The 121,896-nt window shown below is 51.5% G+C and overlaps 4 protein-coding genes across 11 annotated transcripts; 2 read left to right on the forward strand and 2 right to left on the reverse strand.

The window, feature by feature from the left end:
• Positions 1-12,077: 12,077 nt before the first annotated feature.
• Positions 12,078-23,065, forward strand: XCR1 (X-C motif chemokine receptor 1). Of its 3 annotated transcripts, none has more exons than XR_014310983.1 (3): positions 12,088-12,284; positions 18,094-19,740; positions 22,596-23,065. XR_014310983.1 is itself a non-coding variant. In XM_082727997.1 (2 exons), the coding sequence occupies exon 2, from the start codon at positions 18,111-18,113 to the stop codon at positions 19,104-19,106; it is 996 nt and encodes a 331-aa protein (XP_082584123.1). In that variant the 5' UTR covers positions 12,078-12,284; positions 18,094-18,110; the 3' UTR covers positions 19,107-23,065. The 3 variants fall into 3 exon arrangements, 1 of the variants encoding a protein (XP_082584123.1); XR_014310984.1 differs by having other exon boundaries at positions 12,204-12,284; positions 18,094-19,227; XM_082727997.1 differs by having other exon boundaries at positions 12,078-12,284; positions 18,094-23,065.
• Positions 23,066-26,719: 3,654 nt separating this feature from the next.
• On the forward strand, positions 26,720-98,540 carry FYCO1 (FYVE and coiled-coil domain autophagy adaptor 1). Of its 4 annotated transcripts, XR_014310977.1 has the most exons (19): positions 26,720-26,875; positions 36,744-36,880; positions 40,173-40,279; positions 41,768-41,893; positions 46,135-46,241; positions 47,565-47,708; positions 51,250-51,340; positions 52,723-55,092; positions 56,181-56,273; positions 56,928-57,046; positions 59,462-59,629; positions 62,160-62,309; positions 62,968-63,179; positions 65,860-65,998; positions 83,406-83,501; positions 86,761-86,971; positions 92,831-92,940; positions 94,821-96,095; positions 98,162-98,540. XR_014310977.1 is itself a non-coding variant. In XM_082727950.1 (18 exons), the coding sequence occupies exons 2-18, from the start codon at positions 36,826-36,828 to the stop codon at positions 94,894-94,896; spliced, it is 4,374 nt and encodes a 1,457-aa protein (XP_082584076.1). In that variant the 5' UTR covers positions 26,720-26,875; positions 36,744-36,825; the 3' UTR covers positions 94,897-98,540. The 4 variants fall into 4 exon arrangements, 3 of the variants coding, with proteins under 3 accessions (XP_082584076.1, XP_082584077.1, XP_082584078.1); XM_082727950.1 differs by having other exon boundaries at positions 94,821-98,540; XM_082727951.1 differs by lacking the exon at positions 26,720-26,875 and adding an exon at positions 31,636-32,068 and having other exon boundaries at positions 94,821-98,540.
• Positions 71,167-73,084, reverse strand: CXCR6 (C-X-C motif chemokine receptor 6; the record flags this gene model as incomplete). The annotated part of the gene is made up of 1 exon (XM_082727996.1): positions 71,167-73,084. The coding sequence occupies one exon, from the start codon at positions 73,082-73,084 to the stop codon at positions 72,062-72,064; it is 1,023 nt and encodes a 340-aa protein (XP_082584122.1). The 3' UTR covers positions 71,167-72,061.
• Positions 98,541-109,499: 10,959 nt separating the features above from the next.
• Positions 109,500-120,552, reverse strand: CCR9 (C-C motif chemokine receptor 9). 3 transcript variants are annotated; one of them, XM_082682451.1, is made up of 3 exons: positions 120,412-120,552; positions 112,684-112,789; positions 109,500-111,466 (listed from the first exon to the last, which is right to left on the reverse strand). In XM_082682451.1, exons 2-3 carry the CDS (start codon positions 112,702-112,704, stop codon positions 110,390-110,392), a joined length of 1,098 nt encoding a protein of 365 aa, XP_082538577.1. In that variant the 5' UTR covers positions 112,705-112,789; positions 120,412-120,552; the 3' UTR covers positions 109,500-110,389. The 3 variants fall into 3 exon arrangements, with proteins under 3 accessions (XP_082538577.1, XP_082538578.1, XP_082538579.1); XM_082682452.1 differs by lacking the exon at positions 120,412-120,552 and adding an exon at positions 113,402-113,592; XM_082682453.1 differs by lacking the exon at positions 120,412-120,552 and adding an exon at positions 112,904-113,409.
• Between the last annotated feature and the right edge of the window lie 1,344 nt (positions 120,553-121,896).

The raw sequence follows: 121,896 nt of genomic DNA on the forward strand, positions 1-121,896 counted from the left end.
ATGTGTTAGTTTTGAAACAAGGACCTCAAATTATTTACCACTTCACCATTTGAAGGGCATCACATGTTTCCTCTGTCAGGGATTTGGACCTCTGGGACTTTTCATACTCTGAGCACCAAAACAGTGTGCTGATTGAATAACCCAGGTGGAGTGTTATTCAATGACACACGAGGTGATTTTTTTTTAAGTTTTTATTTGAATTACAGTTAGTTAACATACAGTGTAATATTAGTTTCAGCTGTACAATATAGTGGATTCGGCACTTCCATACATCACCCGGTTCTCATCACAAGGGCATTCCTAAATCCCCCTCACCTGTTTCCCCTATTCCCCATCTACCTCCCATCTGGTAACCAGCAGTTTATTTGAGCAAAGGGGAAGAGAGAGAGACAGACAGACAGACTTTTGTGGTAAACAGAGCTAAACAGAACTAAATGCATCGGGCAACCCAACTCAACCCAACCAGCTGATCTTGCTCATCTTTCAAGCCGCAGACTCTGACAGCCCTACCTCTTATGCACATACCCCGCTCTGTTACTCATGGTCCAGGATATGCGCTATTATAGAAGCATCCCCTGTACCTGGCATTCAGCCCCCTTTCCCTGGATAACTTCCACTCATCCCCCTGATCTCCCTTCAACATCACCTCCACTAGGAAGCCTTCCTTGCCTCTCCAAGACTGGTGTGCTCAGACCCTGCCCCTTACATCACACTTAACACACTGCACCCGAATGTCCATTTCCACATCTGTGAGCCCAGGAGCATCTCAAGGGCAGGAAGCAATGTGTTCCTTTTGGAACACCCAGCACCTAGAAAAACCAGGGCTGGGGCCGCTGGGTGGCTCAGCTGGTTAAGTGTCCAACTCTTGATTTCGACTCAGGTCATGATCTCAGGGATGTGAGATTGAGCCCCGAATCGGGCTCTGCACTATGCATGGAGGCTGCTTGAGATTGCCTCTCTCCCCTTTCCTCTGCCCCTCCTCTGCTTACCCATGTGTTCTCTCTCTTTCTCTATCTCTCAGTTAATTAACTAAACAAATATAGAGAGAATAATGCCAGGGCTGGCTGCAAAAATAAATACTCATGGCATGATTGGGCCAGAGGTGTTGCTGAATATGTTTTACTCTGGTCCTCCGTTCAGGCATGCATTGAGATCTGACCAGACACTCAAGGTACAGGTTCCTGCCTTGCACATACTGCTACCATTCAGGTAGCTGGAGCCTGCAGCTGCTGAGCACTCTCTGGGCATTGTTTGAAGTACCTAACTCATTTACTTGATTTAATCCTTATTACAAGTCAGTGAAGTTGATGCTGTCACGATCTGCCATGCATACAGGGGAACTGAGGCGCCAAAATTACATGGCCCCTGTATCCTGAGGTCTGAGTTTGAACCCTACAGTCCCACTCCAGAGCCCATGATACTAATCTCTACACTTCCTGACTTCCTTCTTCTGACCCACCTAGACACTTGTTACAAATGCAGAGGCCAGACCCGCCCCCCATAAAGAGCTTGTCTCTATAGACCTGAGCAGCGCCATGAGCCCCACATAGTGCAATTTCCACACTGACTTCCCACTGAGAAACAATGGCTGTGCCCTGGGAGCATGAAGGAATGTCCAAGACCCGACAAGCTGTGGCCGTGATGTGCCTGTCTTGCTGCATCACAAACACAATCTGTACTTACTCTTCTCCAAACTCTATGACCGCTACCAGGAATGCTGTCACCACCACCACCACCACCACCTACCCGTGTGTGTTTGAAGAGCCATGAGGGGGTGAGAAGAGGGTAGACTTCCTGCTCAGAATGAGCTGGCAAGTGCCCCTCACCCCAGGGGCAGCCCCACACAACCCCTTCCAGAGGCCCTGGAGAGGCCAAGAGCCCTCAAGCTTCTTAAATGTCTGTTGAGTCCTTGGTCCTACAGAAGACCTTTGGAAGGTTCCATCCAGAACTCTTCACGCTGTCAGAGCACATCCGTCAGGCTCCAGTCCTCTCCCACACCCCATGGCCACCCTCTGAAGCTCCTCATAGACAAATCCTGGTGATTCTAACAGGGCTTTGCTCCACCTGGGACAGGTCCGACAGGGTTGGCCCCAGCCAGCTGCCTACGCTTCCCCACAGTGACAGTGAAACCGTCCAAGGAGGCTCAAGCATGGTCGGGTGGGCACAGCAGGCTTCAAAGGAAAAGGGCCTCCACCCGGGAGTCGGTGATTTCCTTGTCACCCAAGGTCGAAGGGGCCATCTGATGATGGGGCAGGTGACCCAGGACAACACAGCAGTTGGAGCTCTGCCACAGAGCAAGGCAGGTCTGCACTTGGGGGATTTCCAGGCAGTGTTACAAATGGAAGCTAAGTAGAAAAAGTAGCTCTCTGCAAGCCACATCAAAGGTAAGTTGGGGGAGAGTTAGCAAGACTTCTGGTGGTGACAATCCTCGAGGGAAACCCAACAGTGTGGGATGGGTGAAGGTGAGATGGAAAATCAACCTGGGGATTTCCCCCTAACCAATATTATGTATAATGACTCTTGCTTTGTAATGAAGTACCCAGATAGAGAGGCCAAAATAAGAGCTATTTAATTCTATCTCATAATTTTGTGGCTCAAGAATCTGAGCAGGCTTTCTTTGGCATGTGGCTTCAACAGAGACCCCTTGGAACTATTGAGCTAGTCAGCGAGCTTCTCCAGGGCAGCTTTCCTCACAGGTCTTGCCCTCAGCAGAGAAGGCTGGATACCAGATGGCTGAGATCAGTCGGAACTACCAGCATCACACATGCGGCCTTGCCAGCATGGTGGCCCCATGCAGCTGGACTCTGTAGGTGATGGTTCAGGGTGCCCAATGAGAGGGACCAAGCTGGAGGCATCCAGGCTTCTTATAACCTAAAAATCCCAGAATGTCACTTCTAGCACATTCTGTGGGTCAACCAAGTCATCCAGACCAGCCCACATTCAAGGAGAGGGGAATTAGACTTCACCTCTCAATGGAAGGAACCGTAAAACATTTGCAGCCATATTTAATCTCTTATACTACAAAAGCACTAGGAAAGGCTTGCTAGGCTCATTGTGGGGATTTTTGCTCCACACATTTGTGGAACTTCTAGTATGTTCCAGGCACTGTCCTAGGCCCTGGAGAGATAGAGACACAAACAAGACAGAAGATGGTCCTTGCCCTCATGGAGAGTATAGTCTAGAATAAAGTCTAGCAAATGATTACACAGTGCTTGGCATGTGGTAAGCACTCAGTAAATGTTGGCAATTGCATTATGATGATTAAACAAGTCATTATTGGATTAAAATGTTGCAATGAGTAGAGAAATGCCTTGGTACAAAAGAACACAATCAACAAAGAGCCTGACATGTTCAAGAGGGTGAAGTTTAAACCAAGGAGGGGTGGTACTGAACTAGGAGAGAGGGAAGCAAGAGAGTCTTAATGAAGAGGAAGCATCATGCGTGGTGGAGTGCAGTGGGCAAGTGCAAGCGTGCATCAAAGGAGTCTGGACTGGGATGGGTTACCCAAGGCTCTGAAAGGAAGTCTACCATTCATCCCTCCAGGTCTGCCTTTCACCTTCTGCCTGCATGGGCACCAAGCCACCCAGCTGGAGATAGTCTAGAAGTTCCAACAGAGAGGTGGGTGGGCCTTCTGAATGCTGTCAGCCTCCTCATCCTGCTCCTTGCCCCAGGCCCTATTCCTCCTGAGAGAAGGATGGCCCCATGCCAGACTTAAGACCCTCAGATGGCCCTTGAGCTTCTCCTCCCTTGGAATCTCAAAAGAGGATACCAAGTGAGGATCAGATGTACAGGAGATTTTGGGGGGGAAATGTGAAAGGATAAAGGGAGAGAGAGCAAGGGGTTGGCTGGGAGAGCCCTTAGACCACAATGCACAGGCTTCCAGTGGGAGACAAATGATTTCACTGAACCAGAAGTTGAGATGACCACCTGGCCACTTTGGAATCTTCTTGCGTCTGGGTCAAAAAAGGGAATTACTGCACTGGCAGGGTGATTGATCCAGGCTCCCAAGAGGAAACTGATCTTCTACTGCACCAGAGAAGTGAAAAAGAATATGTCTGGAGTACAGGAGATCAGATCCCTTAGGGTGTCTCTTATCATGTATTACCAAGTCCTGTAACTAAAGTCAGTGGGAAACCACAACAACCCAATTCAAACAGAAATGCTAATGGTCCAGGTGTGAGGTATGAAAGTTTGGGTCACCCACCAGGCAAAGAACCACAACCAGCTAAGGGACTCGCTGAGGGCAAAGGGAATATGGAACAAGTAGTAGAAGAATATAGCTGTAAATGCAAGCTGTGCCCATGTGACCAGATGCAGAAATGAGAGCTATCATTATTATGAATATTTCTTCCTTGTTTCATTATGAATATGTTTATGTACATCTATATGTTATATACACATATATTAAGCAGATATTTTTGTTCTCTTCCCTCTCCTGCTCTCTTGTCTGCTAACAGGAGGTGTCATATTAATAATAATTAACTTTACATCGCGTATTCAAGTTACACAGGATCAAGGAAAAGAATGAATATCCCCCAAGGACTTTGCAGCCTGTCTGGGGGAAGAGTTCCCATTTTCGCAGCTGTATGCAAGACAGTTGTAAGACGTCAGGTGAAAGTATGACTTTATGCTTATAAACGTATGCACATTTGTCATTACAAATGTATATATCAGTAAGTGTACAACCACCTCACACGTACCTCAATTTTTACCAAAGGAAAAAACTCTGGAGAGGACACTGGTCATGGGTGTTAAGGCCTCAGCCCAAAGGAAGTGAAAAATGGCCAAGCACCCTTTCCTCTTTTTTGGTAGAAGTAGGAAAGGAACCTGTACACTGCACGTCCCAGAGAAATGACAGAGTTCTTGACCACTCTGTCCCTGAACGTGGAAATCGGGGAAGTAGTATTTTCTATCTGAAGTCAACTAGCAAACGTGCTCTGTACAGGATGAGATCTGTGGGGACTGAACTCAGAGGATGTCTATAAATAGCAGGACTGCGTGTTTGAGTACCTATTTCTCCTTCCAAACAAAATGAACCACCAGGTGCGATGCTCAAAATTCTGCTCGCAGAGAGGATTTACCTTCATCCCTGTCATCCGGGGATGTCCCAAAGAGAGATGCCACCATTTATGGGTGGTACCTGCATGTCATGCAGAACCAGCTGTAAACCAGACATGAGGTTTTTTCCTCCTTCATTCAATGGGTCCTAGGGAACTGCTCATGAGGTCATAGGTGTGTAGCTAGAGAGAGAAGGCAGTGTAGCCAGAATAAATAGGGGCCATGGGCATTTGAGCTAATTCCTCATATGACTTACTTTTGCCTTCAGGGACTGCCTGGGCCTCATCTCATATGTACCACATCCACTAGATGACTTGGTGAGTCAAACATAGGTAGAAGGATTGCTTCTATCGGCAAAGAAGACTCAGGAGGATTTAGGGATTCTATACCCTCAGCTTCTTTGAGATCTTCCTATATGTCCCCATTCCAATTATCAGAATCCCAGGACATCCCAGCCAATGCCCTCACTTTAACAGAAGACACCTTGTAGTACTGTGGACTTAATTTACATTGTAATTCAAACACTTGGAGGTTGAGAGTTGTTCGGTGTTCAGAAATCTCAGGCTTGTGGCTGTAGGAAATAGAGTTTCTTTAAGGATAGATACAGAAGGGCGCCTGGGTGGCTCAGTGGGTTAAGCCACTGCCTTTGGCTCAGGTCATGATCTCAGGGTCCTGGGATCGAGCCCCGCATCAGGGCACCTGGGTGGCTCAGTGGGTTAAAGCCTCTGCCTTCAGCTCAGAACGTGATCCCAGGGTCCTGGGATCGAGCCCCGCATCAGGCTCTCTGCTCAGCACGGAGCCTGGTTCCCTTCCTCTCTCTCTCTGCCTGCCTTTCTGTACTTGTGATCTCTGTTTGTCAAATAAATAAATAAAATCTTTAAAAAAATAAAAAGAGTATAGATTAGTGGGGCACCTGGGTGGCTCAGTCGGTTAAGCCTCTCATTCTTGATTCTGGCTCAGGTCATGATCTCAGGGTGGTGAGACTGAGCCCTGCATCAGGCTCTGCACTGGGCGTAGAGCCTGCTTAAGATTCTCTTTTTCCATCCTCTCCTCCCCCTCCCACTTAGCTACCATTTTCTTGTTGTTTGACTGGGAGCAATTGACTTTACATCTGGGCCCCTCTACTGGCTCATGGGTAAAATCTGAATGTTGATAATGTCTTCTTCAGAGTGTTGCTTGTGACAAGGTCAATACTTGCCAGAATGATAGTGGCTCCCTAAACAGATGTTTCTCTGTGTGTACCCTCCCACTGGATAGGTGAGAGTCCCAGTGACCTTAGACACCTTGCAGTTATGGAATCAGAGTCTCCAGAAGGGTGTCTGAGGATCTCTATTTCCTTCTTGCTGGCTTGAGCTCCATGCTCCAGAAGACACCAAGGAATACAACTTAGGAGAAACTCTCTTTTTCCCACTCCAAGTTACAGATGCCTTCGTTACCTCATTTCTTTAGGTCAGTCATTCCAGCTTTTGGCTGATTATCAGCTCCCAAGATTCACCTGAAGAGTCATGTATATAGACCACTGCTTTAGACCGGCCAGCGCTTCCTAGGATGAACCAGGAGAGTTGTGGGTCACTCACCTCACAGGGAGGAGAAGGCAAGATGTCATCATGACTCGGTATTTGTTATTGCCGACTCAACAAAAGGGGGACACCCCTGCATGTTATGCTGATAATGAAGACTTGTGGAGAAATTAAAAAAGGAAGATTCTATTGATGTGGCTTCTTGAGAGGCTAAAAATCTCTAGATTGTGACTTCAAGCGAATATAACATGCGTGTAAATGTCTATACTTGATTGTGTTTTTAAAAGGACACTTTAAAAGGGAACACGAGAAATTAATACAAGTGTTTGGGGCATGGGATGGATTGACAGTAAGATTTTTGCACTGCATACATTTGGTTTTTTTAAGCTTTTTCACTATTCATTTGAAAATAATTTCAAACAGAAAAATTGGCAAGCGTAAGAACCATGCAAAGGGGCACTTCCAAACTCTTCTCACAGATTCACCTATTATTAACATTTTATCCCACAGGTGGTATCATGTGCATTCAGTCCAGACCTTCCTGTCTGAGTTATGTGAAAGGAAACTGTAGAACCTGCTACCCCTACATACTTCAGGGTGCCCTTCCGAAGAATGGGAACATCCTCATGCATAACCACATTGCACTGATCAACATCAGTAGGCTCTGTGTTAACCTAGCCCTTGTATCTAATCTACTTATGGGTGTGCTGGCTTAGTTGGTTGATGCGATCATGTTCTTCATAACCCCTTTTCCTCTAGCACAGGATCTCCCAGTCTAGGGCCCCGTGCTGCATTCAGCTGTCATGTCCTTTATCTCCTTTAATCAGGAACTTCCTCAGCCTTCTTCACCTTTCTTGACATTGACATTTTTGAACAATAGAGCTCCCTGCTTTTTAACAGGACATTCCTCACTTAGATCTATCTGATGATTCATCATCTTCAGATTCAGGTCATGCATCCCTGCCTGGATACTACAGGAGCCATGTTGTGTCCTCCTCCGGACATCATATCTGGATGTGATATGACGTCACTTGACGTCCATCTGCCCTTCACTGGGGATGTTAAATCTGATCATTGGGTCAAAGTGTTGTCTGATTTCTCTGCTGTACAACTACTATTGCTGTCTTTGTAACTAATGAGTAGTCTGTGTGGAAACCATTCAGAACCATGCAGATATCCTGTGCCTCATCAAAAATGCCCAATCCATTGGAGAAATTGGAAGGGGAGGTGAGCCATGAGAGACTATAGACTCTGAAAAACAACCTGAGGGTCTTGAAGGGGCGGGGGGTGGGAGGATGGGGGAACAAGGTGGTGGGTATTAGGGAGGGCACGTATTGCATGGAGCGCTGGGTGTGGTGCAAAAACCATGAATATTGTTACACTGAAAAGAAATTTTTAAAAAAATGGAAAAAAAATGCCCAATCCTGGAATTAGCAACCATTGGAGGTTCTTCCCTGAATTAGCCTTCTCTCTGATGGCTGTACAGTAATCTTCCAACCCCAACTCCACCTCCACAGTTACCTAATGACCTCTCCCATAAGCAGAGCCCTCCCCACTCACCTATTTACTTACCTACTTATTATTAATATAGAGGTGTGAATTCCTGTGTTTTTCAATATAGATCTTTGATTTTTTTTTAAAGATTTTATTTATTTGACAGAGAGAGACACAGCCAGAAAGGGAATGCAAGCAGGGGGAGTGAGAGAGGGAGAAGCAGGCTTCCTGCTGAGCAGGGAGCCCGATGTGGGGCTTAATCCCAGAACCCCGGGATCATGACCTGAGCCAAACTTAATGGTTAAGCCACTTAGACACTTAATGACTGAGCCACCCAGGCACCCCTGGATCTTTGATTTTGATCTGTGATCCACATTAACTCCTGTGACTCTATTGCCTATTCAATGATAATAATAAGATAAATTTAATTTTTAAAAATAACTTTGAGGCACTATTATGCAGTGACATACTGTGACATTCATGGAGTCATGTCTTCCTATAACTCTTGAAGCTAAGACTATTTAATTTCCTCCCAAAGATCTAACTTTGCTTTAGACTGTGGCCTAACTAGAGGGACCCCAAGCTCTCTAGCCTCAGTTTCAAATGAGATCATGCTAACCTCAAAATCCAGATTACAATGGCTCTGGCACACACTCTACTCCCCTGCCCCCCAGGACTTCAGAACCATCCTCCCCACCCCCTAAAGACAACTTCAGTTAATGATGAGGTTCCTGAAGTGGTCTCCTGTGTTGTCATCCACAAACTGTGGTGCTCATCCCTTCTAACCCTTCCATGAGATCCTTGGCCTCTATGGCTACTCAAGGTGGCCCTCTTCACCTCCATGACTGAAGATGTTCCCCATGAATGTACCATCCAGTGAGGCCAGGATGCACTTCCAATGGCTCTTAAAGCTTCAAGACCTTTGAGGTACATACGCTTATGCCTGATCTTATGTGTAAGGTCTCAAACAGAATCATCTATCTTATACTTGGCCCAGTTAGATTATAGGAACCAGGGAATCTAGAGTCAGCAGTTCCTGTTACAGAATTTAATTCCTGCCAAGAGTCCCACTCTGATGCTGATGCCAAATACCTCTGCCGATGCTGGTCTCTGCCCTGAATCCCACTTCCCCACAGATGGGTTCAGACTCGAACTGTGGTAACCAGGCCTCTGTCCACTTTGTGCTGTACCTAAGATTGGACTTCCCCTTCTGTCCGTCCAGTCTGCATGAGCTGGAACTCAGTTCCACCTTCGTCCAGCCTGAGAAGTATTTTAGAACTTTCTGTTTAAGGCAAAACCATGACTCCTTTTTCACACTAAAACCAAACATGAGGAATTGTGAACTCCTTAGTTTCAAATTGTGTCTTCATATTTAGGGAATAAACATTGGTTAAACACTTCCTATATGAGTCCTCTTGATAATTACCTACTTTGGCAAAGAGCAATCACACACACCCATAATTGGCCAATAAAGCTGTGGAAAAAAATGTCTAGCTAAAAATAATATATAGTTTGAATCAAAACAACATGATACTTCTCTACTCCTTTCAAAATGACTAAAACTTTTAAAGCCAGTAACATCCAATTTTGACCAGGTGCATGGAAATGGGGACATCTGTACACTATTGTGGAAATGTAAATAAATACCACCTCCATAGAGGGCAATCTGGCAATATGCACCAAAATGTAAAATTCACATACATTGTCACATACACAAAATGTAAAATTCACATATGACCCAGAAATCCACCACTTCTGAAAAATCCATCCCATAGAAATATCAATACAGTGCATTAAAGGTATAGCTTCAGGGATATTCCCTGTATCATTGGGATAATTTTAAAACTTGGAAACAAACCGGGCGTCCGTTGACAGGGAAGTAGGTAAAGTATGGCACCACAATGTGGTGGAACGCTTTTCAATTGCTAGAATAAAATGGGCTTGGAAAGATGTTCGTGCCACTTTGCTTAAAGGAAAAGGATATATCAGTGGGCATAATATGATCCCATTTTTGTAGAGAAAATCAATACAACCAACAGTGGTTCTTTGAAAATTTTGATACAACCAATAAGTGCCTAGTCAGACTAAGAAAGAGAGGATTCAGATTATTAATATCAGGAACAAAAGAGGAGACATCACCACAAACTACATCAACATTAAAAAGTAATAGGGGAATATTATGAACAGTACTATGCCCACAAATTTGATAACCTATGGACCAATTCCTTCAAATATACAACCTGTCAAAACTCACACAAGAAGAAACAGACAATGTGAATAGGCCTCTATCTACTAAGAAATTGAATCAACAATTAATAACTCTCCAACACAGAAATCACCAGACCAGATGGGCCTGTGGGTGAATTCTACCAAACATTTAGAGAAGAAATTACATCTATTCCCTATAATCTCTTTCAGAAGATAGAAGCAGAAGGAGCACTTCCAAACTCATCCTGTGAGGCCAGCATTATCCTAATATAATTTATCACAAGAATTAAAAATGTATATATAAATGGGTCTTCATCAAAATTAAAGACTTTTGTTTATGAAAGGACACTCTCAACAAATTAAAAAAGTTCTCACAAAATGGGAGAAGTTATTTGCAAATCATATATCTGAGAAGACTCTAGTATCCAGAATATATAAATAATGCTTACAATTTTATAATAAAAAGCCAAATAACCCAAACTTGAGAGAGGGGAAGTTTCTGCATGGACACGTCTCAAGGAAGTACCCAAAGGACCAATAAGCATATGAAAAGATACTTAGCCTTGTTATCCATGAAAGATATGTACATCAAAATCATGGTGAGCTACCATTTCATACTCTGTAATTTAAAAAGGAAAGAAAGAGAGAAAATGAACAAGGATTGGTGAAGAAAGGGGGAAACTGGGGCCCTCGTGCACTGTTGGTGGGAAAGCAAAATGGTACAGCTCTGTGAAAAGCAGTCTGGCAGTTCCCCCAGAAAGTTTAAACAGAGTCACCATACACCCCTGTAATTCCACTCTTGGGTATGTAGGCAAGAGAACTGAAAATACATGTCCACACAAAAACTTGTCCATGAATGTTCAGGGTAGCATTATCCAAAATAGCCCCAAAGTGGAAACAACCCAAATGTCCCTCAGCTGATGAATGGGTAAATGAAATGTGGTGTATCCATACAGTTGAATAGTATTCAACTGCAAAATGGAAGGAAGTAGTGATACATCCCAGAATATGCCTGAGCCTTCAAAACATTATACTCAGTGAAAGAGGCCCGTCACCGAAGGTCACGTATTATAAGATTTCACCCAGATGAAAAGTCCAGAATAGGCAAAACCATAAGGACAGCAAGTAGATTAGTGGTTGCTAGGGGGGATGGAGGGAAATGGGAAAGGGACTGACTGCTAACAAGTATGGGATTTTTCTTGGGGGGCCTGGAAATGTTCCAGAATTGAATAGCAAGGATGCTTGTAAATATTGTGAATATGTTAAACACTACAGAATTCTACAATTTAAAGTAGTAAATTTTTTGTTCCATGAATGTTATCTCAATTTAAAATCATCATCATTAGGGGTCCTGCGTGGTTCAGTCAGTTAAGCATCTACCTTTGGCTCAAGTGAGGGTCCCAGGGTCCTGGGATCAAGCTCCGCATCCACTTCCCTGCTCATCGGAGAGCCTGCTTCTCTCTCTCCCTCTGCTGCTCCCCCTGCTCGTGTGCTCAAGCGCGCGCTCTCTCTCTCTCTCTCTGTCAAATAAATATATAATAAAATAAAATCGTCATCGCCATCATCATATGTAACTGGTATGCTAATAAATATAAATTTTACTAAAATACAGATGCAACTTTTAAAAAATTTATCCTTTAGGATTCCTTGCAACTCCAAAATTACCTGACCCTTTTCTCAGAGGGACCCAGGGGCCCAGATGACCCTTAAGTTGTGAACCACACCTGCCTTTGGAGATAGGTCAGGTGATCAGCAATGGGGCCGGTTCTGACAGGAAGGCTTGGGTGGGAGTGGGGAGGTTGAGGGTGGGTCAATCCGGGAAGCCAGGAAAGGGAGAGGAGGGATTAGCCAAGGTTCCCTGCCTCCCTCTGAGATTATACGCAACCGCAACCGTCTTCCCTTAAACCTTCTGGGCAGGGCAGTGTTTCAGTTTCTTGGAGCACAATGTGCAGCAGAGAAGTGCCATTTCTCCCTCAAGACGCATCTAAAGAGGTGTAGATCTAGGTGAGTTCCTTTACAAACACTTCTAACTTGTGTTTTCCTCTGATATTAATAGCATGTACCAGGTGGAGAGCTAGTAAATATGCAGAGTCCTGACCCCTACTTCCAGAGCCTCTGAGGCCCTACGTCAGCGGATTTCCCTAAATCTGCATTGCTAAAAACCTGGTCCAAGCACTTTGAGTAGACCTATCATGTACATGCTTTTCTTTTTCCTCTGCTGAAGAAAGAAAGTATAGGGGGTTATCTGGTGCCTAGCCTTTAGGTCAGGCATTATGATCAGTGGTTGGATAATTTAGATCTGTTTCTCCATCCAGAAGCATATTGTGGACTGGAGGGGTTGAGCAAGCAGAGACAGGGAGGGAGGGCAGTGACAGGCAAAAGGGGACCGGGCTCCTAGAATATAACTCACAGTGGTTTGGGGTTTGGCACCATTTTGCCCTGTGCATCCCCAAGACCTCCCAACCCCAGACCAGAAGCGCCTATGATATTTTGTGTATAGGAATGATTAACCACCAGAAGAGTGAAATAGCTTTTGTAGATGTCCAATATCCCTTTAATTTCTGATTTGCTCAGAATTTACATCATGAATGGGTATGGGGTTCTGTCAAATACTTTTCTGCATTGATCAAAAAGTATCACGTAGCTTTTGTCTTTATTCTGTCAATATGGTGACAAATTGCTTGATTTTTAAAAAGATTTTACTTTTTTTTCGAAAGAAGAGGGAGAGCAAGTGAATTGAGGAGCAGAGGGATAAGCAGACTTTCTGCTGAGCAGGGACTCCGAAGCTGGGTTCAATCTCAGAACCCTGAGAACATGACCTGACCCAAAAGCAGACGCTTAACCAACTGAGCCACTGAGGTGCCCCCAAATTACTTGAGTATTCAAATGTTAAACCATTCTCATATTTCTGGAATAAACACCACTTTGTCATTGATGTATACTCCTTTTAAAGTAGATTGCTGGATTTGACATGCTAACACTTGGTTAAGGAATTTTTGTGTCTATATTGATGAGTGATGCTGGTTTTGTTGTTTCCTTTATTGTGATGTTTTTGTCTGGTTTTGGTATCAGGATGATGCTGGCCTCCTGAAATGATTTGAGAAGTGTTCTGTACTGTACCTCAGATTGTTTGTAAAAGATTGGTATTATAAGTTTGACAGAATGCACGAGAAAAAAATCATCTAGTTCCGGAGTTTTCTTTGTGACAAAGTTTTTTTTATAGTTAATTAAATTTCTCCAATAAAAGTAGGACTTCACAGATTTGCTGTATCACCTCTTTGTCAGCTTTGGTAGGTTGTATTTTCAAAGAGATGTGTCCATTTTATTTAAGTTGCTGTATCTAATGTAAAATTGATCATAATATTTCTTTGTTAGTCACTTAAATCTACAAGATCTGTAGCAATGCCCATTCTTCCATACCTGCTACCCAGAATTTGTGTCCTCTCTCTTTATGTTCTCAACCTAACTAGAGTTCTATTACATTTTTAAAAATTTTTTCCAACAACCGGTTTTTCCTCTCTTTTTATTCCCTATTTGTTATTTCTTCTTTTATCTGTATTTCCTTCCTTCTAATTCCATTGGGTGTAACTTGCTCTTTTGTTTCCCTAGCTTCTGAGTCATTAATTTTAGATCACTAATTTTAGACCTTTCTTTTTTCCAATATAAGCATTGAAAGGTATACATTTCTGAGTATGCTTTGGTTGTGTGCCATGAATTTTGATATGTGTTATTTTCGTTATTATTTGGTTCCAAATATTTTATAATTAGCCTTTGATTTTTTTTTTCCTTTGACTCTGAGTCTTTAGAAATAAGTCATTTTACTTCCAAATTATTTTGGCCTTTCTAGATATCTTGTTGTTATTTGTTTCCACTTCCTTTTGGGCCTTTCATTTAGTTTGTCTTTCTCTTCTGAGATCTATCTTTCCATTCATTAGGGATATATTGTCCTTTAGTCCTTTAGTCAGTCAGACCCTTGAGCACAGTGAAGAGAGTTGCATTTCCATGCTTATTTCATGAATTCCAACATCTGGGTCATCTCAGGGTCAGTTTCTTGATGGGGTTTTTTCCTTTTGAGGGTGGACCATGTTCTCCTATTTCTCCACATGCCGAGTGATGTATTGTAGCCTGATCATTACAGATGCTATGCTGTGCAGACCAGATTCTGTTTTATTCTTTTGAAAAGTAATCATTGTTTTATTTGTTGTTTGTTCTATCACCCAATTAAAGTGGCCAGCTCAGACTCTAAACTTTGCCTCCCATGAAATAGGCAGCAGCTCAATTTCAGTTCACCGCCTCCGCATTCACAGGGTCATTCATGGTTCAGAGGTCAGCCAAACATTTGGGCAGAGTAAACACACAGATCCTAAGGTTCTCACTATCTAACCCTTTCCTCTCTGCGATGTCACCTCATCCCCTCTCCAGTGGCTGTGATTGCCCTAAGCTCAGCCCTCTAGTTTTTCAAGACCAAAAAATTGTGACTTTGCTACTGGAATTTTAGCTGCCCCTTATAGCCGGCTCCTGCACTGAGGCCAAAGCCAAAAAATGGGAATCCCACCTGTGCCATTCAGTTGCTCTCCTTTTTCAAATGCCTGGTCCCTTCCAGTATTCACCATCTTTTGGTTGCTCAGTAGTGCCCAGAGGAAGGTTTGGGGCTTTGGTTTTGGTTTCTTTCCCAGGGTTTATATCTCTTATATGTGGAATGGTTGGTCAAATCTTAGCTTACTCAAATATTATTGAGAAATGAAACCCACTTATGTTATCTTTTCCATGGTAAATGATTCAGTACTTGATAGCCAGGCAAAGCAGGAACTAGAAAGTCCTCTTAACAACCCATTCAATCTGTGTTATTCAGGACCACAGATCTGGAAAAAACTAGGTAAAGAGGGAGAAATGGAAGTTGAGTTGATTGGCTATTGGCTCCCTGCCATCCCAGACCAGCCTGAGGACTTCCTTTATTCTGGAGAGTTGAGGAGAAAATGTGAACTCCACTCAACGTAGAGACCTGTGATTATCTTATCTTAGCGATGCAACACAAATCATCAGCCAAGGAAGCCAAACCAGCTTTCTGTTGTTTTGTTCTGTGTTCACGAGATATGTTACAACACTGAGATTTTGTCAAGCTACTTGTTTTTAGTAAATTGCAATAAAAGAGGGACAAGATATCTTCTTTGTCAGGATAAGTCACTTAATTTTGAGAAATTTCTAACCACGCAGCTGGGCTGATGATATTAAGAAGATGGGTCAGCTTACACTGGCCCTAGGTCAGGAGAAGATAAAAGCCAAGCAGCAGACTTTGGGGATCACCTGTATGATATGAGGGGTGCTTACAAGGCCCCATCCCAAAATATCTGCATTTCCAACTCATCACACTACAGGAAATCCCAGACATTTTTACGATTTCTATTTTCCTTCTAAACTATAAGCGTCTTATAGATAGAGACTATTTATTAGTTATGTTTCCACCCAAAAGCCCAGCATCTGCCACAGGGCCTGGCATATGTCAGAAGTCATCAAACACAATTGGATTGAATCAGATGAGCCCCTCTTTAAAATGTAGACTCCCACTTTCTAAATGTCAAAAAAAAAAAAAAAAGAAAAAGAAAAAGAAAAGAAAAGACATGGACAGAATTAAAAGCTAAGAAGCACAACAGGTTGACAGTACCAAAAAGTGCTCTTAAAAATTCATAAGGAAGGGGTGCCTGGGTGGCTTAGGAGGTTAAAGTCTCTGCCTTCGGCTCAGGTCATGACCCCAGGTCTTGGGATCGAGCCCCATATCAGGCTCTCTGCTCTGCAGGGAGCCTGCTTCCTCCTCTCTCTCTCTCTGCCTGCCTCTGCCTACTTGTAATCTCTGTCTGTCAAATAAATTAATTAAATATTTTTTTTAAAATTTTTAAAAATTCATAAGGAAAACATTATTAGTCCAAGCAAAAAAATGAACAAAATTCATAAATACTTTCAAAATAAGAAACATAAGTGGACAGTAAACATACAAAAGCTTATGTATTCCTCTTTGGGAATCAAAAGAATACAAAAGAAACCAACTATATGTAATATTTTCAACCATCTTCACTTTGGTGTTTGGAGACATGAATTGACTTACTACCTAAAATAGGACATGTCTGAGACGCCCCCTTTTATTCCTCCCATCCCAAACTAGGTAAGTGAGAAACTTGGGCTGCTTTTCCCTTTCTCCTCCTCCAAGTACAAGACAGGAGAGCGTAGGTTTGGCTCCCGGCTGGGCTCTCCTTCCTGCTTACTGGCTTTATACTGTTGAAAAGGGCACTTCACCAGTCTGAGCCTTGGGTTCCTCTTCTATAAGGTAGGGGTGGCTGTGCCTTACAGACAGTCGCAGGATGGAAGGAGCAGGGGAATAGCCTGTGCTAGTACAGTTGTCTGGCTCTTAAGTCACTCCCTCTCCTCTTCCTGGCCTTCAAGTCTCATAGTTTCCCAAACCTCACTAACTCAGAGGATTGAATCAGTGTGACTCAATGCAGTTCTCTTAGCTACTCCCCTCCGACAGGGCACTTAGTTTATTGTCATTTGTTTGTCTCTTTAGGATGTTCTGTAAACCAAACTCCCGTGTGAGGCAGCCTTCTGCTCAGAGAGTTAATCTTCTGTGTTAGCAAGTGTGTGAACCAGCCTGATGCCATCTTGGACAAATCTGCCATGATGACCACTCTGTGACCTGGAGCCCTCTTGAGCACAGTCCCCCCACATACCACCACAATCACCATTCTTTCCTTTCTTCTAACCACTTGCATAATAAATTACCCTTAAGTATATGCTTAGAACATATACTGGAGATACAACAATGACAGACAAATATTCTCAAACATTTCCTCCTAGTCGTCACCCATTATGCACTCCCCAGCCTCTAGGGCTGCAAAATCAGGTGTAACAGGAGGTCTCAGAGTGCAGAGATACACTCATCTTGCAGCAACCCAAGACACACCTCTGTCCATAAGCCCCTTTAATAAGCCATTTCTTGGCAAGCTGGACTTTACTGGCCTTTTTTCTTTGGCCTCATGGCTCCTTTGGCCTTTGGAGGTCACTCTGCATATACTTCCCTTTCAAGGGACATCTGTGTTGGTGACGATTTGGTCTCCCAGAATCTCAGTGTTCGTTGTAATCTTGAGGTTATTTCACACCTGAGTTTACATGAGAGATGTTTCCTCCTTTCTTTTTAGACCTGTTTCAAGAGACAGCAAGTTTCCTGAACAATCCTGATATCAGAATTTCTTTACTTTATGGAAGAAAGGAAAGGAGGGAGCAGAGGAAGTAAAGAAGGGAGGGACAGAGGGAGAGACAAAGGGAAGGAGGCAGAGTAAATGCTACTAGATATTTGCTAAATAGATGAAGGAACAATTGGGGGGGGGTCATTAGCTCTATTTTATAGATGACAACCTGAGGTTCAGAAAGGTTAGATAGCTTTCCCAGAAATACAGTAATGGGGCTCAAATTCGACCTCAGTTCTTTGACTCCAATTCCATTGCTCTTCCTCATACACCTACGGGAAGAAGGGTCTAGCTTAGTGCTACTCAAATGCCAGTCTCCAAGGAGAAATGGGGTGTATGACAGAATGCAAATGAATGCACCACTTCCTTCATCAGGAGAGCCTTGCTAAGAAAAAAAAAGCCTACCAAACTAAACAGAATGCTTAGTGACTTACGTGTTCTGGCAAAGTTCCTAGTCACCTTACAGTTAAGTGACCATAGGTAGCTGGACCATGGACCACACACTTCTTATGTAATATGGGTCCTATGGATCCTAGCCTAACCATGTGGTCTGAAACTCTGCATCTCTGTCATTTCAGATGCTTTCTTTGTCTAGATGGAGCCCTCAGGCACCCCAGAGTCCATCACCCCTTTTGAATATGATCCTCAGAGCTTACTGTGTGAGAACAAGACCTTTACCTTTGCCACCATCAGCACCACCATCCTGTACCTCCTGGTGTTCCTCCTCAGCCTGGTGGGCAACAGCCTGGTGTTGTGGGTCCTAGTGAAGTATGAGAGCCTGGAATCCCTCACCAATGTCTTCATCTTCAACCTGTGCCTCTCAGATCTGGCGTTCTCCTGCTTGTTGCCAGTGTGGATCACGGCGTACCACTGGGGCTGGCTTCTGGGGGACTTCCTCTGCAAGCTCCTCAGCATGATCTTCTCCATCAGCCTCTACAGCAGCATCTTCTTCCTGACCATCATGACTATCCACCGCTACCTGTCGGTGGTGAGGCCCCTCTCATCCCTGCGTGTCCACACCCTCCAGTGCCGTGTGCTGGTGACCATAGCTGTGTGGGCAACCAGCATCCTGTCCTCCATCCCTGATGCTATCTTCCACACAGTGCTTTCTTCACAGTGTCAGTACTCAGAAAGGAAGGGGTTCCTAACCTCGGTCTACCAGCATAATGTCTTCTTCCTGCTCTCCATCGGGATTATCCTGTTCTGCTACGTGGAGATTCTCAAGACCCTGTTCCGCTCTCGGTCCAAACGGCGCCCTCGGACAGTCAGGCTTATATTCACCATCGTGGCAGCCTACTTCCTTAGCTGGGCTCCCTACAACCTGCTCCTGTTTCTGGAGACACTGCTGAAACTTGGGGTCATCCAGAGCTGCGAGTTCAGCCAACAGATGGATTATGCCATGCTCATCTGCCGCAACCTTGCCTTCTCCCACTGCTGCTTCAACCCAGTGCTCTACGTTTTTGTCGGGGTCAAGTTCCGCAGACATCTCAAAAGTCTGCTCCGGCACTTCCGGATCTGCGGGCAGCAGGCAGCCAGCATTCCTCATCACACAGCAGGCTCCTTCAATTACGAGGGTGCCTCCTTCTATTGAAAGGGAGTTCAGTGGTGCCAGTCGAGGTAGACAGAGTTGCTGGAGTGGGAGCAGGGAGAAGCAGGGCAGGAAAGGGCATCATGGAGGGCATGCTGGGGAATTCCATGGCCACCTTCCACAAGTAGGTCCTTCATGTCTCCTCTTCTGCAGATAGTGGCAGAAACTGGAAACTGTATATTTCCATCCAGAAAAACATTTCTTGGATTCTGAGTTCATCATTCATTCCTTCATTAATTCATTCCTTCAGACATTGCTTAGTCCAGAAGGCTCTGAAACTTGGAAGGATTCCCAGAAAGGAATCCCTCCAAGGCTTTTTGAGGGTCTGAGGCTCCATGTGTGTGCTAATTGTATAGATGCAGACTGATGGTAGATGGTCTGTCCCCTGCTCACCTGGAGGGTTGTGCCAGCTGACTTTGGAGGGGTTGGTTCTGCACTCCTCTGTGACTGCTGGGTGAGACTGTTTCACTGGGCCAAGATAAGCATATCCTCAAATAAGCAAGTCAGAATGCAATCTGGATCCTGAAGACCAACTAGACAGGAGATACATTCCATGTCATATCTCTAGTGTATGCCACATGAACTAGCACCTGGATATTCAGCCCATAAATAATCTTTTGTGGAAAGAATGAATGCAGTAAGTGCCACCTTCTGCATGAAGCATTTGTTTGCAGGACATAAAGATAAGGAGATACCATCATGACCCTCTAGGTACCAATAGTCCAGCTCTGAAGGTCCAGAAAACTAAACATCCTCCTTGGCCAAGGCAACCAGGGTGAAGATTCCTACATCTCATCCTCTCTGGATGGATATCGAGCTGATACTTCAAATTCATCAGTTTCCACCTCAGATGTTCTCCATCTGCTTGGCTGATGGCACCAGCTTCCCCCAGCCACCGACACTCCAAACCCACATCATCTCTGAGTCCTGCATTTCCCTTCCCTCCACTCCCACAGCCAAGTCCTGTTGCCTCTGCCTTCCCCATGTCCCCCAGAGCTGTTTCTGTCCATGTTCATTGAATGCCCATGGTTCCAGCCCCAAATGATCTCACTTCCTCAGCATCTTCCACTCCTCACCTCTTTCCCCACAAAGTGTCTTCTGAATGGACACCAGGGTGCTTCGGAACCCTTCGTGGATCCTCACACTATGCAAATAAAGCCCAAACACCTCAGCAAGTCTTTCAGGGCCCCTGCAATCTGGGGCCAATGAACTTTTCCATTGTTATTCCACCTTCTGCCATCCCCCCCATGCAGCTCAGGATCCAACCACAAAAAAACCACACCCTTCTCCCATCCTTCCAGACACCCTTCCCCCAGTCTCCTCTGGGTCCCCGTCATGTGGTCCCCAGGGCCTCGAACACCTGTCCTCCTACTCCACTACCTACAAGCCCCAGCTGAAAGGTGAACTCCTCAGGAAGACCTTCCCTATCTGAAAATCAGAAGAACACTCTCTGGTGTGCTGTGGCACTCTGCTTGTCCCCTCTGAAATAGTATTTGTCACTCTCCACCATGTGTCATAGTTACACTTGTGCATGTCTTATCTTCCCGCCCCATTGGAATGCAGAGTGCCTGAGGTCTTGCACCCTGGGTCCTGCACCCTGCCAAGGGCCCTGGTGTTCTAGCACGACGTATTGAGTGGGAGCAAAGAATGACAACTGTCATTATTTTTCTAATGTATGCATTTGGGGGACCCATGCCTAGGGAACACAGTCGAGCGTTCTTGCCCCAGGCTGCTGGAGTTACAGTAACCCTTCCTCCCTAATCTATGCTCTCAGATCACCATGCCTATCCTTCTCTTTGGCAACATCTATACTTGGCCTTACTTTTTAGTTAGATGTACACATGCCTGCCTCTCACACTGTCCCATAGCATCACATCTCAGGACATAGATAAAACCCATCTTCAAAATGTTCCCATACCACACAGATCTGGTTCCAACCTGATTTAGCTCTGGAGTGGGGCCTTTGGAAAATCTCCCTAGGTGATTCTGACCTGCACCCCAGTTGGCTGTAAGTCCTTGCAAATGAGAATTCCGGATTCTTCCCACAGTCCCTTGGGCAGGACTTTGCACACAGCAGTCACTCAGTCTATGCCTTTTGAATAAAGTAATTACTGTTCCAGCCTTTGGCTGGCACATAGAGAGCACATAAAGCATTCACCCCTTCAGCTCCAGCTACGGTTTCAATGATGCATTTGCAATTGGGTGGCCAGCCTTAGAGGCATTTTATCTGGCTGGGGAAGACTGAAGGTCTAGTTTTAAAAATTAGACCAGTAACACCTGCTGGAGAGGACTGGGTGGTGTGCCAGTGAAGGACAAAGCTCTCATGGTCTTGCCAACTAATAGGTGGGGACATCACACAGCACAGTTAGAAGAAACAGCAAAAGGAAGGAGACAATGAGTAGTTGTGGGCTCAGAGATAAGCGAATGGACTTCTGGTTAGGATAATCATTCGGTGCCCCTTTCAAACCTAATATTATTAAAATTTTGTTCAACTTTTATTCAGAGGCAGGCTGAGTCCAGGGAGGGGAAAGGCAGAGGACTGCAGCTCCAAAACCAAAGCTGCATGTTCTCAACCCCACTCTTCCCAGAAGGCAGGTTTCAGGGTCTTCCCTGACTACCAGAGCATGCCTTTTGAGAGGTTCACTTCTTCATCTCCTTACCCCATCCCATTCCTTCCCAGCAAAAGCTGCTCTGCTAAGTATTTCTTTCAACACATTCAGCCACACCCCTGAGATCCTGTCACTAAATACACTCGTGTCTAACTCCTTACATTTCTAGTGATTTTTCTCATCCCCAAGAGTAGAAAGTGGAGCCTCTTCTCCTAATGTAGTTCCTTGGGAATCTAAGAGCAGAGGCCCAGCGAAGCACAGATGTGAATGGGAAGACAGAGGGACATCCTATCAGAGAGGGAACCATGAGTAAGACTGCCAAAAAATACAATCAGAGAGCTACACATGGGTGGCCACTCTCTACATACCTTGACCACACCCTCGTTGGCCACAACCTTCTGCTTTCCCCCTCTCTGCACCCACAGAACCACGGTTCAACCTCAGCTAGACTCTTGTGGGCCTGTCTCTCCCCCTGTAGTCAAACAAAGTGCCCTGGATACTGGGCTGCAGATCTCCTGCCATGCCTGGCACATAAAACATCCACAGTGGTTCCTAGAAAAGATGTCTTAACGGCATTTCTACCTCCCTGCTCTCTCGGACAAAATCAGGAAGGGAGGAGAAACCTTGCTGGTCTTTGAATGGGAACTTTAAGCCCAGGGCAGCCCCAGACCTCAGATGACCCTAGCCAGAGTAGAAGTTCCTCAAAGGCACAAGCCTCCTGCTGAAACTCTAGAACCTCCCTTGGTGCCCCACAGGGTTTGTGGTTGGTTGAATAAGTGGATTGGAGACCATCTTTTTGGCTTTTTCCTACTTCTGTTTTTTGTTTTGTTTTTTTTTTTTCCTTTCCACACTTGCTTATATTACATCTTCTGGTCAACCCCAGGTACCACCAATGGCTTCCCACGAACTCTTCCCTAGAGTCCATCAGTCCAGACATTGCCTGTTTTGCTGACCTCCTGATAGCTTTTATTTATGGAACCTACCTGGGACAGGACAAGGAGGCCCACGAGTCTGGGAAAACCCAGCAGAAGAGACCCCAAAGCAGACTATCTATCTGAAAAGGCTCTCAGGATCTGAGCCCTGGACCCAAACCCCAAATCTAAGCACCTTTACTGACTCACTGTGACCTTGGGCATCTCAGACCCTCAGTGTCCTCCTCTGTAAAACTGTATAAATGCCAACAACACAAAGGCAGACTACCCACATGATGGAGGTGCACATGAGGTCATATGCATATAAGTACTTGCTTTGCCAATGATTCAGCTCCAAATAGGAATTACTATTGTAATCATCTCACAAAGACAGAAAGCATCATTGTATCACATGCACAAATAAAAGATTTGCACGGACGCACCTCTGGCTGTGTTCCCCTTATTTCTACCCAAGGTCATTATATAAGACGCCTAAAAATTCTCTGCTTATTGGGGATCTGGGTTAGGATTTAGGGTGCAGGGAGGAATACAGGAGGAGGATTAGAGATAAAGTGTGGAACAAATCTTGTATGGCTCTGGATGGTGGGAAATTGGTTCTTTTAGGCCTTAGGCAAAATTGTCCAGGAGGCCAAGTGTATCTTGTGTGCTCCAGGGCTCCTCTCTCTCCTGGCCTGACACCTTAGTTCGCTATCTTCAAGTCCAAGGTTTTTTTTGTTTTTGTTTTTGTTTTTTCCCCTATTTTATGACCCATTGTGTCAGAACAAGGACTTTTCAGAGATCACCTTTCCAATCAGAAGGAATGATACCCTTCCTGCTGGGAATTTTGGGTATCCTGAAAACTTGGTGGAAGATATTTTGCAGGTTTGGGGGAAGTTTGGGAAGGGGGTAAGGCTTATCCTGAACTCTACTCTCTACCTTGGGGCCAGCCCAGATTTTAGGTCCAAGGTGCCTACAACCCCCTCTCCCACACACCCATCCCCTCCACAAAACAGAGTGTGGCCGGAAGGACTGAAGGACAATAGCAGTTTGGTTCCTTGATTTGCACCATATCAGAAAATCAGACTTGAGCATCACTCATGGTTAGAGAAAGGACATGGGCAGTGAATGGGCACTGGAGAGTTGCAAGGATTAGAGATGGGGCCAGAGGTGAGAATGGAGAGGGTATGCAGACCTCCAGAATGTTCCTTGCCACATATGGAGGCCCACTCTGTGTGAAGGCAGCACAAGCCCGTGTTTGTGGCAGGGGGAGGGTATAAGACCACAAAGACAAATTAGCTCTATTCTCAAGTTGGCCAGCCTCTGGTCATTTGGCCTGTTTGGGGAAAGATTTCCATAGTATTACTCTAGGCCTAGGGAATTGCTGATCCTCTTTCCAGATGACTTGGATGAACCTTCTGGACTCAGAGAAAATTACAAGGCTCAATTGTCCATGCAATTGGAAATGTCCACCTTAAATACGTCACCTTACATATGTCATTAAAACTATTTCAAAGCACTTTACAACAAACTATGAGAGTTTGGAGAAGTACCCACCTGCATCTTTCTCCTCACTTCGGTTACAATTGGTTCGGCAATCTGCCTCTGATTTTTTCCAATAGTGAGGATAAAATGAGTTAAAAAAAAAAAAACACTGAACATTACTAATTTCTCAAAGCATCTTCTGTTTACTTAAATATTAGAGGAAACCCACAAATACTGGTCTCTATAGGAAATCACACTCACTTTTCTGGCTGGATCTTTAGCAAACCACTTCCCCTCCTTATTTATTCAACATAACTGGAGAGGTTTAAACTCAGTTATCTCTAAGATCCCTTCCTATGATTAAAAAAACGAAGTGTATGGGTGTATAATTTCATAAGTTGCATTTCCATGGGGTTCTTTAGGGTATACAAACCTGTAGCTTCCGGCATGTATGGGTTGAACTGTGTCCTTCTCTTACTCCCCACCAAATTCTTAAGTTTAAGTCCTAATTCTCAGTTCCTCTGAACATGACCTTCTCTGTAAGGGTAGTTACTACATATGTAATGATATAAAGTGAGGCCATATAGGTGAGGGTGAGCCCATAACCCCTTAAGACTGGTGTCCCCATAAAAATGAAAATTTGGACACAGATCCAGACAAAGGGAGAACGCTGTGTGAAGACTGGAGTTATACTATCAGAAGTCAAGAACACCAGAGATCAGCAGCAAGCACTAGAAAACAGGAGAAGCATGGACTCCCATCCAAGTACTAACCAGGCCCGACCCTGCTTAGCCAGGAGAAGCATGGAACAGGTGCTCCCTCGCAGCCTTAGAAGGAGTCAATCCTACAGACACCCTGATCGTAGACTTCTGGCCTGGAGACCTGTTTAAGTCACCTAGTCTCTGGGACTTTCTGAAGGCAGCATAAGCAGGCTAATACAGGGCACTGATCTCCGTGGGTGTGCAGGGAATTCTCGTGCATCTCAGAGCCCCTTGTGAGGTTTCAGTGACTACCCTGCCCACACAGAATATCGCATCTGACCGAAGACGCCCACCGGAGACTGGAAACAGATTTTTACTGAGATCTGTTCGGTGCCAGGCCCAGACATTCTTACATCTCACAAGCACCTTGTAAGGTTTTTGGTTCCCGCTTAAACCAAGGAGGGTATCGGGGCTCAGAGAGGTCACACTCCAACATTCATAGCCCCAGTCACATGGGGTCAGTGCCTGAGGCAAGAGGTCACAGCCCCAAGGATGTAGGGTCACAACTGTAATCCAGTGGGGTAACAGCCTCTGGCACAGGGGTCACCACTCGGAGGACAGAGAGTCATGGACCTGAGCATGAGTTGTCACAGCCCCAAGGATGTGAGCTCACAACCCTGATCAAGTGGGGACAATGGACTCAAGCACATGGGGTCACGACCTCAGGAACATGGGGTCAAGTCTTCTGGTATGTGGGGTCATGACCTCTTCACTAGGGCCACAACTCTGAACATGTGGGGTTACAGTCCCAATCATGTGGGGTCACAATTCTGAGGATGTGAGGTCACAGTCCTGAGAAAGTCGTATTAAAATCCGACATTATAATCTCTCCCATCCATAACGGGTCAACGATGACTTTCCAGTTGCCATCTTCCCCCTCATTCCTCTTCCTTTCATAGTTTTATAACAGGAAGAATGGAAATCACTTCCCTGCCACCCCACAAATCAGCTAGCCCATCCATCTAATCGCTGACTTATCTATACCTAGTTAATTTATAAAAGAGCACTAATGACATGCCATACCCTAACCTTAAGTAAGAAATCTATTTGCTTTCCTAGATTTTCCCACCAAGGCAATGCTGGGGCCATAGCAGCTGACTGGACACCACTAGCTAAGTCCTGGGAGATAGAAGGTATTTCTAGCTGAATGGTAGGAACAAGGGCAGCTAGAGTTAAGGAAGGACAAGAGACCGGGCTTCAATCACAGGCTGAAGTACCCCGGGTCCTGTCGCTCTTCTGTCTTGTGTCCACAGCAGACGTCATGAATGAAGAAGGCGTTTTGTTACCTGGAGCCCAGCCTCAAGATGACTCGCAACTTACAAATAGAAAATAGAACGTATAAATAGAAATCGGACTGAGAGTGAGGGAGAAATCAGGGGTGGTAGTTTATTCATAAACACTTAATTTTGAGCACTGAATTCCAATAGGTCCCCGTGTTAGGAAGTGAGGGGATCAAAAGATGCGAAGCCCAGCAATACATGAATGCTTTCCATTTAGCCTGCCCAAGGTATCAAAAATATTATCGTTTCAACTTGTAATCTGCATAAAAGTAGTAACACGCTAGTTCGCATTATGTTTTTCATACTAAGTCTTTGGAAGTCAGGTGTATTTTGCACGTACAGCCCATGTACGATTCAACACGAACTAGCCGCGTTTTAAGTTCTCAAAAGCTGCACGGGCACAACGCTGCTTTCAAGGTGCCACATAGGTGACCTGCGGACACAGGAGCCCGCGGGAACTGCAAGCCTTAAGCTGGAGCCGGTGGCACGGTGCTCCCAGGGGTAGTTGCAAACCTCAGCGCTGCGGAGCAAACGCAGAATCGCAGTCCGCCCGGTTCTGTGGGGTCCGACGGGACTTGTAGGCATCGGCCCTGCAGAGCATGACGGGAGTTGTAGTCCGCGCCCGCCTGCGGCGGCTCTGCGTATCATGGCGGGCCACGGCGCGCTACCGCACTCTTCCGCTGGGCCCCAGAAAGTTTCTCTTCTGCCCAGCGGTGGACCCACGAGCGCGTAAGTGCCGCGGGGGGCCGTCCGGACCTTGGGGGAGCCTGGGCCGCTGTCGTCCCCGGAGCTGAGAACTTCCCTCCGTACGCGGCTTCTCACCTGTTGCCCTCACTGTCCCCGCCCATCCCGGGTCTCCCCGAGACCCCGCCCGAGCCCTTGCCCTTGCCCAGCTGGCCTGGGAGGCACCTCGGGCCGGCGCTGAAACTAACCCTGGAACCTAGGCTGCTTCTGGTGGTCAGTTAGAAAGACAGACTCCCCCAAACTCCAGGTCCAGGACCTCCGATGGCCGAGGGGCCGCCACGGAGCCCACCATACGGGAGTCTCAGAACAAGCTTTGGATCCTTTCGTTACAGGAGGACAGGTCGCGGAGTTTCTGCTTGCGTTGTCCGGGAGGCTGCTGACCTTAAAAAGCGAAGTTCCTGACTTCGCTGGGCCGGGACAGCCCAGACCACCTCATTTCGCCCTTCCAAACATAAGGGGACAGTTTGTTCATCCCTTGGCCCATGCTCTTTACCTTGTGTCCAGGTGCAGGACCGTCGAGGTAGCCTCCAGTGTTCTTTACTGAAAACACCTGTGGATTTGGGATTGCGGTGTGGCTGCAGGGGACTTGGGCTAAATAAGAGCCTATTCAGAGCCTAGGGTCGGGGTTGTTGTAGGGGGGAGGGCTGGGTTTTATTTTTATGTAAGGAAAGCGCGTGTGGTTGACACATTAGCCACGTGGCTCCCTGTTACTGCACATGTGTCCGCTGATGCCTCTTTTCATTCTTCACGGCTCCCACTGGTTGCCCCCTCTAGGAGAAAATAGAGCACTTAAAGAAACTGCTGGTGTTGGCCGCAGGCTCTGTCTCTCTGCTTGTCTCACCGCAGCAGTTTCCTTTCCCATAGAGAAATGGGTCAGGGGCTCTTTGAGGGCAGAGGATCAGGCTTTAATCTTCTCACTGCCCTCCTGCCCCTGCAAGCCCTGTGGTCTCTGTAGCAAGCTTTACTCTCCTGCCATCTGCCTAATGCGGCTTTCCCTGTGTGTTGGTGCTCGGAAAATGCCGTCTCGCTGAGGTGTAATGCTATCTGTGGCTCACACCTTCCCAAGTGGGCCCATGTTGAGTGGCCCCGACTCGACCCTCCCTTCTGTGACAACTACTGTTGATCGGTTACTGAATTCCTTGCCCATTCGTGGGCCATCGTTGTGATCACTCTGGAAATCACGGTTGATTGTCTCAGTGAAGGGACGTGGTCCCTTCCGTGATTACAAGGATCTGAAACGGTTCTTGCTTTAGGAAACACGTTTCTTGCTCCTGTTAATAGTGTTCATCTTTGTGTAGTGCTCCACTTAGCTTTTAAATTGTTTTCAGTATTTTATTAGGAAAACATAAACATTGCAAGATTTGTGTAATGAACATATGCCCACCTGTTAGAAGCCACAAGTTGTATTTGACTTTGATTATTTTTGTAGTTGCTTTGGAGTCTGTCCTCTAGCTGCTCCTTGGATGGTCTTTGCTTCTTGTGGCTGCTTTTAGGGCCCTTTGAGGGTGGACAGAATGACTCCCACAGATGTTTGTGATGAGAGGAGTCACCCCGAACAGATAAGATCAGAGCATCTGGTGACATTGACCCGTATCCGTCACAGAAGCTGTGGGCTGCCGCCTCCAGAACACATAATAAGTGCCTGAGGAATGGCAGTCCCTCTTCCTTTAGGGGAGAGGTTTGGCTGTGGATAACCTGTACTTTCTGGTGAATCCAAGGACGACTTTGGTGACTCAAGACTGGAAGGTCTTTAAACACGAGGCAGAGGAAGCATGTGGTCTTGCGGTGAAAATCACTGATGGGAGCTCAGAGTTTGGGGCCATGTTCCCCGGAGCAGCCCCAGCAGCAGGTCAGGTGCGTTGACTGGTGCGTTGACTGGTGCCTTGTAACGAGCCGGACGCCGCCTGTGAGCAGAGAGGAGTGGAGTTTGGCCTTGTGGGCATCTGCTCATCTCCTGCGGAACGTCACTGTGCTGCTCCAAGGATGAACAATATTCCCTCTTTGTGATCTTGGTGCCAGATTTTTGGAGTTTTTGTTTGTTTGTTTTTGTTTTTAAAGCTTTTGATTGGTATAAGAACCTGTGGTTGAAAATAAATCAGTAGGGTGGATATGGAAATGTCTCCATGGGCCTGGATTTAGCCTCTGGCTGCTTCTAGACATACTGTTTGTCACCGGACTGCCCCATAACACGGAGCTCCAGCCCCAGAGCACATGAGCTCATGGCTTTTAGGAGGAGGATGGTGGAGTCGTGCTCAGTGGGCCAGGAGGTGTTTTCCCCTCTTCCACATGTTGGCGCCAGCCAGCCCGATGGTTTGTGTGACCAGCAGTGGTCCTCCCTGTTCACAAGGGGCTTTGTGGCATTTGAAAGACACCAAGTGCCTGCTTCTAGTTTGGCCCGATCCTGTTGGCGGGAATGAGGACGTGTACATCAGCGTGGTTCGTGGCGGATGCTGTGGTCTGGTTCTGGGGCCCCGGGGCAGGTCTGGCTGGCCACCTCAGGAGCCTGGGGTGCTGTGTTTTTGGCCCGGGGCAAGAAACCGAGTTAGGGGAGCCTGTGGAATCCAGAAGAAAAACGTAAGGTGAAAAAGCAATCCAAACAAGCCATTAGCATGCAGGGGGTTAGGCCAAGAGGAGGATCCCATAGGAGCTCCAGGGTGGGCTGGACAGCTGAACTAGAATTGGTGGTTTCACATGGAGCCAGAAGGATTTCCTCAAGTTGAACCTATAGCCCTGCGGGCTGCTTCCAGGGTGCCTGGAGCCTCGGTCAAGAGCAGGGAGGGGGCACTTAGAAGCCTCCGCCTAAGTTAGCCTCTGGGAATGTCTGCTTCTCTCCTTCCTTGTCTCTCCCTTAAGGAAGATAAAGGGTAATCTCCCTACACTGCACCCGGGGGAAAACCAAAACCAAAAAACAGGGGAAAAAGAAACCCCCACCCAAGATAGGAAAATGTCAAATAACATCCCCAAGATAGACCGATTTCCTTAAATTGCCTGGTAAGAGTTTGGTGAACTGAATACAGCCCCAGCTCACCCAGTCACGGCGCGGTCTTTATCACATTACCGCTTGCTTGTGAGGGAATGGACATTTCACGGGACTAGTCTGATTCCAAAATCCGAGTAGGGTGCAAATAGGCAAGCCTCGGCTCCAGCTGGTGAAAGAGAGGACAGTTTTCTTGCCCATGGCCAAACTCCAGCGTCAGAGCCATCCCGGGTCTGGCTTGGGCTTCCAGTCGGCCGGCATAGCCCCACCCCCTGCTCTGTCTGTACCCGGATGCTGCTCTGGTACCCAAGGGCACAGCGGAGCTCAGACCCATCGATACCTCCCCTGACCCTGGGACAGTTCCTGGCCGATGGTTCCAGATCCAAAGGCCCAGGGATGCAGAGAGGGAAGGGCTTTGCGAGGGTTGGGTGAGTGGAGGGAGGTGGCCGGGGGTTATCCTTGTCCGGATATGGGTGAAGGAGGCTTCTGGGTAAGGCTGCCTCAGGCCGGAGCTGAGGGGCACACTTTCTCCCATAGACACACTTAATCTATCCAGTCCCTAACTTACATTATTCCATTCCTTCTTGGGACAATAATTCCGTATTATTTCCACAGTAATGACGATAGACTGTATGTAATTACAACCTGATTTTTTAAAAATGTGTTATTTTAGTGAACATAAAAGTAATTTATGTCCAGGAAAAGAAAACGGAAAAATCAGAGAAATCGAATTTTTTGAAAATTTACCCATATTTCCTACCATAGAAGGATGGCTAGCCCTCTTTACCTGTTGGTACATTTCTATGCCTAAAATTTAGTTTGGTTTGTTGGAGCAAGAGTCTCTGTTTCGGTTTTGTGTGACTCATTCATTCATTCATCAAAGAATTTATCGCGGGTTCTCCATGGGTCCGAGCTGTGCTGGGTGCTGGGGAACTGGTGAATAGCAGTGGCGCTTACAGACAGGTGGGAAGAACAGGTTAAACAAGAAATTACCATACTGGCAAACGGCCACAAACGCGGCAGAAAGGCAGTGGGGCTTAGAATCATGAGTAGAGTAGAATCTGCTGCCTTCTGTGCTCGCTCGCTTTTCCTCAAAGCCTTTCTCAGGCATCAAGTGATCTCTTAGTCGCCTGTCAGCTTAGTAGGGCAGATGCTGTCTGTTCTTCCCTCTGGAGCTTGGGTTTCTTCAAGGCCACGGCCCACCGGCCTTGCTCACTCAAGGCTGTAGCCCCAGCCCCTGACTCAGGCCTGCCACTTCCTCGCAAATCCTTCTTACCCGGCTGGCAGTCTCTTAACACGTATGGGTAGCATGTGCCATTAAGGCATGGTTAGTGGCCAAAGCATATTCTGTCAGGGATTTAGTTGGTGATCCGTCACTGGCTGGACTGACCCCCCCCTTGATACTCGGGTCAGGAGAGTCTCCCAAGCATATGGTTTTGGAGCCTGTAATTTTCTCCAAAAAAAAAAAAAAGAAATAGGTGCTCCAGCTGACTTCCCAGGTGTTCGCACACCTGTTCTGGAGACTACCCAGAGTTCCACACAGTCCCTCGCCACCTCCTGGATAGTTTCTCTGGGCCTTCCAGTGGCAAGACCCCAGGTATGGATGTGTGGCTCCTTCCAGAGGAGCTGTCCCCGCTTCCTAAAAAAAGGCAGCTTCCCCCAGGCCCCCAGAGGCAACACCTCCCATCCACAGGTCTCTCGACCCTGCCTTCTTGGACCGGGGGGACTGGACCTGGAGCCAGTTCTAGTTCTCTGTATTCCAGAGGCAGTGACCAAGAAGCCTAGAATCATTGGTGAGAGGGCAAGAGCCAAGAAGAGGAGGTTCAAGAAAAGATGGCAGAGGCTCAAGTCTCTCCTCCCTTTATGAAAGGAGATCGCAAGCAAGGAGTGTGTGGGAAAAAGGACCCAGGCATGCAGTTGGTCAACACTTTAATTAGATCTGAGGGGTTGGGTCACCTCCCGAGCCTCTGTTCACGTGTGCTGAGATGTCTGCCTCTGAGCTGGCCTCTTACAGACTCCTGAACACTCTCCTGGGTATCGTCTGGAGGCTCTGCTGAGGGCAGCCTGCCCGGTGACCGCTCCAGGGCTGAGCCAGCAGAACTGCCGGGCCTTGGAGCTGCAGGTACCACCAGCCAAGGGCACCCCGCGCCCCGGAGATGGCAACTGGATAGATGCTGTTGGGTGTGCTGAACCAGGCAAAGGCAAGGGACTCTTCCAGAAAGGCTTTCTGCCCGGGGCTGATCGGAACTGTCTTTGTTCACATTCTTTCTTGGTCTGAGTGGAAGTGGGTGGAAGTCACTGGTCTGCTTCCCCTTGTCTGGGACTGGGGGAGGAGCTCGACTATATGGTGTGGGGGTTGAGGGGGGCGGGGGGGATGGGGGTACTTCTCAGCTGTTAGGTTAGGAGCAGGTACAGAAAATTCCGAAGACAGAACACAGTTGTCTTCCACGCCCCAAGCCGCCTCCTCCCCTTCGGAGCCTTCTTCCCTTCATGGGACTTGTCAGATGCTGTGCTACTCCTGCCAAGTCGATTTCTGGGCAACATTACAAATCAGAGTCATTAGCGCCAGAGTATAAATAAGTTTACAGGAGTCAGTTGGTGTCTTTGTATCTTAGTTTGGGGCTGAACTGCTCTCTCTATAGTTAGGGCCTCTGGGCAGGTGTAGGAGGAATTTGGCATTTGGGGAAGGTTCTTTGCCTCTAACTAAGACTAAAGCTGTGACTAGGAACTCAGGCGATAGTGCCAGGTAACAAATAAGAGTTTTTAAAAATGCATTTAGCCCCTTGTGCGCTCTATCAGAATATCGGATGCTTTTAGACATGCCGGATGAGCTGCAATGTAATTTCTGAGTTGTTCCCCACGCTTTTAGAAAATGAATCTCTCTGGTATTTGAAAGAGCTTGCCAGAGACAGGCGAGGGAGGTTTTGACAGGTCCTGCAGGAAGGACCCTGGGTTCGCGGAGGTGATTTGCTCTTTGGGGGGTCTTGGGAGGTGTGGGAGTCCTGGAGTTATTCCCCTGGTGCCGAAGCAGCTGTGGCCAAGGCGGTGTGGACAGAAGCTCTAAGTGTCTCCTGAGTTAAGAGAGCTGTTTGCTAATGGATTATCTGGATGGGGCTGCTTCCGGCCTGAAGTCTGTGATCTCTGTGATACAATAAGAGATAGATATTTGGTATTTGGCTCAGGTTCCCGCCACAGAGCTTCTGGAACCCTAGGAATTTCCCAAGTAATGGGAATGTCTTTTGTTATTCATAACAAGCCTCTTTTCACCGCACCTGAGTTTATGCTAATATGGCCACTCGGTGGGCCCCTAGATAGCTTTGGGATGGGGCTGGTTGCCAGAGGAACCAACCACGTGGTTAGAGATTTGGCCCTTTTAGCCCCACCCAGACCTCTGGGAGCAGAGAGGGGCTGAGGATGGAATTAATCTCCAACAGCCCGTGATTAACCAGCTCTTCCCCTGTAATGAAACCTCCATCAAAAACTCCCAAGTGATGGGGTTCTGAGGACTTGTGGTTTAGCGAACAGCTGAGGTGCTGGAGGGTGGGGGCCCCTGAAGGCAGGGAAACCCCACACACCTCAGACCAAACCCCCCCCCCGCCCCAAACTCTGCATCTCTTCCCTTTGGCCGGTCCCAAATTGGATCCTTTAAAATAAACTCATCATAGTCGTGTTTTTCCAAGTGTTGGGAGCTGTTCTAGCAAATTATCGAACCCAAAGAGGGGATTGTGGGGACCCCCAATTTATAGCCAGTTGGTCAGAAGTACAGGGAGAAGCAGCCTGGGTCTTGTGACCAGCGCCTGAAGCTCGAACAGTCTCGTGGACAGAGCTCTTGACCTGTGGGGTCTGCCCAAACTCCAGGTAGGTAGTGTCAGCTTGGAATTGAATTAAAGAACACCCAGTTGGTGTCCGAACTGGTTATCTATGTGGAAGAAAGCCACAGTGTTGGTGTGAAGACCATTGTAGACAAAAAAATCTCTCATCCCTCAAAGGATGAGTTTTATCTTGAGACACAAAGACGTTGACCATGGTGTGCCTTGTTCTTTGCCTTTCATTGGTTACTAATAACCTCAGACCCGGGAGGAGGGGAGCAAAATGCCAAGAGCCATCCTTCCCATGTCCAGGAAAGTAGCATCCTGACGGTAGCCATGACCTTCCAAGGAAGCTTGGATTAACTTCCCGAAGCCCTGTGAGGTGGGGCCCACAGCCGCGGTGGGGAAGGCCACTGGGACCGGTAGCCCCAGCAGCCAGCTTCCTAGGGCGCATTACCTGGGTGGTGACTCAGGCTTTTTGGAAAACCAGCTTGCGTCATCAGCAGCTGGGCCCAGCTCACCCCGTGATCTGGGAACTTGGCATAAGCGGAGCTTATGACTCTGAGGGTCAGAGGGAGGAGGGAGAAGGCCTCCCGGGAGCGTGGGGGACACACGGCCGCCTCCCCAGAGGCCAGCAAGCCTCGAGGATCCCGTTTCTGCCTGTTGAGGCCCATCGGGCCAGGATGCTGCTTTGGTCTGCAGACCTTGTCTTCATCCTCCCCGGCCTCAGAGAGGGCTGGTTTCCACTGTCGGTGCAGGGCCCCGGCCAGAGCCTGGGTGAGGCGGCTCAGGACCTGTTGCTGGTGTTGCTCCCTGTCCTCTTCCACATGTGTGGGCCTCCCCCAACTCTGAAGTGTGCACACGGACCAGGGGGCTGCTTGTGAGGACTTGGGGGGTGTGGCAGCCACCCACCCAGGCTCCCCCAGATCTTGCCTTTGTAAGAGTAGCCTGCAAATGGAATCAGCGAGTTTGTACCCTTTCAGGCTGGCTGTTTTCACTCTGCAGAAAGCATTACTTGCATGGATCCTCAGCCTTTTTCTAGGCCAAGTACCCATCACTTTTTATTCCTGTCTTGGTATGGACCTCTCCTGCCATGTCCAGATAGCTGGATGTTTTTTTTCTCCCTGGCCACAGCTCAGCTCCTCCAGGGCTGGACGGTGCCTTGTGTGCCTCTGTGTCCCCAGCCTGCACCTAGTTAGCGCTTGACAGAGTGTGGAACTGGGGCAACTGTGCATTGACAGCGAGGACCCTCGACTCTCTCTACCTCTCCGGGAGGTAGAAGCCCTGCAGATGTCTCTGTAAGGCCCTGGCTGGTCCCCGCTTAGGCTCTGTGCTCAGCCGGTGACCTGGAGAGACGCCCAGGAATGGGCAGGCTGCTTCTCGAAAACCACTCCCACCCTCAGTTTGGTGTCTGTGCTGGGCAGCGTGCTTTCCCTTCCAAGGGGGGCTTTGGAGGGCTCTGGGTGGAGCCCCTGCATCTCTCGGGGCTCCGAGTCAGGAATTCCTGGGAGTGTGGTGTCCGTGTGTGCCTGTCTCATTCCCCCTCCGCCAGAGAAGCCTTCTCCTTGGGCCTTGTTTGCACTGAATCACGGCTGAGTGGCTTTGTTAGTTAAAAATAGGCCTTGGCATATCCGCCCAGTGACAGGCCCTTCTTGCTTCAGGCCCACACTGGAATGCTTATATAAATATTTGGAGGAACTTGAAACCCGGGACCATTTCTATCCCAGAGTCTTCTCTACTGGACTCCTAAAGCAGGAAGGATAATATGGCAGCAAGAAAGTGAGGGCCTGCTTGTGTTGGAAGCACTCAGGGTGGCGGCACATTATTTGGGAGACGCTGGAGGGGGCGGTTCCGAAGCCAGTGGAAGTGGTTGGTCATTTGCAGTAGTGACGGCGGCTCAGGTAGAAATCACAGGGTTTAAATCAGAATGTCCGGGGTTCAAACCACAGTTCTACTTCCTGGGCCATGGCCTTAGACAAGTCACAGGACTTCTCGAACCCCGGGTTCTCCTTTGCACATTATCTACTGCACGAGGGCGATTGTGAGAGTAAAATGATCACCTGTGGCAAGAACCTAACAGGGCCCACACCCAGCACACAGTAGGTCCTCATGTGGTGGTGGTGGCCCCCTTAGCCTAGCTAGCGGCTGTCACTGTTCAGCATTGCACAACCTTGCACCAGCCATCCAAGGAAAGAACTGGAGGTTCTAAAGAGGGGACACAGGAGTGTTCGAGTGCGTCTCCAGACTTCTCCCCAGTGCCACTCGTGTCTTGTCACCTCCATTGGTCTGTAGCCACTACTGTGTCCTTAGATCACTTTAGCAGCTGCCCGAGCAGGGTCGGTAACTCGGGACTCACCAGCTGCAAGAGGACTGTAACCAAGCTTAAAATAGAGCCATGCCCCTTGCTGGACCGAGGGCTGCGCCGGTCCCCAGTACAAGCCGGGCGGTGTCTACACAGCCAGGCTGAGCTGGACTCCGGGCATCTGCTTCCCCCACCAGGCAAGGCCGGCTTTCCTTGATCCCGAAGCCCCAAGGGCCCTCAGCCTCCTCCCTCCCCCGCCACCCGGCCAGAGGTTACTGACCCAAACAAGCTGGGGGAGGGCACGGGGCCGGGCGTTGGGGAGACCGGGATCTGGTGGTGGCCGGCATGGTGGGCTCAGCGGCCCTCTGCGTGTGGGTTGGGCTGGTTCTGGCCTTGGTGTGTGTGTGGTAGTCGGGGGTGGGGGGAGCCCTGGGCGGCATTTCTAAAGGTGGAAGGAGAGTGAGGCCGTCCTGCCTGAGAGGGTGGAAGAGGAGAGAAGCTCCGAAGCAATGAGTCACGCTGTTTGGTTGACCTTGCTGCTTTTTAAGCCCCAACCTGGGTCATTGTGTCTGAATAGAAGCGTGTCAGAAGCCAGCCGAAGAATGCCCACTGAGCAAGGCCCCCACGGAAAGGTCAAGCCCTGCCTATTGAGGGAGGACGCCCAGATGGGGCGACTTTGTGCCCAGAGCGGCGCGCCCCTTCCTGCTGTTGTCACGTCTGTGTCTGTGACTGCCTCCTCCACGGTCTCCCTCTCCCCTCGTGCAGGTGCCACCATGGAGTCTGACCACTGCTGACCGGACCCAGGCGGGAGGCGCACAGGGGAGAAGGGTGACCCGCACCCGTCGCCATGGCTTCCCCCATGGCAGAGAGCCAGCTCCAGAGAATCATCCGCGATTTGCAAGGTGCGGCGGTTTGGGGGGCGGGAGGCACACGGGGCTCGGGTGTGGGGGAGCTGGGGCTGTGCGCCTCCCGTCGCTCTCTCATCCTTGTCACGTGGGAAGTAATGGGAGCCCCAGGACACAGCGCGTGGAAGCATTTGGGGCTCGGGTGTCCATCCCGGGTGAGGCCGGGAGAGCTGGGCCGGTGCTCCTCTCAGGGCGCTGCGAAGCCAATTTGTAAACAAGATCCAGTGCCCTTTTTGGGGTCTGGGTCTGCTTTCAGTGTTTGTGCATGTGTGTGTTTTCAAGCCTCCTGTTAAATCTTCAGCTGAATCCTGAGCCCTCGGGCCGTAATGGAGTTGGCTCCTCTGGGGAGGCGTGTTCTCCTTCCTCTGAGCAGAATGACCAGCACCCGTCTTTCTTGTTTTGCTGTCCTCCCTGGTCCTGGCAGGCGGACAGCCTGTGTCCTGTGACGCACTGTGATTCCGGGCCTGCTGCCTCCCGGACTTCCCTGAGCTCAGCAAACCCGCCGAGACTCGGAGCTCTCATCTCGCTGGAGGAGGGCGGGGCAGGGCAGGCTCTCGGGATGCAGAGACTCAGGAGGAGAGTCCAGGGTTCAAGGTCACCCTTCTAGGTGATGTCCTGGGGGTCAGAATTCTAGCAAGTTTCCGGCCCACGCCACAGCTCACCAGGGCGGGTCTATAGGCCTCTGTGGAGCTCTAGCACGTTGGCTACCAGACGGTGTGAAGGTGACCGCCTCCTGCATGTCCCAGCAGTGACAGCATACTCTCCTGACAGCCTGAAGGTCCAGGTTCCTACCTGCTCAGGTGCAGTCTGTCACAGCCAGGGCCACTGGCCGCTTCTCCTTCTGCAGGTCAGAAGGCGCCAGGATGAAAATCACTCCCAGGCTTAGCTCCCCATGTATATAGCCTCTGGGGTCCTGACCTGCAGATAATCACATGGCATTTCCCAGGCTCCAGGCCCTGTCCTGCACATGCCTTACGGATAACGACTTATGGGGTCCTCACATTTGGTCCGTGAGGTAGGAACCATTACCCCAGTTCTGCAGAGGCAGAAACAGGCACAGAGAGGTTAAGTGACTTGCCTAAGGTCACACACCCAGTCGGGCAGAGCTTGGGTTTACACACATACCAGGTGCCAGAGTCTGCACTCTTAGACCGCACCAGCCTACTTTCCAGCTAAAATATTAGCTGGGTTTTTTTCTTAAGTCTACACACACGGACGCACACACGCATACACACACACACGCCGAGACGGTGAAATGACAGTTTGCCAATCTGAGTTCACCTCTGGCCTTGAGAAATCTCTCCACAGAGTAAGCCCTCTCTCCTGCCTGTCAGTCTCTGGTTCTCCAGCATGACTTTGGGACCCAGAGAGCTTTACTGGGAGGGAAGAGAGAGGAAGAGAGGATCCCTTGCTCGCACTCCTGATCCAGGAAGGAAGACATTGTTCAGGTGCCCTTTTCTACCCCACCTCCTGACTGGTCTCGTCGTCCCCAACATCCCAAAGCCATCTCAATGTCCAGTACCCAGCCCACTGAGCGCTTTGACAGACCGCTTCTACAGGGTCCTTCCCTTGCATCTGTTGGTAACTGTCTTCGTGGGCACACCAGAAATCTCTGTCACGGAGCAAGGGAGTGGCGCATCCCTAACTGAGGTGTCCTTGGGCAGTGCTTAGCCTTCAGGTCTCTGCAGGGCAGCCCGCTCATCCTCCTGGTGACAGCAGTGACGACAACCTTGGGGTCAGCTCCTGGCTCCACCTTTTAACCCTGGAAGATGTTGGACAAGTCCCATCACCTCCCCAAGGTCCCATTGCTTAGTTCACATGCTAGATCAGTTTGATAACACCTGCTTCTCAAGACTGTTGACAGACGCAAGTGTATAATTCACAGAGAACTCAGATTATTCATAAGTAACGCATTTGGAACGGCAGAGATTAGAGCTGAAAACTTCATATTTCATACGCAAAGCTCCTTTCAAAATTGCAAGAGTTCCCAGTTCAGGTTATGAGGGTTAACCCCGCTGAGGATGGGGGAGGAAGGCTGTGCATCCTCTCTGGTCCCTGACCACCCCCCTGTCCCTGGCTCTTGATGTCAGTTGCAGCAAACACTTCTAGAGGGTGCCACTGGACAGCAGTCACTTGGTATAAGAATCTGTCCCAAGAGCCTGTCTTCACCATTTGCTGACCTCTGCCAGAGAGGTCATTGTCGATTAAATTTTAGCAGTTCAGGTTCACTGTCAGTGCTAGGCAGATCTGCTTTCCAGCCGTGGTTCTAGAGCGCAGGGACGGGGTGCTCCTCTCCTTACGGGCCATCAGAGAGCAAGACGGATGGGGCAGCATGCCCCAGCCATCTCAACCGGGGGCGCTCTTCTCAGTGTCTACACCAAACCCAGCTTCTCACTGTCCCTCCGTGCCACAGCAGAAGCTGCGAGTAACAGTCAAGGTGGTTTTCCCTCTATTCTGGACAGGGAGGTCGGTTGTCTTAGAAGTGGAGATGCGGGCTCCGGAATCAGAAAGCCCTGGAGGAACCAGGCTTCTCATTTCAGCTCTGCCTTTTGCATCCCATGGTTTTTGGTCAAGTGCCCTGACCTCTCCCGGAATTCCTTATCTGCCAAACGGGATGATGTTATCAGCCTTCACCAGTCTCCAGTTGTACTTTCTTCCCCCACATTTTAACAGCTCTGAAACTGGGATTATCTTAAAACCAGCTGTGTATTGGATTTGTGGAAATACAACCATGCCCACCTCGCCAGGGCTGTATTAAAGGAGAAAGACCTGCAGAAGCCTGGCCCCTGCTAGGCACTCAGCTCACAGAAGCAGGTGTCATTGTTGTCATTCTGGGGATTGTTCTCGCTCCTCTTATTTGCACCTTCTGGTCTTCTTGAAGCCAGGATGTAGCCTGTACTGAGCAGGAGGGTTAAAGTGAAGAACAGCAAGCCGTGTGGCCAGAAGGAAGCTAAAGCTCTCTGGACGTCAGTGTGAGGGACCTGCTGAGTGGTTCGTGACATGGCGAACCTTCCTTGACCAAAGGCTGCACGCAGATTGCACGGCCTGCACAGTGGGCCTGCAGGGAGGACCGAGAGATGGGCCGGATCAGGGGGCCGTGGGAGAATACTGTGAGCTCTCAGCACACCTGAGCACCTCTAGGCTCAGCCTTCCTTCCTTCTAGGGTCACATCCCACTCTCTGCTTCCCAGGTGCTCTGCCGTCACTGACTGCTTGCTCCCCCTGCGTCCCCAGATTATTCTGCTTCTCTCTCTGAAGCCAGTTACGTATTCCTGTTTGTTGTCTTAAAGATGCGGTGACGGAGCTAAGCAAAGAGTTTAAGGAAGCAGGGGAGCCCATTACGGACGACAGCACCAGCCTGCACAAGTTTTCTTATAAACTTGAGTATCTCCTGCAAGTAAGTTGACTCCTGTACCATGTTGATTTCTGCTCTGTTCTCTTGGTTCCCTCTCAAGTGACTCATGAGCATCAGGATGTGGTTCAGACAGCTCCGGGAAGCCAGGAAGCCCTCCCGGTTAGACTGAAAGTCGGAGCAGCCCCGGGTTGCTTGGAGCTCAAGCCTCCTGAGTGTGATCCTCTGGACAATCGGAATGTTGCCCCTTAGCATGGCTGTGGGCTTCAAGAATGCTCTTTACAGATTTAGACCATCTTAAGGCAGGTCACAAGGTAACGGGCTAGCAGAGATCGTAACTTTGGGGCAGTTGCCCCGTCACCCACTCTCCAGGAGTGTGTGGACCCTCTGAAGATTATCCAGAAGCTCCCATTTTAGAGCCTTGCTGCTCAGAGTGCTGGGGTCCACAGACCAGCAGCATCACCATCCCCTGGGCGAGGGTGAGAAATCTATTCGCAGTGCCCACCCTGACCCGCTGAATCAGAATCTCTGAGGTTAACCCAGGAAGTTTTGTCTGAACACACTCCCCCTGTAATGCTGACGTGTGCTTGGTTGAAGGTGCACGGATCTAGAGAGCTCTGCAGAGGCGGAAAAATACAGGCAATCACAGGAGGCAGGAAGGAAATGGAACGAAACATTAACAGAAGTTATCTTAGGAAGGGGCTGTTCACATTATAATTTTTTTTCTTCTTTAGTCTTGTCGGGATTTTCTAACATGTATGTATCTTAACTTCCATAACCAGAAACAAACACTGTAAGATGTTACATTGTAGAAAGACACACCTTTATCCTTTTGAACACCGGACCTGTGCATCCCAGCACGCTCCGGTCACAGCCCAGCAAAGCCGACTAGAGAATGAGCGCCTGCTGGAGGCGAAGCCCGGATGTGTCAAGGGACTCCCCCTTCCCTTTCCAGCTGCTTCTGTCTTACACTGGGACATGATTTATGAATCTTTTCAGTTTTCAGTCAGCCCATTTTGGTTTTGGATTTGAAACAACTCAGCTGACATTAATTGGGATTTATTACATATTTGGGTATATTACAGTGTTGAGAGTTTTAAGTAGCAAGGGTAAGATGTCTCAAACTCATTTCCCTGAGTTGAGATAAGGTTGACAGTCTTCATGTTGTCCTTCAAGACTTTCCCCTCAAATGTCCTCATCCCGTGTGAACAACGCCTCTGGTGGTCTTCTACCCATTTCTGTGCACCAAGGTCTTTTCAAGAGATAGTCTCTCTTGGGGGGCTTTTACTTCTGAATCCCGCTAGCTGTGTGACCCTGGGCCAGCTGCTTAACCTTTCCCAGCCTCAGTCTCCGCATCGGTAAATTGGGGTTTGAAACACCCACCTTTATCTGCCAGCCAATAAAAATGGTGCCAGTAAAGGGCCTCGTCCAGGACAGGGTGACTAAGAAGCTATTGCTGTTCCTGATCATTTAAATGGTGGGATGATCAGCTGCAGGTGTGGCCCTCCTCTCTCTGTCCCCCGGTCTCCACAGTTCGATCAGAAGGAGAAGGCCACCCTTCTGGGCAACAGGAAGGACTATTGGGATTACTTCTGCGCCTGCCTGGCCAAGGTGAAAGGAGCCAATGACGGGATCCGATTCGTCAAGTCGATTCCGGAGGTAAGCAGAGTGGCCAGGTTCCTCGCATCTTCCTCTCTCTGCCTTAAGCATCTCTTGCCCAACCCGTGCCGCAGCCGGCTCCTTGAGGAGGAGGGTAGGGAGCGGACGGCTGATGAGGGAGTAAGGAAATCCGGGCGCACTCCGTGCCCAGTGCTCGCTCAGGGAAGCCACCCAAGTGAGCACTCGCCAAGCAAGGGGTGGCTCGGTCCTGACGGGTTCAGGCCACGAGCACGCGCCGTCTCAGAACGGACTGCTCACACTGAGGCCGTTCGGGGGGCCCGTCGGGGGCCTAGAGCACGGGACACCTCTGCCTTTTCAAGAGAATTCGTTCCTTAGATAAAGTGCTTAGAGTTTACTGGGTGCTTTCCCTATAATTTGTGCAGGAAACTTGTGTTTATAATGAAGAGAGTGATGTGCGCCATCAAGGGACTGGTTACGCTAAGCAGCTCCCCACATTGAGCTCTGAGCCCCTTGAGCAGACAGCCAGTGCTTTGCTGTTTCAGAAAACTCCAGAACACATTCTCCGCACTCTCCTTCCTCTCTCTCTCTCTTTCTCCTTTCTCCCTCCCTCTCTTTCTCCCCCCTTCCTTCCCTCTCTTGCCCTCTCTCCTCTTTCTCTCTCTCCTCCCCCCTGTTTCCCTCCCTTCCCCCACCCCTTCAGCCTCGTCCCTCTGGGAGGGAAAAACTGTGCACCCTCAGGAGTGAGAAAACCCCTAGATTTCGGGCAGGAGGCCTAAAGTGTTTCTACATTTCATCTATCTTTTCAGCATCTTGTCAGTACGTTTGGAGTCACTTTAAAGCCCTTGGCTGGCCTCCCACAAAGGCCGCCGAGTCAGGTGCTCTGCGATCCCTTCTCGCTCCCTGCCCGCTGGAGTCAGCTGGGTTTCTTCTTATAGAGCAGGACGGCCTTTACGCGGACAGTGAGGGCCGAGCATTTCCCACCCTCTGGCATCTGAGAAGAGGAGGAAGGACCTTGGCTGTGAGGAGTTAGTTCCTTGGATTCCTTTAATGTCCATGCAGCACCACCGTCTCGTGAGAACTTGCCTAGTAGGGCCATCAGGTCCCTGACGTAGAGCGTTTTCATGCATCACACACCTGGAGAGGGGTGTCATCTCCTCTCCAGAAGTCTGGAAGAAGTTCTTTTTTTTTTTTTTTTTAAGATTTTATTTATTTATTTGACAGAGAGAGATCACAAGTAGGCAGAGAGGCAGGCAGAGAGAGAGAGAGGAGGAAGCAGGCTCCCCGCCGAGCAGAGAGCCTGATGCAGGACTCCATCCCAGGGCCCTGAGATCATGACCTGAGCCAAAGGCAGTGGCCCAACCCAATGAGCCACCCAAGCACCCCTGGAAGAAGTTCTTAATGTCACTGTCCTATCTTCCACTCTTCAGAGCAACAAAGGCCTTTGGCTTTATGGCTTCAGACAGCTGAAGTCTGGAATAAGTTTAGTTTAGTCCTCATGGCCCAGGGTTACAAAATGCTTAAATCTCCTTTTCACAGAATGCACAGACCTCTAGACAATCCGAGGCCAGGGAAACTGACTTTTCGAAGCAAAAGCACTCGCTGCTTGCCCAGACAGCCCTGGTTCCTGGTGGCCACGTGGGCTCTGCTTCCCACAGGCCCCAGTTGTCTCGTCCCCCTGAAGGCTCTGCTCTTGGGGGCTCTCTTGGGTGGAATGACTTGGAAGGGCACTTGGGCACCAGGGCTTCTGGGTACTCGGGCCAACTGTAATAACCAAGTGTTGTCCAGGCCGCCAAGCCAAAAGGTAGAAGTGAATGGATAAGAAGCCTTTCTGGGCCCCTCAGGCCTTCATGGGGTGGGAGGCAGCCTTTTGGGCTAAAATAACCTAAGGCTATAATCAGCCACTTCTGGAGGTTCGGAAAAAGCCCAGCCTGAGCTGTGCGACTTTCCTCCAGATGGACCAGGGTCTGAACCACGGTGCGGCTTGGTGTCCCGCTCTCGGCGCAGTGATCTGACTGAGAGCAGAATCCGCTCTCATGTGCCCTGCAGACTTCCTTCCCTTTGAGGCTGTTGGGTAGCTTCTGGGTATCGTGCAGATGAGTTTGGGCCAGATGCCAAAGATTTACTGAATTAGGTCATGAACCTGGAGCCGTGATGTCAGAACAGCAAAACTAAAAAGCTGGGCAGTATTTTCACCTGCAGCGCAGAGGAGCTGTTGATCCTCTCCCCCCAAGGATGTTTCAAGACACCTCTTCTTTTTTTTTTTTTTTTTTTTTTTTTAATTTTTATTTTTTAAGATTTTATTTATTTGATAGAGAGAGAGGGATCACAAGTAGGCAGAGAGGCAGGCAGAGAGAGAGGGGGAAGCAGGCTTCCTGTGGAGCAGAGAGCCCGATGCGGGGCTCGATCCCAGGACCCTGGGATCATGACCTGAGCTGAAGGCAGAGGCTTTAACCCACTGAGCCACCCAGGTGCCCCCAAGACACCTCTTCTAATAAACAGCTCCATTTATATGTACACATGTCAGATCGGTTTCCCTCATAGGGCTGATTAAAAACATGGCCCAAATTGTTTGGCACTGAAAGTCTTCATGTTCTAAATGCTGTTACAGTGGCCGTTTTGCTGTTAAGGACAAGCCCATTCCTTGGGAGCTCATGGACATGGGCTGTCGTGTGAGGGTCTTACTGAATTCTGCAGGCCTGTATGTGGATGTGTCTGACCAACACACTTGGCCCCACAGCACCTTGCCTAGCTGTTCTGCGCTGCCCTGAGTTTGCTGGACATCACCCCTGAACACTCCATTCGCCCTTGATGATCAGTGGAAAAAAAGAATTTGGATGTGGAGCTGTCCTCACGATTCTCCCAAGGACGTGTGTCCTAACCAGGTCTCTGCAGACAGGCTATGACGGTGTCTCTAAGGCCTGTGTGTCCGGCTGCCACCAACCCACTCACTTCCACTCCTAGGTATCCTGGCCATGCCCCAGACTTACAGAGCACACATGGAGACCCGGCTTACAGCCTCTCTCTTAACTCACGATATTTCACACCTTTTTATTTTTTTAAAGCGACTTCATACTGTGGTGTCATTTCCTTGAGTCAGCAGTAAGGAGGCCTACAGCTCTGAGCTAGAAGGTGCTATGGCCTGGGATGTTTACATCTTCATTAATATGTCGGTGCTCGGGTCTGTACCACACGTTTCCTGTCTCAGTGCAGTGCCATGATTGGTTTCTCGATAGTGTGGGGTGTTAGGACCATCAGTCCCCCATCCCCAGCCACCAAGCTGAACATTTCTAACCTCTGAAGAGGCAAGGAGGGTATATGGGTCTTTACTTATCCGACCCAGACTCCGAGACTGACAGAAATGAGAGATTGAGAGTTTTCAAATTCCTGCCCACTTACCTTGAACTTCTGGGTCCGAACCATGGAAATGAGCCCTGTTTGGCAAACTGGCTGTGTGGGCCCATAGTTGGCAGTCTCTGGCCAGCACACCCCACCTGCCTCCCAGAAGCTTCCAGAAGCCTCTATAGAAGCCACGTTTTGGCACGATGAGATGAGGTTTTTGATGGCAGGCCTGCATCTGGACCCTCCTGTGTTGTCCACCTGAAACAGAGCCACACCCATTTGTTCTTTACCCCAGGGTGACTGGGCCACACCTTCTGACTAATGCAGCGAGTTGGCACCCCTTAAACGAAACCAACCCGGAAAGCATTGGCACCTACAGATTTTACTGAGGGTTTCAGGAGAACACCGAGAAGGCTATCATGTATCCATCAGAACTTCTTAAAAATCCCCCTGATGCACCCTTGCCCTTGACCTCCCCCCTCCCCCCTCCTCCCCCACACCCCCGGCCCCCACACTGGGGCTCTAGCCAAGCCTCTCACCCTGACCCCTCTTCTCCCATCACCTAAAAACAAGCCTGGACGTTAGCCAGACTGAGGCCATCTCTTAATTTAGCTCACTTCTGATGCGAGGAGCCATTCATTGAGCTGCCTCGTTTTATTCTAAATATTCCAGATTAAATCAGACAGTTTCACATGCGACGCTAAGCCCAGAGCTTCTGACGGAGCTGGGGTGGGAGAATGACATTCCCTGGAGCAGCCGCAGAAGTTTCAGGGCCTCTGGTGAACGGGTCCCCCTTGCCACCTTTACCGGAATCTACAGGTTCTTCTCAGGTGGGGGGTAGCAGCAAGTCCGGCTGCTGCAGGCCTCGCCGTCCTAAGGCCACGTCTGCCCTTGGCGTTCGGCCAACAGCTCTTCTTTTCAACATTGCCCACCTTTTCCAGCTTCGAACCTCTCTGGGGAAAGGAAGGGCCTTTATCCGCTACTCCTTGGTGCACCAGAGATTGGCGGACACCTTACAGCAGTGCTTCATGAACACCAAGGTGACCAGGTAAGGGCGTGGCGGAGCTGGGGTTTACCCCATGAGCACGAGGGGGCCCCCAGCCATCCTCAGTGTGCGTGGGGTGGTAGCACGTCTTGTGCACTGGGGAAGACAGGAAGCTCAGGGGGCCCGAGTGCCTTTGTCTAGCCCCACTGATGCCGGGTCACAGAGCAGGAGCCTAGATCCAAAGCTCTGAGCTCCTGATGCAGGTGGATTTCTCTCGCGGGTGGCATGCCCTCCGTGCTGGCCCTAATGAAAGGATAGACCCCGCCGGCCACCACGGCCCTCACCCAAGACTCCATGTCAACGTCTGCTGGGTGTGTCGGGGCTCCCCGGACGTTGCAGTGGGCAGCCAGGTTGGAGCCCAGGTGGTTGGTGGGGTCAGCCTTTGTGTGGCTGGTGCTAAAGTCTGAGTGGGGGAGGAAAGGGGGCTTGAGAATGTAAACGGGGCATCCCACGAGGAGCTGCAGCTCAGGCCCCTAACAGCCAGCCGAACCTCTTTCAGGCTCCCTGCACCCTTTCCCAGCACTGCCTCCCCTCTCCCCAGGGAGTGTTCTTCCAGTTAATCAAAGAAATCCCTTGTGGATTGGAAAAAAAAAAAATACCGCTTGTGGGGGAAAACACTGTGTTTCGTTTTGTCACCTTGAAATTGATTTGCATAAAGACCTATCTCTCGTGCGTGTGGCAGCCTCTGTGAATTCATGTGAACTGAGAACCTTCGCACGTTTGTTCTGAAGGTTACTTCAGACATTTGGTGAGAACTATCCCCAGCCGCTTGACGTCCAGGGTGGCACCTTTCAGGGGCGCCAGCTAGGCAGCTCTTGACACGCACAGCGGTGGTGCCGTTCCCACTTCTTGCTGCTTCACGTGGTGCAGCGCCAGCAGCTCAAAGTGCGGCTGTTCCATTTCTTGGCTTGAAAACTGGTGTCCGGACGGTCCTTAGCCACAAGCTCACCGGCGTGTATTGAATCCTCTCGAAGGAATAGAAGATGAGGTTAACATTTCACAGAGAAAGAGTTCTTTCCCCTGTAACTGCCCCTTTCCTAGCACATAACTGAGATTTAAATTTTCTCGTCTCCTTTTTGGGGACTGGATAGGATGTCGATAATACACGAATAAGCATCTAGTTCATTTCAGTGATTTCCTTGAAGAAGAGCAAGCGTATTTGAAAGTTACACGCTCCCACAGTGAACATCAAATTGGGGTGTGTCCCTGTCTGTCTGAATCTCGTTAGTAAGGAGTGAGAATTTGGTAAGGCAAAGCCGTATCAAATTCAGTCTTTGCTTTCCTTTGTTATTGTTGTCATCAATCCCTTTTCCTGCTTCCCTGCAGTGACTGGTACTATGCGAGAAGCCCCTTCCTGAAGCCGAAGCTGAGCTCCGACATCGTGGGCCAGCTCTACGAGCTCACCGAGGTCCAGTTTGACCTGGCGTCCAGAGGCTATGACTTGGACGCTGCCTGGCCAACGTTTGCCAGGTATCTTGAAGACTCGCTTGGTTGAAAACACGGGGGAAAGAGATGTTCGAAGTTCTGAAGGTTGCCGCCAGTCGATGCAAAGCGGTTCAGTCACTCAGTAGATTACAGAAGGCTTTGCAGTTCTTACACCTGCGATCTGCGAGTTTTCTAGGCTTTGTTGAGTCTGACTAACGATAACATCTGAAGGCTCCAACCCGAAACTCTCCTAACCCTCCTCCACGGCCAGGTCTATGAGTCAGTGGAGATGTATATGCAAATCCCGAGGTTTCTTAAGTGTGTTGAGGGACTTGGGGTGGCAGCGGGGGAGCCAGTGGGCTTTTTCCTGGTCGTGTTCTTGCAGGGTTCCTCAGAGGCCTTGAGGCCAGTGGGAGAGGGAGTCACAGCTCCCCTACAGCCTGCAACGCCAGGAGGGGGATGGGAAGGGCAAGCTCAGACATTGGGCGACTTGCCCACAGTTGCCCAGTACTGCAGGGCACCAGACTCGAGTTCAACTCCAGTTCAGCACTTTTTTTTCGAGAGACGGAGAACGCGCCGGTGTGCATGGGTGTGTGTGAGAGCATGTGTGTACATGCACATGGGTGCACACGTGGGGAGGGGGGAAGCAGAGAGGAAGGGAAGAGAGAATTCAAGAGAGAATTCAAGTTGGCTTCATGCCAGCGCGGAGCATGGATCTCACGACCCTGAGATCGTGATCAAGAGTTGGTCACTTAACCAACTGAGCCACCCAGGCGCCCACCAGTGCGGCATTCTTTGCTTTGCTTTCTGTTAATACAGGTTGTTTTCAGTGTCTAGTTTTGTATTTTTTTATTTTGCCCTGTGACGAAAAGTCCTGAATCTGATGATGCCATGAGCCGACCACTGAGATGAAAAGCTAACATTCTGCCGTTTTTACTGCATGTGTCCTTTTTAAAACTTCTTCATTTTGAATTCGTTTTATAATTACAGCACAGTTGTCCCCAAAATGCCACAGAGCATTCATCCAGCCTTCACCCCAACTCCCCAGTTCTCAGTACTTTGCTACAACTGTTTAATCACTCTCTCTTTAAAAATACATGTTGGTTTATTCCCTAGGCCATTATAGAGAAAGTTACAGACTTGATTCCCCTTGACTCTTCAGGATTCACTGTGTACTTCCCAAAGTCAAGGGCACCCTCTTATGTATAAGCTCAGTGCGGTTACGAAGATCAGGGATTTAACGTGGATACAATGCCACCAGTTTACAGATTCTTTTTTTTTTTTTTTTTTAATTTATTTATCTGACAGACCGAGATCCCAAGTAGGCAGAGAGGCAGACAGAGAGAGAGGGGGAAGCAGGCTCCCCGCTGAGCAGAGAGCCCAATGCGGGGCTCGATCCCAGGACCCTGAGATCATGACCTGAGCCGAAGGCAGAGGCTTAAACCCACTGAGCCACCCAGGCGCCCCCAGTTTACAGATTCTAAGAATCATCCCAGTAATGTCTTTTGTACTCCAGGAGCCCGCCCAGGAGTTAATGCCAGTCTCTCCGGTCTTCTTGAATTTGGAACAGTTTCTCAGTCTTTGTCTTTGACGGTGTAGATATTTTTGAAAAGCACAGGCCAGTTACTTTGTAAAATGTTCTTTGTTGGAGTTTGTCTAGGGCTCCCTCATTGTCAGATTCAGGGTGAGCGTTTCTGGCAGGAGAACCCAGATGTTGTATCGTCTTCAGCACAGTCCAGAGACCTGATGAGACAAATCATTTGTCTCATCACCGGGACCGTTGCCTATGACCATTAGGTAAAGGTGGTGTTTGCCAGATTTCTCTAAAGTTATTGTCTCTGCCTTTGTAATCATTAGGTTTCTTTTTTTTTTTTTTAAAGATTTTATTTATTTATTTGACAGACAGAGAGCACAAGTAGGCCAAGAGGCAGGCAGAGAGAGAGGAGGAAGCAGGCTCCCCACTGAGCAGAAATCCCGATGCGGGGCTCGATCCCAGGACCCTGGGATCATGGCCTGAGCTGAAGGTGGAGGCTTTAACCCACTGAACCACTCAGGCTCCGCAATCATTAGGTTTCTTATAGGAAGATACTTTAAGATTAGGTTAACCAACTAGGGCTTAGTCGGTTAAGCATCTGCCTTTGGCTCAGGTCATGATCCCAGGATCCTGGGATCGAGCCCCACATTGGTCTCCCTGCTCAGTGGGGAGTCTGCTTCCCCCTCCCCCTGCTCGTGCTCTCTCTCTTGCACTGTGTCTCTCAAATACGTAAATAAAATCTTAAAGAAAAAAAGATCAGGTTGTTACCTTGCTTTTTCCTGAGTATTTATATACCCACATTTGTATGTATTTTTGTGAGCTCTATGCCCAGCGTGGGGCTTGAACTCACAACCCCAAGATCAAGAGTTGCATGCTCTGCTGACTGAGCCAGACAGGCACCCCTGTGTATTTATTCATTTATAGCAGAGTTGACTCATGGATTCTTATTTTATTCCGTGTGTTATATTCTGTCACTGTAATCATTAATTTGATGCCTAAATTGTTCCTTATTTGGCCAGCAGAAGCCCCTTCGAGCTGGTTCTTTTGGGTTGTTTTTTTTTGGATGTTGTCATGTCTGATACCATGTGTTTAGGAAATAAAAGATCACAAATCCAAATAAAGACCCACCCCACTTTCATGCTCTCCCCTTTAATTCCTGTCCAGAAGTAATGACAGCCCTGTAGTTGCCACGCGTCATTCCGGAGTATCTTTGTGTGTTACCGAGTGGGTATCCCTGCATATTTTATATACATGTGGTTTTATTTTGTATGCATTTATAAATTTTGCATATATCGAATCATAGGTAGCTCTTCTTTTGCAGCTTGCTCGTCTCGCTGCATGTTGGAGTTTTTTATCAGTGTTTGCATGGATTTCTGTAGCCGCAGAGAGCGGGTTGACCAGCCATTGCCCACAGGCTGGTGTCGGGGGGTTGGGGGAGTGGATCAGACAGCTTCACCTGTTCATTTACCTGTTGTCCACGGTTGCTGTCATTCCGCCACTGGAGCATGTGTTGGGACTGAGACCAGAAGGCGCACAAGCATAAGATATGTCCTGTCTGGACCTTTGTAAGAGAAGATTGTTAACCCCCAATGCAGAACGTTCTGTTGTACAACTGAATGCCAGCTTATCTGTTTCCTGGTGGTACAAAGTTAATTAGGCTGGGTCTGCTGCCCCCAAGCCTGCTGTCACCTTGACTTACCAGACTGATGGCTGCTTTTCTCTTGCTAGAGACAGTGAGACTATGACAGGCACCCGAGGGGGTGAGGAAAATTTTTGCCCTCAATGGGGAAATGATACATCCACTTAGTTCTTCCCAGGCAGCAGGTAAAAAGGCCTATTATGTTCAGACTTAGCAGTGGAGCTGTCAGCTACAGACCAGCATAAATGCGATCTCTGGTAGAAGCTGATGGGTTTTTGCCTTTTTACACTCTTTCCAGGAGGGCGGTGCCCCCTGCCACGACCTGGTGCCTTGTGATAATCAGGGCCTCTGTGCATGCTTACGCGTGCGTGTTTCCTGCTCTGATGCAGTCTGTCTGTGCTGTGGCCCTGCAGGAGGACGCTGGCCCCTGGCTCTTCAGCTTACCTGTGGAAACCTCCCAGCCGCAGCTCCAGCATGAGCAGCTTGGTGAGCAGCTACCTGCAGGTAAGACCAGCAAGGCTGGGAGTCTCCTCACCAGAATGCCGACCGGGCTGTGCCCTGGCCTCTTGCAACTCGGGGCGATGTGCTCAGATGCCTTTTTTTTTTTTTTTTTTTTTAAGCTTTATTTATTTATTTATTTATTTATTTATTTATTTATTTATTTGACACAGAGAGAGAGAGAGACAGCAAGAGAGGGAACACAAGCATGGGGTGTGGACAAGGGAGAAACAGGCTTCCCGCTGAGCAGGGAGCTCGATGCGGGACTCGATCCCAGGACCCTGAGATTAGGAACTGAACTGAAGGCATATGCTTAATGACTGAGCCATCCAGGCGCCCCTCTCACACACTTTTTATTCCAACTCAAGTAATATAAACCCTCTGTTATCTGTTTTACTTCTTAGAGTCCAGGTTTTTATGACCCAATAGAACTTGGGCTTTTTATTTTTTTTTGTTTTAAGATTTTATTTGTTTATTTGACAGACAGAGATCATAAGTAGGCAGAGAGGCAGACAGAGAGCGGGGGAGGCAGGCTCCTGCTGAGCACAGAGCCCGATGGGATGCTTGACTCCAGGACCCTGGGATCATGACCTGAGCTGAAGGCAGAGGCTTTAACCCACTGAGCCCCCCAGGTGCCCCGGAACTTATGCTTTTTAAGAATTAAATTCTATTAGAAGCTTTTCAATTATTTTAAAGGAAGCAATTTAGCTCTTGGGTTAGAAGCAGCAGAGTCAAATGCTGTCACGTAATCCTGGGCAGACCGCTTACCTTCTCGAAACTTCAGTGCTCTCATCCCAAAATGGAGGTCCTAGAAGTCATCCTAGCTCAAAAGGGGACAGTGCAGATCAAGTGAAAAAGCCCTTAAGGGCTTGATGCCGGCAAGTAAGGAAAGTTCATGGGAAAGGCAAATTTCGTTAATTGTGTTATAAATGTGAGAGTATCATTGGCGCATATAGTTTTAAAGGTCAGAACAGTGCAGTTAATTGACAAAAATACAACAACTAAAAGTAGTAGAAGCATTAAGAGTGGAGAATAAATTGAGCTGGAACCCTATTTTGTGGTTGAATGACAGCAGGAGCTGTAGGTACAGTGCAGTGGCAAGCAATAGTTTAAATGTAACGGAATGAATCTAAGTGCCACTGTCCGCTCTGCTCCCGGCGCTCCAGGAGGCTGGATGGGACGTGTGGGTTCTGAGTACCCGGGGAGCCTGCATCTGTGGTCTTGTGTTCTGACCTCCTTTGGCGGGTGCCTCCAACAAGGCCCTTCTAGCCTTTCGAACAGCTCGATAGGCTCGCTATTTAATGACTTCTCGTTAAACTCTAAAGCTTCTCCCTGTGGCCGTGTAGCTTCTGTCCCAGACCCACTTGTGTATTGTTTCTCCTCCGCAGACTCAGGAGATGGCCTCCAGCCTTGACGTAAGCAGCCCCCTAAACAACGAGGCGCTCGAGGGCTTTGACGAGATGCGGCTGGAGCTGGACCAGCTGGAGGTGCGGGAGAAGCGGCTGCAGGAGCAGATGCAGCAGCTGGATCGAGAGAACCAGGAGCTGAGGGCGGCGGTCAGCCTGCAGGCCGAGAAGCTGCAGGCGGAGAGGGAGAGGGGCCGCGCCGCTGCCGAGGACAAGGCCCGCCTCACCCACGTGGTGGCCGAGCTCCAGAAGCAGCGGGAGGTCACGCAGGCCGCCCAGAGAGCCGTGGAGGAGTTCCAGAAATGCCTGCAGGCCCTGGAGCTGGGGGCAGCAGAGAAGGAGGGGGATTATCGCTCGGCCTTGCGGCAGCTGGAGTCCGTGCTGGAGCCCCTGGTGCAGGAGCTTGAGGCCGCGCGGGACCCGCTGGGCAGGAAGAACCAGCGTTCGGCTGATGTCCCAGACCGGCTGGGTGCGGCTGAGCAGAAGGCAAATACGGCACCAGACGCAGAGCTCCTCCCCGGGAACTCGGCCCTGGAGGTCCAGGAGCTGCGGGAGAAGCTTCAAGTCCTGGAAGGAGAGAGCTGCAAGGCGCAGGAGCTCCACAGGCAGCAGAGTGCCCAGCTCGAGCAGCTGGCCGGGGAGCTGGAGCGGAAGGAGGAGGCCCGGGCTGGCCTGGAGCGCCTGCTGAAGGAGATGGCCCCGGTCCAGGAGGAGCTGGCCGGGAGGGGGCAGGAGGCCGCCCAGCTGCGGCGACAGCTACGGGAGTCCCTAGGCCACCTGAGTTCCCTTGAGCAGGAGCTGGCAGACGTGAGGCAGGAGGAGCGGCAGCAGCGAGAGGAGAAGGAGCTGCTGGAGCAGGAGGCCAGGTCTCTGGCACGGCAGCTGCAGCTCCTGGAGACCCGGGTGGCCCAGCTGAGCCAGCTCGTGGGGGACCTGGAGGAGCAGAAGAAACAGTTCATCCGGGACAAAGACCACCTCAGCCAGAAGGTGGGGATGCTGGAGCGGCTTGCCGTGCAGCGAGGCCCAGATCCGCCCACGGCAGGGGAGAAGCCCACCGCCCAGGGTCCCCCAGACTCCAGCCTGCGACAGGTCTTTGAGAAGCCAGAGGAGGAGCAGAGAAGCCCCCAGGAGGGCCAGACAGGTGACACCCAGATGCAAGGGAGCGGCCAGGAGGAAAAGCTCCAGCAGGCCAACAGGGAGCTGGAGAAGGAGCTGCAGAATGTGCTGGAGCGCAACCAGCTCCTTGAGGGCAAGCTGCAGGCGCTGCAGGCTGATTACCAGGCCCTGCAGCAGCGGGAGGCAGCCATCCGGGGCTCCCTGGCCTCTCTGGAGTCTGAGCAGGCCAGCATCCGGCACATGGGGGACCAGATGGAGGCAAGCCTCCTGGCCGTGAAGAAGGCCAAGGAGACCATGAGGGCGCAAGTGGCCGAGAAGGAGGCCGCCCTGCAGAACAAGGAGACCGAGTGCCAGCAGCTGCAGGAGGAGGTCGGGCGTTGCCGGCAGCTGGCAGAGGCCCGGGAGAGGGAGCTCAGGGCTCTCGAGAGCCAGTGCCACCAGCAGACCCAGCAGATCGAGGCCCTCCTGGCAGAGCAAGGCCAACGGGGGCTCGGCGCACCTGACGACAGTGCACACCAGGAGCTGGCCACCCCGCTGGCCCTGTGTCAGGCCCAGGTGGAAACCCAGCACGGGGAGGCCGGGCGCCTGCCAGCTGGGGTGCTGGACCTTCAGGCCAAGCTCCAGGCAGCCCTGGGTGACCTCGAGAAGGTACAGGGCCAGCTGAGCGTGGCCGAGGCTGCTCTGAGGGAGCACAGGGCCCTGGTGCAGCAGCTGAAGGAGCAGAACGAAGCCCTCAAGAAGGCCTCTGGTCGGGAGCCGCTGCGGCGCTCGGAGCAGGAGAGGACTGAGGAGGAGGAGGAGGAGGAGCGGTCCAGGACAGAATCCAGCTCCCAGGAAGCCCGGCTGGAACAGGCAGAGCCGCCAGAGCAGCTGCCCAGGGCCAGCCCAGCCAACGATGAGCCCAGCGTCCATAGCTGCATGCAGCTCACCGAGAAAAAGCAGGCCGAGGAGGCCCTGGCCCGCGCCCTGCAGGAGCTCCGTGATGCCAAAGAGGCGGCCTCGAGGCAGCGAGAGGGCCTGGAAGAGCAGGTGGCAGGCCTGCAGCGAGAGAGGGACGGCTTGCAGGAAAGGCTGAAGGTGGCCGAGGAGGCAGCCCGCGCCCTGCCCAGCCTGCAGGCCCAGCTGGCCCAGGCTGAGCAGCGGGCCCAGAGCCTCCAGGAGACCTCACACGAGGAGCTCAATGCCCTCAAGTTCCAGCTGAGCACGGAGATCATGGACCACCAGAGCCGACTGAAGGTAGTCCTCCCTCGCCTGGACTCCCCCGGGCTGCAGTGGTCTCCTGCGGTGCGGCCTGACCGGTCCACGAGGGGATAGGCTGTGCCTTCAGCCACGTGGCGCTTGAGGACCCCAGAATGTACTGGGAGGCTGGGCAGACGCGGCGGTCCTGCTCTGTAGGTCCCAGCGCCCTTCCCTTCCCAGGGACCCTTCAGGGGCCCCTGTCTGGAGCAGGGCCCTAGCCCAGAAGCCTAAACTCAGTGCGACTGCAGACTGGTTTGGCCCATACAGAGTGGCTGTTTTACATCAGTGGCCAGCTCTTAACGATCTGGGTGTTTACACAGTAGTGTGGGGGCTCTCTCTGAGCTCTCAGGAGATCTTAAAGGCTCTGCCCTTGTTCCCACCCTGCAGAAGTCACCAGGAGCTGGGTGGCGGGGGCCCCTGCAAAGGAGGCATGTGTTTTCCTTACGCTCATTTATGTATGTGCTCAGCCCTGTGGGCCTATGAGTCTGTCCTAGACCCTCTCCCAGCCTCTAGAACGTATAGCAGGCCCCATCTGCGAGTCTCATCTGTGGGTTCTCTCTCCCTTCAGGTGCCATCCCGGTGGGAGGTGCTGTTGTGGACACTGGCTCAGTGCGTTTCCACAAAGCCCTTGAGGTAGACAGGCTTACACGAGCAGTGCTAACCATGGGCCTTTACTATTGCACGAAGGGAAAGGGGTAAGGTTGGCTGAGAGTGAGGACATAAGCAGGACGGCGGTGGGGCCTTGGTTTCCAGAACTTACCACTGGGCCGTTAGCACTGCAGTCTGCGCTCGCTCCCAGACACACAACCATGGCATTTCTACAGATGGGCCTCCAGTACTGTGTCCCACCCCGCGCGGCTCTGTGTGGCTTGTAGGGCCCTCTTTCCTTGGCGGAAATTGAATCCTAAGTGTGAGGACCAGGTTAAGTCTCTTCAGAAACGTGAAAGGATGTTGTCCCCAGTCAAGCCCAGAGCTTATTGAGTTTGGTGGAAAACAGAGAGCTTGTTTTTACCCATCTGGGGGAATGGAGCTGAGGGGGTGTTCGTGCAAGGACCCCACTTCCACAAGCCCTCTCTCGTCTCCAGACTGCCAGTGAAGAGTGCCGGAGCCTCAGGGACCAGCTTGAGGAGCGAGGCCGGCAGCTACAGGCCGCCGAGGAGGCCGTGGAGAGGCTGAAGGTAGGCCCCCGGGGGTGTGCTGGTCGGCGGCCTGGCCACCTGGGCAGGGAAGACTGGCGCGCCCACCTCTGCCTGGTCGTTCCCACCCCTAGGGTGTGGGCCTGTCGAGAAGAGGGGTCTGGTTTGGTTTCTGCTGGACCCTTGAGGGCCGCATGCAAGACTCCCAGTTCCCAAGCCAGAGCACCCATCCGTTCCCTGGTGTGGACGTCTTGAGTGCACCTCTCTGGGCCCTCCCGCCTCCCGGACACCCGGCTGGGGCCGCCAGATGTGTTTCTCAGCCAGCCAGGCGGGAAGGATATAAAGTGTCCTTCTTAGCTGCCTCCGCTGGTATCCCTGAGCCAGTGGTCCTGAACCGTGGGGGCGCAGTGGGGGGTGCTGCCTGTCTCCAGGGAACCCCGCTCTCCGCCACCCCACCTCCGCCCCCACCCTGAGATTCTGATTCTTGCTCCCTCAACCTCCCCTGCCCGCTTGACAGGATGACAAACAGGAGCAGGTCACTCAAAGGTTCTCGGGCTCCTGAACTTAAAACCACCTCCAGTTAGAAGTGACCTAGCCAGGGGGGGCGGAGGAACCCCCACCCCCACCCCCAGGCCCTTTCTGGCCGCGGCGTGGGCTCTTGTCGGCTGAGCATCCTCTCCCCCTGTCCTGTGCCAGGCCGCCCAGGTGGATCTGGGAGAGCAGCTGAGCGGCGCCAGCCAGCGTCTTTCCGAGAGCCAGGCTGCCGTGCAGAAGAAGGACGAGGAGGGGGCCGCCTTGCGCGAGAGCTTGGACAGGTTAGTGCTGTGGTTCCACCCACGCGGCCCCGGTGGTGGAGGCTTCAGGGAAGGGGGCGTTTGGCACAGTCATTTAGAAACTCAGCTGCTCATAGCGAGTTAAGGAAGTCCTCTTGCAAGAAAAGCCAGACTCGGGAGGCGCCTTGCCAGATACACGCCACACAGCCTGCCCCACACGCCCCTGCAGGCAGCCGCCAAGCCTTGCTGGATGCCCTTTTCCTGCCTCTGGCGGGGCACGTTCCTGCTTCGGAAGAGCTGACATGAAATACAAGTTGGACTAGCAGAGTGGTAATGATAACAGCAGATACTGAAGTAGTGCCCCAAACGGGCCAGGCACTGTTTTAAACACTGGCATCGATTTGTCCTTTTTTACCTCCTAACTGTCCTTCGAGGAAATTATTACTTGTCCCCATCATATGGATGGGGAGCGTGAGGCTCCAAGGAGTTAAGTCACTTCTAAGCGCCTGACAGCGCACGGGTGACGCGGGGAAGGAGTGCTACCCGGGCCGCTTGTCTCCAGAGTCTGTTTCCTCAACAATGACCCTTAAAAGCATAGACAGATACTTCTTTGTCTGATCTCAGGTGAGGGTGCCCATGTGTGTGTGCACGCGTGTGTGCGTGTGTGTTTTCCTGCTACAAACTGTGACTCTTCCTGGTTTCCTTTGTGAAATGAGAGGCCCCAGGGCTTGCGGTTGGGGTGAGGGGAGGCCTCCAAGGTCTGTGCCAAGGGTGAGCGAGGGTGCCCGGCACCAGGCCAGCCGGTCTGCCTGCAGACTCTGCCACCGTGTTTGTGTTGTCACCCTTCACCGCCTCTGCCCTCCCCGTGGAGTATGGCCCTGCTTGTGCAGCCCCAAGACCTCCCTGAGACCCTTCGTCTTCGGGCTAGGGGGCCACATGGAGTTATAAGCATGAGCCCAGCATTCGGTGAGGAGGCCCAGGCAGTCAGGCCAGGGGTCCCGGGACCTGGTGTGTGCCCCCAGCAAAGACTATCACACCAGATTGTCCCAAGCCTTTACCTTGTGCGTGCAAGCCTCATGGCCTCCGACCAGCTGGCTTCCAGGGCAGGCTCAGCAGATTAGGGTGTCCGCTAACCCAGATGCACATTTCTCCTCGTCTGATTTCTTCCACAGTTCAAACGCTATAGGGCTCTGGCCGCCCAGGTCATAATCACGTGACAATATAAGTAGCAAGAGCCTCCTAAAAGTTGGTGGCATTTTTTTTTTAATGCTACAGCTGGGCATTTTTTTTTTTTTTTAATGCTACAGCTAGGCGCCTGGGTGGCTCAGTGGGTTAAGCCTCTGCCTTCGGCTCATGTCATGATCACAGGGTCCTGGGATCGAGCCCTACATCAGGGTCTCTGCTCATCGGGGACCTTACTCCCCCCTCCCCCTCTGCCTGCCTTTCTTCCTACTTATGATCTCTCTCTCTGTCAAATAAATAAATAAAATCTTTTTAAAAAATGCTACAACTGTGCTTATTCCTAAGATCTCCCAGCTGTTGTCTTAGCTGCTCGATGTTGCATAACCTGCCGGCCCTGGATTGGGTGTGCGTGCGTGCGTGTGTGTGTCTGTGTGTACACCCATGAGATCACTTTGGCAAAGAGTGGTTCGTAAACAACCTTCAGGCAGCTTTATGCTGTGTGGGAAGGCGGGATTAGACACAGATATCTGGCTTAGTCTCCGCAGAGCCCTGTGTCTAATGGAGCTTTTACAAATGCCCTGCTGGATCTTGGGGTTCGTAGAGTATTCCTGGAGCACCACTGCCCTCAGGGACAGGGGAGCAGGCAAGGGCAGGAGGACCGTGCTGCGTTCGGGCAGCCCCTTGGCTGTAGACTGAGCCGAGGGAACAGAGCCCCTCAGGCCTCTGGACTGTCGGGTCAGGACCTGGCAGTGCCCATCGAGTGTCCGCTGGGTAGCCTAGCACCACGCCCTGTGTACAGAGCCCCAAAGGCACGTGGGAGACGGGTCATCGTCCATGTGGTCACCTCCAGGGAGATGCACCTGTGTTCTTTCTATCCCAACTCCATTTCCTCTTGCAAACCGCCCTCATCATCGGCCTGTCCACTGCAGCCTTCACCTTCCCCCATAACCTCAGCCCCTGCCCTAAAACCAAGGTGCAGAGTTCAACTCACCTGGGGTGCTCCTAGCAGCCTGAGGTCACCTGCTCTCCCAGAATGCCCGCTGTATTGGGGTGGGGGGCATGGCATATGAAGAGGGTGGGGCTGCGAGAGGAGTTTTGAAGGCTGGGACTGGGGATGCACAATCTGGTAGTGGGTCGTGCCGAGGGGCACCCCACTGTGAGAGGGAAAAGGCTTGGAGGGCAGCAGGACCCCTGGTCAGGGGTCCGAGTTAGCCCAGAGGCACGGGGGAAGCTGGACACAGTAGCTTATCGGTAAGCTTCCCACTTTTCCACCAGGACCCAGAAGGAACTTGAAAAAGCCACGACAAAAATCCAAGAGTATTACAACAGACTCTGCCAGGAGGTGACAGACCGGGAGAAGAATGACCAGAAGATGCTCGCGGACCTCGATGACCTGAATAGAACCAAGCAGTACCTGGAGGAACGGCTGATCGAGCTGCTCAGGTGAGAGTCAGCGCCAGCAGCTGGCTCGGGGCCTCCCCGGAGCTGGGATTTCTCTTGAAAGACATGCAGCTGCGCTTGAAAGGCCTCTCGGGGGAAATGGGCCCCGTGTCTGCCTGTGTTGCGTCATTGAGGCCCTCCTCCAACACAGATGGGGCACGCCCTGGCCCTTGGCCGCCTTGAAGGGTGGATTTCACTGCTCCCATCAGTGCTCATCTGAGTTAATGCTGTTGTACTTGCTGGGGCATTATTTTCAAAATCTCTGTGTTCTTAGCCACAGGCATGACAGTAAGTGATGTCTCATATCTTTAGGAAGCTCTCTTGTCCCTTGTCCCTCTTTCCTGAGCCCCTTTCCCCTTCTCCTCCCTCCCGCTTTCCCCGGTACCAGGCCTCGCACGCTCCAGTGCCCACGGGTAGCAGGCAGTGCAGGTAGCAGCATGTGAGCGGGGCCAGGAGGACACTCAGGAACTGGAGGACACGCGTGCTGTGCTCCTGACCCTTGTCACCACACGGGTGAAGGGCCCAACTTCCCAGATGGCCTTACTTCTCGTGAGAGTATAATTTTTTCTAATGAGGCTCTAGATCAGATCCATACGCTGCAGGGGAAGTATGTTAGGTTTCTCTTACTTAGCCTGTGATTTGGCCACCATCTCACCAACTTGTTTTTTGTTTTTTGGGGTTTTTTCGTTGCAATTTACTTTCGAGGAAGCTAGGTCATGCATCTGGCCAAGTCTCGCACAGCTTGGATTTTGCTGATTGCATCCCTGTGGTGCCATTTAACATGTTCTTCCAACCTCAGGATGTCTGTAAATTGTTAATTTGTAAATTGTTAGTTAAAACCACAGCAGTTGTTCCCCCACCCCAGCCTCCGGTTAGAATCCCCAGGGGAGCTATTAAAATGATACCTATGACCAGACCCTACCCAGACCAAGCCAGCTGGAACTTCTCGGAGTGAGACCGGGGCATCAGTGAGCCAGCGTCGAGAGTCGAGATCCGCTGCTCTACTAAAGGCTGACTTGGACCCAAGTTCAGCATTTTCTCAAGAACGCTTCATAGAATTGGTTTACAGTTTGGGCCTTGCTTTCAAGAGCCACGTAAGATCTGATGAGCCCATTCTCTGCAATGTTGGCAGCCATGGATAAGCGATGCCTAAAGCCACTCATTGATTTGGGATTGCCAAATGGTGGTGTTTGCAAATGTGAGGCCTCTGCCCACGTGTCATCAGTTTTCAGACTTGGAACTCAGGGCATCTATGACCTCTGAACTCAGATCTCTTCCCGAGGTGTGGGATGGCAGGACCCTGGTCCTGACAGCGTCCCACATTCCAGGGTGTGGGTGCCTGGCCTCCAGGAGTCAGGGTGGAGGGGCTGAGAATCAGCCAGGAGGATGATGCTGGACCAGGGCGTGAGTTGTCCTGCTTGCTGACAACTTCAGCATCCTTGAAGAGCCAGTCAGTTCCTGGCTTCTGGCCTGGCTTTTGAAGATTGATTTATTTGAGAGAGAGAGAGAGAGAGAGAGAGAGAGAGCAAAAGCATGGGGAGGAAGGGCAGAGGGGGAGGGAGAAGAAGGAAGAAAGAATCCCAAGCAGACTCCGTGCTGAGCGCAGAGACCAGCACAGGTTCGATCTCACAACCCATGAGATCAGGGCCTGAGCTGAAACTGGGAGTCTGATGCTCAACCAGCCGAGCCACCTGGGCAGCCCCGTCCCAGCTTTTAGTATTTAAGGGGAGAGCTCTGTGGATTGGGAGTCTCCGGCTGGTGATGGCATCAGTTTCTCACAGGACTTCAGTGAACCTGGTGTTGGTCTTCGAGACTGAGGTGCTCCTGGGCCTACAGTAACCTTAGGATGGTGGCCAGGGCTCCGTCTTGGAAAGAACAAAGCCTTCCCAAGTCGGAAGCCATAAGCCTCGAAAATGACCATGAGCAGCAACACAGAAGCCTCCACACCTGGGCGCTGGTGCATCGGCCACGTTCTGACACTGCCAGACCTTTCTGAAAAGCCCCCCCTCTTCCTTCAGTCTTGCCTCCTAGAGTAGGTACCATCTCTCTGAGGAGCAGGGGCAGTTAACATCCCATCAGACTCTCAGGTGGGGCAATTTTTGGTCTCCTCCACCGATCACTTGTTACTTAAAACCTAAACCCATAAAGCTTCCGGAACACATTTAAGATTTGCATGGGCAGTGCATCTGTGGTCCTTGGGCTCACAGCACTCAGGCCATCATGTGACTGTGACAACCTGTTACAGCTGCTGCTCCAAGTGACCGAGAAACACTGTCCCTTGGACGCCTGAGCAGCATGTGACCCTGGTGGGCCTACATACATCATGGGCATCCTCTGCCCTCACTTGCGCGCCATCAGCTGAGTCTAGGAGTGATGCAGGGGCCAGACGAGGCCTAGAGTGGGGGTGTTTCCAAGGAAAGTCAATTTTCCTGCCATGTCTTGGGAACTTTGGAATCAGGCTTTGGAAATGAATCAGGGATCATCCCGTTGTTCTCACGGATTCTTCTTTTTTTCTAATGCGGCTCTGTCTCAGGGACAAGGATGCTCTGTGGCAGAAGTCAGATGCCCTGGAATTCCAACAGAAGCTCAGTGCTGAGGAGAGGTGGCTCGGGGACACAGAGGCAAGCCACTGTCACGACTGCAAGCGAGAGTTCAGCTGGATGGTGCGGCGGCACCACTGCAGGTCAGCGGGTGGGACTCAGCCCCGAAGCAGGCGCCACCGGCAGGCGTGGGCCCTGCTGCTGGCTTTCTGGGAAACACACTTTGCCATTCGGTCCTGAGGGAACCAAACAATGGGGCGCATTAGGCAGGGTCCTGGCAGGACATGCTGGGATCCCTGAAGGGGAAGAAGATTTGATAAAGGGGTGTGGGCAGAGTCAAGGGGACCCACAGGGCCGTGGAGCACCCGGAGACCAGCAACCCTTGGCTGGGGGACTGCGGACAGTGGAGACCTTCCTAGGGCCCAAAGAACGGTAGACAGAAATAAATCTCATTTGGGGCCAAGCGAGATGGAATATCATCCGCACAGCCCAGGTGGGTCTGGGGTCCCTTGGAGCCTCAGCCCCCGAGGCGTGGGACAGTACGCCTGCATTCCAGTGGCAGAGAAGGTGGGCTCAGCCACGTACTTTATCCCCCTGCCTCCCAGGACCTTGGGAAAGAAAACATCTCCCAGGGCCTTATCAAGATGGCTTTATTGGAATCTTATCAGATTGGCGGGAAGGCCACACTCCTCGGTGAGGGCAGAGCCAGGTCTGACGAGAGCCATATGGCATCTAGAGCCCAGTGCAGATTGTGGGATCCACAGTGCGTCACCCTCACAGCCTGTGCTCCTTTCGCCCCAGGATCTGCGGCCGCGTCTTCTGTTACTACTGCTGCAACAACTACGTCCTGACGAAGCACAGTGGCAAGAAGGAGCGCTGCTGCCGAGCCTGCTTCCGGAAGTTCAGCGATGGCCTTGGCTCCCCGGACAGCACCAGCTCGGGCACCAGCCAGGGGGAGCCCAGCCCTGCACTGTCACCAGCCCAGGCTGGGCCCCAGGCCGCCAGAGGCCAAGGTCAGGCTCCCACTGCTGCCCTCTGTGTTCTTAGGTGCCACCCACCCCGCCCCCCACCACCACTCCAGTGTGCCTAGTTAGCTGTAATGAGCTGAATTCATGGTTTTCCAAACGGGCATTAAAGAGGAGCTAAAATGTATTATACCAGTTTGAGACTTTCTTTTTTATGTAATTAGGCTTGAAAGAGAATTGTAAAGGGAATTCATTTCCTCCTGGTATGAGTCAGTGTTATTTAATTTGAGGTCTGTGTACCTCTTAACTCACATGCTGCCAGTGGAATGTACCCCACACCTTGGGAAATACTGTCTCCCGAGTCTCACCCCAGTACCCAGCCCTCCTGCCAGAGTAACCAGAGGCCAAAGTTGTGTGTGGAAGTGACCACATCCTTCACCTTCTCCCTGTGGCTCACACGATCCCTCAGGGACTAAGGAAGATGTATTCTCCTCATCCTTTCCTCTGCTCAGTAAGAGCAAGTGGGATCTGGTTCTGTTGTTCCTACTCCCAGCACAGGCCTGCAGAGCAGGCCAGGCTGTCCTCAGCATGGACCAGACTGTGGATGTAGAATACCAGGGAGGCAGAGCCAAGACGGTAGGGTCTTGTCTTTGCTCAAACATCCCCACTTCCTGCAGGTGGTCCCTATGGACTTTTCCTGACCTCTGCCTGAATGCAGGTCAGCCAGCATTCAGAAATCCTGTTAGTTACTCTTTTGTTTAACTGGATCATCCAGGAAGTTGGCAGATGCCATTATTTATATTTGGTACAAAGAACAGTGATGGTGGAATGTACTGGGCATAGTATTTCTGTATCTTCTTCAAACCCATTTTAAATTCTTTTTTTAATTATTTAAGTTTTGAGGGTCCTTTATATGTTCTGGATGGAAGTTATTTATCACATATGTGTTTTACAAGTACCTTTTTCCTAAGTAAAAACCTCTTTTTTACTTTCTTTCAAAGAGCAGAAATGGTCTTTAAAATGCAGACGGTTTTAATTTTGATGAAGTCCATTCCAGTTTTTTCTCTTACGGATCAACTTTTTTCTTTTCTTTTGGTGTCATATGTACCTTTGCTTAACTCAAAGACACAAAGATTTTCTGTTTTCTTCTAGAAATTTCATAGTTTTATATCTATAATCCACTTTGAGTTAAATTTCTACATATGCTACAAGCTATGCATAGAGATTCATATTTTCCAACACCATTGGTTGAAAAATGGTGTTCTTTCCTCAGAGAATTGCCTTTTCACCTTTGTCAAAATCAACTGGGTTTGTATCCAGACTTGCTGTCCTATTCCATTTATCCATGTGCGTTTTCTCTCACTGATACCAGACTGTTGAGATCACCATGCTTTTCTAATGAGTTTTAAATCAAGTAGAGCAGGTCTTCTAATTGTGTTCTTTATCAAAGTGTTGGCTATTCTTGTTTTTTTTGCTTATCCATATCAATTTTAGAATTGTCAATTTCAGTAAGAAATCCTGGTGAAATTTTGATTGGGATCACGCTGAGTCTCTAGAACAAGTTGGGAAGAATTGACATGTTAACAAAATTGAGTCTTCCAATCCATGAACATGGTATAGCTCTCCATTTAAGTCCTCTTTGATTTCTCTCCTGATTCTCATTGTGCCTTCCTTCCTTGTCCTTCCTTCCTTCCACCAGCCTGAGAAGGCAGGTTCAGAAGCGTGGCTGGGTGAATGAAAAGAAACCAGCCCTTGGTCCCCTTTTTCAACCTGCGTCTCAAGTCCTCCATCATACAGGCCTCAGACAAGAAGGATGTTCCATCTAACGCACAGCCTGTCCCAATAGTCCTGTGGCAGGGCCAGCTGAAAGCTTGTAGCTTGTATGAACTGCTCTTGGTAAAGCGTCCAGGAATCTCTTCCCTGACTCACCGTCAGATGTTCAGCAATGGCAGGTTGGCTCTGTGCCAGAGTACTGAGGTCACTTGTTTTGATTTCTGACATTTCCTGTCTCCTTGTTTTTTTGCCTTTCTTTGTCTTTCCTTTTTTCTGTCTTCCTTCTCTGCCTTTCTTTTACCTCAGGCCTGCCATCACATTTTCCGTGACACAGGCAGGAAAGTACTTGTAAGTGGGTGACCGGCACAAGAGTGTCCAGAGGGCCTCCTTCCTCCTGAGGGGCCTGCGAAGTCAGATACCAGAATCGCAGTGCTTGCTGCCATCTTGAGCAGAGAGGGGTTCTTGCCCATCCCCCCTTGGATGGAGGTAAAAATGCAGGTCGGATAGAATCTTGCGTTCAAATAGGCATGATGGATAAGTCACATCTGTGTCTTAGGGAGTGAGACTCAGGAGCACAGAAGTGTGTTTACTCTTTTTTTAGATTCCTGCCCGATAAGGATTTGACAGGTTGTTGTTTTTTTTCTTCTAAATAAGAGGCCTCAGAGAATATGTAAGAGCTTGAAATCTCTTTAAGGCCCAACTGAGGAGCTTAAGAGAAACCTTGTAGTTCATCTGGCAGTTTCACCTGTAGTCCGCACTACTTTCTGGAATGTCCTTGCCGCCATTTCTCTCCCGCCCAGACAGAATAGCCATAGGTTGAGTGGGCCCTGAGGGTGTGTCCCGGTGGCCCGTCCCATGCAGCCACAGCCCCTCACCTCCCAGGGCGCCCTCCCCATCCTGTGCTTCATGGTATGTGTCTCTTCTCTCCCCATCTGCCTCCGTGACCCGGGCGTAGACGCCGACTGCAGGCCGCCGGACGATGCCGTGTTTGACATCATCACAGACGAGGAGCTGTGCCAGATCCAGGAGTCCGGCTCCTCCTTGCCCGAAACACCCACCGAAACTGACTCCCTTGACCCGAACTTGCCTGAACCGTGAGTACACCTCACCTTTATTTCCTACGTGCTCCCCGAGTGCCTTCTGACTAAAGGACCAGGAAAGTGAGAGTTTGGAAGCAGCATCAGCTATCTGTGTTTAAGGGAAAGTGCCTCCGAACAGTGCTCAGAACCGTTCTGGAGACTGGAAGGCCAAGGTCAGGGTATCAGCAGGGTGGGCTTCTCCTGGCACTTCTCTCCTCGGCTGGCAGATGGCCACCCGCTCACTTCCTCTTCACGCCGTCACCGGTTGTGTGCGCACCCTGGCGTCTGTCCGTATCCTGAGCGTCCGTTAGTACTTACCCTCCGCCAGCCGTCTCATCTCTTTTCCAACAAGGCTTCGAGGGATGGAATAACCACACAAAGTGCCACCCCATTGAAACGTTGAGATTTTGTGCCCGGGGACCTGTAGGGACAGGCCAAGTCCCCTCCCCGCATGGCAGCCTGGCTCAGTGTCTCTCAGCCCCTGGTGTTCAGGCTTAAATGCAGTTTCTGCAGCAAAGCACTGGCTCTTCAAAAGCCAAGAAAGAATTTACCCGCTTTGCCTCCGTTGGGGAGTTTGGTGATGCTCTTGCCAACACCCACATTGAGATCTCTGTCCCTCTCTTCCTGCCCAGAGTTCAGGAGGGCCAGGATTAATCAGGATTTCTGCTGTGTGGGAAGAGAGACATTTAATCCTCATGAAGCTCTCAGGGCAAGGGGGTTTAGGCTGAAGGGTATCCCTTCACTCTCCCCTGTTCTCTGACAAGAGGCGACTGAATCCGTGTGTTGTGGCCTCACGGAGAGCGCCAACACGATCACCCAGCCCTTCAGCCCCGCGCACTGTTGCTTCCGGAACTTTGGACCTCGCCTTTTCCCTCCCGGAAGCCCTGCCTCCCCTTCTGAAGCCCCCCCACCCTCCACCCACCACATAGCCTGCGACGTTCTCCTGGGGGCCTGCTCTGTGCCAGCGGCCCCGAGTCAGTCTGCCGCCATCACCTGGTCACCGTACTCCCTGCTGGGTGGCTGGCGGGGAAGGGAGCAGGGCCAGAGCCTCAGTGACCCCCCTGCAGCTCCCTGTCTCCTTCATCCCTCACCTTCCCCTTTCCCAGGAAGAACAAACCCAGAAGGCTCTCTGACCGCTGACACATAACTGTGTTTTGGTGCTGGGAAATCAGGAAGTGTTCCAGGGAAAGGAAACTGCCAGCATGCCGGCCTGCGGCCTCCAGGGTGGATCTGGGGCTGGCGGACAAGAGCCCGCAGGGCCTGCACTCCATCTGTCAGGGACCAGTCAGCTAAGGGCCTGCACCCTCACACACCGTCTTTGTGCATTAGAGAAGACCCCAGGGTCTCTGGCAGGTTTCTCGTACGTTCCTTTTCTTCGTGAGTTTAAGACCAATCAGAAACACCGGGACTCCTGAGAAAGCACGAGTGGTCTAGAGTCCCGGGTTTGCGTAAGCTTCCCTGACAGGACACTTCGGGAAAGAAATGAGCAAGTCCAAAGCAAGAAGTGAGCCAGAAGGGATTAAGTGCCCTGCGTGTCCAGATTCCCGAAGGAAAGCAGGCTGCTTGGCAGCAGTGTTGTTGAAAATGACTGTCAGGCCCCTTCCCTGAGCCCGCCGCGTCTAGATGTGGTCCCGCTCAGTCGCTGTCCAACCTTCCAGGCCAGGGAGGTAATGCCCCAGAAGGCTCCGGAGGCCAGATATGCTGCTCTCGGTCACGTGGCTATAAGTGTCAGGGCTGGGCTTTGAGCCCAGAGCTCCTCCCTCCGTTTAGGGGCTGCAGGTTCCTTGTGAAGAGTTCCGTTCTCTTCCCGGGGTCCCACTTCCCCATCCCCATCTGCACGTCGGAAGCCTGCCCACCCCCCTTGCCCGTGTCCACTCCTCCCCATGTGGACACATTCTTAGGCTAATGAAGTTCTCTGCCTCGGCCCTCCCAGCAAAGGGAGGGGACAGAGGGAGGTCCCCACACTCCCGAGCAGCCGCCCACCTGCGAGGATGGTGGCAAGAAAGAGAAGCACTGCCCTGCCCCTGGGGAAAACAGCTGGCTTTCTTTCGAGCCCTCCAGGCACGCCTGTTCGCACCTGCTCCCGCGCTCAGCCACGCCCACCCTGCGCCTTCTCATGGACCATGTGGTCCGTCTGTGCACGAGACTCAGGTGGCAGGACAGACAGAAAGAAAGCTCTTCTCGGCCAGTAGCAGGGCTGGGCCTTGGGTCTCTGGGCTTCTGCTCAGCCTTCATCCCGGCCTGGCCTCTCCTTCTGGTTACCACACAAACAGACCATGTGACATCAAGCGCGGAGTCTAGGGCCTTGTGCCTGGGATACCTTCCACAGAGACACACTGGGTCTGTCATGCTCCGCGTGCATTGTGGGATGATTGGGCTGAGCTGTGTGCCCTGTCCCCAAGGAAGACCGCTCGGATGCCCATTGATACTGAGCCAAACTTGTAGAGACTGTCCCTGCGCCTCCAAGCCCCTTTGCCAGTAGTTGCCCTATGAGCAGTGATTCTCGGTCCCTGTGCTTTGCGGGGGCTCTGGTAGGTTTGTCTCCTGTCAGGAGATGTGATGCCTGCATCTCAGAAGCAACACAAGAACAGGACATGGTGAGGATGGTTACGGTTAGAAAGCTGTCTGTGCTTGGGGTAACCCAGCATCACCCCCTGGGTGAGGACTACAGAGCTGGCGGTACGTCGAGTTGGTCAGCTGTAGGAAACCTCTGCTGGCCCGCAGAGGGGCTGCTCCCTGGAGTCCTAGCCCTTGCTCTGCTGGGGGAGCTCCAGCAGGTGGGCCTCTCTCTGAACTAGTGTCCTCACCAGAAAAATGGGTATGGTAGCACCAGGCCTCCCCCAGAACAGCACTGGGAGTTACCCCAGACTGCAGAGGACCGGGTTCCCAGAATGGGCGCTGCCTTGAGGGGCCGTTGATGGAGAAGGTCAGAGTGAGCACCGCCTCCACTCCTGGACCCCGTGCTCCCTGCCCTTCCTCCACCCTGCCGCCCACAGGGGCAGCTTCAGCCCTTTTGTGCCTCCGTCCGGAATGCCTACCGAAGTCACCCGGGCTTCTGGCTCCCAGGCAGCCCCTGGAATCGGGGTCCCCATATGCTCCCTTGTCTCAGAGTATGTGGCTGTCCAGGGCCTCTAACCCCCCCCCAACCCCCACTGCCCCACAAAATGCTGGGAACATGGTGGGGGAGGAACTTCCCTGAGGCCATCCTCAAGGCAGCCCGGCCCCCTTCTGCGGCCCCCACCTGTACCCCATCGTGTGCTGGTATGTGTGTGAGCACAGTCAAGAGGAGGAGCCCAGCAGGGCTGAGGCTGGGAACTTGTCCTTCATGGGGCTATTAGGTGAACAGAGCAGTCAAGACATAAAATGTGCTCTATCTGTAAGCTGTGTGGGCTGCGCCTGCCTCTGTAGGCAGCGGTGCTGGGTACCTAGTGGAGGGCTTGGGAAAATCTCTACTCTCAGGGGTAGCAGATAAGGGCCCAGAGATACAGGCATGATGAGTGACCGAGGATTCAGAGAAGGTAAAGGAAGATTCCATGGCCGTGCTGTCCTGGGTTTTCCTAAGCTGCAGAAGGAGGGGCACAGCCTTTCTGCAGGGAGCCTGGAGAGGGCATGTAACACAGGCCCGGGATGGGGCATGGCCTGATGGGCACCTGGTTTTGTTTAGCTCAGCCTGGCAGACCCCTGGTTAGGAAGAAGCCAGCAGGCCCCACAGCTGCCCCTCAGTTACTTTGGACTGGCAGCCCCCAGCTTGACTGTGCAGGCCTCATGAGCACTCCTAGAGGGAAGGAGAGAGGGGGGAGGGGTGGTGTGGATGGTGAACGGGCCTTGGGGAGACAGAGTGCCATGCCCAAGGATGCACAGTCACCGAGCCAGCGGCCGGGTGACCCCAGAGCCCTGGCGTCCCCGTCACACCACACTGCTTCCCTTGAGGGCTGAAGGGCCCCTGGCTTCCTGCCTCTTCACGTCCTCCTTTCCAGGGAGGGCCTCTGTCTCGTTCTGGGGAAGCCAGGGGCTGGGGGCCCCACTCTCCGCTGGGCTAAACCGAGGATGAACTCACCAGGTCTCCCACTTGGAGACCATTTATGTTTTGTCCGCGGTTGGTTTTTTTGTGTGGTTTTTTGTTGTTTGTTGTTTTGTTTTAGTTTTTGTGGTTTTTTTGTGAAGCCAGTTTCAAGACGATAAAGGTCAGCCTTGTCACCGTCGAAAGGGCAGACTTTGTTGAACGAGAAGGCTCTCGGTCCACACGGCCCATGGACACTGGAGGCAGCTGCTCCCTCGGGAGCATTTAGGCGTGAGCGGGAGACAGTAGGGAGGGTCGTGTGGGCCTGGTTAGGCCCGGCCCCTTGCACTGCTGGACCAGGCTATGGGGCACGTCCCCACGGCGCCGGACGCACAAAGCACACACTCACGCACCTTGCCGGCTCATGGAGGATGACCTGCGGCCTCGGTGTGTCGCTGGTTCATGGAGGATGACCTGCGGCCTCGGTGTGTCGCTGGCTCATGGAGGATGACCTGCGGCCTCGGTGTGTCGCTGGCTCTCGGGCCGCCATTGCCATTCTTGCAGCCCCTCCCCCCGCCGAGCACACACTGTGCTGAGCACGCTTCGTGCTCTTAAACCCAAGTCCCCCACACGCCAGCCCCCAGAGGCGGGCGCCAGGACGGCCCACATTTCACCAAAACAGAAGAGGTTAAAGGGACTGCTGACCGGTCTAGCCAACGGGTGAGAGCCGGAGCTGGGATTCCACTCTGGTCAGTCGAGACCCCAGAGCCACACCGCTGAGCCAGGCCCACGCCCCCTCCCCGGCCCTGTGCACCCGCTTTCACCATTGGCGATTGGTTCTCTCCATTTTGGTGAGTGATTTTGGGAAGCATGAGCCAAAAAAAGCAACTTTGCCTACTGAGCAGATTGCTAGGATCTAATATAATATACTTAATCAAGTATGACATTCCTGATGGCCTTATCCTGTGACCATATCACGGAGGTTACATGAACGCACTTCACAATTTGTTCAGGAGGTTGCAAGCCAGAGAGGAGGAGGGAACACTGGTATATTCCATTTCCTTCATAGAACAGTGCCTTAAAGTGTACTCGTTTCCTATGCTTTGAGCCCCCAGAATAATCACTTTCCTGTATGTTCCACGCATACCACATTAAAGTAGAACGTGCCTGAGGATAAGCATCGTTTAGAGACTTTTGAAAAGGTTTTATTTCTTTGTCATAAAAATCATATACTCTTTGACACAGGCATGTTTGTGTTCTATATACACCAATAATGTGATTTATATATGCGAGAGTGTATCAGGCATTGAACTATTTGAGTTTTTTTAAATGAGCAAACCCATCAAAGAATCCATTTCAGAAATGCCGCTTAGACTCAAGATCGTCTTAAACTCTGCTTTGCACATTTTCCTAACCTTCTCTGGACCCCTGGATTCCTCAGCTGACTCATTTGTTAAGGGCCCATTCATGTTCCCTGGGGTCCTTCCCTCTGGGATTAATCAAAGAGAACATAGGCATCTCTATCAAGTCCAAGCCTAAGGGGAGGCAGCGCCCATCTCATTTGTGTCCGGTGCCTACTGACTTAGGTCCCAGCCGTGTGGCCCCGCACTTGTTTTCATGGCCTCTCTAATATCCCTGCTTCTTAGTGGCCAGAGGAGTGCTCCAGACTGGGGAGCCCGAGCCATCACCTGCCCTCAGCAGCTGTGTGGCAATGGTCCCCGCTTCAGCCTTCAGCCCCAGTCGCCATGAAGGAGAACCTGAGGTCTTAAGGCTCACACATCATTCCCTTGGAGCCAGCGTTCTTGGGCATAGCGGAGGGAAAGCCCTTCCGGTTTTTAGAGCTTCCCCCCAACACACACTGAGCTTCAGGCCTGGGGGTCTAAAGGAAAGCGGAATGTGTTCATGCCCGAGAAGCAGCGTCCCACACCAGCTGCAGGGTTCGGTGACTTCTCCATGAGAATGCACGAGCCATAAACTCCATGAGAACGCACGAGAACACGAGCCATAAACAAAGCCTTCCCCATTGCACCCAGAGCGCACAGCCGTGCTCCCGAGAGCTCCCCGGGCCTGGGCAAGGCCTACAGCTGGAACATGCTGGTGGCCTCCACGTTGTGAGAGGCAGAACAGGTCTTGGAAGCCTCCTCGGAAGACTTCCATGGACCTGAGACCCCCAGGTAAGGGAGGCAGCCAATGTCCCTCATGAGTTTCCAGAAGTTCCTCCGAAACTTCAGGCCAACAAAGGCATAGAGCACGGGGTTAAGGCAGGCCCGCAGGTAGGCGACGGCCTCTGTGATGATGATGGCGTAATGGAAGCTGGTCATGGTGGAGTACTCCCAGTTCGTGCTGCGGATGAGCCTCACGAGGTTGAAGGGCGTCTGGGTCAGTAGGAACACGGCCACCACCAGGAAGATGATCTTCAGGGACTTGTGCTTCCGGAAGCCTCGGGCGTGAAGCAGGGTCTTGATGATGACTGAGTAGCACACCATCATGGCGAGCAGGGGCAAGAAGAACCCCAGCGTCATCTGGGCGACGAGAACTACAGTGGAAATCTCTTCATTTTGATAGCCACAGACAAGCTTGTCGAAGTCATGGACGTTGCCGTAGATGATCTGCGGCAGGGAAACCAGCAGGGAGACCACCCAGATGAGCAAGCACATGGCCTTGCCCCAGGCCATCCTCCTTGCCTGCTGGTTGTAGGCCTTGGTGGCCCGAACCACCGCAACGAAGCGGTCCATGGTGATGCAGGTGAGAATGAGCATGGACGTGTAGAAGTTCAAGGTGTAGATGCCCAGCAGGGTCTTACACATGACCTTGCCAAAGACCCACTCATGGATGCTGGCGTAGGCCCAGAAGGGCAGAGTGCAGACAAACACCAGGTCAGCCAAGGGCAGGTTTATCAGGAACACGTCAGTCAGGCTCTTCAGCTTCTGGTAGGAGACGTACACGGTCAGCACCAGCAAGTTCCCCAGCAGGCCGCAGATGAATACCACCAGGTACACAGAGGGCAGAAAGAACTTGCCGAACTCCAGGAAGCCCTCGTGCCCCTGGCTGCTGTCATTGGAAGTGTTGAAGAACCCAGGGTCGACGTAGTCATCCTCCATGGCGCGCGCTCCCGTGAACGCCTGGGAGGCAAACACAGCAGTTACAGGCGGGGCCCAGCACGACCCTCCTGCTCTCCTGCAGTCCTGTTGCCCCACTTTTAGGGAGCAGATAGTCCTTTCCAGAACCCACCTATGTTCTGCTCAGCAACAGCACAGTCCTGTGTACCAGAGACAGCCAGTGCTGAGGGGGTGGTTGCTCCAATGGCATGAGGGACCCTTAATTAGCCCTTAAATCATAAGGCTCGCACCCACCTGGGAGAAAACATATAACCACCCCATGCACAGCCCAGAAAATCCGGTGCCAGCTGGTCTCAAAAGCAAAGGTCCCCATGTGGTAGGATTGGAATGGTGACCTTCTGGAAGTACAGAACTGCTTCGTGGTGGGCAGGCTTGCCTTCACCTGCCCGTGCTGTGCCTCGCTTTCTGTTAAATTAGAATCCCGAACTGCTCTCTGTGGAAGCTAAGGTGCTTATCCCCCCACTCCGGGGCGGGGGGGGGGGGTCTCCATTGAGGTGACCTCCGGAGACCAGAAGGGGTTTGGAGGATGACCAGAACTTCTCTGCCTGGGTAGACAGTCCATCCTGTCTCTTCTCGCCCTCCACTGCCTGGATTTAGGTGTGCAAGAAACCAGGCATGGTGGCGGAGCCAGCCACAGCCGACCACAGCCAGCCCAGCCTGCCCCTTACTGCCTGGCACACCCTGTTCCACCACCAGAGCCTGGCTTCTGGAAGACTTACTCATCTTCGGGAATCTTTTGAAAGGAACCCTTTCCCAGAAGGGAACATTACTTTAGCTGGTGTGACTGGCAGCTTAGGCCCAAGGGGTCTCCTTTAACCAGTGGAAGATCTGGTTGAAATGGGATGCCCGATGGGCTCCTGCAGGGGGGGCTGGGTCCAACCTCACAGCGAGGTTTGTAGCAACAACCCGAAAGCCGCCCTTCCTGCCCAGGGCTCCCAGCCTTTCAAGGCCATCCCTTCCCCACGACTGTGCTGAGGACCACAGACAGGACGTGAGGGTGAGGTGCTGTGGCGTGGGAGCAGGGGCAGCTGTGGCGGGGCTTCGGGCCACTGGTCTGTAGAGACTCAGCCCACAGTGCGGCTCACCACTGGTCACCCAGGGCCATATCCTGCTAGAACCTTAAGAAATCTCCAGAAAAACAGGCATTTGGTCTAGCAAAGTCAGAATGTCAACTGGCCAGACGAGGGCCTGTTCAAGGAGAGATCACGTTCTCCTTTCTAATCTACTTGAAGACTTTTTGTCCTGCCTGGAGATGCTGTCATCCTTGGCACTGCCCCCTCGGTCCTCACGGGGACAGAGCGCCCTTCTCTCCAAGGAAGGACCTCGCTTCTGGGATGCGACTGCTCAGTGAAAGGTCCCTGCTCTTAGACCGCAGGATGTGCGATGTGAGAGCGCGACAGGCCATCCGGAGTCCTCAGGCCCCACCAGCTCTGTGGGCTGCTGGGTTAAGTAGGTCAGATAAGGGCATGTTTGTGTTACTGCTTCATCGCTTGGACAACAAAACAAGTGGCTTTGCTCGCCTTCAGAGTAATATCAAGTCTCCATTCCTGCCTGACTTACCCTTGCCTGTTTATAAAAAAATCCTATTACAGCAGCTGCTGGCACATTAACACTGATGTTAACTGGCTTCCCCCAAGGGCCCATCAGGTCCATAACTTGTACTAAGTTATGTTATGCTGGACAGATTGAGGCTGCACAGTTCTGTGCAGATAGACTAAAAATTAGTTTCCCTGTGGGGCGCCTGGATCTGTTAAACATCTGACTCTTGGTCTGGGCTCAGGTTGTGATCTCAGGGTTGTGAGAGGGAGCCCCACGTCCGGCTCCCCACTCAGCATGGAATCTGCTTGGGATCCTCTCTCCCTCTGCGCTTCCTCCTTGCTCGTGCGTACTTTCTCACTGTCTCTAAATTAAATGGGTAAATCTTCTTTAAAAAAAATCAGTTTCCTTCTAGACATGTTAAAATCACTCATTTCTTTATCTTTAATAGCCAAAGTCCTATGTTGATCTATGCAGGGTTCTTTAATTTAAAAAAGAAGTAATATATTCAACTTTGGAAGCAGTGCAAATGTCTAATAATAATAAATTAGCAAATTGCAATTCAGACATAAAATAGAACACGACTCAGATGTTTAGGAAGTGCTTTAGATGGTTCTGGAGAAAGCACTACATGGACACGACTCCAAGCAGCGGAGGCACAGAGTCAACGTGCACCGTTAGCCTTGGCTGTTACTGCCACAGTGCACAGATGACCAAATGGGTATAAAAGTGGTCATGGTGCTTAACTTGGATCGCAAACCCTTTGAGAGACTCCTGAAACTGCAGACATTTTCCTCAGAAGTAACATGCCTACCTGCCTTTCGTTCCAAGGGATGCCTTTCGTCCCTTTGAGTCCCTCTTCCACGTATTCTGTGGACCCTTGTTTAAGAATCCACGATGGCTGGGCACCTGGGCGTCTCAGTCAGTAAAGCATCAGACCTTTGGCTTCAGCTCAAGTCATGATCTCCGGGTCCTGAGATCAAGCCCCACGTCGGGCTCTCTGCTGGGTTTTGGGAGCTTGACATTCCCTCTCTCCTCTTCTCTCTTTGCCCCTCCCCTCCAAAATTAAAAAAAAAAAAAAAAAAGAATCCACGATGTTTTGTGATTTTGATGATGTATATATTTATATTTATATATTTTAAAGTAGGTTCCATGCCCAAACGTGGGACTTGAATCACGACCCTGAGATCAAGAGTTGAGCTCTACCGGCTGAGCCAGCCAGTAAAAATGAAAAAAAAAAAAAAAAAAAAAAAAAAATGCCCAGAGTTTATCAGTAGTTTGCCTCTAGCTGTGAATTCGTGAGGATTTATTTCCCTTCTCCCTTTATGTTTGTCTATCTTTCTGAAGTTTTTGCAGCGGTCTATTGACTCACATTGGGAAAAGAAATGAGACAATCATCTGAGAGCCTGTATTCTAAATTATAATGCAAAAGAAATGAAAACCAAGAATCAGAGATTATTCAGTGAACAGATGTGGTGAGTGGCTAGACGCTTCTGTCCCCCTAGGAGGGCAGTACCAATGCCATCAGCTTATGAGCTTTCTGTGCCCAGAGCCATGCTAAGTCACTTCACAGTTCTCGGGTCGTGGGGCGGAGGTAGAATTCAAACCAAGAGCAGCCTAGCCCTAAAGCCTGGGCATTTTTCCCCCACACTACACCGCAGGCAGGGATCAGAGGACCCCAGCAGCCTGAGGTTACTACCTGCCTTTTAACTCTATAAACAAAAAGATAAATGACTCACCGGCGAAGAGACTCTGTCAGTTTGTCCTAGAAGTGAGCTCGTTCGAAGCAGCAAGGTCTGCCTCTGTCTCTCTGTGATGTGGTCCGTGTTTCCGTTGACTGCCTTCTGAGAGCCCTTGGTTGGTGATCGTAAGAGACCCAGCCCTACCCACCCCTGCCTTGTTCATCAGAATCCACATGACCAGCTTGCATCTATGTAATTTGGGGGTCAGAGATAGGAAGCGGTGGCTTTCACATCCTGCGCTCCCTGCTGCCTGGCTATGGACATAATCACCTGTCAGGACCTCAGAAGGTTTTTATTTGTAAATGAAGGGGGACAAGAAGTAGGTCTGGCTCAGGCAGCCCACTGAAGACTCATGGCATTTGTACCGTGACATCGTTTTCTTCACTAATCATGTCTCTTTGGAGCCATTGGGGCCTGTCAAGCTCACAAAACCCATGTTGTGCCCCAGGTTTGGGGTATGCCTGCTGCTCCCGCGTGACAGCCCCGGAACCTCACAGCAGCCCTGCAGAGTAGGTACTGTCCCCATTTTACAGGTGGAAACACTGAGGGCCCTAGCCAAAATGGACAGCCCCGCATGCACACAGCTAAAAAACTGGCACTTCCAGGAAACAAACTGAAGTCTCTCTCGTCTCCCGAGCACCAGAGTGCTGCTAGGGGACAGGTCAGCCAGGTGGACACCTAAACCCACATGACCCGGAGTCCTCTGGCTCCCTGAGGCTGTCCTCACTCTTGGAACACCCCAGGAACTGACCACCAGGTGACAACACAGTTCTAGTTGTTGGTCTCCCTGCCCCAGGAATGCTGATGCTTCTGGGGAAGAACGCCCCGGAAGGCGGGAGCTAGAGGGACGCTGAGGCAGGAGCCATGAGACTCTGTAGAGTGTGCACCTCTGGACAGCTGGTAGGTGGACGCAGGGGCCGATGGACGATGAACAAGTGAACGGGCCGAACCAAATGCTGCAGGGCAGTGGGCCAAAGCACCCATCCTCTGAAAGAGACCTTCTAAGGCAAGACATCCCTTCAGAGTGAGCCACCCTTTCCTTTTGGAACCTCTTGTACTTCGAGAGATGAGCTTTTCTAGGGACAAGCCAACTGTGTCATTTGGGGTCAGTTCCAGAACAGAGTTAGAACAGCCTGAGCCTTGTCAAACATGATCACGTGACCAGGACCTTGCGTCTTGGAAGGACAAGTACTCCATGGGAAGCAACGGGCGTTGCCCTGGCCGCCTCCATGACCATGTGTGGGCTCACGGGGTGGGGGTGGGGGGCAGGTTCGTGTGTCTGAGAAAGCATGGCTGTATTTGGCATCACCGTTCTCCAGCGGAAAGTTCTCCGCTGGAAGGCTTGCAGCCAGACCACAGGAGGAGGAGGGAGCCACTCACCCTCTGGGGGCCAGAAGCTTATTTCAACCACTTCGCCTAGTGCCAGTGTTCTCTTCTTATCCGCCAGTTCGTAGCGCTTGGTGTTTCAAGGGCATTACTTTTCTTTGAAACAAAACTCTGAACTTGTCAAGGGCAACAGCCCAGTCACATATCTTGGATTTCCCCTGGAATACTTAAACGTTTTCTAACTAGAACTGGGGGGAGGCTAGATGGGAAGCAGCAGCCACGCCCGTTGCGGGTTTATCTTGAAGTCAGAGTGCGCTGACCTGCCCACTTTTCCAGAACCCCTGATGTTCCTGATGCAGAGCCCCAGGCGGGACATCAGTCCCAGGACCCAGGATGGAGGCAGTTCCTGCTGCTGGCAGAAGCCTTGGTGCAAAGCGCTGGCGGCTGATGGGGGCCGTGGAGGATGAGTTTGGACCAAAAGCCTCAGAAAAAGAGCCCAACCAGAAGGCAGCTCTGACCAGAGCTGGGGAGGCGCGCCCGGTGCTGCCTGGCTCTTGGTTCTGAGGCTGGGCATGTGGGCCTGGGTATTGTGGTCAGACCATGGTTACTAAGTAATCAGAAATCAAAATACCAGAAGTGCTCTTCATCACTCGGGTTTTGAAAGGCAAAAAGGAAGCCAATGACTGAAAGAAAAACTACCAGGAACTTACTTTTAAGAGTCGAATGGGAAAACGCCCCCAGAGCCCACAGAGAGTGGGCACCGTCCCACTCAGTGGCCCTTGAGTCCCTGCGTTGTGGCTGGTGCCACTGAGAAGCCAAATGGTTGGCTTTTCAGAAAATTGTGATGGGTCTGAGTTCAGGTGGCCCCATGAGGCTGGTGGCTGTTGTACGGGGCAGGGTGTTGTAAACATAGAGCCACCTGCTGACTGCGCTGGCCCCTGGACCCTGCTGGGTAGTCGGGCGAAGCGGCCCTTCTCACTGTGCTGCTTGGCGAGGCCGAGGAGCAGCTGGAGCCCTCCGAGGAAGGCGGTCACTAAGACGCACGGGCCGGGGTTGCTTCCTAGGCATCCTTTCTTCCTCTGCCGACCCAACAGCCTAGGATCTGCCCCCCCCCCCACCTCCGGCAGTCTGCAGGGCTGACGTGGTACCGTAACTACATGAAGAAGTAGCTGAGGCATTTCAGTTTGCAAGAGGGAGCTGTTGTAGATTCCAGCCATGGAGACAGGGGACCCCGCCCCGTCCCCCGTGACCCCTCATCCAGGCAGGCACAGACCCCTGCGCTGCATTGCTAGGGACTGGCTCACCATCCGCCTTGTCCGCGGACACTGCTTTATCCCCACGTGGTTCTCAAGTGGAGCCTTGTTTATGTCCTCTGTGTGGGGACTTGTGGGACAGAAAGCCAGCTCACTGTCGAGGATGTAATCTGGACGTTGACTGATCCTAGACAGTGTGAGGGGCAGGATCTGTGGGGGTGCCGGGATGACCAGCCCCAGATGTGTGCGCCCCAAGACTAGGTCAGCTCTCCTGACCCCGGGCTCAGGGACGGGAGCTCAGCAGGAAAGGGTGACATGCCATCAGCGGTCACCATCGGCAGCTGGAGGCTCACATGGCCAGAGCAAGGGGAGGAAGGAAGGGCGCTGTGGGCGCACAGAATGGGTCTCAACGTCTCAGGAAAGCCCCCCAGTGGCAACAGAAGGAAATGGTGCTGGCAGGAGAGAGGGTGCCCCCTAGTGGCCGTGCTTTTGTTCCCGTCCTTCCCAAGCTAGTTTTCCGTCTGCTTTTACCTGACTACCCAGGGGCGTGCATGGGGACACGGAAGCAAAGCAGGAGCCCCGTGATGCAACACTGCCCCTGACAACACACAGTATACTGTTGCTTAGGCATTTTCTATTCAACTTCTTCTAGTGTGGGTCATGGCTTCCTAAATTGGTTTGTGACCCACTCAGTGGGTCGTGACCCAAGATTCGAAAAGCCATCGAGAAGAAACCCCTGTGCCTCTAATCCTTACCCTCGGCACACATCACCCACCCACGCCCGCCTCGCTGGGGGCCTCAGCCAGGGCCGGGAGAGGCTGGGGACCTACCCTGGGAAGCACCTACTTACAGGTAATGAGGGCTTGTCTGTCATCATGGCCAGAGAGGGGGAGCTGGAGGAGGAGAGGGGGTGACGGGTTCCGACATCTTTTCTCTCTGTGCCGGAGAAGGCAAAAGAACCAACCACAGCTTCAGAGTCTGTTCCGTCGAATGTTACTTACCTTCCTCTCATACGGTGTTCGCACTTTGCACAAGGATGAAGGCAAGTGACCTGAGGCAGGCCTAAGTGGCCTTGGGCACATCTTGGCTCCTCAGGCTCCCATATCCATGGCTGTCAGTGGGTGGGGGGGCGGGTAGGTTGATCCCTTGATCAGCGTCTCACACTGATGTTCTGTGATTGTGTTTCTCCTGGGAGAAGGAGGGGAGATCTGGAAGCCCGTGGTCTCAGGAGCCATGGGAGGAGGTGAGCAGGGAGGAGGTCAAGGACCGGGCTGGGGAGGAAGAGGAACCACGGGCCGGGCTTGCCCTCAGTGGCAACGGGCAAGTCAGGCATGTTCTTGGTGCGCGCTCCTTGGGAGGCCTGGAGAAGGCCAAGGGAAGAATCCTTTGGAACCTACTGCTTTTTTTCAGGCCAAGCATTGAACTTGAAGCAGAGCCCGGAGTCCATCTGATTCCATCTCCTCTACGTAGAGAAGGGAGAACCTCAGAGGAGGGATGGGCACCTAGAGTCACCATTAGTCATAAACCCAAGACTGGAACCGCCTGGGAGAGAGGACGCCACCAAGAGCCACATGGCCTCTCCTGCCCTCGGGAGCCCCAGGGAGCTCCAGCTGGACAGACAGAGCCCCCAGGGCTCAGGGCTCCCTGTGCTCAGCCCCCGAAGGGTGGGGTGTTTGTGAAGATGGGCTTCCCCACTTACTGTGGGCTGAAGGGGACTGCCCAGACAGGCCCAGCCAGGCAGTGGGGTGCCAGTGGGTGTCTGGTGATCCCGTAGCCCTGGTACCTCCCCATGCCAGCCCCCACCACCACCCCCTTACAGCGGTGCCCTGACAGCAGAGTCTCCCCCCCCCAGTGGCCTCAGCATGACAGCAGATGGGAATGGGGCAGGGACAGGGGAGCTGAATGGCAGAGAGACTGCTGGGCCTGGCGGAGAGCAAGCATGACATCGGGCCTGGTCCAGTGACACCCTGTCTTGTGCTCAGTGCTTTCCCAAGAGGACAGAGGCCTCTCTCTGGGCAGAAAGACCCTGTAAGTCTGTGGTGGGTGTGCCGCTGCTGATCCCGTGTCTGCCACTCCATGCAGGGCTCGGGGGAGTCCTTATCCTTCAGGGACCTGGCCTCCGTACTCTCTTTGGCTTTGTCAGCATTCCTCTGCCCTTTTCCACATTTCCACGTATTTCTTAGCCCATGGCACTTACACTGTTTGGTTCGTGCAGGTGGCAGGGGCCGAGCCGCTCCATGCCAGTCCTGCAGGGTAGGGACAGCTCAGCTGCTGCCACCCCTACTTCCAAGTGATTCTCAGTCTGGGGGAGACAGCACCCGAAAGAGCTAAGTACGGCCCGGCGTAAGGAGGGCTGTGACAGACGGGGGCCCCGGGGGTGAGTGGGAGGGAGGAGCAGGCCAGATGGGAGCGGGCTGCAGGTGGCCGCGTGTCGGCCCCAGTCGCGGCCCCAGACTAGTGGCACGGGACTGTACCTGCCAGCGCACTGTGACACAGTGACACATGGGAGATCTTCCCGCCCCCACAGCGGAGTGACAGCTGGGATGGGCTGAGGGGAGCCTCACTGAGTGTTGCCCCCTCTGCTCTCCCGCTTTCTGCCACCACACGGAGGGTCCCCGGGGCCTCAGGTGGACGTTCGGGTTCTCCTGACTGGGGAGCCTTGGGCTCAGACGCAGGACGTGGACTGTGGTAGATCATCTGTAGCCTCTCCCCGCAGGCAGGTTGGACACTCCAACCCGTTGAGGGCAGTGAAATACGAGCAGCGGGTACTGGGGACCCCTTCCCAGCAGAGGTGACAGCTGCCGCTCCAGGCAGAAGCTCTGTGAGCAGCAGCGGCCGCTGGGCTGTCCTGAATCTCTGGTGTCCCCAGGGATGGTGTTAGGTCAGGTCCTGAGCCCATGCGAGCACAGGAATTCACCGGGGAATCCTACAGAGCCCGTCCCAGGCTGTGGGTGGTGCGCCACACAGTCCAGACAGCACTGTCCTATTCCAGCAGAAGTCACAGCCGCACTCCCAGGGGAGCCATGAACTTGGTGCCTAAGTGGGTGTGAAGGTGGTGGAGGCAGAGCCGTCTGAGCACGAGGTCTGGATGCTTGCTGCTGGCCACCAACCTTTCCTGGGCTGCTGTGTGTGTGTGTGTGTGTGTGTGTGTGTGTGTTGCCGACTGAGAGCGTTTGCCAAGGGGGAGGGCATGCCGGCATCAGTGTCTAGCACAGACCCGGGCAGACATCTCTGGGCACCATAGTGGGAGGGGTGGGGCTGGACTGCGTTCACTCGAGTTCCCTTGAGGGCCTCAGAGGTCAGGCGAGTGTCTCCGGGGCTGATCTGGTGAGAGCCCAAAGGGTACCTGTCAGGGGAGGGAGGCAGGCACATTGACCTTCCCCAGAGACATGTGGGGAGACCCCTCTGGGGCAGTTGAGAAGAGGTTATTGTGACATTTGGGAAAAAGCTACGCTAGGTGGGAGATGTTCCTTGTTAACAATTGTCCATGAGGCAAATGGTTCTTCTTTTCTGGACTCAGTTTCCTCTGACCAGGCCTGGGGCACTCGAGCTGGTTGGGCTTGAGGCCCCTGAGATCACATAAGCCCACTGGCCGAGCCAGCGTGGGCCTTTGGATGGATGGTGAGCTCGAGTCAGGGTGTGGGGCACTGGCTTGCGTCTCCAGAGCTGCCTGGGCGCCCGTGTCCCGTCAGTGAAAAGGGGGGACTGCAGTCTGCCTTCCCAGAGTAAGCAGTTCAGTAAGCGTTTGAAACGTTCCATGATGGAATAAACACGAGCGCTGGAGTTCAAGTCCAGTAGATGTCTTTGCTGCCGGGCCTCCTAGAGCCTCAAACTCATGTTGCCGTGTGCTGGGGCTCTCTGAGAGGGAGCATATGGTGCCCTCCGCCCCTGGCCCTGGTGTGTCCCAACTCCCACCTGGATCACGGTCGGAAGCAAGTCTGCGCTGCTGACTGGCCCCGCTGCTGGCTGTCCATGCAGCCGACCGTGGGTGGTGAGCGAGAGAGGCCAGGTGGCTTCGTCCCACTGCTCGCTCTTGGCCCATGCCATTTCCTGGGTGTGTGTCCTTGCTCCCCAGAGATGGGCCAGAGCAGGCTTGGCTAGTCCCGGCCAGGCGCTGGCCAGGCAGGACCCTGGGACACTGCTAATGGCGTTCCACTGGCGTGGGACAGGAGGGTGGCCCATATAAGTTGCAGGCAGCCCCTCCCCATGGCCACCAGAAAGACCCTAGAGACTTCGTGCCAGCCCTGTTGGCTTCTCCCAGTCCTGCCTGCTCAGCCCCGGCCCCTCTGCCCCTACCTGCTGGACCCTCTGCCATGGCCTCTGGGACTGAAGGACCCTGAGCATTCTGAGTTTGGCTACGCGGCTCCAAGGCTGGGGGCCCCTAGGATGTGGGACTCTGAGTGCCAATGGCTAAATGGCTGTGTGTTCTTGTGGGTGACATTCCAGGGACACCATGTCAACCTCGCTAACCCCTGAGGACACTGAAGACATGCCGCCAGGACAGGATGCCGAAATCTGCTTGCTGAAGTCTGGAGAGCTGATGTAAGTGACAGGTCTCCGAGCAGGACGCCCCAGGCTGTCCCTCTAGGGGAGGAGGAGCTGGAAGCACCCCAGAGGCTCTGACTTGGCACCAATGGTGACTTCATGTCTGTCCTTTTTTCTTTCTTTCTTTCTTTTTTTTTTGTTTAGTACAATTTATATAAGGTAAATTCCCTCTTTATATGCACGGTGCTTAGATTCTGACAAATAATACAGTGTAATCACCCATCGTCCTGCCAACCTCCAAGCCCAGCTGGCTGCACATCCTAGTTGTGCCAGAGATGGGAAGGTCCCAGGTCCGGAATAGAACAGTGTCGCCCCCATGTGGCCACAGTGAAGAGCGAGAGCAGGTCCCTCACCCTCCGAAGCTCCCCGCGCCCCCATAGCCATCCCTTCCTCACGCCCCCTGTGCCTTGTGTGCTGCTTTTTTGAAAATAACTTTGGTTTGTTCTCTTACTGTAAGAGCAGTACTTTTTCATTGTCAAAAAAAAAAAAAAAGAAAAGAAAAGAAAAGAGAGACAAACCGCTTCGGTGTAGAGCTCTCCAGTTTTTAAAAATACGTATGTACATCATTTTCTATACAAAGAAAACGTTCTGCATCTTACTTCACAGTCTTTTAAGACTTACAACTGTGTATTTTCACGTATCCTGTTCTTTCTCTCCTGGGTTGTGTCTAAAGGCTGCATGATGGTTTAATAGTCACTGAGTAGATTCACCGATACCGAGCACCTAGGAGGCAGCAGGTATGGTCTGTTCTAGGTCCTTGGAGTACATCAGTAACAAAGATCCCTGCCCTCGTGTTTAGTTCATATTCCAGCAGGGGTGGACCATAGATGTAAGTAAACAAGTGAATTGCATCGTGCATTACAAGGTGCTATGGCTCTGGAAAGGAAACAAAGTAGAGTGATCTTGAATAAAGTGGCACTAAGAAGGTAAGACCGTAGGGAGGGAACAGCATTCAGGCAGAGGGAACAGTTGGTACAAAGGCCTTGGGGCAGAATGGTATCTGCCATGTTCAAGGAACAGGGAAACGGCCAGCGCAGCTGAAGCAGAAAGAACAAGAGAAACTGAGTCAGAGAGGGAAGGAGGCGCCTGTCACATCAGGCCTTGTTGACCATTGTGAGGACTTCGGCTTTTAATCTGAGAGAAGGGGGAGCCCAAAAATGAGGTTTGGAACAGAACGATGACTTAATGTAATTTACATTTGAAAAAAGATCATTCCGGTTACCATGTGGAGAATGACTATGGAGGGACAGGGCAGAGCAGGGAAACCAGTAGAATTCACATTTTTGATGTGAGTTGTGTAGACAGTGGGCTCCTTTTATTTAAGATTATATTTGAGGCGTGCCTGGGTGGCTCAGTTGGTTCAATATCTGACTCTTGGTTTTAGCTCAGGTCATGATCTCAAGGTAGTGAGCTGGAGCCCCATGTTGGGCTTCAAGCTGGGCAAGAAGCTTGAAGAAGGAAGCCCGCTTCCTTCCCCACCCCATCCCCTGCTGCACTCATGTTCTCTGTCTCTCAAAAAAAAAAAGAAGATTATATTTGAGCAGAGATGGCAAACCCTTGATTTATTTTTATTAGCCTCTCCTCTGGGGAGACTGAGTATCGTCCTCCCAGTGAACAGATCAGGTCTAGAAAGGTTAAAAAAAAAAAGAAAGGAAGAAAAAGAAAAGACTAGAAGCACAATCCAAGGGACTGAGTGCAAAGGGAAAATTCTGGAACATGAAATTATAAAATGGCCCAGCATCATTGGAGACTTCTGTCAGGATGACGGCTTGCAGTAAGATTTCCATCTTACAAGAAAGACCTCTTTTCCAAAATGGGCCCTTCTGCCTACTCTGAGATTCTTGAGAATCGTGAACACTGGGCAGGGCTTTTTGCAGTAAGATTTCCATCTTACAAGAAAGACCTCTTTTCCAAAATGGGCCCTTCTGCCTACTCTGAGATTCTTGAGAATCGTGAACACTGGTCAGGGCTTTTTGCACCATAATCACAAATGAGGCTTCGGTGAACCCATGGGAAAACGTGACATTGAACTAAATTTTCACAAAAGTGGAATGATTTTTGTCAGGGCTGCTCTGTAGAGCGTTCTGGGTGTTTTCATCCTTGGCTTCTCTTCTCATTAGCATAGTCCCGGGGAATATTTCCACCCATCTCCACAGCTTCGAAGGCAGACGGAACTCTCAGCCTTACTTACTTGCTGTGCAGTCTTGGGCGAGTTTCGTAACCTCTCTGAGCTTTAGTTTCCACTGCTACACGAAGGGAGACAGTAATAGATTTTGGCCACAAAAGGCAGTTTGGTGTAGGGGACACAGGTAGTGGCTTCAGATCCGACCTGGGTGGGCCCGGAACAAGTTTCTTAATCCATTTGGATCTTGGCTTCCTCGTGTGAGATGGGAGCATCGAGCTTTTTGACGCAGCCGTGGAGCTGGTACATGAAGCCTGCAAGCAGAGGGCCTGTCAGGCTCCAGCCACCACCTTCCCGGTTCAGAGCTAAGGAGGTGGGACTAGCCCAAAGCCACACCACCACCCAAGGCCGTGCTAGCGTGCACTGTCCAGGAGGGGGCGCCGCTCAGTTAGGAACAGGCAGCTACAGGGGGACAGCCAGTTCACTCACTCCCAGAGCATCCTCTGAGGCCCTCCTCACACCCAGCAGCAGACGGGCAGAGGAGGAACCTCAGGCTTACGAGGAGGTGAGCCCCGCAGCAGACAGGAAGCAGGGCAGGTACTGGAACCCATTTAAGAAAAGCCAGGGTGCCCCTTGGAAACTTCCAGCAGGCACAGATTTCCATCGAAAAGAGGGACGGCCGAGAGGGCAGGAAGTTTCTAGTGATAGGTGTGCTTCCTGCCCGTGTCAGTTAACATAGAGGGCAGCCTGGACCTGGAGAGAGGAGACGACCAGCTGGGCAGCTGGAAGCTTCGGGAGGGCTCTTGAAAGCTAAGGCCTCTAGCCGCTTCCCATGCGTGGGGGCACAGAGCACCTCAGGCCGGCCTTCACCTCCGGCCGCCTTTGGGGACATGCCAGCCCCACGCAGGCAAGGATGGTCATCCCCATGTTTGACTTCTGTGTCCCCAGTGCCGGACACCATGCCCAGCACCTGGTCAGCGCTCTCCGTGGATGGGAGCTACACATCCCGGCTTCTCCCGTAATCAAACACATCGAACAATGTTCCCCTCCCACCTCTGAGCCACAGGTGAACTTCCCAGCGGGCTCGGGCACATTGCCCGTTTGATCAGGGCCCTCTCTGCATTTGGATTTTAGGATAAAACTACCTCTCACGGTGGACGAGATCGCCAACTTTGGGGAGAGCAACAGGGAGCTGTTCGTGCGGTCCAGTACCTACAGTGTCATCCCCATCACCGTGGCCGAGGCAGGCCTCACCATCAGTTGGGTCTTCTCCTCCGACCCCAAGAGCATCTCCTTCAGTGTGGTCTTCCAGGAGGCAGAGGACACACCGCTGGATCAGTGTAAGGTAAGCCGGCTCCCCACAGGGCGCTTGGGCTGACCTTTCCGAGTGTAGGGTCGCAGCCAATCCTGCCTTCTGCTGGGCAGGCCTCACCTGGACTGTTTGGGCTACAGCCATGAGAAGGACACGTGGAGAAAGGAGGGGGACAAGCCCTCTGGGCTGTATCCCACGGGGCAGGCAAAGCACCTGACCTTAGCCAGCTTGAGGAGGGAAAGGTCTAGACGCTGGACAGTGCTGTCCTCAAGTCTCTGAAGGTTGCTCCTCTGTCAGACAGCTTCTGTCTGACTTGGGGACAGATCACCAGAGGATATAGATCAACCGAGTCTCAGGGTCATTTTGTTCACAGAGCCATGCAGAGCAAGAACAGGTCACCGTGAAGGGTGTCGTGAACTTGGGGTGTTTGGCATCTCACCTCAGAAACACCTGGCCATTGTGCACTGGGGCGGTGGGGCTCGAAGTCATGGTGGCAGATCCCAGTCCATAAAGTCCTAAGACAGTCTAAACATGAGATGCTGGCGATGGCCTGCACTGCAGGTCCCAGTCTCGGCTACATGTTAGAAACTCCCACTCCCAAGGCCACAGCCACACCACTCCACACCTAGGGGGACCTGGGTGAGTCTGGTGAGCAGCCAAGGTTGAAAGCCATGGGCTTAGCTCGAGGGATTGGGAGCCAGAGCAGAAAGGATGGGGTGGGGTCCAGAGCCCAGAACAGAAGGTCGAGCAGGACTTGGCAGGTGGCTGATTCAGTACGAGGGGAGGCAGAGCTCGTTTGGGTGGAAACTCGAGTCCCATTTGAACCAGCGTTGGTGGAAGGACCAGTGAGGCCAGCCGGGAGCTTAGGGTGGACATCAGGCTGCTGTACCGTGTAGAAATGTCCATGTTCCAGCAGTGGCAAGAAGCAAAGTGGGGGAGAACAACTTGAAGTCACGTGGAAGGAAACTCCTGTGCAGTGTGCGTGAGACTATCCCTGATTCCCTCTGGTTTGTGGGCCGCCAGCTGCAGGGGGCTCGGGCGGGGGCCTTTGTCATGCCACCTGCCCACATGTGGCTGAGCCCTGGGCCTCTCCCCTTGCTCAGTCACTCATGGCCCTGGGAGATCCGTGTGGTTCCTACCAGGATTTGGGCCTCAGAGACCTGGAGGAGGAGCCTTCCTCGTCAGCCTTCAGATGGCCTCTGGGAGTCTGGATGGCCAGTGTGTTTCTCAGAGTGGCCGCCAGGGGGCAGAAGGCGCCCATAGACAGGGCACGCGAGCCTGGTGGTCAGGTGCCGTCGGCCTTCAGCCAGCCATGGGGTGGCTGTTTCTCGTGCCTGAGGAGCCTTGGGTAGACATCAGCCTAGGAACCTGCTCCCAGAGCCACGTCCTCAGCCTCTGTCTGGGGGACTCCGCCAGGATCCCCTGACCAGCCTGGGTCTTACAGGCTTACGTGCAGAGAAAGTGACAGCGCTCAAGGGTGTGATTGTGGAGGTGTAGACACAGGGGGCTTGCCTTCTGCTCAGAGTCACCTGCCAAGTTCTGCTCAACCCCGGGCTCTGTTGGCACCTGTCAGAGCTAGGAAGAGAAGGGACAACGCGACTCTGCTCTTGAAGAAAGAGCCCTCGCCTCGCCCCCAGTGAACAAACGACCATGGTTCCAGATAGTGTCGAGCTGAGGGTGGCCAGGCACCCGGGGAACAGCCATCAGGGGAGGAGGCCTTGGGCCAAACCAGGAGCGTAGAGGGAGCCGCACGGATGAGGTCAGCCCGTCCCCAACAGCGCCCAGCAGACACTGCCCAGCCCCCCAGAGCCACCTCCTCTCCGGAATGCATCCTCGGTCAAGGTCCTGCCTTGGCACTGAGATTAGAAGCTGGGAATTTGGGAAGACCCTTGACTAAAGAGATGTTCCATCCGGGAGTTGAGGGTACGCGTGTGCCAACCCTGTCCTGAAGCCTGGGGAGTGAGTGGGGAACAGGACCCAGGCCCTGCCCTCTCTCTGGGCAGAGGACCCATGTTTGGCCAGAGAAACTCAACAGCCCACCTGCGGCCACAGAGAGTCAGAGGAGGAACCAGGACCGGGAGTAAGAACCTTAACTTTGTGGTTTTTTTAGACAGCTTTTTAAAGATAGAATTTATATACCAAATAATCGACCCATTTAAGCCATACGGTGTATTCACAGCGTTGTGTAACTGTCGCCACTCTAATTTTAGATCATTTTCATCACCCCCACCCAAAGAAACTATCCCCACGAGCAGTCACTCTGCAGCCCCCAACGCCCAGCAACCACCCCCCTCTTTGTCTGTGTAGCCTTTTGTGACTCACTTCTTCAGTCCAGCATAGAAACCTCGCTTTGCACCAGAGCCCCGGCCCACGGGAGCCCATCCAAGTATCCATAAAAGCAGCTTGGGCTGTCTTGCAGACCCGTGGCATGAATGAGGGCTCGGCCGTGGAGGCCCCGGAGGCTGGTGGGAGGTACTCCCAGAGCTCAACCAGCGGGGACCTGCCTCAGGTTTATTCCAGACACACACACCCCCCCATCTTCTCCCCACCACCTAGGCTGCGTGAGCTTTGGCACCAGAGATGACCTCATAGATTTTGACCATGGTGAGAATACCAGAACTGAGATGAATGAAAAGTTTATGGTCTAGAATGTTCTAAAGAAATGAAACACATTGTCATAGACATACCCTCTTCAGGTGACCTGCCTAACGAGCTCTCGGTTGTTGCTTTACAGTCAAGGTAGTAAATGCCAAGGTTGAGGGCTGGGGTGCCCAGACGCCCCTGTATAAACAGCAAGACTTCCTGTCCAGCAGCTCCTCCCCACCTGTGCTTGCCGAAGTGCCCAGGCTCAGCATTGTTAGGTTACAGACCCGGGAAGCAGACCTAACCTTGCAGCCTCCCAGAATTCTCAGCCCCAGGTGGAATTAGAATACAACAGAACATCAGTAGAATGTAATGAGACCAAGCATAGAAGGGGCTAGCCCCAGATCCCACCCAGAGTGCATCCTCAGGTATCTTTTTCCCCTCCAGGCTTGTCTCTGGCCCTTCCAACTCCCTCACCACCACCAGCTCCCAGCCAGTGCAAATGTCCTGTGGTATCGGGAACACACTGCTTATGCTCTCTCCTGTGCCTGTGGGATCTCCTTTTTGATGTGTGCTCTCTCTTTGACCCATGTTTTATTTAAGAGTATGTTAGTTTACACATATTTTTGGTCCAGAGATGTGTTTATTTCTAATTTAACTCCATTGTCATCAGAAAACAGGCCATAGAACTTGAATCCTTTTAACTATGAGGTGGGTTTTTGGTTTTTTTTTTGTTTGGTTGGGGTTTTTTGGTTTTTTGGTTTTTTTTGGTGGCCTAGAAGATGGCCTACTGGGTGTTCCCAGCGCACTCGAAAAGCAGGTGTGTCCTGCCACAGTCAGGTGGCATGTTCCATAAATGCCACTTGGGCTGAATTAGTTGATACTATACTGTTCTCCGAAGCTTCCATCTTCTTACTGAGTTCCTATCTGTCATTCCATCAATTATTGAGGGGCATTGAAATATACAACTGGTCATTGTAAATTTATCTATTTCTCCTTGGAATCCTACCTCTTTTGGCTTCATGTTTTTGAAGCTTTCATTAGGGGCATCAGTGTGAAGGGTTGGTCCATCTTCCTGATGCATGCACACCTTTGTCATGAAGTTACCCCTGGCCACATCCCTTGATATAAAATCTATTTTGTCTGATAGTAGTCAATCCAGCTTTCTTTGGATTAGTGCTACCACAGTGCATCTTTTTAACATGCTTTTACTTTTAACCTATTGTGTCTTTATATTTAAATTGTCTCTGCTTATGGGCATGATGAGGGTTGGGTCAGCCTGACCGCCTTTGCCTTTTACTTGGGATTAGAGACTGTTTATATTTAATGTGCTTATTGATTGGTTAGGGTTGAGTCTGCCATCTTACGGTTTGTTTTCTGTTTGTCTCCTCTGGTGGTTGCTCCCTTCTCATCGGGAAGTGGTGAGCCGAGGCAGGTGTGGGACCCAGCTGTTCCCTCAGAGATCACTGTCCTCTGTTGCCTGATGTCCAGTGTCTTGTACATTCTGTCTCTTTTTGGTTATCTCTTGGGAGAGTAAATTTTAGGTCTTCTCCGATGTCTCTGAAGATGTTTTTCCCTTTGCCTGGGACAGCCAGGCCTCTCTCGAGCTACCCACCTCATCCAAGCTGAGCATGCCTTCCTCCAGGATCCCTGCCCTGACCCTGCGCCTCTCTCCCCTCCTCCCCCAGGGCTGGGGTGGGCTCCCCTCCGAGTTCTGCCCCCACAACACGCTCACTGTTAGAGCTGAACGGTTTTTTTCGTCTGCTCTCTCTGTTAAACCACAAGATCTTTGAGGTCAGAACCTTTTGTGGAAACTTAACTTCACGTTAGGAACCCTGTGGCCAACGTGTAGGGTTTCCAGAAACGTGCCTCTGTATTCAAGCGTAAGTTGAAAAAGCCATCACATCGTTAGTAGCATTTTGGATTCAGTCATTTTGTTCAGGGTAAAAAAATGTTTAAAGGGAATAGGTAATGGAATTTCACAAAGCTGTGTTTCTGAGGAGGGGGCAGCACTTAATTTCGTAAAGAATAAAAATGCTCACTTTTGGGGCAGCCCACCATGCAAGGAGCTCCCAAGTTGCTCGGTGTTAGCCGTGGTCTGCAAAGCCTCTGTCTGTGTGACCTCTCACGTGTAGTCAGCCTACGTGGGCGGCTGAAGGATGCTTTCTGAGACCAGACCCACTGGGGTATTGATCACTTCTAAAATGCTTCTGAGTTTCAGTTGGCTCTGTCTTATTTCCCATTTCCTCATTTCCTGTCAGCCAGGCACCCGGCCATACCTTTAGTTTTATACAGTGTCTTAGCTGGTCAGCAGGTAGCAGACGTTACCCTCGTGAGAAAGACTGGCCATCCAGAGGACAGACCCCCCCCCACACTCACACACACACACACACTCACACACACACACACACACACACACACCCGGCCCCGTCCAGCACTCACCCTGCGCTCGGCTTTGCCTCCCAACAGTGAGGTCCTTAGAACATGTCCTGAGAAAACAGCTATTTCCTGGAACTAATCTCTCATTCTTGGGGAAGGCAGAGGGTAAATAGGAGGCTGAGGCTGATGCCTGGAAAGATGAGAGGGCCGTGGGGCCCATGGACCTGCAGGGGGGCGGCAGGAGAGGCAGCCTGCTGGGGCCAAGTGAGAAGCCACAGGTGGGGCCGGGTCTGTTTAGGCCAGAGCAGGCAGGGCTCAGTGGCTTCACAAAACGCTTGTGAAGAGACGGGAGTGGGCAGGGGTTCTGCCTGTCCTGTGAAACACCCCTTACCCCGGGCAGCACAAGGCCCAGCAGGAGCCAGACAGATAGATTTCACCTCAAATACACCCCGGCTTCCTGAAGCCAAAAAAGGCCTGCTCCTCCAGGTGGTGGAACATTCTGGCATGGGCTGTGGTCAGAGGAGGCTGGGGACCACTCCTCTTGGGGCGCTGAGGGGTTCATGATTCTGAGTGAGGCCCACAGCCTCCTCCCTTACCCCAGGTCATCAGCAAATGCAGGGAATGTAGAAGATCCCCCCCGTCTTGGAGCTGATCCGAGGTACCACTCCTACTCCTGGGCTGATCCCAGCATACCCCCCCACCCCTGGGACTGATCCCCGATGTACCTCCTATTCCTAGGACTGATCCAGGCATATCCCCAACCCCAGTCCTGGGACTGATCCCTGCCCCAACCTTGCTCAGCTGCGATGTCAGACAGGAACTCGACCCTCCCTGGGCCTAGTTCTGTCCCCAAAATAAAGGGTCTGCCCAGAGGACCCACAGGCCTTCTCAGCTTCTGTGACACTTGTTCTGATGTGCTCTCCCTCCCAGGTCCTTATCCCCACGACCCGGTGCAGCTCCCACAAGGAGAGCATCCAGGGCCAGCTCAAGGTCCGCACGCCGGGCATCTACATGCTCATCTTCGACAACACCTTTTCCAGGTAGGGCCATCTCCCTCGTAAGCATCCGGAAGAGTTCACCTGCCACCTGGCTGCGAGACCTGGGGTGGACGTTTAGAAGAGACTATTTAACTATCAGTAATTTATTATTAATAGCTTCTCTTTTTTTAGAGCCCTATACTGTGGTGGTCTAGTGTCTGCTACCGATTTATTGAGACACAGGCTAGTACTTACAGAGTCTTAGCACATGTCACGTGAGTCCCCGACCCTCCACTCTTACTAACTCACTTAAGCCCCACGGCACATCCAGGTGATAGGAACTACTGTTCCCTTCATGGTGCCGCCAAGGGACTGAGGACCAGGGGCTAACACCTCCCAGGTCACACAGCTGGTGGTGGTAGAGCCAGGTTGGAACCCAGAGGGCCTGCCTCCAGGCTCTGGATTTAACCACTATGCCCTCCTGCCTCTCTCGGATGTCCGGGCTCCGACTGCCCAGCCCAAAGGAGGGGCTCCGTAGAAACGTGGAAGGAAAGAAGGAAGAGAAGGCTAGGGTAGGGTAGGGTAGGTAGGGTAGGGGAAGGAAGGAGGGAAGGAAGGGTAGGTGAGTGGATGGGTGCGTGGGTGAGTGGGCAAACAAGCAAGAAATGAAGGCCAGGACTAGAGCCGTGTGGGGGAGGCCCTAGGCCTTCTTGTCGTGGCAGCGGGAGCATGGTGCACGGTCTTGGGGAAGCGCTGCATCGAAGCCCCAGATCCAGGTCCAGGAGTGAAGGCCTGGGGGGCAGGAAGTTGGGAATGAAGACAGACAGGCTAGAGGGGCGCCGAGGAAGGAAGCTGGGGAGAGGAACCTGTTGGTTGAGATCTGCCAGGAGCCTGGGCCCCCACTCCATGGAGACATGAGACGGGGCGGTTAAGGTTGCAGGGACCCATCCCTTGGGTGAAGACCCACCCAAGTCTTCTGGCTTCAGCATAAGCCCTTTGTCGGGGCCGCCTTTTTTAGGAGCCCTGCCTGACCAGCACCCAGCCACATCCCTCCCTGTGTGGGGCCCTGAGCTAGCGCCCACATCCCCCCACGTGGGGCACTTGGCTGTAGGCGGAGTAACTGGCCGGGGTACTCTAGGGGAAAGCTGTGCCACCCCCCTCAGCACCGCCCGGCCTTGAACACCTAGGGATTATGGCCAAGGCCATCTGCCAAAGGAGGGGCTGAGAGAAGGAGCTTCCCACTTTCCCCCTCTCCCACTCCTCCCCTGCACATCCCCATGAGCACAAACATACCTTGAATTTGCTGGACTCATGGGGCACAGGCCCAGGGTATCCAGAGAGCTGCCCTCAGAGCTCCAAAGGCCCCAGAGCCCTGTCTCTGCAAAGGCAGTGAGCACTGTCACCGCATCACCGAGATTCCCGGCGGGCTGTCGGAGAGGCCGAGGGGAGGCGCATTCAGGGCAGAACGCCATCCCATGCCCCAGGCGGGCTCCTGGTTCCCACCAGAGGCAGCCATGGTGCTGTGACCCACCCCGACCTTACTCCGTGCTGGGGATTTCTAAACCATGGATGGCAAGATGGATTTTGGTGCCCAGCGGGGCTGAGATCCATACTTGCCTCCTCCAGAAACCTCGACACAGAGTCCACTCCCTGCGCCACTCCCCCGCAGCCCCCAGGTCCCCCCACAGCTTCAGAGTAGGTGTTCGTGTGTTTGTGTACCAAACCCCAGGGAAGGTTCCCCAGACCTAGGCCTGGGGAGAGCTCTGCTGGACAGACAGGAGATGGGGCAAGGGGCCCAGGCCTCTGCTCCCCCAAAAGGCTCCCCGACCAGCCCACAGGCACGCAGCCCCCACACACGCCCAGCCAGGCCCCAGCAGCCACCGCTGCCCCCCAGCTTTCGGCACTCCCAGTGACACACTCCTTTTCCACTTCTGTTTCCTCAGGTTTGTCTCCAAGAAAGTGTTTTATCACTTGACGGTTGACAGGCCTGTGATCTACGATGGAAGTGACTTCCTGTAGCCTCAAGCACCTGGATTCTAGATTCTGATAGTTTCACTTTATCCACAGGAAACACTACTCTTGCTCACCTGTCACATAAAGCACTAAAAAAAAAAAAAAAAAAGCATCAGCTCCGTATGTGACCCATGTGTGACTCTGGGAGACAGGCCTCCGGCCGCCCCTCAGCACTACGCCGTCTGGAGCGCGTGTACTCGGCACTGTGCACCATCACTCTTAGCCCCCATGGCTTTTAAGGGCTCAAGCAACGTTTCCCAACTGTCCTCACACCCAAAGGGACACTCTGCCAAAGGTTTAAACACTCAGGAACCTTCAGCCTCTCCCGGAGCCATGCTGGTTCCCGGCCTCCCATGGAGAATTGCACAGGCCGGCGTCAGTGATCCCAGCTTCTGCCCGTGGAGAGAAATGCCGCGCTCTCTGCCCAGCGGGGGCTCAGGGACCCTGGGTGACCACGAGCCGGGATGTCCTGGCCAGACCCTGGGAGTCCTCAGGCTGCGAGGCCCTCTTCCCCCGCAGAGGAGGCCACAGGGCCGTCAGGAGAGTCAGGGCGCCTGAGGTGGGGGGAGGGGCTCTCCCAAAGCCCCCACCAGCCTCTTCCGTCAGGCGCTGTCCCCTCCTGCCACACTAAATTTAGGGTTACTCCAAAGCACAGCAACTCCGGAGGGGCCTCTTTCTTCCCGGCCCTTCTGTCTGGGATGTCTTGTCCTCACACAAAGCCCTTCTCTCGGGCAGGCCCCTCAGTAGTTGAAAACATCGGCCTAGAAATCAGAACCAAAGATGCTTGGGGAAACCGAAGCCACCACACAGAGGACACGTCCTGCAGTGGCTGTCTGCGCAGACGGGCGACACCGTGACCACAAAGCAGCCCTGAGTGTGGCCCTTAGGACTCGCTACTGAGCTCCTGGGCTGTCTCTGTTTGTCATATAAGAGCTGCTGCCTCGTCCGCAGACATGTTTACTAATGATCATAATCAGGGTAAGAACCACTTCCAGACATCCGGGCCTTCTCAGCAGAAGTCTTTGGTAACTCGAGTACATGGATCTGCTTGGAGTTCACTGCTTGGTCCCCACTCCCCACCCGTCTTCCCCAGCACCCCGTTTGCCCACTTCCTGTTGTCTGTGGCCCTTCTCTCCTCCCGCCGTAGGGAGCTCACCCTCCATGGCCTCTTGGGGCCGGAGCCTGAAGCCTCGGACGCTTCACAGGTGAGCAGGTCATTGGATGACGGGGCCCACTTCAGCCAGGGAGGAGGGAGCGCGCCGGGCAGGGTGTCTTGGGATCTGAGCCCATCCCCCAGCTGGTCTCTGGTGACCAGTCAAGTCATACCACATGGAAGCTTCATTCTGCCCCCCACAGTCCTGGTCGGACTGATGTTGAGAGCTCCAGTACAGGTCAGGGCCCCCAGACCGGGTCAGGCACAGATGCCGCAGCCACCACCCAGCAGAGGCAACTCGTGGGGCAGGGGTGGGGGGAAGTAACCTCCATGATGGGCTCAGAGCTTCCCCTCAGATAGGGGGCTTGGCCACTTGCAGTCAGCTTAGGCAGAGCGGAGGAGGGGGTCGTGAACAGAACCTTCCGGTGAGATCAACGCTGAGAGAAGCCAAACCTCTCACGCTCTTTCCTTAGCGCAACCAGCCACCTCTGGCAGAAAACCACCAGGGTCCTTGCATCTCCCAGTGGCCAAGGCCTTGACTGTGCTCAGCAGCAAGGCAGTAAGCAGCCAGGCTCCCAGAGACTCCCTGGCCTCATGCTTGTCCTCACAGGTGTGCCACATGGTCTGAGGATTGTTCCAGAGCAGTTATCCCGCCTTGGAGCCCACCCTCTCCTCTAGGAAGGGTAATCAGGATGCATGGTTTACCACAAGAAGGAAACTAGCAGAAGAGAACCCAGAGCAGTCTGGGGTCTTGTTTTGAATGCTTTCCCAGGATGCCGTGGAGACCGGCCAGCTGATGGTGTCCCCACCATCCTGTGCAGCTAACTGCTCCTGAGTTTCCTGCGAAAGGCCTGGAACATTCCATCCAAGCCCCCCGGTGAACCTCTGTCACTCAGCCCAGCAGGGGACCAACTACAGCTTAAAAACCACTCAGCTCTTGCGAAGCCGGCCCAGAGCCACTCCTCCTGAAGAGCAGGGGCCCCTCGTGGTGTGTACCCCCTGGAACGTTGACTACAGTCGTTCAGAGGACTGCCTGCTCCCCCAGCAGTCACGTTCTGACTCCGCAGCCTATTTATTTTCGTGCTGAACAGACTCTTTTTTCCCCTCGGTACTTTGCCATGCGAGCTCAGGTTTACTATGCATTATGCGACTAGAGAATGTGGTGGCCTATTTCAGCGTGATTCCTACGAATAGCTTTATTTTTATCTTAAACAGTTTCCCGGCTCCACTGAGGTTTTTTGGGGTTGGGATACTTATGTAAAAAAGTGCAGATGACAATGAAGATCAACTATTAACTCTTAGTTAACTATTAACTATTAGTCAACTATTAACTATTAGCCCCAGCCAGTAGACGGAATTATACTAGAAATCATCAATGGAACCCCAGATAACTATACAACACAAAACAAAACAACAAAGCAAAACGCTGGCAGCCCCCGCTGGCCCAGCTCTCTGAATAACAGCTGCTCGCTTTACAGCACTGATCCCACTGTCTTGTTCACCTCTGCCTCAGGGGCCACTAACCAACCTTGCCTGAGAACGTGGCCGGAGCCCACTGTACTCCAGGTCAACTAAACCAAGAAGGAATCTAGAACCAAAAAACCCTCCAGGGTTTGAAAAGTAGAAAAGGAAAAGCCACATAATGTAACTAAAAAAATCAAGGGGAAGGTTTTTCTGAAAGTCTTCAGTTCTCCCCTCTCTGGGTGGGTAAGCCATTCTAGACTCAAATGGAAGGAAATCCCGATGGGGGCGGGGGTGACGTCTCAGAGTGCTTTACGGGATACTGGTTAGATAGATGTCTGCTGATTTATAAGTTTTGGGGGGAGTTTCATTTTTTAAAGTCCACCTTCATAACTACAAGTGAGATCCCTACCCCTGGCTCCGGGGTTGAAAGGAAAGCAGAGACGCGTCCGCGATTCAGAGAACCAGGGGTCGCCTTGCCGAGACTAGTGAGCCAGTCAGTCATGTTTACAAAACACTTAGCAAAAGACATTTCTTAGTGGAAACCTGGAGGGTTTTGTTTTTTTTTTTTTCATTGCATTGTGATTCTTCCTAGGAGACAGGAAAGACTGAATTAATCATGCCTTTTCCCTCCTAATCGCTTTTTTAAAACAATAGTTTAGCTTTCAGGAGACATGGCCGATGAACAGGCTTCGTTAGAACCTCATGGTGAATCTTCTCCAGAGATGCTCCTGCCTCTGGGGGACGCCGCTGAGCAACATCCACACCTCCCTTGGGCGGCCTCCGAATCCGAATCCCGCTTTCACTGATGAATCCTCAGTTCTCAAGGCCTTAGGGGATAGTGGGTCTGGGGACCTGTTGCATTCTTACCTGCCAAAGAATTACCCAGAAGCACATCAAATACCAACACCCACCTGCGCAGTGGGGGTGAGAAACTTTTGTATCCCAAGACATACTCCTTTCTAAAAGCATCTGCTGCACCGTTTGGAACAGTTTTATTTTTAACCTCAGGATTTAAATAAAGCAAACACTCTGACATTGGGAGTAGCCTTGTCTTTAATTCCACCGGGACAGAAGGCCCATTGATCGAGTCACTCAGGCCTGGCGGGGGAGGGGCTCAGTCGTTAAGTGTCTGCCTTCGGCTCAGGTCATGACCCTGGGGTCCTGGGATCGAATCCCACATCACTGAGCGGAAACCTGCTTCTCCCTCTGCCTCTGCCTGCCTCACCCCCTGCTCATTCTCTCCCTCTCTCTCTCCCTCCCTGCTCCCCACCCTCTATCAAATAAATAGAATCTCTTTGTTAAAATTTTTTTTTTTTACCTAGGCCAGACTCGGAGTTGAGTTGCCCTGCCAGAGTATCGGCTTGTACTCTGGCTACTTGGAAGGGCTCAAGCCAGCAGATACTCAGAGGTGACCATGTGGCCCGGGATCTGGATCCTTCCCTGTCTACCCCGAGGTCAGTGTTCAGACCCACTAGAACCAAGGTATTATCATCAACCTACTGCCCTCCGCCACCTGAGCTGCCTGGCTCTCCTGGGCTGCTCACAGAGCGCCGTGAGCAAAGAGCACACTGCTGACTTCCCAGAACAGTGAGGTCAGGGGGAAGGTCATGGACTTCCTCAAACCACCCTCAGTCGATCTGTGGTACAAGGCTCAGCAAGACCACCGGGCCCAGGCAGCCAGCCGAGGAAGGAGTCACATTCCCACTGCAACTTAGTTACTCGGGCTGGGTCAGCAGAGACCAGACACAGACCCAGAGGCGCAGGACGCAGTCACTCCTGGACCAGTCAGCTGAACTCGGCCTAGACGGTCCATCCACACTCGCCCTACACCCCGCATCCAGGGATGACAGGGACTCCTTCGCTCGAGTGCCTCGAGCCCCACAGAGCCCCCCCAGGCCCCTTTCCCTGCATCTCCCTTCCTCCTCCCTCCGTCTCCCTGTGCCCAGATTCTCGTGCGGCCTCTCCTTGAATCAGGCAGGAAGAAGGGAAGGACGGGGGGCACCTGGGTGGCTCAGTGGGTTAAGCCGCTGCCTTCAGCTCAGGTCATGATCTCGGGGTCCTGGGATCGAGTCCCGCATCGGGCTCTCTGCTCGGCAGGGAGCCTGCTTCCCTCTCTCTCTCTCTGCCTGCCTCTCCATCTACTTGTGATTTCTCTCTGTCAAATAAATAAATAAAATCTTTAAAAAAAAAAAAAAAAGAAGGGAAGGACGGTGTTTCCTTCTTCATCCTCCTCTCTTCCCTCACCCCCACCGCATGGAGCGCCACACCAGACACAGATGCGCTCAACAGTGCTCAGCGAGGATACTGGTCGGTCCCCAGGCTGGGTCAGCTATAAGGCTGGCAGTCGTCCCATTGGCCAATTCGGCCAGGCACAGAAGTTCCCAAAACTCACATGGCAGAGAAGGGCAAAGGGCAAGCCTGCAGGGGGAGGTGCGGGGAAGATGCAGGGGAGAGGTCTCTCGATCCTGCCCCTCCCCCTACCCCGTACCCTCTTCATATACTAATGATGCCCTCAAGTTGAGCCTCTTCCTGTCTAGTGAGCCAGTTGAGGTAATGGAAGACTGGATTATCCAGGGCCCGGGACAAAGCAACGGGAGCTCCTTAGTAGCAGAACGGTCCTGCCAGAGACTGGTGGCCACGCAGGCTGGAGGCCGGAACAGGAACCAACAGAGACCCGCATGGCTGAGTGTGCTGCACTGCGGGCTGGGACCTGGGGGCCTCCGTATCACAGCCCCCACTGCACCCCACCCCACCTGTGACCAAACCACGGAGTGACCAGAGATGACCAAAGTCTGCCCCAGGCTCTCCAGAACCCACACTCAATGCCAAGAATCCGGGCCCAGCCCAGTGTCTGCAGGCTCTGTGGCCCTGGGACGCGCCGCCTGCGCCTCCTGGCCGTGCTGCCCAGCGGGGCTGAAGGCTGTAGAGGTTCCCCAGGGGACCCAAAAGGAAACTCTCAGCAGGTCAGCCCTTTCGGTTTGAAGATGCGTGGGAAAAATCTGGTGAGAGGAGCTTGCCACCCACACACCTCTGAAAAGCAAAGAGATGGGTGAAACCTGTCACCCAAGATGAGCAAATGGACTTTTCTTTTGAGAGAGCAGTTGAAGCCAAAGCCATCAGAAACCACGGGGTGAGCACAGCTATTATGAAAGCCATTCAAAGTGGGTTAGGGTTGACAGAAAGGTCAGCCTTCTACGTTTCCCACACCGGTGGTTTCTGGAGGATGGTGAAGCTGAGCACGAGTGCGATCGCCAACCTCGGGCCTTTGAGGTCCTTCCCCCGCCCCTCCCCTGTCCTCACACGCTTCGGGGGAAGAAGGGGGCCTGCTGTGACTTTCTCCTACATCCTGGCACAGACTGACTGCGGTTGGCTGTGACACGGCTGCCCCACCTGAAACCTGGAATCGACTGTCCTCTTAGCTCAAAAACAAGCAAAGGGAGTCAGGCATCGGCCCACCTGACACGTGTGAGTGTCCTCACTGAAAGGAAGGCCTCAGTGCCAGACCAGGTTTGGTTTGGGGACCGGGGCTCCCTAGAATCATCAAAGAGAAGGTGATGTCAGGTCGCGGGGGTGGGGGGGCTTGGAAGGGGGCGTCCCCAGCTTTCTGCTGTCAAGGAGGTCTTTGAGTGAGCCTGGAGGAGAGAAGGAACCTTCCCGGGGAGGCGGGAATGGCCATGGGCCAGGTCAGTGAGGCAGGCACTGTCTCCCCCCCCAGGAGGAAGGAAGGGGTGAGGGAGGGGTGCGGGGGGCAGAGGCTAGGAGAGCAAAGAGGCGGGGCGAAAAGAAGGATGCGTGGGAGGGGCCTTCCCGGAGGCCTCAGGGAGGGCCGGGCAGGAGTCTGGGTTAGCAGAAGTCCCTTTTCTCATCCGAGGAATGGCACCATGTGGAAAACAGCAGCATCCATGTGGCCAAAGCCAAACAGGACATCCAGTGAAACAGTATTTTAGTGGAAGCAAAAGCTGGACGGTTTACCAAACACAGAAGGCGGTGGCTGCAGACATGGCAAAGGTCGTCGGGCCTGTACCTCTGGCTCGGGATTGGCCTCAGGACTTCCCATGTTCTCACAGAGAGGTCCTGAGGCAGGGCAGCCGCCGCTATCCCCACCACCCGCCCCCCCACCCCCGCCACCACCATGAGGCCTCTGCGTAAGAGACGCGTCCATGTGAGGGGGCCAGAGGTCTTTGTAGAGAAGGCCCTTCTCCACAAGCTGGGAAGCCCCCCACCCCCCAGAACTGCGGGGTGTTCTCAGAGAGAAGATCACACGTTCACACCCATCTCAAGTCCGGTTCATCAGGCTGCTTCCCTCACAAGTCACTGAGCAGGTCCTTGAGGGTCGCTGCCGTGTCACCGCTCTGGTTAGACCTTGAGGAAAGGGGTAAACCAAGCTCCTGGATCCGTCCCCAGATTTGATTCCACCAGGGACCCTTAAATCACGGAACCAGGACTTCTCCCTCCGCCCACTGGGCCAAGCACTGCGGGGGGGGGGGCGGGGAGTGGAGGAGGCAGAGGTGGAGATTTCGTTCTTGGAGAAGAAGCTGCTTCTCCACCAATACGTGAAAGAAAACTGTGCTGAGCTCTCGTGACCATGATTTCACTCATGGCTGGCGTCTGTCTCCAAGGACATAGTGCTAACCGGCAGATCATTTCTAAACGGAAAAACATTCCCTTCCCCAAATCCAAAGTGGTCCCCCTCCTGCCCAAAATGCAAGGATTACAGGAAGAAATAGGAGTTCGGTACTGATGGATGCACTTTGGAGGAGATCAGGCCAAACCTGGGCTCCGCACCGGGCCCATCCCCAGAATTCAGAAGGCCCGTGAACGTGGATGGGGTGAGGGAATGCTCACTGTCCCCCAACTTAGAACTAAAATATAGCTCTTCCCTCCATCATGAATACAAAGACCATGTCGCCCTAGTATATGTCAGCAAGACCTGAGATTTTGTCACCAGTGAAATGGACAGATATTTTCCTACCTAACGAGAGCGATGACTCTCAAAATGTCATCGCCACTCCGAAACGAAGGGTGCCATTAGACCTGCTCATAGAGCCTAAGTGATGCATCAATAATCAAAGGCATGTACGCGGCCCCTGGGTGGCTCAGTGGGTTAGAGCCTCTGCCTTCGGCTTGAGTCATGATCCCAGGGTCCTGGGATTGAGCCCTGCATCAGGCTCTCTGCTCGGCAGGAGCCTACTTCTTCCTCTCTCTCTGCCTGCCTCTCTGCCTACCTGTGATCTCTGTCTACCTGTGATCTCTGTCTGTCAAATAAATTTAAATTAAAAAAAATTTTTTTAATTAAAAATAAAATTTTTTTTTTTAATTTTTAAAAAAGGCATGTATGTTACTCATACACCTGTTCTAATTTTTAGAGAATTGTACCTCAACTGACATTTTCTTTGTAATCCTATATGTTTTATTTTATTCATTTTACAACATTCTGAGAAGGGGGCAGTCGGCTTTATCAGATGCCCAAGGAGTACATGAGAGGGGTATAAAAAAGATTAAGGCGGGACGCCTGGGTGGCTCAGTTGGTTAAGCAGCTGCCTTCGGCTCAGGTCATGATCCCAGCGTCCTAGGATCGAGTTTCACATCGGGCTCCTTGCTCGGCAGGGAGCCTGCTTCTCCCTCTGTCTCTGCCTGCCTCTCTGTCTGCCTGTGCTTGCTCTCTCCCCTTCTCTCTCTCTGATAAACAAATAAAATCTTTAAAAAAAAAAAAAAAAGGTTAAGGAACTGGCAGGTCTTTGTGGAAAAAAAGAAAAAAAGAAGCAAATCAGCTCATCATAGCCCTGGGTTGTTAGTAACCGTCAGTAGGAAATACAGTCAATCTCGCAGGCTCTGGCCCTACATCACCCCGAGACCTGGAGGGGGGGGGTGGCTGGGAAGGCTGAACCGTTTATAGAGCTTGTCACAGCCGCTGCACTGTGCTGAGATGACGATGGGAGCAGTTTTCTCTAAAACCATTTCATTTTACCAGAATGCAGATTATCCAGTGATTTAAAAAAAAAAAAAAAAAAAGAAAGAAAAAAGAAAAAAGACCTCTTCCCTAAAGCAGGGTTTGCTGTAGCAGTCCTTGACCTTCACACCGTCACTGGGCGCCACCCTCCACACAAAGGGTGGATGGGTTATTTACTCTCACAATGATTCCGCATAGCAGCAACCTCAAAACCAGTGGCCTAGACCCGAAGCCCTTATTCAGCTTCCCAGACCTGCAGGTGGACGCAGGCGTTCTTGGGGACTGACGCGTGCCGATTGCTGAGGTCAGCAGCCCATCATCCGAGCTCTCCCTGTCTAGCAGTCGGCTGGCTATCGTCGGGTGGCGACTGGGCTCCCTCTCGCATCTGTAAGGGGGTGGGTGCAGGAGGGGCGAGGGGGACGCCGGCTGGTCTACGGTGGCCTTGGCCAGGGGACTGTGGCCTGCTCCTCATGGTCTCCCCCACCCCCAGCAGGATGGCCAGGCTGGTTCAGGTGAGGACTGGGCAGGTTTCCAGAACAGTCAAGGCACATGCACAGCCTCACGGTCTCTCAGAACTGTCCCTTCCGACCGTACGCTGGAGACCAGAGCAAGCAGTGAGGCCAGCCCAGATTTGAGGCATGGGTAGAGAGACTGCTCTCAGCGGGAGCATGGCAAGGTGGTGCGGGGACCACAGGGGACAGAGACCACCTCGGAGCCTGGATATCTGTCCTTCTTGTACCTTCCCTTCGTCCCGGTCCCACCAACCTCAGGAAAACACTTGCTTTCTCCTCCAGGCACCCCAAACTATGTACACCATGCCACGCATGGGACTTCCCATAGATGCATCGTCTATGACAGCAACAGCAAGGAAGATGATGTCACGCAGGCGGTGGCTGGAAGGAGCGCATGCCCGCACCCCGGAAGACGACACAGGGGATGGTGTTGTCCATGTTTCTGGAAGGAGACACTGGAAACTTCACAGTGGCTCCCCCTGGAAATGAGGATGGGGGATCTGTCCAGGCTTTGGTGGGGGGGAGTGGTGCCAAGGTAGATCTTCTATACCATAGAGTTATTTTTATTATTATTTTATTTTTTTAATATTTTATGTATTTATTTGAGAGAGAGAGAATGAGAGGGAGCATAAGTGGAGAAAGGTCAGCGGGAGAAGCAGACTCCCTGTCAAGCAGGGAGCCCGATGCGGGACTCGATCCCAGGACTGCAGGATCCTGACCGGAGCCAAAGGCAGTAGCTTAACCAAATGAGTCACCCAGGTACCCCTGTTTTATTTATTTTATTACATGAAGGCATCTGCCTTCGGCTCCAGTCATGATCCCAGCGTCCTGGGATCGAGTCCTGCATTGGGCTCCTTGCTCCGCAGGGAGCCTGCTTCTCCCTCTCCCTCTGCCTGCCTCTCCCGCCACTTGTGCTCTCGGACAAATAAATAAATAGAATCTTTAAAATTTGAAAACAAATTCACATCAGCTCATGGCTGTCTCAGTTTCCGCAGTGACCAACCAAATGCCCAGTTCCTATGAGCTCGAGTCATCACAACGTTGTTAAATTAATGTTTCTCTACAGTCACCCAGAGGGGCAACAACTCAACAGTAAGAGTGACCGCATGAAGCCAGGAGTGGAGGGCCCAGGATAAAATGGAAGCCTGGGCAGGGCTCTTGCTCCCCTGCCCAGGGCCACAGTCATCCCGCACTCCTGACTCAGGGTCTCTGCGGCAAGAAAGCCACGCCTGGAGGGGCGCCTGGGTGGCTTAGGGGTTTAAGCCTCTGCCTTCGGCTCAGGTCATGATCTCAGGGTCCTGGGATCGAGCCCCACATCGGGCTCTCTGCTCGGCGGGGAGCCTGCTTCCCCCTCTCTCTCTGCCTGCCTCTCTGCCTACTTGTGATCTCTCTCTGTCTATCAAATAAATAAATAAAAATCTTTAAAAAAAAAAAAAAAAGAAAGAAAGAAAGAAAAGAAAAAGAAAGCCACGCCTGGATTCCAACGTGTGACCTAACCCCTGGGTCGGAAGTGCCTGGCCTCCAGTGAGGGAGACAGCATAACAGAGCACCTAGAGGTCAGATTCCAGTACCAGGAAACCATGAAGGCATTCCAGCCTCCATGACCTCCTAACTATGGCTTCAGGCAAGGGAGGGAGTCGCTCTCTCCTCAGTTTCTCCGCCTGTTAAGTGGGAGATGTAAGAGTAGCTACTTCCTAAGGATGCTGTGGAGACCACATAAGATCAGAAAAGGGCCTTGCGGGGGCGCCTGGCTGGCTCTGTCGGTGGAGCAGGTGACGCTCGATCTCGGAGCTCGTTCTCAAGGGGAAATCTAGCCGGTGTGCCTCCATCTGCCCACAGAGATTTCTTGCTTAGCCTGCGGTCCCAGGATCGAGACAAGTAAGAATGTCAAGCGTGGAGGGAACTCATGGAGAGACACAGTTCCATGTCTTTTGTAGGTTTTTAGAATAGAAAAAGCCAAAGGAAGACATTGAAGGGGACCTTAGCTAGGGGGGCATCTGCACAAGAAAATAGAAAGGATGAGAGAAACACTCCCAGTCCCAGGAGGGCGCAGGCACTGACCTGACCTGCAACCGGGTGTGGAGGGTGGGTGGGAGAGAATGAGACCGCCCGGCGGGAGCACCCTGGGAGCTTGGATGTGACCACACCCACACTCTACAGCCTGGTATTCATGGATCATGCGCCGTAAACGAGTTGCCGAGGAAGGAGATTCCTTCCGAGCATCTAAAATGTGTAAGACCGGGGCCATCTTGTCTCCCTTTTTTCAAAATTGTGTAGAGCCCCTCGACCAGAGTGTAGAAGGAAGAGGACAAGCCCAGCACGTGATAAAAGTCCTTGTGCACCAGAACTGGGGTGTAGGGGGAGGAGGGGGATGCTTTGCTCATCCCATGACCTGGCCCCATGGGAAGCTTCAGTGTATGAGACCAAGTCAGGATTGGGACGCCAAGCCACCGTTCAAAGACTACAAATGCCAAAGAGCCATCTGGACACACGGAGCAGCTTTTCATTTACTGGAGCAGGAAGTCGGTGTCCAAAGGTTTCATGCTTCCTGACAGCCTTCCCAGGGCCTTGAAGCCCATGGTAGACCCACTGCCCATCACCACCACACTATACTAGAGTGGTTACGGCCTCCAGAGAAGGACCACCAGGGCAACGCAAGAGGCTCTCCGGGGCTGGTGGCTTCCTTGCGCAGAACCATTTATAACAATGGCTGTGGCCAAAAGGAAGACATTATAAGCGCACGCCTGTCCCACGGGAGCCAACAGGCGGCCACCCGAGCCTCTCGCCAGGCCACAGGAAGGCACTGTATCTAGTCCCGCTCTAGCCGGCCCTTCCTTGACCACCTGTTCCTGTCAGGCTGCCCGTAGAGAATAAGACGCCATTACTATCCTAAGGACCTAAAGGGCATGTTGCTCAAGGTTGTCAAGCTCTCTTTTCTTCAAAGTTCTCTGGCAGCCAAGGTCTGACATACAAACTACACATTTGAGAGATGACCACTTTTAATTTTAACAAGGTTACCTGTTCAGCATAGTGTATCTAACTTACACCAGGCATCATGTGTGGCGGGAGGCGGTTTGGACCCTGCAGTGGGTCTAGAACACACACAAAGATGCTCGTTCAGAGGCCACCCAGAGGGGCTACCATGCACAGCTTGTCTCCAGAATGATCTACAAACCAGTCCGTCAGCTGTATGAGGCCTCTTCACGCGTCTCAGCCAAGGGACAGCACCTGGCAGAGCTTTGCATGCTGTCCTCTGTGTCTGAGCCCACACAGTGCCCGGCTCTTCCATATTTCCAGAAGGTTAGCATTTTGAGGGAATGGGCTATCGCGAATCTCTTATCGCCTCGGTGAGGAGAGAGGGTCCGGTTCACAGTATACACACCAGTGTTTGCCGAACAAACGAATGTTCCACAGGCCTGAAAGACAGCCCCAACAGAACGAATCTCCAGTCATCCGAGGGGACTGTGTCAAAACAACCACCCCGCTGGAATGCACCTGTGGTGACGGGTGGACTTAGAATTAGTTTTTAGAAATTTTTTGGTAGGAAAAAAAGAAGATGATTTCTTTTTTGATCATGAAAATACACCATCTTTCATTCAGTTTCTTAATTTTTTTTTCCGTTTATGAAGTTCTCGTCAACCATAATTTGATACGATAATCCTCTTTTATCTTTATTTCAAGAAGTACTCACATGGCGTATTTTCTGGAAATGTCCGGTGAGTCATGGTTCTTAATGGGTTTCCCCGTGTTGGCTCTTCCAGTGTTTTTATCTTAGGATAAATCTGCTACCAAAACCTAGATTCGTCTGAATGTAACATGGTTCTGTTTATGTAATCATTCAAAAACCAAGATAATTTGCCGTAAAAAGTACTTAAAATCTTCACTGTGGGGTTCAATGGCAGCCCGTCTAATCCCAGATTGGAGCTCTGTTAGGTCTGGGCCAGTAGGGACAGTCATGTCCTAAAGGAAGCCCTTGGAAGCAGGCATGACCATTGTGAATTGGGGGCTACCCAGGGTTTGTTGTTCTCAGGGTATTTGTTCTCTAGCATTTTGGGGTTTTTTTTGTTCTGTTTTGTTTTGTTTTGTTTTACCCAACTAACGTGCATTGGTCAAAAACACACGACCTCTCAACTCATAAAAAATACCCATTCTGATGTGTCTTAAATAACTCCAGGCTGAGTGTAGACCTAGGAGGCACGATCAGGGCTCAGCCCCTTCCCCCTCCACCCCTCCCCACGTCCTCAGCTCCCCCACGGCCCCCGTGACATGTGGTCAGAGAAGCGCAGTATCAGAAGGGCACTGAATGGAAATGCCAACCCCAGTCGTGTTCTTTCCACCTTGTGGTACCATGTTATTCAGGTGTGTCCCGTGCTTGTTGCTTATTCTCCTGATTTCCTTAAAAGCCACCCCGGGGTCTCCTGGAAATGGTAGCCAAGCAATGGCTCTGTCCATACAATGGCCTTGGGGATGTCACCCTCCCCTTCACTGTAAGTGGTGTTTTTTGCAGGAGGACCCATGTCGCTATGCTGGTCCCAGACAGACACTTACTTACCCCCAGCTGCCCATACATAGGACGGGTTAGCAAAGCCTGCGCGTTGCTGCCCGGTTTGTGCTCCCTCTACTGCTTGGACAGGGAGGAGAAGGAGGATGTGGCAGAGTCCAGGGCATCTGTGCCCCCTTTGGAAGCCACTCTTGGAAGCCCAGCGATGCCTCCTTGAGACCAAGTGTCAAAACCCAGTTCTCTGTGTCCCCCTCGAATAGTCCCCCTTGGAAATTCCACTGGACTGATTGGGACAAACCTGGGAAATAAGCTTGGCCAGAGAAGAGATTAAAAACCAGGCACCCCGGGACCCCTGGGTGGCTCAGTCAGTTAAGCATCTGTCTTTGGCTCAGGTCATGATCCTGGGGTCCTGGGATGGAGCCCTGAGTTGGGCTCCTTGCTCTTCTGGAAGTCTGCTTCTCCCTTTGTCTGCTGCTCACCCTGCTTGTGTTCACACACTCTCCCTCTCTTTCTCTGTCAAATAAATAAATTAATTAAACCTTAAAAAAAAAAAAGCACCCAAAGAGAAGTGGGGGTGGGGTAGGGTAACTGGGGGACGGGCATTAAGGAGACACTTGTGGTGAGCTCTGAGCATTGTAGGCAAGTGATGAGTGGACTCTGGCCCTGAAACTAATAATACACTCCATGTTAACTAACTTGAATTATTTTTTTATTTTTTAAGTATTTTTAATATTTTAATTAATTTTAATTATTTTTTATTTTTTTAAAGAATTTATTTACTTGAGAGGGGGGAGCAGAGGGAGAGGGAGAGAGAGAATCCCAAGTGGACCGCCCCACCAAGCAGGGAGCCAGCCCCCTGTGGGCTTTGATCTCACCACCCTGAGATCATGACCTGAGCCGAAATCGAGAGTCAGATACTTAACTGACTGAGTCACCCAGACGCCCTGCGTTAGCTTGAATTCATAAAAAGTGAAAAGAAAAAACAAAAACAAAAAACAAAACAAAACACAACACAACCTGCAATCCAGATGGCTTTAAAGTGTTTCAGAGATTTTATTTCCTTATCCTGATCTGTTCTTCACACTCTAATGTGGCTACGGGACCTCTCACGGGGCACTTCTAAAATACAGAAATGACAAAGAAAGTGACCAGTAATGAGTATTTTACACAATCGTCAAAAAGCACTTTTTCTGGTATATAAAACATTTTCACAGGTGAGATAGAAGACACAAAGCAAAAGTGAGCTGCATTACTTTTTTTTTTCCCCCAGCCTCATCTCAGAATTGGAAGCCTTTGGACAGGTCAGCACTGTACAATAAGAAAAAGAGAAGCAGCGGGGAGGCAGATATCCTTCCAGCAAGCTCAGAAAAAAAGAGGCTCAATAAAACTAACTCGTTTTATAGGGAGGAGACGAAGCAGACCATCCCAGAAGCCACTCGGCAGAGTGCACCCAAGACAGAGCCAGAGCTGGTTCTGCCAACTTGGGCTCTCGGGGTCTCTCCGCAGGCTGACCCACCCCTGTGACACGAGTGGACAAGCAGAGTCCTCGGGCAGGTCAACCCGGCAGGCAGGTGTGGAGTTACAGAAACCCTTCCAAGGTCAGCCGCATCAATGCTCCGTTAGGTGGCAAAAAGCCGGGGGGGAGGGGGGTCTGTGGGACCAGTCTGCTGAAAACTGCAGCCATTGTAGCCAAGAGCCAAGCAACAGTCTCATTGGACAGCCAGTCAGTTTGGAAAACTCTGGCTTGGAAATTCTAACTAAAGTAATCGTCCAAATTTATCCCTTTCCGGGTTTGTCTTTATCCTCACTTCATTCTTCTTCTTCTTCATTGGTTTCCCTCCAGTTGCACGTAGCGCAGGTGTACCCCCGTATTTCTTGTAATTTCCGAAAAGGACCATCCATGTCAGAGCGGAGACCCCTCAGTAGGAGAGAGCACCAGAGGTCGTCTCCAGCAGCATGGATGATAGCTTCACGCTTCCCTCTCTCCTCGTGAATGAGACCCACTGTGCCTGGCTGATGCAACCCAAGTTCTTCAGGGTCTTTATGAGATCCCGGCGGAATCTCTCGCCCACAAAGACGTAGAGGACGGGGTTCAGGCAACTGTGGAAGAAGGCGATGGTTTGAGTGACCTGGAAGCAGATGTCAATGTTGATGGAAATGGCACAGTCGGAAATGAACATGGTGTAGGCATCGATGGTCTGCACCAACAGAATGCAGTTGTAGGGGAACTGAGACAGGACAAAGACCGTAAGGACCGTGATGGTCACCTTCAGGGCCTTGTGCTTGGAGGACTTCCTGGCTTGTAACAGAGTGTGAATGATGATGGTGTAACAGCACGCCATAACCACAAAAGGGAGGAAGAAGCCCAGGAGGACCTTCAGGGTCAAGACTGTGGACTTCACTCTGGTGCTCTGGTCGCTGGGGTAAACCATGGTGCAGATGGTGATGTCCGATTGCTTCCTGAGTTGACTGTACAGGATTTCTGGGATGCAGAGCAGGGCTGCCACTATCCAGACGGTGAGGCAAATCATTTTGCTGTACAGGAGCCTTTTCTGCCTCCAGGTCTGGGCTCTCATGGCCTGAGCGATGGCGATGTACCGGTCCACGCTGATGCACATGATCAACAGCACGCAGCTGTAGAAGTTCATCTTGTACAAGCTGTTGACCACATTGCACAGGAAGGGCTGGAACCGCCACTGGTCGGCAGCAGCGATGGCCCAGAAGGGAAGGGTGATGAGAAAGAGAAGGTCGGCGATTGCCAGATTCAAGAGGAACATGTCGGTCATGGTCTTGACCCGTGTGCAGTAGCAGTAGACAAGGATGACCAGACTGTTGCCCACGGCGCCCACGATGAACACAAGCCAGTACAAGGGGGGGAGGAAGTAGCTCGCAAACTGCCTGACGTGGCTTTTCTCACAGAAAGTGTTCTCAAAGTCATCATCCATGGTAGACGTGGAGGGGTAGCTGTAGTCGTCAGATATGTTAGAGAAGAAGGTCTGCAAGGAGATATCGGATACCGTTTGGTTAAGGACAAGCCTTTGGAAGATGGCGGGATGACAGAGGCATGGGCCACGTGGTCGTCCCCATCCCAAAAGTCTATGATGAGACAGAGACACGTGTGAGTGGAAAGCTGGCATTTCTGAGAGCATCTGTCTGGATCACCCGACAGATTTATATATCCAATGAATGTTATCGTGCGCTGAGGCTATGTCAGGAACTGTGTGCACGCTAACACCGCAGCCGCCGCTGAGTCAGACATGGCTCCTGCTTGTGGAACCCACATCCTAGTGAGGGCACACACAAGCAAACCAACAGTGACAGGACATGTGGCAAGTGCTCAGAGCCCTTTAGGACCCATGATGGGCACAAAACTTTTATCAAACCCTGAATGATTCTGATTTCTCCTCTCCATTCCCTACACCCAAGGGGTCCTCAGGGGCTCCTAAACTTTTCCAAGACCAGATTCCTCTGAGTCTTCTGAAAGCTATGTAGCCTCTGCTCATGAAGCACCAACACACACACACACACACACACACACACACACACACACACACACTCTCTCTCTCTCACACACGCAAATTCACATCCATACCCTCTCCCATGCACACACATACATAAGCGCTGGTACAAGCAATGTCATTTTCAGGATCCTTTGCTCAAAATTTGGTAAGAATTTCAAGGCAGCAGAGCATGAAGTCAAGCAAATGGCCCTTCTAAGTATAGGCCCTGTACAGTTGTGCAGGTTCAGCACTCACATATCATTCTTTGGTCTCTCTAAAGGCTCTGTCCTGTTAGGCAAGAATCCTAAGCAATGGGCTCACCAAGGGTTTTATTGTTTTGTGTTTTTTTTAAACCAAATTATGGATCATCCCTCACCCTTGTTTGTCTCAATTTCAGAACAGACACACAGAAGCAGGCACATCTAGTTAAAGATCATAAACACCCTTACGTGTTAATAAAATCACAAATAGCATTTTCCTCTCACTTCGCCACATACCCCCAAGCTCTTCTGGTTTTGCGTGTTTGCAGAGCCCTCTGTGCTGGCGTCAACGGCCCCTCCAGGGCACAGCTCAGCAGAGATCTCGCCCAGGGAAACCACGCAGAGAAATCGCTCCCCGCAGCAGTTTCCTTCCCACAAATCTCCTCCCACCCCCCACAAACAGGCAAGACGACAGTGTGTTTCAAGGAGCCCGAGGAATGTGGATGTACTCACTGTGAATTCTGTGGCCACCATGATGGATAAGATTCAAGCTCGCTTCTCCAAAGAGAGGACACAGATCAAAAAGAGGTCTGCCTTGCAAAAGAACGGCAATGAATACCTAAAGACGAAGACTGAATGTTAAATTCGTTTGTTCTTAAGAAAGAATCCCAAGCAGAAGTTAGAGTCCTCCTGACATTGATGTCAAACCAAATATTCTCGATTTCAAAATGACCTTGGTCGTTAACATAGGAATAAGAGAGACCGCTCCCCTGAGAGCCCTTTGGGGCCTTAACGTTTTACAGCACGTCCTTTTCACATTAGTTCTTTTTCTCTTGATGTAACTTCGTAATCATGCTCTGTTTTGCTAAATGTTCCACCCTTATTTTATCAACCAGGGGGCTCCTGAAGATCACGGGAGGGAGGTCAACTTGAGAACCATCTGGGCCCTCAAGTTGGGATAACCAGGTGGCAAGGACACAGGAGACAAAGGCTGGGTCCCTCCCCCAGAGAGGTTCAGAGCCCTAGCACCAGCCTACATGCTCTATTTACAAACCCAGGATAAGGAAACGGGCCCTATTTTCTCCGTCTCCTGACTCCAGCAGGAAAAGGAGGTCCCAGGGTTTGTTTAGCAAAGAAAACGTAGTTAGTTCCCTAACACAAAGGGCCTCCAAGCTGACTTAAATAAATCTTGGCTGTTGTTCGCATGTGCTCTGAAGCTCTGTAAACCTACCCCGATATGACTCAGGGAAGAGCAGCTTGCCTCTCTTCAAGGAAGGATCTCTCTACCTGAGCCAGGCATTTCTCTGTACGCCTTACGCGAATATATTCCAAAGAACCATGTCCAGCGTCACACCCTAAGTTTCTAGAAGGAAACAATTCCCCTTCATAGATCCAACCCTATCCTGTTGGTTTCCTTTCCATAACACAACATCATGACTCAGCCTCCTTTTCTGAAAGTATAGTGGTTTTCAGTACCTGACGTGTGATGCAACCACTTTGGAAAATCGTTTGTCAGGTTCTTAAAAAGTTAAACGAACGCTTACCGTGTGATCTAACCATCAAATAACCATGTACTTACCTAAGAAAAATGCAAGCATGTGGCCACAAAAGACTGATATACACACTAGTAGCTTTATTTATAAGAGCCGTTACTGGAAACAACCCAAATGTCCGTCAAGTCTCGGGAAGGGATAAGCGAAAAACATTGGCGTGGCCACACAATGGAATCAGAACGAATAACGGATATACACAGCAACACGGATGGCTCTCAAAATAATGAGGCTGAGTAAAGAAGCCAGACCAAGGCAGCACATACTTTGTGATTCACTTACATGAAATTCTAGAAAATGCAAAGCAATCTATCGTGAAAGAACTCAGACCAGTGATTTTCTGGTAAGAGAGAGAAGAGGCAGGAGAGAGCGTGGGGGTGGGAGGTGCAAAGGCACACAAGGAAGCCTTTTGGGGTGATGGAGATGTTCGCTGTGCTCATCGTGGGAAGGTTTCGTGGGCATATACATAAGTCAGGACTTACATTCTGTACTTGGAATATGTGCCGTTTCTTTGTAGTTGGACCCCAAAACAGTGGTTCAACTGAAGAAAGGAAAAACAGTGAAAACTTTCTGGTTTTCTTCCTTCCCCAGAGTCCTCTCCTGCCTTTAGCAAGCGAGGAGGAAGGTGGCCCAAACTGGTTCCTTGCAACATTCTTGCCAGCAGTGTATGCCTTGGAGTGCCTTGTGCTATTTATTGGAATTGAGGGCTCAAGTGTTTTTATTTTATTGAACAGTGTTTTTATTTTATTTTATTTTTTTAGATTTTAGGGGCATCTGGGTGGCTCAGTCGGTTAAGAGTTGGCCATCCGTTCAGGTCATGATCGTGGGGTCCTGGGATCGAGCCTGCATCAGGCTCCCTGCTCAATGGGAAGCCTGCTTCTCCCTCTCCCACTTCCCCTGACCATGTTCTCTCTCTGTCTGTCAAAAAAATAAATAAATAAAATCTTTAGAAAAATAAAAATAAAAAAATAAAGATTTTATTTATTTATGAAAGTGAGTGCATGAGCAGAGAGGAGGGGCAGAGGGAGAAGCAGGTTCCCTCCTGAGCAGAGAGCCCAATGCAGGGCTCGATCCCAGGACCCCACGATCATGACCTGAACTGAAGGCAGATGCTTAACCCACTGAGCCACCCAGGCGCCCCTGAACTCATGTTTTTATTTATTTATTTATTTATTTATTTATTTTTTAATCAAATTTTTTTTTTTTTAGATTTTATTTATTTATTTGACAGAGAGAAATCACAAGTAGATGGAGAGGCAGGCAGAGAGAGAGAGAGAGGGAAGCAGGCTCCCTGCTGAGCAGAGAGCCCGATGCGGGCCTCGATCCCAGGACCCTGAGATCATGACCTGAGCCGAAGGCAGAGGCTTAACCCACTGAGCCACCCAGGCGCCCCTGAACTCATGTTTTTAAAGCTTAAGTAACTTGTGTGTATACGCACGTGTATTGTCTCCTGAGAGAAGCCAAGAACAATGACACAACAGAATAAGCCGTCATTGCTCAGATCTTAGTTTCTAAATACCTTCTTCCACCAAAAGGAAGCAGACCCTAGAGAAATGTCTAACTCCAGAGCTGGGGCAGGAAAACTGCAAGATGAACCTGGAGCTGATTTATTTATTTATTTATTTATTGCATCAGGAAGCAAGTGTTTGAGGAACCATGAGGGCTTGTCAAAAGGGCGTAGGTGCCAAACTTCGGGGCTCCCACTAGCCACATGGAAGGTGATTTGGGCACCAAATTAAGTAAAGCAATCATTCTAGCTCATTCAACTCTGTGAGGCTCCGGGAGTCCATACTGCCGCAAATGAATGACAAAATAAAGGAAGAGGAGAGAAAGCTCTTTTTAAGGTGCTAGCTATTAAATATAGAAGGAATCCTGGGATTGGAAACCCGCCAATGGTTGCTGAAATTAGTGGGTGGATGTTTGGATGGGAGCTGGGGTGTTGGCCGCATCTCAGAGGATAGCCCCTCCCCCAAATTTCACATTGTCCCGTTGATTTTACCATCCTCTTTTTGTTTCTTTTTTTTCTTTTTAAAGATTTATTTATTTATTTATTTATTTGACAGAGAGAGAGAGATCACAAGTAGGCAGAGAGAGAGAGAGGAAGGGAAGCAGGCTCCCTGCTGAGCAGGGAGCCCGACGTGGGACTCGATCCCAGGACCCTGAGATCATGACCCAAGCCAAAGGCAGCGGCTTAACCCACTGAGCCACCCAGGCGCCCCCTCTTTTTGTTTATGAATCATGCCCTTAAGAAGGAAAATCTCTCTCTCTCTCTCTCTTTTTTTTTTTTTTAAATGCCCAGTTAAGTGTGGAAATTCCCAACTCAGCTCATGTAATTCTATTATAGGTTGGGAAACAGGAAGATGGGGTTTTTGAGACATTAGCCAGAAAACACTTTATATATTTCTAGTACAGGGTTCCTTTCTACCTGCATAAGAAGACTGAATGTTGGGCGCCTGGGTGGCTCAGTTGGTTAAGTGACTGCTTTCATCTCAAGTCATGATCCTGGAGTCCCGGGATCAGGTCCTGCATTGGGCTCCCAGCTCCACAGGGAGTCTGCTTCTCCCTCTGACTTTCTCCTTCCTTCATGCTCTCTCTCACTGTCTCTCTCTCAAATAAATAAATAAAATATTTTAAAAAAGAAGAAGAAGACTGGATGTTAAGAAATAATATGGAAGAAAATAAACTCCCCGGGGGGAAAAAAAGTCACATAAAGAAGAAAGAATGGCATTGGTTATAATTAGTTATAGCTAGTTAGTGGGGAGTATAAATCACGTGTCCCCATGCTCTCCAGCCTTTAAGGGCCAGCAAAAAAATGCCACCTCCTCGGTGAAGCCCTCTGAGGTTTCTCTGGTGACGGAGACAGAATGGTTGATATTTGCACCCCTCCTGCCCTCTTGCCCTTGCCCTGCACAACATTTTCAGAGGATAGAGCTATCTCCTGTCAAAATTTACAAGGCACAACAGCTCTGACTCAACCCTTGACCCTGGAAACATGCCCTATTGTTATTCTCACAAAAGAACATAAAGATACACCTTGGGAGATGTGAGAAACAACCTTAACAACCAGCAGTTGGTAATGTTTTGATCCGTCCTTCAATAACACTCAAATAGTCCATAACTAGAATGCACTAGACCTCACACTGATAAAGAGAGGTCACTAAGAGTATTAGGTAGCAATACAAAAGAGAAGACTACGTTGCAAGATCTTTTTTTTTTTAAATATATGTAACAGTTACACACTTCAGTGCTTATCAGTACTGAAACATTTTCTGGAAGGAGATTGAACAATCATGACCAGTGGAAAGTGAGACTTTCTTTTTTTTCCCTTCAGGTTTTGTAAACTATTTAAATATTTTACTTTGTGCATGAAATTTTATTTTAGGAACTATTGTAAAAATAACCTGTCACCTTTTTTTTTTTTTTTTTTAAAGAAGCCCCAGTGTGCTTCCGTTCCCTACACCATACACCTGTTAGCCAAGCTCGGCCCCAGAAGGCCCTCACAGCCCTCTCCGTTTGGCCTGGAAGGTAGCCCCAATTAGTAGTTAGAAGTAATTAAATTCTCTGGGACACCTGGGTGGCTCAGTGGGCTAAAGCCTCTGCCTTCGGCTCAGGTCATGATCCCAGAGTCCTGGGATCAAGCCCTACATCGGGCTCTCTGCTCCGCGGGGAGCCTGCTTCCTCCTCTCTGTCTGCCTGCCTCTCTGCCTACTTGCGATCTCTCCCTCTCTCTGTCAAATAAATAAAATCTTTTTTTAAAAAAAAGTAATTAAATTCTCCATGGCTACTTTTTACAACTTTGAGCTCCTACAGGAGCATTTTGGGAAGGCTTATCTTGCCGCCTCTCAATGTGTTTCAGGCTCGTGGAAAATTTAGGGAGAGCCAAAAAGTGTAGAATCGAAGCATAGTCCTCCCTAGAGCCACCGTCAAAAGACACTGCCGAGGGCCCTTGAGCTAGAATTCCCCTCTCCCATCAGAATACTCTTGGGAGATTTTACTGCACCAATCGCAAAATCTCCAGGCTCGCTTTCATTTTCTTGTCACCCCTGAGAAGGAGGCAAACACCCACATATAACAAAACATACCGAAAGCGGGCCCCTCTCGGGTCTGCTGGGAGGGCCCCAGCTTCTGGCTCGGCACTGCCTCAGTCTCTCCTCACCGTGCTCAGGATGGCCTCATTATGGAGCTACAGGGACCTTAGCAAGAAGGGCCATGTCCTCACCGAGCCTAGATTTCCTTGGCTTGCAAGGGTTTGTGGCAAGGAGCGAGTGCAATGCTTTTTGCAGAATGCAGAGGGCTACGGGAGAAGGAGGGAACATTCTTCGTCCCCCAGCTACTCCTTCAATGTGTCTTGACACCGGATACACCGGATGCACCTCTCCCACTTAAACACCGTGTGAGACCTGATCCATGTCCTCAAGAAGCTGACATTCAAGTACCATGGATATGTCATCGCGGCAAATACCAGCAATGCTAAGTGCTACCAGTCGGTTTGGGAATCAGGAGGAGGAAGTCATGACTCCAGCGTGGGAGAAACCCAGGAGGGCTTCTTCGAGGAGGTGACATTTTTTTTGCTGATTCTTGAAGGCTGGAAAGGATCAGGATGTGCAACGAGGGGAGAGAACATTGCTCGAGGGCAGGGAAAGGTATGCACAAAGGCGTGAAAGTCAGAAAACAGATGTGTACAGGAGCTTTGATGGTAGTAGAAAGAACGGAGAGCTGTTAATTTACTAAAAAAATATAATAATAATAATAAGGGAAAAAAAGTAACTCTGAGAAAAGTTAGGCTGGCATCCATTACCATCCAACCGTTATTTTTCTGTTCTCAGCTGTCCTTAAGTAATTGACGTGAAAATCATCCTGGAGGGGCTCCTGGCTGGCTAACTCAGTAGAATACTGGGACACTTGATCTCCGGGTCATGAGTTCAACCCCCATGTTGGGTGTAGAGTTTGCTTGAGAAAAACATCACTATGAAGCCCCAGCCTCCCTGGTCAACCATCGTCGGTGAGCTGGATACAGACACTAATGTGAGTCAGGAATGTGGGTGTTGCTCTGATTTTTGTTCACTTTGCTACACCGAGATTGAATCGTCGCTTGCATTTTTTGGTAGGCCTGGAAGCAGGGTCTACCGGGCCGTCTGCAGGCCAAGCCTGGGTCGGGTGCCCACCCCTGCCCTGTTGTGGGTGCCGCACTGAGCAACCTGTGAGCCCAGAGTCCTGGTGGGAGGTTTCAGAGCAGACAGATATGGAGAAAAGAGGCAGCTAGCCCCAGGGGCTTATTCAGCAGGGGGAGGAGGAGACGGGCTCCAGCAGGCTAGCAGCTGCCCCCAACGTCCAGCTCTGGGCTTGGCGACAGCTCACCTGCCACACTGGCCGGCTACAGAGCCTTGGCTTCCGGGAAACTGGAGAGGGTGCATAGGTTGTAAAGGACAAAGCCATAGTCACTGAAGAGCCCTTAAAAATAAAGGAGCTTTTGGGGTGCCTGAGTGGCTCAGTGGGTTAAAGCCTCTGCCTTCGGCTCAGATCATGGTCTCAGGGTCCTGGAATCGAGTCCCACATCGGGCTCTCTGCTTGGCAGGGAGCCTGCTTCCCCCTCTCTCTCTGCCTGCCTCTCTGCCTACTTGTGGTCTCTCTGTCAAATAAATAAATAAAATCTTTTTTTTTTTAAGATTTTTATTTATTTATTTAACAGACAGAGATCACAAGTAGGCAGAGAAGCAGGCAGAGAGAGAGGAGGAAGCAGGCTCCCAGCTGAGCAGAGAGCCCGATGCGGGCCTCGATTCCAGGACCCTGGGACCATGACCTGAGCCGAAGGCAGAGGCTTTAACCCACTGAGCCACCCAGGTGCCCTAAATAAATAAAATCTTAAAAAAAAAAAAAGGAGCTTTGCTTTTTTCTGATTCTAAAGGAGATTTTGCACATTTCATAACATACAAGCAGTAACAACAGCAACCCTAGAGCAAATCAAGACGATGACGACGATTAAAACTGCTCCAACAGCCCTTTCTTGGGTTGGCTCTTGGTCACTCCCTGAGATGTATCCTTTTAGACATTTTCTTTGCAACATAACCTCACACACGCACACACACCCACACACACACATAGACACACACAATGGGAAGGGAATCAGGCTGCACAAACCATTATTGACCCGGCTTTCTAGTTAACACTCTTTCCCAGCCCACTTTTGCCAATTAACGTAGAGCTGTCATCAGACTTGACAGCTGTGGGGTGTTCCATCGTCCGGCTACACCATAGTTCACTTAACCAGTCACATCCTGGTGCAAACTTTACTTGTTTCTAATTTCTTGCTGCTACAGAGAATGCCGCCCCAGACATCTTTCCATGGGGCAGACTCTTGGACCCAAGGCCTGTCTGGGGGCTTTACTTTCCTAGTCCTGACCCTCTTCTTGTCACCTGTCCCGAGTGCTGGCTTCTCCCCCCTGTAAGGTACAAATCACAGAACAGACTGCCTTGAATCTTTACCTCCCATGTGTGGGTGGGAAGGTATCTTATTACTCATCCTTGAAGCCTGGGCAAGCCACTACCTGATTCACCTTTGCCTCCCTGGAAGCTTCTAGCAAAGTGTCTGGCACTCATGAACACTGGACAGATAAGCAAAAGCCATTGAGGCAATGCACAGGGGAGGGCACGGGACACCTGGGAGCGTGCAGAGGAGAAAGGTGATACTCACTGTGGAGGGCAGCGGGCGAGGCTCCAGGAGAAACTGGCCCCACCAGCTCCGTGTAGAGGAAGAAGGCTAGTCTGCTCTCTGCCTGGGATGAGGGACAAGGCTTCTGTGGGTTCTGTGCAGGCAACTTTGCAAAAACACTATAAAGGAAGTCAGCTACCCCCGGCCTGTGTTGTCACGGGTGGGGTGACCCAGGAGGGTGGGGACGGGGAGTCACCAGCTGTAGCTCCAGCAATCAGCAGACCTGATGATTTGCAACCAGAAGTGAAAAACCAAGAACTGCTGGGCTAAGGGAAACCATCTTTTCTGAAGACTTGTCTATGGACGGCAGAGGCTAAGAACACAGTCGTTTCCTAGACAGCACAACTACTTGCAGGGGAAGCGGGGAAAGAGGGGCTGTTGAGGGAGGGTGCTCAGCCTCGCCAGCTTGCTGGGCTGGGGCAGGGGACGGGGTCTGGCCACACCTGCCGGGGACCAGCACCCCTGCACGGCACATCACCGCATCACCCTTTCTGGCCTTGACAGCTTGACCCAAACCCACAGAGCCCTCCCACTGGACACAGACACAGTGGCTACTGGCCACAGGGACCTTCTCAAAATCAAACTAATTGAAATGTAACTAGTTCCTTGGTCGCAGCAGCCCCACTGGAAAAGCTCAATGGCCCCGCGGGCTAGTGGCTTCTGCAGCAGGCAGCACAGGTCTCTGAAAATCCTTCTGAATGACGCTGCTTTAGAAAATGATGCGTGTGATGCCTGTCTAGGAAGCCAGGGAGCATGGCGCGGGGGGGGGGGGGGGGGCGTGTCACAGACCCCTTAAAGTTGGGGTCAGATACTGTAAGCTTTCATTTCGATGTGACCACCCTCCATCAGATACACGGACACCGACAACAACGTTTCATCTGATTAACAATGGCTGTTTTGATGATGTTTTTGTAAAAGCCTAAACATACGAAATGGTATGTTCTTAATGAGGCCTTCAGATGAAGTTCTCCGGCCCCCAGCTCTGGTAGGCCTTCGATCACGACATGGTGGTCCCCTTCCCAGGTCCCAGGGTCAGGGGCTGTGCCTGGCAATGGAGGGGCGCGTGGGGGGATAATCGTGGAGAAGAAGCTACAGCCGGTAACCTCTGCTAACAGAGGAAAGACCCAAGTCAGTTCCTTGCTGTCATTACAAAGAAGACCTCTCTTTTATCTTTGTTCTGGGGGGAAATCACAGCAGCACTCTCGTGGAGACAGGTTTCCACTCTCCAGTACGTTGTTCATCCCGTGGGCTCACCGGAACGGCGGGGTGGCTGTCCCCTGATGCTCGACCCATCGGTCACCGTCCGTTCACACAGAGCACCGTGAGGCATCAGCAGCTCGGCCGACTGTCTCCATGGGAAAGGCCAACAAGCAGCATGTACAAAAGTTACAGAATGAGCAGTAAGAATGAAAGCACTGGTTGATTCAGCAGCCTTGAGGGGGCTGTGAATTCCCTGCTCTCGGCCCA

Source organism: Mustela nivalis (genome assembly GCF_964662115.1).
Source record: "Mustela nivalis genome assembly, chromosome: 1".
NCBI classification, from domain to species: Eukaryota; Metazoa; Chordata; class Mammalia; order Carnivora; family Mustelidae; genus Mustela; species Mustela nivalis.

What these genes read in the sequence shown, in the direction of transcription:
- XCR1 (XM_082727997.1), top strand. Translation starts at nt 18,111, where the DNA reads ATGGAGCCCTCAGGCACCCCAGAGTCCATCACCCCTTTTGAATATGAT.
- FYCO1 (XM_082727950.1), top strand. Translation starts at nt 36,826, where the DNA reads ATGGCTTCCCCCATGGCAGAGAGCCAGCTCCAGAGAATCATCCGCGAT. An exon ending in AATCATCCGCGATTTGCAAG is followed by an intron (nt 36,881 to 40,172) that starts GTGCGGCGGTTT and finishes GTTGTCTTAAAG; the next exon opens with ATGCGGTGACGGAGCTAAGC. An exon ending in CCAGGCCGCCAGAGGCCAAG is followed by an intron (nt 63,180 to 65,859) that starts GTCAGGCTCCCA and finishes ACCCGGGCGTAG; the next exon opens with ACGCCGACTGCAGGCCGCCG.
- CCR9 (XM_082682451.1), bottom strand. Translation starts at nt 112,704, where the DNA reads ATGGTGGCCACAGAATTCACA. An exon ending in TGGTGGCCACAGAATTCACA is followed by an intron (nt 111,467 to 112,683) that starts GTGAGTACATCC and finishes ATCTCCTTGCAG; the next exon opens with ACCTTCTTCTCTAACATATC.